Source organism: Xyrauchen texanus, chromosome 14 (genome assembly GCF_025860055.1).
Source record: "Xyrauchen texanus isolate HMW12.3.18 chromosome 14, RBS_HiC_50CHRs, whole genome shotgun sequence".
In the NCBI taxonomy this organism is placed as follows: Eukaryota; Metazoa; Chordata; class Actinopteri; order Cypriniformes; family Catostomidae; genus Xyrauchen; species Xyrauchen texanus.
Genome location: NC_068289.1, coordinates 3,621,852 through 3,738,578, shown reverse-complemented (window position 1 = coordinate 3,738,578; position 116,727 = coordinate 3,621,852). Strand labels below are relative to the sequence as shown.

At 41.0% G+C, this 116,727-nt stretch overlaps 4 protein-coding genes across 4 annotated transcripts; 3 read left to right on the top strand and 1 right to left on the bottom strand.

The window, feature by feature from the left end:
• Nucleotides 1–11,411: 11,411 nt before the first annotated feature.
• Nucleotides 11,412–48,411, bottom strand: LOC127654531 (uncharacterized). Its single transcript, XM_052141727.1, has 25 exons — nt 48,271–48,411; nt 45,655–45,784; nt 44,488–44,634; nt 44,256–44,393; nt 43,887–44,038; nt 42,182–42,285; nt 41,869–42,061; nt 41,135–41,266; nt 40,891–41,034; nt 40,296–40,434; nt 39,421–39,580; nt 35,013–35,149; nt 34,766–34,877; nt 34,192–34,255; nt 30,394–30,600; nt 27,214–27,359; nt 26,968–27,086; nt 26,723–26,847; nt 26,406–26,503; nt 24,825–24,961; nt 22,518–22,642; nt 22,177–22,322; nt 19,230–19,332; nt 17,606–17,748; nt 11,412–12,138 (listed from the first exon to the last, which is right to left on the bottom strand). The coding sequence occupies exons 1-25, from the start codon at nt 48,280–48,282 to the stop codon at nt 12,015–12,017; spliced, it is 3,237 nt and encodes a 1,078-aa protein (XP_051997687.1). The 5' UTR covers nt 48,283–48,411; the 3' UTR covers nt 11,412–12,014.
• A 703-nt stretch (nt 48,412–49,114) lies between these two features.
• On the top strand, nt 49,115–51,430 carry maip1 (matrix AAA peptidase interacting protein 1). Its single transcript, XM_052143019.1, has 5 exons — nt 49,115–49,426; nt 50,166–50,237; nt 50,335–50,461; nt 50,687–50,846; nt 51,061–51,430. The coding sequence occupies exons 1-5, from the start codon at nt 49,124–49,126 to the stop codon at nt 51,137–51,139; spliced, it is 741 nt and encodes a 246-aa protein (XP_051998979.1). The 5' UTR covers nt 49,115–49,123; the 3' UTR covers nt 51,140–51,430.
• Nucleotides 51,431–52,795: 1,365 nt separating this feature from the next.
• pgap1 (post-GPI attachment to proteins inositol deacylase 1) lies at nt 52,796–73,384 on the top strand. The gene is made up of 26 exons (XM_052143012.1): nt 52,796–53,045; nt 53,504–53,657; nt 53,948–54,123; nt 58,094–58,265; nt 58,409–58,569; nt 58,698–58,750; nt 58,973–59,039; nt 59,115–59,220; nt 59,322–59,380; nt 59,480–59,563; nt 59,835–59,884; nt 59,995–60,046; nt 60,190–60,267; nt 61,342–61,417; nt 61,670–61,743; nt 62,040–62,091; nt 62,179–62,245; nt 62,403–62,508; nt 65,162–65,200; nt 65,299–65,483; nt 65,721–65,951; nt 66,206–66,341; nt 67,323–67,373; nt 67,567–67,781; nt 68,839–68,943; nt 69,504–73,384. Exons 1-26 carry the CDS (start codon nt 52,914–52,916, stop codon nt 69,640–69,642), a joined length of 2,820 nt encoding a protein of 939 aa, XP_051998972.1. The 5' UTR covers nt 52,796–52,913; the 3' UTR covers nt 69,643–73,384.
• Nucleotides 73,385–81,686: 8,302 nt separating this feature from the next.
• Nucleotides 81,687–116,428, top strand: LOC127654977 (E3 ubiquitin-protein ligase HECW2-like). The gene is made up of 29 exons (XM_052142558.1): nt 81,687–82,008; nt 88,160–88,267; nt 88,412–88,506; nt 89,214–89,283; nt 89,796–89,965; nt 90,647–90,789; nt 91,027–91,127; nt 92,532–93,292; nt 94,093–94,405; nt 94,780–94,878; nt 95,051–95,201; nt 95,430–95,533; nt 97,293–97,417; nt 97,499–97,684; nt 98,209–98,343; nt 100,014–100,089; nt 100,176–100,272; nt 101,615–101,698; nt 101,875–101,963; nt 102,215–102,335; nt 104,586–104,699; nt 104,857–105,009; nt 105,086–105,184; nt 105,340–105,469; nt 106,868–107,014; nt 107,096–107,210; nt 107,334–107,419; nt 107,588–107,700; nt 112,227–116,428. Exons 1-29 carry the CDS (start codon nt 81,702–81,704, stop codon nt 112,336–112,338), a joined length of 4,404 nt encoding a protein of 1,467 aa, XP_051998518.1. The 5' UTR covers nt 81,687–81,701; the 3' UTR covers nt 112,339–116,428.
• The last annotated feature ends 299 nt before the right edge of the window (nt 116,429–116,727 follow it).

Sequence of the window (116,727 nt, the reverse complement as noted above, 5' to 3'; positions counted from 1 at the left end):
CCCCGAGGCATGACGGAGTGGGTCCAGTGCCATCGCCCGGCATCGTTGAATGGAGCCGTCTAGCTGGCAGAGGACTGCATGGCGGCGTTCCCAGGAGGCGGCGAGGCAATATCTTCTCTCTCCACCCCTGTGTCTTGTGTTCCCTCCCCTACCCCCGTTCCCCTCACTCCCGCCCAATTCCGGCTCCTCGGAGGTGGGGAGGCCCACCCTGACCCCTGTCCAGAGGACCCTTTCCCTTGTCTACCCCTTCAAGCCCCCCTGTCTCTCTCCGCTATTCCCCCCAGGTTGGCGAGCCCGCCCCCACGAGTGCGGAAGGAAGACCTGGGCCGGTCTGCTGGAGCAACTGGGGAAACCAGACACAGCCAGGAGCGGTGTCCAGTGATGGAGGTGGGGACACTGGTTTGGATCCCCGACGCTCCACATGCTGCCCCCGATCGGGCAGGAATGTATCGCATACCGGTAAGGGTGAAGGGGGATACACATCAAGCTTTGGTGGATACAGGTTGTTCTCAAACCTCGATCCACCAACGCTTGGTGCAAGGCGGGGCATTGGATAAAAATAAACTGGTGAGGGCGAGGTGTGTGCATGGTGACATTCTCAAGTATCCAGTGGTTACCGTTGAGATACGATTCAGGGGAAAAAGGCATAGAGTCGAGGCCGCTGTTAATTCCCGCCTCACCATCCACTAATTCTGGGAACCAATTGGCCCGGTTTTAAAAATGTATTGAGGGTAATGTGTGTGGATGGGTCCTGCAGAGTAGTGGCGCGGGGTGTGGCGTGCGATACTATGGCTGGGGAGGCGGTGCCGGGGTCGTCAACGTCAAGCTGACTCTCAGGCACGCTTTCGACCAAGTAAAAGTAATTGATGGTCAACGGCTCCAGCCCGGTCTTGCGCTCACATACTCGTACTTTTCTATTATCAAAGAGCGGTTATATCGAGTGATGCAGGACACTCAAACCAAAGAGGTTACAACTCAGCTGTTACTACCGAAGAGCCAACGGGAAACACTCTTCCAGGCGGCTCACTATAATCCAATGGCCGGCCACTTAGGTCACGAAAAGTCTTTGAACCGTATAATGGCCCGTTTCTTTTGGCTGGGCATTCACGGGGACGTTCGCAAGTGGTGTGCGGCGTGCCGGGAATGTCAGTTGGTGAACCCACCGGCCACCCCAAAAGCGCCATTGCACCCGCTGCCGTTGATCGAGATCCCCTTCGACAGAATTTGAATGGATCTCGTCGGACCATTAGACTGCACGCAGGCATCGCTTTGTTTTAGTTCTGGTGGACTACGCAACGCGATATCCAGAAGCAGTGCCTCTACGCAACATCTCAGCATGCAGTGTTGCTGAGGCACTCTTCAAAATGATCTCCCGGGTTGGGATTCCAAAGGAAATCCTCACGGATCAAGGCACCTCATTCATGTCACGTACACTTCGCGAACTATATGAATTATTAGGCATTAAGTCGATTCGTACCAGCGTTTACCACCCGCAGACCGATGGACTGGTGCTTGACGTCATACGGGAAGCTTGGGAGGAAGGACCTTCGGAGACTAAAAATCAAATCCAATACGTTCTTGACCTTAAAGCAAAACTCCACACTTTGGTAACACAGGCTACAACTCCACGGGTAACTCCAAGCACAAGAATGCCAATGCCGACTGTATGACAGGGGCACTCGGCCGGAGGTTTCTCCCAAAGCAAATTCATTTACCACGGTCCCTTGCGGAGACCACCTCTCACTGTCGCAGCTGACAGATGTTGCGAAACTGCAAGCAGAGTTCGCAAGCGTATTTTCTCCCCTGCCCGGTCGCACTAACCTCATAGAGCACCATATCGAGACCACCCCGGGGGTGGTGGTTCGTAGCCGCCCCTATCGTCTTCCAGAGCACAAGAAAAAGGTTGTTAAGGAAGAATTAGAGGCAATGCTCGAAATGGGCGTAATACAAGAGTCGCACAGTGATTGGGCCAGCCCGGTAGTTCTGGTATCGAAGAGCGACGGCTCGGTCCGTTTCTGTGTTGACTACCGGAAAGTGAACGCGTGTCCAAATTTGACGCTTATCCAATGCCGCGAATTGACGAGTTACTTGATCGGTTGGGCGCGGCTCAATTTTACTCGACGCTGGACTTAACAAAGGGGTATTGGCAGATCCCTTTAACTCCAATGTCCCGAGAGAAAACTGCTTTTTCCACACCATTTGGATTACACCAATTTGTGACACTTCCGTTCGGGTTGTTTGGAGCCCCGGCCACATTTCAGCGCCTTATGAACAAGATCCTCAGACCGCACACGGCGTATGCCGCCGCATGACATCATAATCTACAGTAATGACTGGTGGCGGCATATGCAACATCTAAGGGCGGTCCTCACGGCCAACCCGAAGAAGTGTGCAATTGGGTGGGTGGAAGCTAGGTATCTGAGGTTCCACTTGGGTCACGGGCAGGTGTGTCCACAGGTTGATAAAACCGCAGCGATCGCAGCCTGCCCGCACCCAAGACCAAAAAGGCAGTTTTTGGGGCTGGCTGGCTACTACCGAAGGTTTGTGCCTAGTTATTCTGATGTCACCATCCAGCTGACTGACCTTACTAAAAAGGGGGCTCCCAATCCGGTCCAGTGGACAGAGTCATGCCAACAGGCCTTCCTTAAGGTAAAATCTGCACTGTGTGGGGGCCGCTTTTACATGCACCTGATTTCTCTCTCCCCTTTATTTTGCAGACTGATGCATCTGACAGGGGGCTGGGCGCAGTGCTCTCGCAGGAGGTCGGAGGGGAGGAACGGCCAGTGCTTTTTATTAGTCGCAAGCTCTCCTTCAGGGAAACAAAATATAGCACCATCGAGAAGGAGTGTCTTGCGATTAAGTGGGCTGTTCTGACGCTCCGCTACTACCTGCTGGGGCGGGCCTCCACCCTCTGCTCCTATAACGCCCCTCTGCAGTGGCTCCACCGCATGAAGGATACTAACGCGCAGATCACCTGTTGGTATCTGGCTCTCCAGCCCTTTAAATTCAAGGTGGTCCACAGGCCGGGGGCGCAGATGATTGTGGCTGACTTTCAATCCAGAAATGGGGGGGGTGGGCAGGCCGGATGTTGCCCCGGCCTGAGTCAGCGGTGGGGGCATGTGGCGTGGGGGCGTGGTTGTGTGTCGGTCTGCGGGAGAGAGAGAGAGAGAGGTAAGTCTTGTCACCTGGTTTATAATCAACAATAACACCTACGTCTTGTGTTCCCTCCCCTTCCCCCCGTTCCCCTCACTCCAGCCATTTCCGGCTGGCGTCACAGAGCTGCTGGGCAAAAGCAAATGGGCGGCCGTCCTTTCCAAAGCTCAGCGAGCGGAATAGTTGCCGACTCTGCTCCGGGGTCCGACCGACCCGTTGCTGGATGGCTTTCTTGAGGTGACAAGCCTTACCGCTCTCTCTCTCTCCCGCAGACCGACACACGACCACGCCCCCACACCACAAAAAATTTTAAAAAATAAATATATATATATATATATATTTGCAATATGAATAATATTTTTTTAATTGATTGACATCTGTGTGTGCGTGCGTGCTATGAATGATGCTGAAGAGTAATAAAATATTCACATTGACCGTTCGCTGCCTCCTGATTCCTTCATCGCCCAGGCATTGAACCTTTCACAATAACCTTTCGGAGAAACCAGGCTCACTGTGGGGGCCATTTCCCCTCTGGCTAACATCATAAATATAAAGCCAATATTAATTATTTGTGTGCAGTTCAAGTCATGGTTTAAAATTATTAAACTAAGTAAGTGTTAAGTGTCAGTGTTTAAACATAGATTTTGTATGAACTGTAAGGTTAATGACTCATGTCTTTTGAAGTCCATCCTGGATTAAATGCAGAAGTTCACATGCAATTGTCCTTTGTTAGTTGGCCGATGAAGACTTTTGTTGGCAATAAATTGAAAGTCTATAAATTCCATTTTAAGAGTGTAGTCCATCATTAGACCAATGTGATACAGGCAGAGATCAGTGATGTGCATCACAGTTCAATCAGCAGGTCATTTTGGTGAGGTCTATCCTAAATCCAATGTTCAGGCAGTGGCATATGAAGAATCCCACGTCTTATGGTTGGAGTTGGCATCAGTTCTTCTAGAAACAACCCCCTAGGGGGGCACCATCTTACCCTAGGGGGGTGGCTCTTATCCCTAAATGCAAACCCTAAACCCACCCCTGCCCTACATTTATTTCTTGTTTGATAACCCATTTCACAGTTTAGCATTGTTGACATTTGGAGAGAGACATTCCCATAGCAGAGTCTCTTTACCTTGAGCAGTAAGAACTAGGCTATTCCAAGCAGTCTCAAATAGATTATTGGCTTATGTCTTAAAACCTATAGTAGATAGCTGCAGCTCAGTCGATATTCATGCCACACACTTCTTACATATCAAGGAGCTATTTCTCATTAGGTTTGTCTTTCTGCATGCCTTAGTTCATTTCCTTCTTACTGGAAACTGAACAACTCCCTTCTCCAGTTTGGAGAGGCCAAAAATTATATTTCCTTATTAAAAGAGCAATACTGGCAACTTTCTCTCTTTAAGGCCCCTGAGCTACTTTCTGAAGATAATAAGTGGGAAAACGCTGATTTGCAATCTAAATTAGATGACATGTACACTTGTGTAGGAGAGGAGAATGTAATTCAGCATATGTTTTTAGACCATAAAAGAGCCGATAATAAACATAATTTATTGAAAATCTGAACATTGACGGGACCGTCACAACCCTCAAGAAATGGCATGCTTTTGTGCTAATTTCTATAGTAACCTCTATGTAATTACTCAGAAAAGGCATCCTGTATATTTCACTTAGTGATAGGAAAAAAGAAATTACTTCACAAGATGTAATTACCTCAATTATAGTACTCGGAACTAATTTTTAGGAACTGATGGGCTTAGTGCAAAATTCAACAAATTGCTTTATAAAGAACTATCTCCTTTTTTAGTTAAGGTTTTTGAAGAAAGCATACAGAGTGAAGCTCTTTCACCCTCCTTGACTCGAGGTTTAATTACTCTTATTTCAAAACCCAAGAAAGATTTACTTTAATTGACAATTGGCGTCCTGTCTCTTTGCTTAATAATGACTACAAAGTGTTTGCTCTTATAAACTCAGCAAAAAAGAAACTTCACTTTTTAAAAATTTTTTTTTTTTTTTCAAATCCAAATAACTTTACAGATCTTTATTTTAAAGGGTTTAAACAATGTTTTCCATTCTTGTTCAATGAACCATAAACAATTAATGAACATGCACCTGTGAACGGTTGTTCAGACACTAACAGCTTACAGACGGTAGGCAAATAAGATCACATGTTATAAAAACTTAGGACACTAAAGAGACCTTTCTGCTGATTCTGAAAAACCCAAAAAGGAAAAAAGTGCATTTCAAGGTTTACTTATGTTGCTCTTTCTCTGCACGTCAACAATGCAACATCTATATTAATCGATAAGATCCTCTTTAGTTTTACATGGAAAAACAAAACTCACTATGTCAAGAAGTCCGTAATAATGAATATGGTGGGTTGAATTTTGTTTTCTTGATTTTTCATCTTTGAATAACAATTCCAAGATCATTTGGAACAGGCAGTTCATGTGTAAAATCTGGAATTGTATCCCCAACTACTACTTTTCCATGTTTGGTGATCTGCCCTTTTTTTATTTTTTAGCTGTAACTAAAACTGGCTAAAATCCCTTACAAATTACCCAAATTCTACAAACAAGTATTACTTGCATGGTCATTACTGTTTAAACACAATTTCTCCCCTCACCTGTATTTTATTTGGAGCAACCAAAACATTTTATAGAAGTCTTTATTTTTGTACATTTGGTTTGAGAAATGTTTTTTTTTTTTGACCGTTTCCCAACTACTTAATTCAGAAGGTCTTTTTTGTAACTATTAGGGGTGTGCAGCAAAGCCATCATCTGTCTCTGTATTCGGATAGAACCGTATGTGGGCGTGGCTTAAATCGGAAATGTCTTAGAAGTAGTTTTAAAATGTAACTCTCTCACATTTATAGTTCCTGTATATAAAATATCCCTCAGAAAGGCCTATTTAATTATTATTATTATTATTATTATTATTAATTTGTATAATATAATTATATTATTTATATTATTCTTAATTTTCTTTCTCACCAGAAGATGGATATGGAGGCTGCATTAACTGTGGAATGTGTTTATAGCATTGGTTTCTCCTGGTATTTTTTTGGCTTTTGCTGAAACAGAATTTTGGTTTATGTCAGTTTATGTGCAGTGTTCAAGAATAACAATTATATTTTGGAGGCATGAGGCGTCAATCAATTGTTAAATGCAATTAAATACAAATACTGACATTAAAAGAAATGAGAAATAAATGATGTGGTTATCGGGGTGGGGTCAAGCAACGCTGGGTAGGGTGAGATGAGTGGAGAATGAATTCCACCTGTGCTCCACACCTGTCTCGGATTCCAGAGAGACGCATGGGAGTACTTAAGGAGAGGAGACTTATAAAGCCTAATATATAAAAGCAATGCTGGTGTTTATTTGTAGAGCTGAAAAGTGTGAATAAATGCCTTACATTTGGATGTTCACCCGGCTCCCACTTCCTCCTTCCCAACCGAGCAAGTGGTATTTCACAATTAATTAAGCCTACGAATAGTTGAAAGCAACATCAATTTATACCAGAACGTAAATGCAGTGGAATAAATTGTAAGAGTGAGCCACTATACATTTCTAGAAGAGAAAAAGCAGGGGAAAATGTGCATGTTTTGTTTTTTCTGCAATTCACAGTGTGCAGTTATATTCTGAATAGATCTACAAGTATTTAAACCTCTATGGAGCGTTTAAACTCCATGCAATTAGCTTAATTGGTGATGTGGATATAAATGTGGTCAGCTTTAAGAGACCAGCACTATAAAATCATCAATTCTCTGGTGAGGAATTCAACATTACGCTCAGTTTATGGTTTTAAATTGAATTTTTAAACAGTCGTAGTTAGTGTGTTAACACAGGTTAATAAGTGGAAAATGTGTATGGTATCTTAGTTAATGTTACTCTTGGCAGGATTAGATTTCTGACACAATTAACGGAGACTGAAATGGAGTCAAAACCACAGCCATCCGATGAACTGATTCATCAGAAGGTTTACACTGCAGTAATACTGGCTTCACAGACTCATCATTGCATTGTAATTTTGAGTATGTTTATTTAAAATATCGCTTAATATCTGTGCTCGTTGGATGATCAGTCTTCTGAATATTTTTTTTTATTATATGGATGAATTTGTTATTAATTTCCGAATAAGGTATTGAGCTTCGGCCACACTAAAGTAACTACAGAGTTTTTATTACGTTCAACATGCAATTTTGGTCTCTTTTCCAAAAAACCATTTCACCTTTAAAGAACACCAAATATCTTAAGACTGTAAAATTGTGCTACCTCTTTAAATTATTTAGTTAAGTATTGAAATAATATCCTGTGCTTTTATACTTGGTGCCTTTTTGTCTTTTTTCTCTTCTAATTCACATTGTTTAATCTAAACATTTGCCCTTTTTATGTATTTCTTTATATCCTGGCAATAAAAAATAAAATAAGCCATTTCACTCAGAAATAAGTCACAATGCCTCGCAATTTTTTGGCTCATGCCGGCTTTAATGTGAAACGTCTAGGTTACGGATGTAACCTCCGTTCCCCGATGGAGGGAACGAGACGTTGTGTCGGAGAAGCGACACTAGGGGTCTCTCTTGAGCCACCGAATATACCTCTGATCTATGAAAAAAAGCCAATGAGAAGTTGGCAGTCAGTATTTGCATAGCCTGCTCCCGGACATACGGGTATAAAGGCGAGGCAAATACTAGAGTTCATTCAGGATTTTTCTGAGGAGCCGGAAATGGTCCGGCCGTTCCCTCGATCGGGGAACGGAGGTTACATCCGTAACCTAGACGTTCCCCTTCTGTCACTCTCTGCACGTTGTGTCGGAGAAGCGACACTAGGGGTCCATTTTAAATTACGCCATGCGCTGAGCCGTGTACGTGGTCTGACACAGGAGCGGGCAGGTGTTTTTTACGTGCCAGACGACCAGCTGTATCATACTACACGTACCCTTCCCCAATGCCCCACAAAAGTCGTCGGAATCCTTTTGGTTACCCTGACAGGGGTACAAGGCGACGCTTGCCAACCTGGGAACGGGCCAAGCCTGGCTGGGCCTCTTTTCTCTCTATGTTTCTCGCATAGAGCAATAGACAGCCGGGGCCCTTACAGGCACTGAGGGACGGGGGTCTTACCCAAATTCCTATTCTTTCAGGGGGAAAAGACCCTGCGGAGACCACCCCTACCCAGCTGGGGAGGTAAGGTGGTGAATACATCACATGTGTTTTGAGGCGACACGTGGAAGTGGCGCGGTGGTAGATCCAGCCTCAGCGAGGGGGGAGTTGCTGCACATGGACACCAGTGGGCAGCCGAAACTTACCCAAGGAAAACACGGGTTCGCTCGTAAGGGGACCGTATCGTGGAAAATACACACAGGGGGAGTCCGCGTAGGAGTCCTCACCCTGTGGAGCACCTATTCCAGTACAGGGTAGATTTGAGTACCCGCAGTGGATTGGGTCGCCAAGTTCCTCCTCCAAACTGCGGACCCATGAGGGCTAGGGAGGAATCGACCAGGGATTCGAGTTGAGTGGAAAAAAGGAAAAAAGACGCACAGTTTTACCTCAAGCGTGGGAAAGGGCGCTATATGCAAGCGATTCACCCGGCCAGCCCATCAGCGTGTTACCGAGTCCTACTGGCTCGGACCTGAGAAAACACGGGATGAAACTGACTCAACCCTGAGATTATAGTATCTCGTAAAGGTGTTGGGTGTCGCCCAACCCGCTGTTCTACAAATGTCTGCCAGGGAGGTACCCCTGGCCAGTGCCCACGAGGATGCAACACTCCTTGTCGAGTGAGCTCGGACCCGCAAAGGGGGGGGGCACAGCCTGAGTGTGATAAGCCAATGAAATGGCATCTACTACCCAGTGGGAAAGCCTCTGTTTGGAGACAGTGTTTCCTTTCCGCTGTCCCCCAAAGCATACAAAGAGCTGCTTAGAGTGTCTAAAGCTCTGCGTGCGGTCCAGATAGGTACGCAAAACACGTACCGGACACAGCAACGACGGGGCTGGGTCTGCCTCCTCCCGGGACAGCGCTTGCAGGTTCACTACCTGGTCTCTGAAGGGCGTGGTAGGAACCTTGGGCACATAGCCCTGTCGCGGTCTTAGGATCACATGAGTGTCTGCCGGACCGAACTCCAGGAAAGTGTCGCTGACAGAGAACGCTTGCAGGTCCCCGACCCTCTTGATGGAAGCGAGAGTGATCAGCAGGGCAGTCTTAGGGCCCTCTCTCTTGAGTCCAACTGATTCTAGTGGCTCAAAGGGAGGTCTCTGGAGGCCCGCAAGGACTACCGAGAGGTCCCAGGAGGGGGAACAGGCTTGGCCGGGAGGGATTTAACCTCCGGGCGCCTCTTAGGAACCTGTTGATTAAGTCGTGCTTACCAAGGGACTTGCTGTCTACTGCGTCGTGGTGGGCCGCGATAGCAGCAACATACACCTTCAAGGTGGATGGGGACAGCCTCCCCTCCAACCTCTCCTGCAGGAATAGGAGCACTGACCTAACTGCGCACCTCTGTGGGTCTTCAGCCCGGGAAGAACACCAATTTGCGAACAAGTGCCACTTCAGGGCGTAGAGCGGCCTGGTTGAAGGGGCTCTGTCTTGGTTGATCGTGTCTACGACAGTAGGTGGTAGGCCAGCTAGATCTTCCGCGTCCCATCCAGGGACCAGATGTGGAGTTTCCAGAGGTCTGGATGCGGATGCCAGAGCGTGCCCTGCCCCTGAGAAAGAAGGTCCTTCCTCAGGGGAGTTCGCCAGGGAGGGGCTGTAGCGAGGGGTACGAGGTCCGAGAACCAGGCCCGGGTGGGCCAGTATGGAGTCACTAGTGTGACTTGCTCCTCGTCCTCCCTGACCTTGCACAGCACCTGTGCAAGAAGGCTCACTGGGGGAAATGCGTACTTGCGCAGCCCCGTGGTCCAGCTGTGTGCCAGCGCGTCTGCCCCGAGGGGAGCCTCTGTTCGGCCATACCAGAGCGGGCAGTGGGAGGTCTCTCGGGAGGCAAGCAGGTCTACCTGGGCCTTGCCGAATCGTTCCCAAATCAGCTGGACCGACTGGGGGTGAAGCCTCCACTCTCCACTGGGCAAGCGTTGTCGTGACAGCGCGTCCGCTACCACATTGAGTTTGCCGGGGATGTGAGTGGCACGCAGCGACCTGAGTTGCTGCTGGCTCCAAAGGAGGAGACGACGGGCGAGTCGTGACATGTGGCGGGAGCGTACGCCGCCTTGGCGATTTATGTACGCTACCGCAGTGGTGCTGTCTGACCTGATTAGGACATGTTTGTCTCGAATTAACGGGAGGAACTGTCGCAGGGCAAAGAAAACAGTCAACAACTCTAGGCAATTGACAGTGTTCTGAGTGGGAGAGGCCCTCTCCAAAGGCCCGCAGCTGCGTGCCCGTTGCAAACGGCGCCTCAACCCGATTTGGAGGCGTCAGTAGTGACCAGGACGCGTCGGGACACCTGCTGCAAGGGCACTCCTGCCCGTAGAAAACAGAGGTCTGTCCAGGGTTGGAGTGGCTTGTTCTCGGTTGAGAACAAGTTGACCGTAACGTTGTCATGGTCATGTTCTCGCAGTGAGAACAACTCGGAGTGAGAACAAGTCATGACCGCAACGTTGTCATGGTCATGTTCTCGCAGTGAGAACATGAAACATCCACAAACGCAGCCTCGGTGTGATCGCTACCCAGACACACGAGACAACGCCTGTGGCCATCTGAAAAGGAGAGCACTCTACCGCATCCAGGAACTACACAGCGGCGGAACGGCATCTTTATAAAGACGCGTCCTGAAAAGGACGTTCAACGCTCGCTGTGTTTGCTCTTTTAGAGGAAATTACTCTTTTAAATAAAATCACTCTTTTTTTTATCTGCGCTGTCGAAGGGCCCAGGGGCAAAAATGCACAGCCGTGCACAGGATAGGAGAAAGCCGCTGTTATGCGCCGTCAAATCCAACAGCATGCAGGTCATCAGAGGAATACACGGAAAGCTTGGTGTGTGTGTAACTCGCAGCAGACTGCATACACGACCATTGGCTCCGAAGAAAATTTCTGAATGAACTCTAGTATTTGCCTCGCCTTTATACCCGTATGTCCGGGGGCGGGCTATGCAAATACTGACTGCCAACTTCTCATTGGCTTTTTTTCATAGATCAGAAGTATATTCGGTGGCTGAAGAGAGACCCCTAGTGTCGCTTCTCCGACACAACGTGGAGAGAGCGACAGAAGGGGAACTTGAATTAGCGGTTCACAGCAACAAATAAAGGAGCAGTTTTAGACTGAAAGTAGGCTGATTAATACTTTTATTGTTTTTCTCCCTCAACAAATTCCCAATTTTTTTGCACTTATATATGATAACAAAAAATGTCAAATATAATTTCTAAATATGAATGTACAAAAGTTTTAAAAAACATTAAAAAGATAAAGATTTGTTTTGGCTTTTTACCCTCTTCACCAAGTCTTCAAGGTATAAAAAAAACATTTGGCATCCTCTCATGGATATGAACGGGAAGAAACACAGAAAATAGAAAAATAGACATTGTCATTATTTGATCAATATTTGCAAAATTAAATCACCAAAAGCAGGATACTAAATTCAATTGATATACAACAATTAAAATCAACATGTTTTAGCATTACTTATTTCATATTTAATTTGTTACTACATACAGTATATATGTTATCAACAATAATTCATGTTGATTGACTAACAGAGTAAATCATACAACTGACAACATTTTGGATAACTGACATCATCTATAATAAACAATTAAAGCTTCCCTTTTAGCCCGAAAACACGAAGTATTTAAAAACAAAAAATAAATAATATGAAAGCTTCTGATGGCTTGAGCAACTCATAATTTAATAAATCTGAATACAATCTAGTCATCCTTTTTTAATCAGTGGTTTCCTGAATCTGTGATCTGCGAAATCCCTCTACACACTTTTTCATATCCCTGTCTGGCTTTAAGTCTGTTCTTCGTAGCAATGCATTTGTCTGTGGATCTTTAGTTCCATGCCTGAAATCATATTACCACAAGCAACATATAACTATTAATACACACACACACACACGAGACTTGAATGAAAAAAGTTAAATAGCTTTAAAACCTGGACCTTGATGAATTATGGACAAGCTATCATTTTCCTGCATAAAATCTGTTATTTTCATGGTTTCTGATTGCAAGGTGAAAAATCTGGTCATGTTCCCTTTACAAAAAGCTTCACTATGATGCTGCGCTGCTAAGCGCTACGGGGAACAACCCTAGTTGTGACCAAGCTGAATAATGTGTGTAACACGTCAATGAACATTGACTGGAATTTATAGCCTCGGCTGATGTAATCATTAGATGCACCTGCGGCAGGGCTATAAATGGATACGTCACCAGGTGTCGTCAGAAACTCTTTTTTCAGAGCGATTCTGTGTGTTTTACAAACCCTGTCAAAACTTTCTTTCCTTTGTTAGGAGTTACAATCAGTTAGGCAGTGTGCAGTGAACGTTGTTCTCTTTTCTCTTCTGTTTAGAAAATATTATATATATATATATTTTATTTTTTATTTTTATTTTTTTAAAAAGAGAGGGAGAATGACTGAAAGCAGCAAACAGTGCGTGTTCCCCTCTTCTCGCTCTATAGCTGAAGAGGACACACATCAGTTTTTGCTCTGTTTGTTTGGGGGTAAGAGCACGCTGCTCTCGCGTTGCAGCAGGGCGGGTGCGAGCACTGCGATTTGCTTTAACAGGCAAAGTGCTTTGCGCTCGCCTCGTTGCTTCCGGGAGTCAGCACTCACGAAAAAAAAAAAAAGAAAAGATCGTTCATGGGGCTCTTGCATGGATTTGGCTGAGGAGCAAGAGACGGGTTGATCCCTTTCTCTCGCTCTCTCCCCAAACCCAGCTGGTCCTTCACATGATCTCGAAGCGCTTTCTGACGCTTCTTCGGATCATGAGGAGGATCGCGATTCTCTTCCCGCCTCCGAGCTTTCCATTCGCGATAAAAAATCTACGGAGGACTTGCTCGATGTTGTTACTCGTGCGGTTGCCAGATTGGACTGTCCACGCGAAAAAGAGACCCCAAACCCTACAAATTAGGGGATAGATTTTATCTTCCAGTCTAAGAAAGGGAACGCCTCATGAGTCCCTTCCTTTCTTTGATAACCTCCATGAAGAGCTTTTTCTCTCATGGAGGAACCCCTAAAAAAAAAAATATATATATATATATATACACATTTTCTTCCCGTGTTCACATACCCTCGACGTCATTATATTCAACTATCGTGGGTGCTGAGGCACGGGGGTATTCAGTGATGCCGCCGGTCGAAGAGACGCTTGCGGGCTCTCTCTCACTGGGCTCGGCATCGTCACTTAAGAAGCCCTCTCTCCCCTCAAATCCTTGTAGGACAACCTCCACTTTAGTGGGAAGGGCTTATCAAGCAGCAGGTCAGGCTGGTGCTGCTCTGCACACTATGCTGTTTTACAGGCGTACCAGGCTGACCTCCTGGACGACCTGAGTGTGGGTTCTGCGCTTGACGAGCAAGCCTCAGACCCGCCTCGGTCCTGTCTGAAGGGAGGCTCAAAAGCAAAGCGTGGCGAGTCGTGCTCCTCCTCCCAGGGACTGGGGACAGTCTCGCCGCCCTCGCCAGCCCCCGAAGCAAGACCTCAGGACTATAATTTCTAGTAAGAGAAAACCCTGACTGTCTTGTGCCTAGATTAGGGGGTAGCTCCCCTCGGGACGGGGCGCGTGCTTCACTTCACCCCTCCCGGTACCCCCTCGAAGCCCCTCCATTCCCGCCACCTCTTGGTGTTTCGGGTTATAGAGGCTTCTGTCAAAATTGGGTGTTTTTCGCTGTTCCTGCATTTTATTCAGGACGCAAAACACTCGACAACCCCTCAACAGGAAGTGTTAAAATATAATACCCATCTCAGAGATCCTGGCAGCGTGGAAACTTCTGCCAGATATATTCTTTTCTGTGGGTCTTATAAGGGCGTCAGGATTTAATTCACTCGCCGCTTTTCCGTGTTTCAACGACGTGTTCTCACTATCGTGAACCGTATTTCTTTTTTATGTAAAAAAAACCCTCAATCTCCTGGTTAAAGGGGCCATGGTATGTGTTCCCCTTCCAGAGAGAGAGTTAGGTTATTACACTAAATACTTCCCGTTTCCCATGGAGGGTGAGGGGTGGCGTCTGGCTTAGATCTTAAAGCTTGAACTGCCCATGGGTGTTCAAGTCCAAGATGATGCCTGTCAAGACGGTCGTGTCTCAAGCCCTACCACTCGTTTGGCTGGTCACCATCGATCTTATGACGCACTTCTATACTTCATTTAGAAGTTCTGCCACAACATGGAAAGTTCCTGAGGTTCGCTTCCGGGGGCGAAGTCTTCCAGGGTCAGGTTCTTTCACTCGGCCTAGCCCTTTTTACCCACACATTCACAATGCATGATGTAGCTGGCTCCTTGCGACTCGGGGCATCTGCATTCTGAATTATGTAGACGACTGGCTGATCCTAGCGCAGTTCCAGGAACTGGCAGTTCAGCACAGGGACATCGTCTTAGCTCATCTGTTTCTCTGGGGTTGAGGCTCAACGCCAAGAAAAGCGTCCTCTCTCCCACTCAGAACACTGTCTATCGGGGCATCGTATGGAGTTCAATCACAATGCGGGCACAACTGTCTCCCGCTAGGATTGAGTCCATTCAGATCACCCTGAGCAAAGTCAGGCTAGGTCAAGGTTGCACTGTTATCAGTATCAACGATTTCCAGGTCTCAGGGCGACCACGTCGACGGTGATCCCTCTGGTCCTTCTGCTCATGAGACCGTTTTTGTTGTGGCCAAAAGCCAGGGGATTTCTTCCAAGGGCCAAAACCCCTAGGCTAAAAAGGGTTACGCGCCTCAGGCTTCGTTCCCTTTCTATGTGGTTCAGACCCAGGTTTTCAGCCTTGGGTCCCACTCTAGGTGCGTCTTGTTGTCGCAGGCTGCTAACGACAGACGCCTCCCTGATGGGCGGGGTAGCGGCCTTAAGTGGTCGTCCAGCTTAAGGGGATAGGAGGGTCGTCAGCTCGGTTGTTACAGTCACTGTCTCGGGTTGATGGCTGTATTTATGGCCCTGAAATACCTCCTCATGAGGCTGCCATGTCTTGGTGCGGGTGGACAATACAGCGGTAGCCTCTTACATAAATCATCAAGGAGACCCACGTTCTTGTCAGCTGTATTTCTGACACGTCAGATTCTCCTTAGGGCCCAGGGCAAGCTCCTGTCACTCAGGTCAGTTATATCCCTGGATGCCCGTATATGGGATATCCCTGCCCCGAATTGTGGAATCTTTCATGTTTGGCCCCTAAGGGTACCAACTGAGGGACACAGGGCTCTCTCCTGAGGTTATCGAGACCTTTTTTTAAATGCCGGGCTTTTTCCACTTGGAACAAGTTTGGGTGAAATCTTAGGGCAGAAGAGAACCTCTTCGCCTCTATGAATAGCGCAATGTCTCCTCTACTTCTCCCTGAAATCACCCAGCCCCCTTGGGTCTGGATGTTAAGACACATACATGACCCAGAATGCGTCTGTATGCGTTTCTTTCCCCGGTTTCTCTGCTCCCGGGTGTCTTGGCAATGTTCACCAGCAAGGGTCTTGCCTCCTATTAATGGCGCTGCGCTGGCCGAACAGGATATGTTTCTCTGAGTTAATTCCTCTCCTCGACGGCTCGCCTTGGGCGATTCCGAACAGGGAGGACCTTCTCATCCTTGGCCCGAATTGTGAAACCTTTCATGTCTGGCCCCTAAGGGTACCAAATGAGGTTCACAGGGTTTTATCTTGAGGTTATCGAGACCATTTCAAGTGCTAGGACTCCCTCCACTTGGAACTGATCTGGGTAGATTTTACAGGGCAGAAGAGGACCTCTTCGCCTCTGTTGATAGCGCAATGTCTCCTCTACTTCTCCCCGAGTCGCCCAGTCCCCCCGGGAAGGGTTGATCGTAGTAACGCATACATAGCACAAATGCGCCTGCATGCGTTTCCTTCTACTAAAGTTCTTATTACAGAACCAGCTAACTGCCAGTTTGCTTCAGTTCTGGATTTTCTGTAGAAAGAACTGTCAGCGGCCACTTGCCTCGCCACTGCCAGGTTCTATGTGGCCACTGCGGTTTGCCACGGCTTGGTGGGCGGGGTGCCCTCAAAGAGGCATCCTCATTATTGCCCGGGCCTACGAGGCGCGCGGTCAAGCTTCGCCAGTAGGTTTTAGGGCGCACTCTACAGAGGGCTCTCCTCCTCTAAAATGGCTAGAGGTCTCCCTCTGCAGCAAGTTTGTGATGCGGCAGGTTGTCCTCTCCACACACATTCATTGGACTTTTTTAGTTTGGATGTTCTGCACTCCGGGCTCTTATGCCCTTGAGTCGACATCTCATCTCATGCCTGAACAAGTTTGTGATGCGGCAGGCTGGTCCTCTCTGCTCACATTCATCAGTTTTTATGACAAGTTTGTGTTGCGATAGGGTTCTCTTTGCACACATTCATCAAACTTTATGGGTTAGATGCTTTGCTACTCCGGGCTCTTATGTCCTTGAGTCGACATCTCCGCCCATGCCTAAACAAGTTTGTGATGCGGCAGGCTGGTCCTCTCCGCACACATTCATCAAAATGTAATGGTTTAGATGTTTATGCTACTCCGGGCTCTTATGCCCTTGAGTCGACATCTCAAGCTCATGTCTGGGACCTCTCGCGTTTTTGTGAGTACACTGCACAACCGTAGGGGTCCGGACAGCCCCAAGTGCGGCGGCGTGGGTATTGCGTTCCCCGTAGCGCTTAGCAGCATCATAGTGAAGCTTTTTTGTAAAGGGAACGTCTCGGGTTACATGTGTAACGCTTGTTCCCTGAAAAAAGCGGAACGAGATGCTGCGCTTCTTTGCCGCACTGGGATGTCCCAGGACTGCTCTTCAAAAAGAAGTATCTGACGACACCTGGTGACGTATCCATTTATAGCCTGGCCACAGGTGCATCTAATGATTACATCAGCCGAGGCTATAAATTCCAGTCAATGTTCATTGACGTGTTACACACATTATTCAGCTCGGTCACAACTAGGGTTGTTCCCCGTAGCGCTTAGCAGCGCAACATCTCGTTCCGCTTTTTTCAGGGGACAAGGGTTACACATGTAACCAGAGACGTTTGCCTTTAGGTATCCCACATAAAAGACAATATTTCCATGAGAAACAAAGTCCCAACTCACTAAAATTACTTGATCAAATATTCTAATTTGTCGATGTTCATTTATTATCCAGTATATAGTTATTCCTATTAAATACATTCATTATTTGAATTAGCTATTTAAAATTACATTTATGCTGAATGTGCTTTAAAAAAATGTTTTATGTGCAATCATACTTATATTTACATTTATTAAAAATGACCATGTTTTTGAAAAAAAGCTAAAGGTTGCACTGAAAATTAATAAAAAGAAAACAGTAATCCAAAACACATTTAAGATAGACTTTAGTAACTTACTTCCGTAGATGACGCTCTATAGCACGCCGTTCATACAGCATTCCCTTGTTAGTTTTTACTGGATCAACAAACAATTTTTTTGTCAGAGAACAAATTAGATTAGAAGGTATGACCTTGTTGGCTAATTCTGGACCCACATATTTCTGAAACAAAATGAAAAACAACATGAATAAAATAATTTTTTGGTTGATTTAAAAAAAAAATACCCATCAAGTTCTCATCTTGTGAATTTAAAAAATGGGCTTCTACATAAACTACAAAGGGCGTCTTTAGTGGAACCAGTCCAGAACCCCGTTGTTCTAAGTATGGCCACATGGGAGAATTTTTATTTGGTTCCCAACCTGAGGTCCTGGGTAGGGTTGCACCAGCTGTTCTTAAGGCAAGACTTAACTAGTAGGTCGTAAAGCTCTCCATAAAGTTCTGCGTAGTCACATATGACGTTTACCTGCATTGATCCAATAAACAGCCTTCAAATTTGTACACAGAAGTATTAAAAATCTACGTTGTTTGCTCTTGTAACTGTCAGCTGTAATAAATTATATCCCCATTAAAATATGAGGCATAAAAGCAGATTTGATAAATAGTATATTTGCCTTGTGTTAATAACAATAGGAACTGTAGGCTATCTAAAATAAATAAGGGGTGATAAATAATACAACAGGCTGGAAAAATAGACATTTATTCATTTTAATGTCCTAAATATATTTTGAATGTGTTGAAACTTGACATCAGGCGACGCACCCTGAAAATGGCACTGTTAGATCGGTTTCATGCTGAAGAGCTGCTTAAAAATATGTTTATCTCTCGTAAATTTAAACGAGTGTGAATGTCAACATCATACTGTATGTCAGAATGATTGATGCCTATCACGCAAAACATGAGCTCATTGATATCATAAAATATCGGCCTTCTTTTTTATTCCAACCATTAGCCTACTCCTGGTCAGAGGCTTCCGTAAATATTTAGCTAATATGTAGGGTTACGTCCTACCAAAATTTAATGGTGCAATGCTCAAATAATAAGTAGTGCGTAATTGTGACTTAGTGCCCATTTAAGCCACAACTAGGCAAAGTTGTAACTTACGTATAGCTGGTGCAACCGGCCCCTTGGTACCTTATATCCTTTGAGGAGGTCAAAGATACATAAAATCCACTATAACTGTTACAAGGAGGGAGGTCACAGGATCTAAATGCAGCTTAAAAAAAAGTGTTTAATAAAATAAACAAAGCACAGATTAACGGGGTTAACGCAGAAACAAACGAAACATCCACAAACAATGGGAACGGGTCAAATACAGGAGGTCAAAACACATACAACAACTAACAAGAAGTGAGCAAACAACAGGGCTTTAAATGCACAAATACAAATGAGGTGAATGAGACACAGGTGAGAAACAATCAAGGACAGCTGGCAGTGATGAGGGCAGGGAATTATGGGAAATGTAGTCCAGGGGGAACATGACATAGGCAAAAGACAGTGCAGACAACAGTGAATCGTAACATTAGTGTTAAGACAGCCAGAATCAATCAGTCTGTCTGTCTGTTGTACATATGTATGTATGGCTTTGTTTTGCAAATGTATTCAGTGATGGAGTTTCTGCATAGAATTGTAATTTCAGAGTTACCTTTTCCAGTTCATCCACTGAGGAATTTGCATTCTGTTCTGTGCTTTTCCTGGCTTCTTCCTCATATTTGTGTTTGTCCAACTGGAATTCTTCTGCCAAAATGCTTAAATTGTAAACCAAAACTGGATTAGTATACATTATTTTCTCAAAGAATTACCTCATGTTGATTCAGATGAATAGATGGACCCAACTTCATTTAGCCTGTAGTGCAGTTGAAACACAACATGTTTACATCAAATGTTCTTCAAAGTCACACCCTGCAAATCTGCAACTTTACTGCATCCAACTTTTTCCTGAACGCGGATGAGTTCCACGATTTATTACTCACATCGGCATATATTCTTAGTGGTAATGTAACATTTAAGGCATTACATTTGTATATATGGTCAAAAAAAATTTGCTGTAAAGTGCTGATACTTTACAGTATCAGCACTTTAGTCGAGGTATGGTGAGTCGAGGTATGGTGCCTCACCATAGTCTGTGTGTAGATGTAATAAAGCGATGGTCTAAGGTTAGTTACATTAATGCCATTAACTACTTTGAGTTGTAATGACAACCAACAAGATGACAAATACATTTTTACTGCAAAAAACTTGTGGTTGTTGCTCTCCATCTGGATGGGTCGTTTTGATCGTTTTTAAAGTGTATCTGAGACCAGAAACAGAAAACTGGCAACTAGAATCATCATGGTGCTGCCCAGTGGTTGCTCAGGTAAAAGATGGATAGCCATAATTATAATTGCATTTGTTAAATTGCCTTAATAATAAAAATATCAATATAAGTGGCATCTGCAAACAAACAATACTAGACTTTCTACCAGAACTTAATTCAGCCATATTTGAAATTACTTTTAACCACTTGGTCCCCATGTGATTTTCAGTGGATGTAGAGGCCTATTCAGTTCCACAGTTGTCCTTGCAGAGTAACAATAGGTTACTCACGTAACCCCGGTTCTCTGAAACATCGAGTGGAGAGATCCACCTATGGAAGGGCATCCGTACCTGACCTCTGCAGAAGCATCCAATTGCACCAAGTCTGGCTAGACAGACAGAAGCGCGTGACCTATGCTCGGTAAGGACCCACCCCCTTACCTAAGAGCATATAACAACCTGCACGCGCTGCTGCTCCTCAGTAAGTATATTTGCTTCTCATGCAGCAAGTGGGGCAAGCTTGGTGGATCTCTCCACTCGATGTTTCAGAGAACCGGGGTTACACGAGTAACCTATAGTTCTCTTTCATCATCTCGTGTTCGAGATCCACCTATGGGAGACATGGACAGCTCCCCGATTGCACAATACACTCACAGTGAGGTCCTGCAAGCCAGTTAAGGGAACGGGCGTCCCAAGGAGGCGGTGCTTGACACGTCCCATAATCACACACATGGCAATCCTGAAGCACACAAGTGAGAACTGTGTACAGGTAGAGCATAAGTAACATGTTAGTGGCACAAACATAAAAATCAGCCCAGCAGCATACAGTAAAGACAACACCCAGGCAGGAATGTTAATGCATGCTTGGTGATATGAATGTGCACAGCCAACCGGCCCATTACCCCTTTTTCTTACTAACAGGGGAGGCGCTATGAAGAACCCACCCCCAAGACAGAATGACCTGGTCACATCCAGCCTGTAGTAACGTACAAAAGTATGGGGAGAAGCCCAGCTGGCAGCAGAACAGATGTCCTGCAATGAAACTCCCCTGAACAGAGCCCAAGAGGAGGCCATGCCCCTCGTGGAGTGGGCTCTGATGCCTTCTGGAGGCAGCACTCCCCTAGATTCATAAGCCAAAATTATAGCTTCCACAAGCCAATGCGAGAGGCATTGCTTAGAAATGGGATTCCCCGAGTGGGGGGGGGGCCCAAGAGATAAAGAGCTGATTACTCTTCCGAAAAGCACTGGTCCTATCCAAGTAAGTCCGCAGGGCACGGACTGGACACAGACCATTCAGCCTCTGATCCTCCGCAGATGAAAAAGGAGGAGGGTGAAAAGCGGAAAGCTCCATTACCTCACACGAGAATGCTGGGAAGCATTTTGGCATAAAGGCCGGGTTAGGCTTAAGGAAAACCTTATCTCCACTAGGAGATAATTTAGTGCTTGAAGAATGAACAGAGAGTGCATGCAGGTCACTGACACATTTAGCTGATGCTAAGGCCAGGAGCAACGCTGTCTTGAAAGACAGTAATTTTAGGGAAATGCTTCCCAGGGGCTCAAAAAGCGGCTGACATAAATCCTCCAGCACCATGGAGAGGTCCCACTCAGGGACAGTTCTCCTAGTAACTGGGAGAGAACGGCGGGCACCCTTCATAAGACTTGATACAATTGTACGGATGCCCTTCCCATAGGTGGATCTCGAACACGAGATGATGAAAGAGAACCACAGGTGTTGTTCTACACATTAACTATGGACATGTTTAAGCTTGAAAACTTGAAAGTGTCCAAATACATTCTTTATTTTGAACAATTTATCTATTGTTTTATAACCTGACTTTTTGTGAAATCTCTTGCTTGAAAAGTGTGCCTGTGATGTCTATCTTTATAATAAATGGCACTTTGATATTTTTTGTGTAAAGCAATGACATTCTTACATTTTTAAGTGTGGCTTTTTTAAGTGTCCTAAATACACTGTTCTCTACTTGATTGTAATTGGTCAATAGCTGCATTCAGCAGTCAAATATTTCTGAATAATGATGGTTGTCATTAGCAACGCTGTTTAACTGACCGCGCTCATCCAGTCATCTGCTCTGGTGTTGCAGCAAGTAAAAAAAAAAAAATATTTCAATTCAAATAAATAATGCATGTCCATGTATACTTATTTGTTAAGTAGCAGTGTAATACAGTCATTATTGCAAAATTAACCCTTTTCAGGTTGATACAAGACCCCTCTGCTTTGTGGGTCATGATCATCCTGTCAGGGGTTGAACATTATGTTTTTTATATATTTTGTTTACCTATCCAGAGGATCACTTGGTTCAGGGGCGATCATGAGCCCAAATATGGCATCCAGGATCTCTCTCATGGTAATGTGGGCTGAGTAATTTCGGTCAAATATGTTGTGACAGATTCTTCCCTCACTATTCACATTGCAATGGTAAACCTTTATAAGAGTTAAGGAACTTTTATGAAAATAAAATGATAAATACAGGAGCCAAATCATTTCAGTTCACGTTATGCTTGATTGAACAATTTAGTGGTGATGACATGATGAAAGACATTTTGATGTATTATTTCCTCCATTGCATGGAATTCCCATGTGTGAGAACAGCAAATTGAATGCAGAGAAAAAGGATACAGAGGTGAAGAATCTCACAAGAGGTGGTTTCACAGGGTACTCAGGACCAAACTCACAATACAGCTCAAAGACTCCATTTTCATAAGGAGTATCAGAAGGACCTTCCATAAGAATCTTCCAAAAGGCTGAGGAGCAAAAAAATGTATTATTTAATGGCACATAGGCTTTAGACATGTAAAGCTGGCTCTACACTAGCAGACTCCATACAACTTGTTTTGGACGAGGGTGTCACAAATGCAGACTTGCTGAGATCTCGCTCTCTTCAGTCAGAGGTATGGCACACTAGCCATGATTTGTGTGTCAGTAGATGAAAATGATTAAAGGAGCCACATTTCCCAAGCATATAAAAGGTGTGTGTCACAGTCAGAAATATACCTGATATTCAAGGACGTAGTTAATGCACAAAATAACATAAATCCATATTTCTAATTAATTGCAGTTACTAATTGCACTACCAACTTCTTATGATTGTGCTGTCTTGTTTATATTGCTGATGCTTCACAGGGAATGGACTATGTAATTGGACAAATAAGGTGCAATACCAGAGAAAAATCTCAAAACTATCTTGCAATCGAACCAGCCCAATAGCGCTTTCTGTACGCAATTTCCTCAAACCCACTTGCGCTAAGACTTTGCGCATGCTTGCACAAAAATAACAAAACTTAATGGCCATGCCCATTTTTTTCCTCATTTGACTTACAGCACAGCACTGTGCTTAGTGGCTATTGTATTGTACATACTGTATGTCTGTTAAGTAGTCTAAAATAATTGTATTAGGCTATCGTGGACGTCTCTAAGATTTACCATTGATTTGCATGGGATAAGCAATATCTGTATAAATCTCAGAGATGAGAGTGTCAACTGCATTTACACACTGCTGTTACACGTACTAGACACATCAGAAAATATATTTGTAGAGCGGAGGAGGTGGGGCCCGAATGATGCACGCCCGTCCCCATTCACAATGATGTGGCGCACGAGGGATAAAGGCAGCTGGTGATGACAGTTCGAGAGAGAGAGAGAATTACGGGCAGCTGACCTGTATGTATTTGTGTGTGTCTTTTTATTTTATTAAATATTATTTATATTGTTAAGCCGGTTCTCGCCTCCTCCTTGCCCATCTAAACCCCCTTTACAATATCATATTTATCTGTGCTGATTAATTATGAAGTAAGTATTAAACATGTTCATATGTGTCTGGGATTTTTTGAAGAATTTTAATTGTACACGTATATCTGGCAAAATAATTTTCAACTAGTTACATTAGCAAGGCAGTAATCCTACAGTACACTCGTGAATTAAAAATATAGACAATATTTTCACATTATGTATTTTTATATGTCCCACCAGAAAATATGTTGCGAAATGCGGGAATCAACAAATTGTTTCCCATTCACTCTGCTCAAATCACAAAATACTACTTGTGTCCTTTTCTAATTTTCCTAATAAAAATAAATAATGCTCGTTTGTTTCTCATGCATCAGTCCAAATGCAACAGCCAGCGTTAGATGAAGTTTTGAAGTTTGTCTTACATTTTCTGGTGTCTTCTCAATGATTAACATTCACTTCAGACACTTGATGAACTTTAGAAACAATGAGTTAAAGGGTTCAAAGGCTTGACAGTGCAGATTCATTGGCTTTTAACCAGCACCATTCAGCGCTGGTGCTACTACTATATAGTGGCAACCCTTCCAAAATCCAGATTTAATCTTTCTCTGGATCCTGATTTAATCTGTGTTTTTTTTTTTTTTTCTGTTTACGCGGTTCAACTCCTTGTCTCGGCTTCATATCAGACATCCCCTGAACACTTTTAAATACTTATGATGACTTTTGGCAACTCTGTAAATCCACTTCGCTAGCTAATTACACTGACATCAACACCAGATATCTACTTTATATAGAAACCGCTAGACCGGAAGTTTCGAGACAACATTTTTATAAAAACCTAATTTTATACACTAGGCCTGTCTGTATGTTCTGCTTTCTCTCAATTTGTGAACTAAAGCACCAGTGGGCGGGGCCAAGGATATGATGGTGTAAAGTAGGCATTGTTTTTTCACTATAGAGGGTCATGAATTAATGGACCACCTAATGACATGGGAAAGCTGTGGTAGTAGAGAACGATGTGATAACAGAGAACGAGGTGAATTTTTAGCTTGCTTTCACTAAACTCTTTTATTGAAATGGGGATAAAGTTTCAAGAGTGTTTTTATAGAAGAATGACCTCTTATTTGTCAGAATATCAAGGAAAATTGTATTCATCTTGACATAATTCCTTTAGGGTAAACATTATCCCCTCATACTTACTGAAATCTGTCTCTGAAGGCAGCACTGTGCAGAAAGGGTGAGGGTCACAGTGAAGATTCTTGAGCTCTTCCAAAATTCTTTTGTCCTTCTCCAAAAAGCGCCCTGTCTTGGATTCCATGATTTTCTTTTTCAAAGCACTGCAAGTAGTTTTGCATGGATTAGAAGATTCTTATATTTATATTTCTAAAAAAAAATCATAATTTCAATCAGGTTTATCATTTGTCTTATTTTATTACTTGTTTATTTATTTTATTTGGATCCTGTTATGAATTGTGGAAGTAGGAGAAGGCAGACGGGAGTGTGGATCCAAATGCGGGCTTTATTGAAACAAAGAACAGAATAAACAAAACACAGGAACAAAAGAAAGTCCTCGATGGGAAAAGGCAACCTAAATACAAGAGGAAACGGAGGGTGGAGAACGACAGGGTAACCTTGGACGGACAGATAACGGGGTAACCATGAACTGGGCGACAGACAGGCAGGGAACACGAAGCGAGAGTCAAACAATACATAAGCGGAGACATGGAACATCAACGAACGACAACGGGAAGGAGAGAAAGCGGGGTTTAAATAAACAGACAAGGTAATGACAAAATAACAGACAGGTGCGGACAATAACACAGTGATCAGGGCTGGGAGCGTGATCCGGGAATTGTGGGAAGTGCAGTTTCACACACGGACAGTGAGACTCAGGGCGGACAACAGGGAAAACGTGACATGGAACGGGATCGGTGACGGGTGAAACGGAAAACGCGGAGCGGACAACAAGGAAACGTGACATAAACGTGATTAGTGAAACAGAGAACATAGGGCAGACAGCACAGGAACGTGACAGATCCTCAGTATAAAGTCATGTGTTGTGTTGTGTGTTTTTTTAAAAATTTTTTTTTTTTATTCATGCTGTTGAGATCATCATTTACATCATCCTCATGCCATCCCAGAAGTTTATGCATTTCTTTTTTTCTGCTGATCACAAACAAAGATGTTTAGAAGAGTAGCTCAGCTCTGTAGGTCCATACAATATAACCGAATGGTCGCCAGAACTATGAAGGTCGAAAAAGCAAATAAAGGCCAAATAAAATGAATCCATATGACTTCAGTGGTTAAATCCTTATCTTCAGAAGCAATATGAAAGGTGTGGGTGAGAAACAGCTCAACATGTACTTCGTTTTTTACTCAAAATTGTCCTCCCTGTCCAGTTGGTGGTGAGATGCACAAAGAATGCGAATCGACAAAAACAAAAGAAAAAGAATGTGAAAGTGAAAGTGGACATTTATAGCAAAAATGTAAATATTTATCTGTTTCTCACCCACACCTATTATATAACTTTGGAAGATATGGATTTAACTACTGGAGTCTTATGGATTAATTTCTATGCAAATATAACTTGCATTGTATGAACCAGAGTTGAGAAATTCTTCTTAAAATCTTTGTCTGTGTTCAGCACAAGAAAGAAAGTCATACACTTCTGGGATGGCATGAAAATGAGTAAATGATGAGATTAATTTTCCTTTGTGGGAAAACTATTACTGTAACATGTGATTTAATGTAGTACATTTGCTATAGTATGTCAGCTCTTACTTTTCTGTCATTGTCACTTTGTTGTGTATCTGTGGAGGTAGTTTCACCTCTGGTTTGACATCATAGCCATAGGTCTCAAAAATGTTCTGAAGATCCTCCTGTCAAAAATATCAATATAAAAAAACTGGTGATAAAACATTTTTTTTAAAATCTAATACTATATACAACATATGCATATACTATTTGCTTTTAGAAATATAAAAGGAAGTTTTTGCATAACATTTTTAGTTGTTCAGGGTCACAGCACATTTCAAGGCAAAGTCTGTGTATTCATGAACTAAATACATGAAATGTAATAGTTATCTTATATGCTATACCATTTTAGTAACAGATGATATATCAAAGCATTTCTTTTTCTTCCTCATTTCCATTGACAAGACTGATTCCATCTCGAAGAGTTGCAAGGCTGCTTTGCTTGTTTCAGGTTTAAAACAGCAACCACCTACAGTAGAAACAAATAATTTAGTGTATACTGTAGATAATAGAACAATTATCTTATGAAAATAATAGTGGATGTAGCCATTTAAAAGCCTAAAGTTTCCAACTGCAGAAAAAAAGATACCTGTAACATTGCTTATTCCATGCAACACATTATTCTTGACTGTACCAAGAAGCACGGCATCAACAACAATTTTTGAGGTCATCAGCTGGGTTGCAACATTAACTGGATTAGACTGTGATCTATATTTGGGGGTTACATTTTTACATACTTTAATATTTGAAATAAACTTTAGTGATATTCAAACTGGACTGAACCAGCAAAAGGAAGGCTATAGAGGAAGATCAATATTTTAACATGAAAACACACCCAACATCTTCACCATCTGTCAAGCATATGATGCGGCATCTGCAATCTGGAAACTGCTCTCTGACTTTTTTAAGTTCTTCAAGTCCATGATTTAATGCATCATACAATAATGTTCTTCCATTTGCCCGAAGTTTGTGAACATACACCTAAACAACAAGGGCACAAATATGAAGTAAATTCCAAAACATTTAATTTAATCTAAGGATTTAATCTATATCACCATCTTCAGAATATTACACAAGTGTGTAGACTGCTTATACAGTACAGTGTAGTTTTTCCTCTGCAGATATAGCTGGCCATGCCTAATAAGATTTGCATTTAAAAACAGCAGTGTTTTTAAATTGCAAACCATTACGTGACACAACAGGTGTGTTTCTTCCCACTGCCAGCGATGTAGTCAAGTTCAGTCACAATACTTCTACTACATAGTACATAAACTCAGTTGTTAGATTATATACTGTTTTATCATACACTTGGGTGCATATAGCATATGCCACTATTTACAATAAGTGTAAATATCACCTACTGTACCACACTTTAATTTGGTAAATTTTTCTTTCTAATTGATTTGCACAGAATTTCAGTAAATATAGGCCATTTCTTAATTTGTGATGTGTGCTTGGTTATAAAAATATGTTTTCTTTTTCTTTCTTTTTTAAGTACAAAAAGATATACATGTGCTTATAAACTACAGTTAATAGTTATGCATTTTTAAACTTGCTTGCTATGCTTTTGAATAAATAGACCTGTTTATATACACAATTTAAACTTGCTTAGTTATTGATTTTAAGTGTGTTTGGATAGGTGTAGGTAGGGGGCCCCTTTTTGAAAATCTGCTTAGGACCCCCAAAATGTTAGGGCCAGCCCTGTGCAGAATTCAGCACACTCTGTTGTTTTAACTTTTATAATTCATTTATAAATTATTTTCATGTACTAACTAAAATACATTTTTGATTTAAAAAAAAATGTTTTAAAGCAGTATGTTTTTCCGATGTTAAAATAATTTAATTTGTTGGCTTATTGAAAACAAACAAAAAATTTATGTCACTAGTGTGGCAGAAACGACATACTTCTCTTTGAGGTGAAAGATTCTAACAGTTTAAAGTAATTCTATATTTAGTCTTAAGGATCTATGATAATTATCTAATTTTAGCCCATTTCACCTGACTCTACTTTACCTGACATCATCTGACCTTGTATATGTTTGAATAAACCTGGCATAAGAGTTGAATTTTGAAAGTCCAGCCTATGCGCACCAGGGTAAACGTTCTTTATACATCGATCAGCCACAACATTAAAACCACTTGCCTAATATCGTGTAGGTCCCACTCGTGCCACCAAAACAGCACTTACCTGTCGAGGCATGGACTCCACAAGACCTCTGAAGGTGTCCTGTGGTATTTGGCACCAAGATGATAGCAGCAGATCCTTTGAGTCATGTAAGTTGGAGGTGGGACCTCCATGGATCGGACTTGTTGGTCCAGCACATCCCATAGATGCTCAATCGGATTGAGATCTGGGGAATTTGGAGGCCAAGTCAACACCTTGAACTCTTTGTCATTATCCTCAAACCATTCCTGAAAATGTTTTGCAGTTTGGCAGTGCACATTATCCTACTGAAGTGGCCGCTGCCTTCAGGGAATTCCATTGCCTTGAAGGAGTGTAAGTGGTCTGCAACAATCTTTAGGTAGTTTGGTACGTGTCAAAGTAGATGTGTGCATATTCATGTTTTGTGTTTATGTCTTTAATTTTGAAAAGTAGTTCCATGTCATGTTATTTACTGTTACCATGTCAAGTCATGTGATCATCCTGTTTTCCTCATGCTATTTGTATCTGTTTCCCATTGGTTCTGTTATTGGTTCTATCGTGTCATTGGTTTATGTTTTCCATGTCCATGTATTGAAGTCTCATGTTTCCATTGTGTCTTGGTCCGGTATTGTTTATATGTTTGTTTGTGCTGGCGTGCTTAGGTCAAGTCAAGTTCATGTTCATGCGCATGTTTGTGTTTAGTGTAAAGTCAAGTTTGTTTTGGTTCATGTTTATGGATTTACCACGTATATAAGGAATAAACTGCACTTGGGTTCTACACTTCATCACCTGTTCCTGCTTGCCAGCCAACGTTACAACTGCCTGCCTGCCTTCTTTCCATGGTGTATCCTGCTGCCATCTCTTCCCCAGTTAAATGAGACACTGGCCATCCTCATGACGTGATTCATCAGACACAGCCACCTTCTTCCATTGCTCCATTGACCAGTTCTGTTGCTCACGTGCCCATTGTGGGTGCTTTCGACAGTGGATAGGGGTCATTATGTGTACTCTGACCGATCTGCGGCTATGTAGCTCCATCTGCAGGATGCTGCAATGCACTGTGTGTTCTGACACCTTTCTATCATGACCAGCATTACGTTTTTCAACAGTTTGTGCTACAGTAGCTCTTTTGTGGGATCAGACCAGATGGGCTAGCCTTCGCTCCCGACGCGCATCAATGAGCCTTGGGTTGCCCATGACCCTGTTGCCGGTTCACCGGTTGTCCATCCTTGGATCAGTTTTTGTAGGTACTAACCACTGCATACTGGAAACACCCCAGAAGACCTGCAGATTTGGAGATTCTCTGACCCAGTTGGCTGGCCATCACAATTTGACCCTTGTCAAAGTCACTCAGATCCTTACACTTTCCCATTTTTCCTTCTTCCAACACATGAAATTCAAGAACTGATTGTTCACTTGCTGCCTAATATATACCACCACTTAACAGGTGCCATTGTAATGAGATAATAAATGTTATTCACTTCACCTGTCAGTGGTTTCAATATTGTGGCTGTTCAGTGCATGTCATATTGAACTAGGAACTACTGTTTGTGGAGTAATAACAGAATGCTAAGAAGGGATGAAGTACAGACAACCAATAATTATATTATAAAATATAATTCTCAAAAAAACTCAAACCTGATGCAAAGTTTATTTGAGACTAATTGCATGGCTACTAACCCCCCAAAAACTACAAAAGAAAACACATTGCTCAGATAATGTTCAGCAATACAATGTTGCTCTGGACGACTGACATTATTCCAAAATATTTTGTGAATGCCGTAACTGACCAATCAGAATGAAGTATTCCAGAGAGTCTTGTAATAATGAAAAATAATATTAAAACAATCTCCAAAGAAAAAATGTACTTACCTTAAAGGTTTCCACTGTTTCTGTGAATGTATGTAGAGTTTTTACTTTGGAGTTAAATTTCACAAGGCAGATAATGTGCTCAAGATTGTATGCCATGCATCGGTTTCCAAAACTGTCAAATATTTGTTTGGTGGCATCAATTCGTTTCATTTTGCAGTCTTCATCAAAACATTCCTCACCCATGGAGGAACTTGAATCAAAGAGCACCTTTAAAAGAAAAAGAAATGTCACACTAATGTCAAACAGACATTTATAAATAGAAACAAAAAGAAAAAACTGCTGTTGTTATGAATGAGGCAGCGAGGAGACGAGGAGATGCGGATCTAACTGCAGGCTTCTTTATTAAAACAAACAATGTATACACAAAACAAACACAAAGGAAAAACCCTCGATGGGGAAACAAACATAAACTAAGAACTCAACAAACACAAACTAAGAACTCGGGCAAGGAACACACACCAGGCTTGAACAACATTCAACGATCGACAGGGGAATGGAGAACAAACAGGGTTTAAATACACTGGAGACATGATGAAGACAAACTACAATCAGGTGAGCACAATGACACAGGGCTGGCAGTGATTAGGGCCGGGGATCCTGGGAAGTGTAGTTTAGACACTAGACTAGTGACACAGAACACAGGGCAGACAACGGGAACGTGACATAGCCCCCCCTCAAATGAGCGGCTTCCAGACGCTCCTCAAAAGAAAGAAGAAAAAGGGAGTACTGAAAAAAGACAGAAAAGCGTCCAAGGAGTGGGGGGGGGCAAGGGGCAAACAGACAGACCAAGGAAGCACAAGGGGCAAACAGACAGACCAAGGAAGCACAAGGGGCAAACAGACAGACCAAGGGAGCACAAGGCAGGCAGTCCAGGGGGGCACAGAGAGCAGACAGGCAGTCCAAGGAGGCACAGGGGGCAGACAGGCAGTCCAAGGAGGCTCAGGGGGCAGAGAGGCAGTCCAAGGAGGCTCAGGGGGCAGAGAGGCAGTCCAAGGAGGCTCAGGGGGCAGAGAGGCAGTCCAAGGAGGCTCAGGGGGCAGAGAGGCAGTCCAAGGGGGCCACAAGAGGACTGGATCAGGTGGCCTGGGAGGCGGCCTCAGAACCACAGCCATGGGGAACTCAGAGGGCGGAGCCGAAGTAGGTGGAGCCGTGGGCTGCTCAAGAGCCCACATCGTAGAAGGCTCCAGAGGCGGAGCTGAGGGAGGCTCAGGAGGTGGAACTGTAGGAGGTTCTGGAGGCTCAGGAGGCGGAGCTGAGGGGGGCCCTGGAGGCTCAGGAGGCGGAGCTGAGGGGGGCCCTGGAGGCGGAGCCGAGGTAGGTGGAGCCGTGGACTGCTCAGGAGACCACATCGTAGAAGGATCCGGAGGCGGAGCTGAGGGAGGCTCTGGAGGCTCAGGAGGCGGAGCCGAGGAAGGCCTAAGAGGCGGAGCTCTGGAAGGCTCAGGGGGCGGAGCTGAGGGAGGCTCTGGAAGCTCAGGAGGCGGAGCTGAGGGAGGCTCTGGAAGCTCAGGAGGCGGAGCCGTGGGAGGCTCAGGAGGCAGAGCCGTGGGAGGCTCGAGAGGCTTGAGAGGCGGAGCCCTGAGAGGCTTGAGAGGCGGAGCCCTGGGAGGCTCGAGAGGTGGAGCTCTGGAAATCACGGGAGGCGGAGCTCTGGAAAGCTCGGGAGGCGGAGCTCTGGAAAGCTCGGGAGGCTCGGAAGGCGGAGCTCTGGAAAGCTCGGAAGGCGGAGCTCTGGAAAGCTCGGAAGGCGGAGCTCTGGAAAGCTCGGAAGGCTCGGAAGGCGGAGCTCTGGAAAGCTCGGAAGGCTCGGAAGGCGGAGCTCTGGAAAGCTCGGGAGGCGGAGCTCTGGGAAGCTCGGGAGGCGGAGCCCTGGAAGGCTCGGGGGCCTCGAGAGGCTGACGCTGTAGGAGGATGAGCCGCGGACGGCGGGGCCGCGGCGGAGCCCAAGAAGGCTCTGGAGTCTCTGGGGACAGAGCCGTAGGAGGCTCGGGAGGCGGAGCTGATGGAGGCTCTGGAAGCCCAGGAGGAAGCTCGGGAGGAGCTCTGGAAAGCTCGGAAGGCGGAGCTCTGGAAAGCTCGGGGGGTGCTGGCTCTTGGACGGTCATGGCTACTGGCGCTGGCTCTTGGACGGTCATGGCTTCAGGCGCTGGCTCTTGGACGGTCGAGGCTTCAGGCGCTGGCTCTGGGACGGTCGAGGCTACAGGCGCCGGCTCAGGGACGGTCGAGGCTACAGGCGCCGGCTCAGGGACGGTCGAGGCTACAGGCTGCCCGGCTCAGGGACGGCTCAGGGCGTCGAGGCTACAGGCGCCGGCTCAGGGACCGGTCCGAGGCTACAGGCGCCGGCTCAGGGACGGTCGAGGCTACAGGCGCCGGCTCAGGGAGTCGAGTCCCGAGGGCTACAGGCGCCGGCTCAGGGACCGGTCCCGAGGCTACAGGCGCTGGCTCAGGGACGGTCGAGGCTACAGGCGCTGGCTCAGGGACGGTCGAGGCTACAGGCGCTGGCTCAGGGACGGTCGAGGCTACAGGCGCTGGCTCAGGGACGGTCGAGGTTACAGGCACTGGCTCAGGGACGGTCGAGGCTACAGGCATTGGCTCAGGGACGGTCGAGGCTTCAGGCGCTGGCTCAGGGACGGTCGTGGCTTCAGGCTCGCTCACTGTGCTGTGCGTGGGCTCTGGCTCGCTCACGGTGATGTGCGTGGGCTCTGGCTCGCTCACGGTGATGTGCGTGGGCTCTGGCTCGCTCACGGTGATGTGCGTGGGCTCTGGCTCGCTCGCCGAGGAAGGCGTGGGCGCTGGCTCGCTCGCCGTGGAAGGCGTGGGCGCTGGCTCGCTCGCCGTGACATGCGTAGGCTCTGGCTCGCTCACGGTGACAGGCGAGGGGTCTGGCTCACAGACCGGGGCAGGCGTGGGCCGGGAGGCGGAAGCCTGTCCTCTCCTCCTCCTCCTCCGGGCAGATGAAGAGGACCGCGCTGGCTCGTTGACTGGCGTGAAAGAACGAACCACGGGCGAATGGAGGGTCACCACTGTGGGAGGGTTCTCCTCAAAGACGCCCACAGTGAACGGCGAAGCGCAGACTCGCAGGGTTTCCTCAATGATGTCGAGGAGCGTCCAGCCGCGCGTCGTCAGTGGCAACCATTCCTGGAGCGCACAACTCAGGTTGGCCCGATAAAACGTTGCCAGGTCGGAGTCAGTGAAGTCAGTGGCATCCGCAATTGCAAGGAAATCGCGGGTGTAATCCTCCACCGGACGGTTTCCCTGCATGAGGCTGAGTAGCTGGCAGCTTGCCCGCAAAACCGCTGGATCCATGATGGTCGATCGTTCTGTTATGAATGAGGCAGCGAGGAGACGAGGAGATGCGGATCTAACTGCAGGCTTCTTTATTAAACAAACAATGTATACACAAAACAAACACAAAGGAAAAACCCTCGATGGGGAAACAAACATAAACTAAGAACTCAACAAACACAAACTAAGAACTCGGGCAAGGAACACACACACCAGGCTTGAACAACATTCAACGATCGACAGGGGAATGGAGAACAAACAGGGTTTAAATACACTAGAGACATGATGAAGACAAACTACAATCAGGTGAGCACAATGACACAGGGCTGGCAGTGATTAGGGCCGGGGATCCTGGGAAGTGTAGTTTAGACAGTAGACTAGTGACACAGAACACAGGGCAGACAACGGGAACGTGACAGCTGTTCATTTTCTTGTGAGGTAGATATAAATGTCCCATTATTAAATAGATTAGTGTTGATTGTGCCATTTATTTCAATATATAGATAAACATACCACAATAGCCTCTTTTGGTGGCTTACTGACTCTGAAAGTTAGGTCTTCTCTGGCATCTCTTAATCTAGGGGGGAAAAAGCCAACATCATTTTCAAGAATTGTTTTTGTGATATCTGATGTCAACACAATGATTGTCTTGTATGCATTTCTTTTACAATGGCCTAATAATTGATGGCATATACTGTATATTTTTGTGCAAATCAAATATCAATTGTCAAGTGTTTTAAATTTATTTTAGTTCCTAGATGGAGCAAGAAGTCCTATAGGTCTGATCCCAATCCACAGCTTTGCCACAAGTTTGCCAAAGCAATGCCTAAATATATTCAAATTATGATTTAAAAATAGGGGTAATGACAGTAATATATATTACAAAAATATATGGTGAATCTAGTACTGCAGCAATTTTTTTTTACTTAGAAAAGACTTTTAAACACTTCATAAATAACATGTTTTATTTAAATATGTATTTATTGTATCAAAACAAACTGTTTGCAAATATGACAAAACAAGATGGAGTTATACAAATTTGTAAAGGCATTTTCATTAAGTTGACTGGATGAGAATGAATACTTACGTATTAGCCAGTAAATTTACATCCACTGTGATGTTTTTTCCAGAAAGAGGGTCAAAAACGAGAATATGTTGAGGAATCATTTTGTCTTTACGGACGTACATACCAATTTTTTCTGTAATAGTAAAATATTTGTTAATAGCCCCACACTGAGTAATATCAGTGATGATCTAACAGAGTATTCAATAATATAATGCCATTACACTGCAGAATGGATAGAAATATGCTTACACCTTGTGACACAACTTACCATGACTCAGAAGAACCAAGCATGATCCTTCAATTCCGACAGCCTTTAGTTGTAGTGGTGGAGTAACAACCAAGTAAGGATAATTTCCAACTTTCTCATTCATTTGGGCAAATGTTGTCTCTGGGTTGATGTTAAAGCTAAAAGAGCACATTGTTATCTGCATTAGCATTTTGGTTAATGATTGTTATTTATTTTTGCTGAAAACCTGGCAACAGTGCAAATTCAGTAGAATGAGCTATGCAAAAAGTGGGACAGTTTGTGCTATCATTTGATGATGGAGCACCGATAAAAGCTTAAACCTTTTTGTCATAGAGTTGTTGTTGTTGGGTTTTTGTTTTCATGCCATAACCCTCCTAAATATATTGAAACACTAGAGCAATTACCTTGTATGAAAAATTATAAAAGATAGAATTGTTGAATTGGGTCTATGTCCCTGCTGGAAAAACCATGTCATATCAGGTGGTCAGTCTGTTTTTTGTTTTTTTTTACTTGGTAGCTGTAATACCAGTAACCATAAGTTAGTTTACCAGGGGTGCCACAATATTCCACACAATAGCTTACTAATGTAAAAGTTTGAATTCATACCACCCAGGGGAAGGAAATACTGTATGTAAACTACCATGTAACCTAATGTCTGTGCTATAGAACAGTAATTAGGCATTATATGCTGGCTCTAACTGTTGTATGATGTAACACATTATGTGATCATAATCCATCAGAATGTTTTTAAAATAGCAATCTAAAATAGCATAAAGGAGTTTTAACTTTCTCTACTGTTCAATTTCAATCACTTGCATCGCTGATGCTTATGGGAAAAAGTCCTTTTCTCCAATTTTCTTCAGATGCAACTGAATTGAGCCAATGGCGTTCCACCTGCTCAGCCAATGACATTAAGCACGAGGCGCTTAGCTCTCTATATAAGTGGGCGGCATAACGGCATCAGTCAGAATTTATGGATTTCACCGTTGAATCGCACTAACCTACAGTGGACGGTGCTTCCCTTCCTGAAGAAGACCGCTCCCCTGCTGTGCTCCGGTGCGTTAATAATTTAACTTGCAATTCAACTTGCACAGACTGGACCTTCTTTTTCAAGATGTCAGCACTTAAGTGCAGATGCGGGAAACCTGTTCCCACGTCTGACGGCCACAAGTGCTGTGTGTTCTGTCTGGGCTGCGCCCATGCAGAAGCAGTGCTGGTCGAGGCTGAACGCCCACACTGCAAGGCAATGTGCCTCAAAATGCTCCCTGCTCAGGTAGCACTGTTTAAGTGCAATGACCCAACCGCACTCGCTCCATTGTTTCCCCTGTCCCTCAAGGACCTGGGGAATGACGATGCTCAAGGCGAGGATATGGAGCAAATGGATTGTGAGGCTGTACCACCAGCTCAGGTCCTGCATGCACCCCCACACTCTTCTTCCCCGTCCTGTTCACTAAAAGTCTTCGCCCGCATGACTGCGCTTCCACCCTCTTGCAGTTCAGTAGTGGTGAACATGGAGAAGAAGAGGAGAATGATGACACTGTTGCCTCGTCTGCATCAATGGAGGATGCTGCTTCTCCTCCACAAGAGGCGGAATCACCTACGCAAGAGCCAAATCATTCTTGGGTGGTTTTTGCCGGGACACCAAATGAAGACCGCCCTGCATAGACCTGGCACATTTTTCCCTGAGGTCCACGCTGAACTCTCCAAATCGTGGAGTTCACCATACTCTGCAAGGCTGCACCTCTCCAATACAGCAGCCTTTACATCAATCGACCACGGACACCAAATGGGATATGGCTCGCTTCCCCCCGTTGAACAGGTGATAGCAGCCCACTTATGTCTCTCGACTCCAACTGACCTGAGATCCCGCCCACTGCTCCCGTCTAAGCCATGCCGGCTTAGTTCGACACTAGAGGGATGAGCCTATAATACAACTGGGCAAGCTGGTGCCACCTTGCACACGATGGCAGTGCTCCAGGTCTACCAGGCCAAAATTAAAAATAAAATAAAAAAATGGATGAATCCGGTACCGACTCGACCAAAGATCCAAAGAACTTGGCGTTGCAACCGATTTGGCACTAAGAGCAACAAAGGCCACCGCCACATCTGTAATAAACAAATTAGATTTGGTGTACTCAAGAAAGATTGTGCACAACACTATTTGGCCAGCAACATTTTTATAATTGCTAAATGATTTATTCACAAGTGTAGATTTTTGAAAACCCCCCATCCTTTGTTCATTTTGTAAATAAACTTAAAATTCTTTCTTCGTCCCTCCGCATTTTCTTAAATGAAATTTATGTTTGTAAATTTGTTTTGTTCAATAATTATTTTTTTTATAAAAAGCACCAACCAAGTTCGAGTAGCTCCTACCCACTCGCGTGAGGTTGCATCCTTGTTTGACAGACAGCAAGAGACGATGATAAGACACCTGTTTATTACACTTTATGTGCATATCTTATGCATTTGGCAGCCTGAGTAATCAAATAAACAAACAGGAACTCTTGATTTTGCAGTCTTGTGTCATGGTTATTCAAACAATATTGATTACACCAGTGTGTTAAAAACCATATAGTGAGTTAATTATTGACGCATTATTTATGACACATCAATCTGGAATGATACCATTTTTAAATAATTATTAGGTCAATAAATTAACTTTTAAAATTAGCTCTTAATTACTATTAAAATTAAATATTCTAAAATATAATTATTATAATATGTAACATATACAGCTAACATGTAACGGCTAACATAACATGTACAGCTGCTGCGAATGATGATTCAAGATGGTGCAGCACATGGCTGCTTCAGTGTGGAGCTCTCTAGCGTTTTGGTAACTGACCAGTTTCACCAGGGATGAACTGCAGAATATTCGGCCGAACATGCCTGATAATTTTTTGCTGGTGTTTGATTATTTATACGTTTTATTAGACATCTTCGTTGGAGGTGCAGTGATGCTCTACAAGCGATCCTAAAGATGCATGCGAGGGATGCGGTGTGCTTGTGAAGCTTCACAATGCGGCTTTAGAACTCTGCTGCAGAGTATTCATCTGGAGAATGTACGCTCCCTCGCCAACAATACGGACGAACTGTTTCTGCTCACACATACAAATAAGGACTTAATAATAAAGAATGCTGCATCTGTGTGGGAAATCCTAAAAAGCATCACCAAGTACAAGACATCTCCTCCCCGCTCTGTAGAGAGTCAACTAATGGCTGATCAAATTAATGTGTTTTACTGCAGGTTTGAAAATAACAATCACACACTGGGATTTTCCAGTGTGTGTGTGTGTGTGATCTTCAATTCACACACACACACACACACACACACACACACACACACACACACACACACACACACACACAACAACAACAACAACACCTCCTGGAATCTCTTTCCTCCCCCCTCCTGCTACTCAATCTGCACTTATGATCTGTGAGGAGGATGTGTGCTGGGTCTTTCAGAAACAAAAGTCTAGGAAAGATTAAGGCTCAGACTGTGTTTCACCTGCCTGTCTTAAAGTCTACGCTGACCAACTGCCCCCATCCCCCCATCTTCACACAGATCTTAAATAGATCACTGGAGCAGTGTGAAGTTTCCTGCTCCTTCAAATGATCCACCATCATTCTGGTTCCCCAAAAAAAAAAAACATCAATCACAGGAATTAATGACTACAGACCTTTGTGGTCATGAAGTTGTGTGAGAGGTTTTTGACTACCTGATGGACATCACTGGACCCCTGCTGGACCCCCATTAGTTTGCTTACCAAGCAAACAGGTCAATGGATGACACCTCGACAGACCTGGGACTTATGCGAGTGTGAAACCAGAGAGGGGGTTATTATTAAATGATGAGAGGGGAACAGAAGGGGTCTCCCTCGCCCCTGGCAGCGGTTTCAGCGGCTGGTAGGCGACTCCTGTGCCCCTGGCAGCAGACCTGACTGCTCCAGGCGGTCGGTTAGGAGCCCCTTCTCCCCTCACGGTCAGCGGCCGTCGTCCTCTTCCAGGCGGCTGGGCTACTCGTCCCCCGGCAAATGTCCGCGACTGCTCCGTTGGGGTGGACGGTAGTGGCGAGAACTCTACTACGGCGTATCCCTCCTCCTTCCCGGGTTTCGGCACCAGTGTAAAGAGATCAATGGAAAGGAGGAGGCTAGAACCGGCTTGACGATATAAATAATATTTGAATTATAAATTTAAACAGACACAAACACACATCTCTCTCTCCCGCACAATCCTCCGCAGTCGACCTTTATCCCTCTCGGAGGCTTGATTAGCCTGATAAGGGACCGGGTGTGTAGAATCACGACCCGGCCCCGCCCTCCGCCCTGCCACAGTAACATACCCAGATGCAGCAACAGCCAAACACTGGATGGATCGCTCAGTTCTTTACAACTGGGGAAATCCGCCAGCGTCTGAATTTGCATACCTTGCATACCAGGAATCAGGCGTAGTTCTATGATCAATCCAAAGAGGGAAGTATTCCATAAATGGAGGTAGACTGAGCAAAATCTTTTCAACATAAGTGGCTTTCATAAGTGATGTCTCTCTAAGGTTCATCTCACTGCAGTTAGGAATTTTTTCACCATCTTAAAAATAAAGCAAACAACAAATCATAAAGCTAGTCAAAAATAAGTCATCTTATTAAAAGTATCATATTTTAGCTTGGTAACCATTTTTCTAACTATGAAAATAAGTATTGTACCCTTTCAAACATACACTCACTGAGCACTTTATTAGGAACACTATGGTCTGACATGGTCTTTCACTGTTGTAGTCCATCTGCCTCAATATTCGACATGTTGTGCATTCTGAGATGCTATTCTGCTCACTACAATTGTACAGAGTTGTTATCTGAGTTACTGTAACATTTCTGTCAGCTCGAAACAGTCTGGTCATTCTCCGTTGATCTCTCTCATCAACAAGGCGTTTCCGTCCGCAGAACTGTCGCTTACTGGATATTGTTTGTTTTTGACAAATTTGTGAGTAAACTCTAGAGACTGCTGTGCATGAAAATCCCTGGAGATCAACAGTTACAGAAATGGTAAACTCAGCCCATCTGGCACCAACAATCATGCCATGGTCAAAATCACAGAAATCACACTTTTCCCCAATTCTGATTGGTTGATGTGAACATTAACTGAAGCTCCTGACCTGTATCTGCATGATTTTAAGTATTGCGCTGCTGCCACACGATTGGCTGATTAAATAATTGCATGAATAAGTAGGTGTACAGGTGTTCCTCATAAAGTGTCAGTGAATGTATACTGTATAACATGTTAAATGGAAAGTGAAGATATTAACCTCTGATTTTTTCCAGCACATATGCCCTCTCAAAAAGCTCAGGCACTCCTGGTACACGCACTGGTTCAGATAAACGCAGATTTGTTGATTGCGCCTTCATGGACATTGTAGCATAATTTTCATGCTCTATGCTCTCATTCTGCAGGGAGAAATACATTTAGCAATCGATTCAACATTTGGAGAAACCAATCTGGTCTCATAGAATCACGTTTGTTGATGTACTGTATCAATTCTAAACAAGAACTTAAGTACTGTACTGTTATTAGATTTTAAGCTTAGCTACATGCCAATCAAGGAAATCACAATAAAATTTGTGTTTTTTTTTTTCTAAAGGGAACTTTAGGGAATAAACTGCTTTGCATTACAGTCAATTTATAAATGTATTCAGCATTCAGTCATTCAGTCTAAATCTAAGCTTTTCTAACTTTTTAGGCAACAATCTGTCAAGTCTGTCCCAAAAGAGACCTGTAGTCCAAATGCTTCATGACCTGCAACCATTTTTGTTTTTGCATATGCAATTTCTTGGGTTTGTTTTCAAAGGGGGTGCAGGACAGGACAGAATATTTTAAATGATCTAACAAATTGCACTGTATACCTCTGCTTGAGATATTAGATAAGCCCAGCAAACGGGTGCATGCTCAAAAACATCAATATCCTCAATGAATCTGTCATCTGATCTTTTTGTAAGGCTGGGCAGCAATTCCCTGAAGAGAAAGTAAAGCCCTTCTACAATGGCAATCTGGAAATATAACATAGGTAACATAAAACACAAGGATCTTAGGAGCATATTTTTTTTTTCTTCTAAATATTCACTTCTACTTGTGCAAATATAAGATTACCTTTTGGACCCTTGTACCAGTCATGTTTTGGCAAATGGTCTGAAACAAGCTCAGGGCTAAGGGGCTGCATCCACTGATTCTTCGAATGTATGCGATCACTTTCTTGAAATCCTTTCCATAACGTGTAATTCTCTAGAAATTCAAAAACAGATGATTATGTTGAGATAAATTAAGTGGTGATGATATATTCTCTTTCATTATTAAAAAGAATGAAAGTTTTTTTCCTTTAAAAGAATGAATTTGGGGGAAATAAATAGGCTTATAATAGTTCAGGTCAAGTTATCATATTTGATACTATAAATATGAAATGTGTGTGTTATGCCATGAATTCCACAAGCAATACAAGAGATGCTTGGCTTTGTTCAGTTTTAATATTTGACATCACATCCATCAGTTTCAAAGAGCTAAATCCTTATTTCTGTTGTTCTGTGCCCTCAGTTATGATTTATAATAAATATAATATATTCAATTTATCCAAATGCAGTTATGCGCTGGCTGCAGTTATAATTAATGTAACAGTAGGGAAAAAAGATTAAATAATGTGAGCTATAGACATGACAGGATATATGGGCTACAGTTTTGTTGGTCCTAACCTGTATGCATGTCAAATAACCTGTGTTGTTAATTTTTGCATCATTTAATTTCATTCCCTGAACTGTACCAAATAAATATTTGGTAGTTGAGGTATTTATTTTAATACTGAGAAAAGAGGGTAATCAGAAAAGGAAACTTACAATGCTATTTAAAGCTGAGAAAAAAGCACTGAGGCCCTTGTCTGTTTGTTTCACTGATGGTGTGATATCACTGTGGCAGAATTCATTCATATCTGGTGCATTGTCAGGAAATGAAGACAAAGAGAAATGCAGCACTGTATCTTCATCAATCCCAAGGTCACATAGTGTTGCATTGGCATTCCATTCATAGTCTCTATAAAAGAAAGCCACAGGAGATATTGATTGGTTTTTACCATTTGCACGAGTCAGTATTGTTAAGTTAGTACTATTTTACTGTCATCATCTGTCCAACGTTATTTTATAAAAAAATTACTTTAGGTGAAGCACATGTGACGGTATTCTACTCTCAAGTGAAAGTCTTCCTCTCAACTGAATCAATGTATCATGTTCCAAGTCCACATGGACCTCATACCTGCCCTGTAAAAAACACAACAACAAAAAAACATTGTACACATCTGACAAAATGTTTATTTCTATATTTATAATTTCATATATATATATATATATATATATATATATATATATATATATATATATATATACATAAATATTCTGCCAGAATATCTAAGTGTATTGTCTTACAATTGGCCTCTACCTGTGAACCTTAAAAGTGAATAAGAAACTTTTTCACATTTTCTGGATAAACACCTCAGTTCATTATTTACAGCGCATCCGGAAAGTATTCACAGCACTTCACTTTTTTCCACATTTTGTTATGTTACAGCCTTATTTCAAAATGGATTAAATTCATTATTTTCCAAACAATACCCCATAATGACAACGTGAAAGAAGTTTGTTTGAAATCTTTGCAAATTTATTAAAAATAAAATGAAATAAAAAATCACATGTACATAAGTATTCACAGCCTTTGCCATGACACTCAAAATTGAGCTCATGTGCATCCTGTTTCCACTGATCATCCTTGAGATGTTTCTACAACTTGATTGGAGTCCACCTGTGGTAAATTCAGTTGATTGGACATGATTTGGAAATGCACACACCTGTCTATATAAGGTCCCACAGTTAACAGTGCATGTCAGAGCACAAACCAAGCCATGAAGTCCAAGGAAGTGTCGAGGCACAGATCTGGGGAAGGGTACAGAACCATTTCTGCAGCATTGAAGGTCCCAATGAGCACAGTGGCCTCCATCATCCATAAATGGATGAAGTTTGGAACCACCAGGACTCTTCCAAGATCTGGCCGCCTGGGGGAACTGGGAGACTAGTCAGGATTGACTGAAAGATGAATGCAGCAATGTACAGCGACATCCTTGATGAAAACCTGCTCCAGAGCACTCTGGACCTCAGACTGGGGTGAAGGTTCATCTTCCAACAGGACAATGACCCTAAGCACACAGCCAAGATAACAAAGGAGTGGCTACGGGACAACTCTGTGAATGTCCTCGAGTGGCCCAGCCAGAGCCCAGACTTGAACCCGATTGAACATCTCTGGAGAGATCTGAGAATGGCTGTACACCGACGCTCATCCAACCTGATGGAGCTTGAGAGGTGCTGCAAAGAAGATTGGGAGAAACTGCCCAAAAATAGGTGTGCCATGCTTGTAGCTTCATACACTACTTACAATACAAAAGACTTGAGGCTGTAATTGGTGCCAAAGGTGCTTCAACAAAGTATTGAGCAAAGGCTGTGAATACTTCTGTACATGTGATTTAAAAAAAATAAATAATTTGTTTGATTTCAAACAAACTTCTTTCATGTTGTCATTATGGGGTATTGTTTGTAGAATTTTGAGGAAAATAATGAATTCAATCCATTTTGGAATAAGGCCATAAAATGTGGAAAAAGTGAAGCGCTGTGAATACTGACTGGATGCACTGCAGATTATGCATCTAAAGAACAGCTGAGAAAATAAAGAGCATTACAAAGAAGCCCAGCATGTACACAGTGATGAAATCAAACTCATACGTTGCTTTAATAGGCTACAAATAAGAAATGTTTTCATACAGTAGCACTGTTCAACAATTCTTTATTTTTAGCAATATTTTTAGGTTTGCTACTTTTAGCATCACATGACAGTAGACAATATCTGGGCCTTCATTTCTTATGTCGGTGAGCCGGTGGTCATTTGGAATCTCTTTTACATTTTCTTTTGGTGTAAATATGGCATACAATTCACTCCCATTTTCAATGTGCCTGTCTTTCAGGGACCCTGTTAGAATGAAAACACAAAGTGTGAAGGCAATCATTTACAAATTAACCAATGGAGAAAATCAAAACTGTACAGCTGACTACAGCACGACTATGGCCGTGATCATATTAATTTAAACCAGTGAGTTACTGGTTGTTTATTTACAGCTGCCACTCACATAAGTAAATAATTCAAGTCAACTCTGCAAACAGTACAAGGATTATTAATGAAAACTAACATGTATTGAAAAAGGGATCGTCTGTCAGGGGCATTCCATTAGCAGTAAACAGACACACAGTCATTTGGTTACTAATGTTCTCACTGATGCAAATCCTCAGAATAAGATCGTCTATTGTGTTTTGGGATTGGTCCAGATCTATGCAAAAAAACAAACTCGTGAATATGATTACTTATCTTTGAGAATAACATAACTTCTATATTCTCCTTAAAGGTTAAGAGGCTTTACTTACCATTTATTGGTTTGCGCTCTTGACATTTTGGGAATGAATAATAAAGGCAATATGCCTCTAGTGATTTTGTCACTGCTGATCCTTGGCCAAGCCTCAGAATGTCATCTTTCATTTTTTGAAATCTGTTCTTCTGAACCTTTGTAAAACCTTATGAGACACCAAGCAGAGAATGTAATGTATTAATAAAAACAGATTTTATGGTATAGGATAATTAATTTCCTGTTTGGATCACCTACAAAGTAAATCTGATTGCAAAACCATGCAACTACACACTCACTGAGCAGTTTATTAGGAACACCTGTACACAAATTATTCATATGATTATCAAATCAACCAATCGTGTGGCAGCAGTGCAATTCATAAATTCGTACCAGGAGCTTCAGTTAATGTTCACATCAACCATCAGGATGGGTAAAAAAAAAAGTGATGTCAATGGTTTGACCGTGGCATGATTGTTGGTGACAGACGGGCTGGTTTGAGTATTTCTGGAATTTTCACGCACAACAGTCTCTAGAGTTTCCTCAGAATGGTGCCAAAAACAAAAACATCCAGTGAGCGGCAGTTCTGCGGACGGAAACACCTTGTTGATCCGAGAGGTCAACGGAGAATGGCCAGACGGTTCGAGCTGACAGAAAGTCTATGGTAACTCAGATAACCACTCTGTACAACTGTAGTGAACAGAATAGCGAATCTTGAGACGGATGGGCTACAAACATGTTTTTACGAACATGTTGTTCCTAATAAAGTGCTCAGTGAGTGTATATGTGTCAAATATGATGGAAATGTTGGTAACGCTTTACAATAAGGTTGTAAATGTAGTTAACATGAACTAACAATAATATAATATTATATTATTAAAAAGCATAAATATTTATAAATTTATAAAGCATAAATATTTATAAATCTTGTTTGCTGTTCATTTCTGCATATGCTAATGTATTTTTTATATGAAGATTCATATACATCAACATTAGTTTGTTTTGTGAACTAAGAACTAAAAATGAACAATACTATATTTATAAATTAACATTAAACAAGATTAAGAAATGCTGCCAAAAATGGTTGTGTATTCATGATACCAAATGTATTGGCCAACATTATCTAACAAACCATATTGTAAAATGTTACCAAATATGGTAGTAATAAACTTTGCCAGGCAAGTCTTACTAAAGCTTTCCAAATCTGCATCAGTTACGCCATCAATAAAATCCTGCACATCCACAATCCCTAATTCAAGGAATCGGTTATAAAATGTTTCTAGTTTGTTGTTTTCTAAAAGCTTGTATATTTTCTCCATCTGAAAAACACAATGCATTTATATTAGCAAGTGCATTTATTATATTTACAAGTTACAGAACATACCAGAAATATGCAATCATGGCTTAATAACATAAATTAGTAACATCAATTCACCTTTGAAAGATTACAGGTATGCTACTTTACCAAATGAATAACAATCTACATTTAGGCATGCCTTCAGAACAGCAATGTTCTTGAGACATTATATAGTGATACTGAGACACAAATAAATTGTAACATATTTTTGTAAGGATGCTAGCCTTTGTACTGCTAAAAACTCTCTCACAGAAGAACTTCTCCACATGACAAAACATACCCAACTGATCAAGGACCATAAACGCAGTTCTCACCCACATCTGCCCCCCTCTCTTACATACCTCACTTCAAGTAATGTTAGAGTCACCTAAAATCAAGTAATGACTTGTCCTGTCATGTAAAAGGATTTTTTGATCATACATGTTTGGTATCATTCAAGAGGTCTCAGTTCGACTGGAAACACCGTTTTAAATCCTACCAGGCAAATAAATTGTTACTTTTTGATTTGTTCTGTATTCCTCCTAAATAATTTATCACTGGTAAATTCGAGGGACACCTTTTGTTACCGCAAACTTATGTCCAGGATAAAGACATTGTTGGAGCTTATGAATAGGAGATAACCACTTAAGACTATCAGTCAATGCTTATCACTGTCTTAGCAAGTTGTATGAAACGTGACTAAATAAAACCATCATCTGGTTATGAGCAAGCAGTAGGCGGCAGAATCAGATGATATTAGTAAACCCTGCCACCGCTGACTATGAACAGGCTGGCGATTTTGTGTCCGTGAGATCTATGTAAATAATCGCCAGCATATGACTCTTGAGCGACAATCGGGACCCGAATGAAAGGATAATGCAAGTTAGGATGATTAAGCTGTAATTACTTTCTGATCATTCTTTTAATATAATCTTTTATCTAAATTAGAGGGCAACTTAAATTGGAGTCAGATAAAATTAATAACGTAATCAATTTGTAAAGTGCAAATTAATAACCGTTTTGGTTCAGTGCTCAGAAAAGACAGAACAATGCAGAGACCTTCGAAGGGTTCCACTCCGGACCGTTAGATTTGTGAGTGTGCCCTTTTGCCTTTTCCAGTTTTTACATTTTAATGTACAGTATTCTAAGTTCATTCTTGTAAGCGGTGGTGTAATTGTCACATATTCCCTGTTGTCTTTTGATTTTGTGCTTTTATGTTGAAGTTCTTGTTTAGTTCCTGTTTCCTGTTAGGTTTTTGTAGTTCTTTGTAGTTTCATTTTATGTTTGTTTTTCCCCTGATTTTTTCCCCAGGTGTTCCTTGTTTTCCCTTGTGTATTTCAGCCCTTCTTTCCCCCAGTTTATTTGTCAGTTCTTGTTTTGTTATGCTCTGTGCTAGGTTCCCTGTGTTTTTCTTGTTTATTTTAATAAAGCTGCACTTAGATCTTCATTCTTTGCCTGCCTTGTCACAGTAATACTGTGTCAGGTACTGCCTTCGGTCTGGTTTCTTGTTTATTGGCAGGATCCTGACACGTATGTACTGTTATTCATTTTCTGGTATTTTCCATCCATGTGTTTTTCTGCCCCGCCTTCCTGTTCGGTCATGTTTGCTCTGTTGTTTCCAGTCACATGGGATTTTTGGTTTAAAGCCCGTCTGACCTGAGGATGTTTTGCATCTTGATTTTGTGTTTTGTGTTCTTCCTGACAAATCCATGACAGACTGTGGTTGGTGAGGGGCCCATCAAGCATGGGTGCCTGCAGTATTTCATCTGAGGGTACGCACAGAAATCTGCCAAATAGTCTACAACCTTATATCTAGGGGGGGCCAGGGGCATTCAAACACCAAAGCATTCAATTCTGATGACAGAATTCGTAGCGTTCATGTAACTATTGGCTAAAGCATTTCTTCCAGTAACCATTAAGAACGCATTCTCGCTAGATATAAAGTTTCATATTTAATGCACAAACATTTTGGGGATTGTATTAAACCATATTGGTCTAACAGATAATACAGTTTATTGGCTCGAGGCATTGTAATTTCTATTAATAAGAAGAAATATATATATATATTTTTTTTTTATTTTTTTTTAATTATTATTATTATTATTATACATTTATTTAACCAGGAGGTCCCATTGAGATTCAGAATCTCTTTTACAAGAGAGACCTGGCCAGGGTAGCAGCCATATATGAACAGTTAAGCAATTCTGATAAATAATTATAAGCAATTTTCTGAAAATGACATGCCTACAGAGAGTTAAGTTTCAATATTATCTGTGCACTGCATTTCATCAGGTCAAAGGAAAAGCTTTTAAAAACTGAAGGGAAAATTATTTCAAAATTCACTTATTTGTAGTGTAAAAAATCGGAATGCACAGAGAACAATCAGGAAGTCAATTTCAACAGAGTATGGGAGTTAATAGCAGATGTTTTACTATTGACAACTGAAATTGTATAGAAGAATTTGCCTACCTCCTTTGCCATCTTAAAGAATGGTGTTACCTGAAGAGCGTTGAAGAATTATGTTACCTAATTGAACATCCGTGGGTTTTATAGACGCATGAGTTTCTGTTTCATTTTTCAGGATTGTTATCATTTCTTCTAAAAGGCGGGGCAAGTACACAATTGTTGAATAAGGAGAAAGGTCACACTAACACTTTAACTTTCATTTATGATGAAGCCACAACAGGCTTACATAAGAGAACAACTGAAGTAAACAGAGAAATGTGGAAAAAAAACAAGGGAAAATCTGGGGAAGAATATAAACAGTACATTTGGCGATTACAAAAAGTTTAAGCTTTATTAAAGACACATAAATAAAAACATTATTTTGCATAGAAGATGAAATAATATATTTTTTTCTTTCTTAAGTTAATATGCATTACATACATCAAAAACTGAATCAAAACCACCTAATAATTTTTTTTCAATTAAACTTTTTATTGATCTTACATTTATAACCAAATAAAAAAAAAAAACACGTATACACAATCAACATTTAAAACCACCTAATTTTAAACAAATTTACATATTTATGTTTAAAACCTCTATAAGCAAGTAAACGAGAGAATGGGCATATGGTATGCTTTGTGTGATGTTTTCCATAGACAAGCTAGCGTGTTTGCTTTAACCACCCTTGACTTCATTACAAACAATAAATAAAATCTATATTTGCAAAATAATACAATTATTGGAGCACGTCTGTTTTATTTGGGCATCACCGCTGCATTGTTTATGGTTCGGTAAAGGCGGAACCTTTTTCTCTATGTATTGTTGTCAGTCGGAATTTCCTTTCAGATGAACCGCTGAGGATGACGCGAAAAACATGGCGCTGCCCTTACTGAGGTCCTGCAGCTGTAACAGGCCCTTCACGGTTCTGATCCGGTTCTTCACATCTAAGCCACTTTTAGTGAATCCGTCCAGACGACTCGCTCCCGTAGCGTCCGTTGTGTGCAATGTGCGGCGGTACAGCTCTGAGCGGGGCAGACACAAACAGAATCAAAAGGTTTTGGTTGTTGGAATCCCGAACCCCTACATCTGGTTCCGAACCCGCATCTATTTCTTTCTCATCCGAACCTATTTCGACAAAGAGTTTAACATCGAGGATTTCACTGAAGGAGCCAAACAGGTGAGGTCACGTGCTAGTATGAACAATGAAGATGCTGCTTGTTTCATTGTAAATTACATTTTATTTATAATTAAATATTTGTATACACAAATGCATTATTAACCGTGTTTATGAATGTGATGAAGCATTATATAGCCTAGGTACTATTTCCAAATCTGTTGCTCTGTGTTCGAAGAGTTGTTTGGACTTTTCTTGCCCCCTCTTTGTTTCCCTTTATGCTTCTGCTTTCGTGTGCCTTTGTACTTAAAGGGACAGTTTAAATTATCTCATCGTTTACTTACACTCATGTCATCCCAGATGTGTGTGACTGACTTTCTTCTGCTGAACACAAAGATTTTAAGAAGAATAGTTAAGCTCTGTTGGTCCATACAATGCAAGTGAATGGTGACTAAATATCTTAAGCTCCTAAAGGACATAAATGCAGCATAAAAGTAATCCATAAGACTCCAGTGGTTAAATCCATAAATCCACATTTCTATGTGGTATAACTATCAAGTAAAAGGTATTTCCTTGCACCTCGAATACACAATTTACAATTGTTTTTATTATTATTAATAGACATGGACAAAACAAATGAGCGCTACATCATTGACACAGGCATCATTTTGGTTGTATTTGTGAATTGTTTATAATTAAAAACGTTTCAAATGCTTGTGTGTAGATCTGTTATAACAAACACTGACCCTGAGTTACTTGATCACTCATTTACTGAAACAGAAAGCTTTCCTTTTGCTCGCAGGCTTTCTCACATGTGTCAAGATTGCTGTCTCAGTGTCAGTTTGAGGCTCTGGATGGATTAGTCGCTGAAGATGTAAGTACACGAAGATGCCAAGCACCCTTCTTTTCTCCTGTTTAAGATTTTGTGATGTCTATAAAAGTCCAAACCAATCTCCTATTCTTTCCCATAGCTAATAAGTAAGCTGGAGGACAAATGCGCTCATTTGCCTTTGAGCCACCAGAGGGCGCTGTCGGCTGAGTCAGATGAGATCATGTACACAACAACAGGAGACGTTAGCATTTACTACGATGATAGCGGTGAGACCAATAATATTTAATTGTTGTCTGTGGGCGTGTAATTTAAGATTTTTTAATTTATTTATTTTTATACTTAGGCTGTTCTAAGTGCCAACCAATTTAAAAGGTTCAGTGGATTATTTTATGTATTTGAAAAATAATAATTTATTTAAATAATTTTGTATAAAGCATATCATATGCCCATATGCATGAAAAGATAATTGCAGTGTTTTTCCTTGCTTTAAGAGAGGAAATTTGTAAGTATTTTGATGCGCTTCTGGTACTTGACAAGTGCCAGACTTCCTGACGACACTATGGAGGGAAAACAAATCTTCCAGGTTGCCATAGGTGGAGATGGAGATGGAGAGAGACCAGAGACCAAGAGACTGCTCACAGCCAATTATGAGTGAGTGCTGAAATCACTGGGTATTTATTGTTAGCACTGGCTGTCATTGAGTGAGATGGATTACATTGGGGCTATAAATATTAAATTAATTAAAACTACTAAATTGTTTTAATAGCATTATTTAATATCTAAAAACAAAATGAGTATTGTTATGAGTAGTGAATAAGAAACACCAGTTTAAGGCTTTTTCATGTCTCTCTTTGTTTTCTGACAGATTCCAAAGGGAATTTACTCAAGGTGTGTCTCCAGATTGGATCATCACAAGAATAGAGCACTCAAAGCTTCTCGATTAAGTGTGTTTAACTCGGAGAGGACAGATCTTTGTAGGTTTGCTCATGCAAGATGTTGCTCAATATGTCCTGAAAATATAGACATAATTTACTAACCCTCTCTGGAAGGACATCAGAAAATAATGTTGCAATATTGTCAACGGCAGAATAATCCCCATGGACAACAGAAAGTCATAATGTTTATTTCATGTGTTCATCAGCGCATAAGATGTTTCATCTCCACTGATAGCAAATTATGTTTGAAGTTATTTTTGCCTCCATTTGCTCAAAGTTTGCTCTTTGATAAGTATATATATATATATATATATATATATATATATATATATATATATATATATATATATATATATATGTATATATTAGGGCTGTCAATCGCTTAACATTTTGAATCGAATGAATTGTGTGGTGTCCTGATTAATCGCATATACAAATATATGCTTAGAAAGCCCTCAATAATTATAAATAATTCAATACATAATGATGAAATAATTATACTTATCTTAAAATATGTATATATATATATATATATGTACACCTGCATCGGTCATGCTTGTGTTGCGTCTCGGGTGTGTTGCGTCATAACCATAAAATTTTTAGGTCACTGTCAAGTTAAATATAGTTTAATCTTAGAACACATCTTGAGATTCCTTAAAGTTTGGATTTGCGCTCCATCAAGTGTTTTGAACGCAAGAATGTAACACATGTTTGTGTTGTTGCTGCTGAAGTGTTTCTTCACTGTATAAACTGTGTTGCCACACAGCTGAAGTTTCACTTACTGCCCTCTGGAGTAAACAGGTGGTACTACAAGCTTGCATTTCTCAGGAATCATACTTATTATGGTCTGGGGCATTACAAAACTGACAACTAATATATATATATATATATATATATATATATATATATATATATATATATATTTGTCAGTTTTGGGGTCAAGCTGGACTCAAAATGGTAAAGAAACTGTACAACTGAACTTTAAAACTGTATAGGATAAATTGTAAACATCTCAATTTAACAATTAATTAATGCTATGACCACAAAAAGAAATTAATGTGAAACACAGCTTGGACACTATTTCACATGTTTATACAGAATGATGTAGATGTACTGGTCAGTCAAGCGACTGTTTAATCCAAATGTTCATTGTATGATATGTTAGATATTATTTCAAAGTACATGAAAAAGAGAAGTATATTATTTTAACATGGCATAAATACATCATAATCCACAATAAGTAATGTACATATAGCATTTTAATAATTTTGTAAGAGGAGTTAAAATAAATGGTTCTGGACTTTATTTAACTGTATGCCTTTGATTGTTTTGTTGTTGATGTTTTGCATAAAAATGCCTAAAACCTCACTATGACTGCTTTCTTCTGCAGTGTTCTGACTCAAACGTGTTTTCTATTAAACACAAAATGTGATTATGATTCTTATTAATTTGAAGTGTTGTTATGAGCGATCCAGCTGTGATATTAAACATTCTCGATATGAGATATTGTCGAATAGACAACGCCTTCTTTCTGTTTTCAAAAAGCTACTGCTCTCTTGCCATCCCTCCCAATGGCATTTCTTATTGGTCAGACCGGGAATCTGTGGTCTCTCTCCATTGGTTAACGCTCCTGCCAATCTTGTGACGTCGGCCCACGAGCTGCGTGACAGGTCCGTAGGATGTTTCCTATAGGTTTAAGTAGGCAGTGTGAGTTTACAATGAGGAAAATGGAGCTACTGATAGAATTCATTTGTGAATAAAGCCAATTTGATTTTGTGGCGACATGAGACTTGCTGTATACGCGTTTTACGCCTTTGCTCTTGGGCTTTTGCTGTTTGGGTTGCGGGAATTATTGTTCGGTTTCGAGGAGAACCGATGCAGCATGACATACATGTTCGAGTACCCAGAATACAGAGTGAGTATAGCTACAGAAATAGTCTTTAATAATCACTGTTACTCTCAAATGTGAGCCATTTGCAAAATACGTAATGTTTTGTAATCGGGTCGACATTTCTAGCTTGCAGTTCAGTGACAGGCCACATATTAGTTCCTCATACATTCTACCTGTTGTTTTGGCAACAGCAGACATCACTTATCACCAGCATCAGATACAAGATTCCTACGTTCAAAACACATCACAAATACAAGTTTACATGTCAAGCAATTTAGCTTATTTTCAATATTTGCTTATTATGTTAAGCAGCATGTCTTGAAGTAGGTCATTAAATGTGCATTTCACATCACAATCTGTAATAAAAACTGTTAAATATTCGTCTGTTTCACAAGCCCTTGTGTCAGAAATACCTGTTCTACTAGATTTGCACGTCCACTGTCTGCGCGTGAATACTCACACTTGCTTGTGCGCGTCCACAGCGCGTGCAGCTCCCACGACGTGTCGCGCGCCAGTACCCATCATACGGCCTCTATCTGTATGGGGAAGGTGCATATGCTCTGGAGACCAGAGGACTCAAGCTCACTGGTGCTCCTGTGCTCTTCCTGCCTGGCAATGCTGGAAGCTACAAGCAAGGTAAGATTTACCTGGTTTCTCTTTAGCATTACAATATGCATTCAGTAACTTGTCTGGTAGAAAAAGAAAAGCCCTATTAGCTTATTAATGCATTGTTTTCTGATTTCAGTGGTTGTATACTTAGCCGCACTGTCAGTCTCAAATGTTCTTATCTATGGCCCCTGTTTTCTCTGAGCTTGACCTCTATCAGAACAAGGCTTTGACTGTTTGACATGGAGAACAGAAAACATCTTCAACCTCAAAACTCTAGGCAGACATTAAGTGTGTTTGTTGGTATTTCTGTCTTGCAGCTCGTTCGCTTGGTTCAGTGGCATTGAGAAAGGCTGAGGATTTGGACAGACAGACCCATATGAACGTCTTCACCATTGACTTCAACGAGGATCTTGTAGCTCTGTACGGGGGCAGTCTGTACAGACAGACTCGCTTTCTTCATGAGAGCATCAAAGCCATCTTGCGCCTTTACAAGGTGAGAGGTCATGAGCTGTAAGGGAAATGCAGTTGATTAATTTATTTGTATTTTTCACTTGCTTTTTATTGCATTGTTAGAATTGCACTGGTAAGGTGAGTTTGTGGTTTACACTTTTGCCATTATGCATGCTTCGTAAATTGGCTATTACCTACTATCCTGTAACTTTAGTCCATGTTTGTTTACATTCATGATGAACAGTTTTTACTTTGTCATTCTATTATCATTTATCAATTTAATAACATTGCTGATTAATTCATTACAATTAATTGCATATCAATATTTACTGAGAAAGGCCCCCAAATAAAGATAATTTTGTATAATAATTAAAATAAGTATGACTGTAATGTAGACAATTCAAATACATTACATCATATGCATATCATATTGTTTGGCAACAATATATATAATGTATGAATGCATTTGGACAACACAAAAGGGGGCTTAGAAGTCAAAATATTGTTTGTTTTTATTTCCATATCATTGAGCATAACCCTATTGTTGGTCTAATTCCCTCTGGGCTATTTTTAATTGTTGGTCTATGCCTTGGGCACTTTTGGAGCGTATTACTTTGTGTCGCTTCTCACTTTTTTTCAGCATCTCTAGTCACACAAGCTGTGTTTTTAGCATGCTATGTCAAGTTACACATAGTGTACACATAGATACAGTACCTGAATTCTGTTGTGTTTGGTCCAGCTGTCTTTGAGCGCAAAAGTGAATCTGTGGAAGGCTGTGCTGCCTGCTCGCTGGTTCGACGAGGAGTGTTGGTTGTACAGCTGGTGTGCTGACAGTTCTGGGTAGATAACTTCTTAATCGTAACGGGGTACTGATTGCAAATTACATCACTAACATTTTTGTCAGTAATGTAATCTATTTGATTACATTTTAAAGTATTATAATCGGATTACTTCTGACCTAATTCTTGTTTATTTGATGTCACATGCGTTTGATTTGCATTTTTTGATGAAAAATTAGTGTTTGTTTTACTAGCTATTGTCTCTTTCGATTTAGAATGATAATTTTGTAATATTTAAAATGAAGCGTTTGAGGGATCAATAAATTATGAATAAATTACTGATTTTAGCATGATTAATATGTAATTATGTAATCCATAAAGTAACTAATCTGGTCTGATGATATTTTTTAAATGTTATTTAATCTAAGTACTAGATTTTTGTAATCTGATTACATCTGATTAGGGAAGTACTCGTTCAGCTTTAAATATTCGACTAGTAAAAACACTACTTGAATATTGCAATATGATTTTATATATTTGGGTGCCTTTTTCTGCCGTTGGCAACACAAACTTCTTTTATCACCTAAATCTTGCCGTTAGTTCTTCCAAAAGGATAATTCGGCCATTTATTTAAAGTGTTTGTATCTCTTCAGAAGACGTGGAATGTATGTTTCTGTGTGAGTGCAAATATTATTTAGATTTTTAAGATAGATCTTGTTGTTTATGCATAGTGGTAATTATATATATATATATATATATATATATATATATATATATATATATATATATATATATATATTATTTCATAGTGGTAATTATATTTTATATATATATATATATATATTATAATATAATATAATATAATATAATATAATATATATATATATATATATATATATATATATATATATTTTTTTTTTTTTTTTTTTGTTTTGTTTTTCAAGAAAAACAGGTTCAAAAGTTAATGGTCGAAATTAAATTCTAAATTTCAAGTAATCAATTATTATTTCTTTTTATGTGTTAAGAGTACTCGACTACAAAATTATGTTAAATGCCCATTCCTAATCCAGATTACATGTAGCCTGTTACCTTCCAGCACTGTGCGCTGACTGCTTCAAAATTCATAAAAATATAAAGATGTTAAGTCAAGCTTGAATTGGTCTAAATTAGAGCATTAAATCGACAGCCCTAGTTTTTACACTAATATGAATTGTTGGGTATTACATATATAATTTAGAGATGTATACGGGATCAGTTAAAATGGCCTCATTATCACACCCTTATATGTAGGATATTTGGTATGCTAAATTTAGGAGGGAATTTAGGTTCTTAAAATATGAGAGCTATGAACTAAATTAAAGTGTCCTTATTGTACATCATTAGGTAATGAAGTGTATAATGGAATTAGTCGCATTCGACAACCATTATAAATTAGATGAAGGACAAATAACTAGATTATTCTCCACCATTAAAATCAGAATCATAATACAACGTCTAGTTGTATCCACTCACAATTTCTACTGTAAGGAAGCTTTAATAAGTGAATTATGATTAATTCACTTATTGGAGTGATATTATTCTCATGGCTTATTGAAAATAATATCACACGTATTTAGGTACAGATTTGAAGTGAAATATTTTAGAAACGGGGATGAGATTATTTATCAAAATATACCACAGTCAGTCATCTTTGAATAGACAAACTTTATTACTATTCTAGACATAAATCTAATCTAACACATATATACATGAGACAGGTTGGTGAAAAGTGACAGAATGTGAAATAAATGATCAATACAGTGAAAATTTACAGTGTCTGTTGACAATGCCTTAAGAACCATTTATCCTTCTTTGAGTCTACATCGATTTGCTATCAGATTACACAAATTATTTAATTAATACACCAGCACTTTGAGCACAATATTGCCGATGTACTTGCGTGTCTTTGTGATGTTTCCTTGCGTTCTTTGTGTTGCTTGGATCTTGGCGCTTGGTCAAGTTCGTTCCGTCGATGTTTTTGACTTCTGTATGATCGAGTTTATTGTCTGTATGAATGATGATTTTAGCTGTGAAGCGAGGCCTTCTCATGGGTTTGTGAACCGTAGAGAGTGAGGAGCGAAGTCTGAGCAGTCAGCGGAGCAGAAGATGAAGCACGTGAAGGCAGAAGAGACCGGAGAAGAGAGCGTGTGTGGCAGGGCGGAGAGCGGGGCCGGGTCGGGTCGTGATCACACACATGACGGACATGTCCGTAAACTATCTCTCTCTCTCCCGCACAATCCTCTGCATTCGGACTTTATCCCTCTTGGAGGCTTTATTAGCCTGATAAGGGACCGGGTGTGTATGATCACGACCCGGCCCCGCCCTCCGCCCTGCCACAGCGTGTTCTACCTGTTTGGAAATATTTTAACTGAAATGGGCCGCATCCCCAAAGGTGTCCTGCACCAATCAGAAGTGACTTTTCAGAGTCACATGGTCGACTGGGCTGTCCTTTCTGATAGCTGATTTATAAGTCTTTGTTAGAGATTCTCACTATTTTCCCACTCAAAATAGTGCATATTTAATCATGAACTTTATATATTGGTACAAGATATTCGTTGTCATCAGCTTTCTCTACGTAACCAAACAAATGCTTACATACTAAACATGACATTTTTTTCATGTAGGAAATAAAACATGAAAATCCCTGGTTGCAAAATCATATTGGATCATTTTATTTGATCAAGTTAAGCCTTATAGTTACCATTCTTTGTAGAATGAGATGAATCATACAAAACTAAAGATTATATTTATCAATTTATAGGTGATTTCACATCGCTACATACATTTTAAAGAGGTCCATCAGTCTATAATCATTCATTTGTCTGGTACAAACATTACCACAGTTCAAAGCGATTTTCAGCATTATCTATCAAGGCTAGATCTGATAGTCCTTTTTAACCTTACACAGAACAGCTTGGTTTAACTGTGTGGGGGTTCTTGTTGAAGCCTGTTATTTATGACGTTGCAACATTCCTAACTGAAAGAATGGGGTTTTCCTAGTTTCAAATCATGTTGCTGGAATTCTTCTGCATATATAATCTTACATGATGTTTAAAAAGTTGACGACACAAAACTTTTTATGACAGATAGGTCAGTGACTTTCAGTAGTCTGTTATTATTGAAGGGCATTGCTATACATTAGTTGTATGCATCCAAACCAATTGCTGTTGCTTTGTTATATTTATATGGATTCAGGACCAGCCGGACCCCCCCACAGGTGTGGTTTTGGTGGGTCACTCCATGGGTGGAGTGGTGGCAAGAGCCTTGTTCACCCTGCCACGCTTCAAACCACAGATGGTCAGCCTTATTATTACACAGGCATCCCCCCACCAGGCACCTGTGCTATCTCTGGACCCTTATATACTGGGTAGGAAAATAATATATAAATATATGTTGGTGTTTTGAAGGTTTTTATTTATTTGTTGCACATTTGTATTAACTTTCGCACAAAAACTTTAATGCCTATGAGTTTTGTGGTTCACTGACATCAGATTTGTGTGTTTATGGTAGAGTTTTACTCTGCAGTCAGCCAGCGTTGGGCCACAGGTGCTGAAGACCTTCGGAATGTAACCGTTCTCTCTGTGGGTGGTGGTTACCGTGACTACCAGGTGCGCTCTGGTTTGACCGTGCTGTCCTGCCCCATCGATGACCTCAATAAAATGTCCCTAGTGGTAGGTCTATTAACTTTTTCAATCAAAGATTTCAACTTGTTATTTAAAGTGTAACCTGACTGTTTAGGGCTGCTTTGCTTTAGAAAAGTCCTCACAATGGTTCATCAGTATTTGTGAATCTGTTTTAGGCGACTGCGGTTCCCAGGACCTGGGTTTCCACAGATCACCTTTCCATTGTTTGGTATGTTTTTGAACCCTAACCTTACTGTCAAATTTTCTTCATCAAAATAGTTAGATCTTCAGAGATACAGATGCTTATTATTTGGCTTCTGAAACTACAGTGATTAGCTTCTTGATGCCCAATGAATTTCATCTTTTGTCATTTGAAGTGCCTCCGATAAATGTAAAGACTGTTCGTTTAGTTTCATGGAACTGTAGCCTAGTGTTTGTGTTTATTTTGAAGGTGCAAGGAGCTGGTTCTGGCCACAGTCCGTGCGTTCTTTGACCTTATTGAACCTGAAACGGGGCAGGTGAGTTTAGCCCTAATACAATGAGTGTGTGAATTGAGTTTTTTTGTTTTTTAATTAACTGGTTTTGCTCTTTAGTTTACAGAAAATACACAGAAGCGAATGTCAGTGTTGAACTATCACTTCTTCAGACACCCGGTGCAACAGCCTGGAGGCGGACTTGATGCCCCACTCACTTTCTCAGGTTTGGGTGTGCAAATCTGTTTATTGCATTATCCGTGCACATGTCTCTCGGCTAAAAGACAATATCTTTTCCTATTTTTATCCAAACATCAATCCATCCAGCTCCTCCTGAGGCATGGAAGGAGGTCAACACACTCCGTCTGTTTTACAATGCCCCCAAGGTAAATGTTTCATCTACCTGTCAAATGTATGCCAGCAACACCACTTTACAGCATGCTGAATTGCTGATGTGTTATCAATTTGCTCTAATCTTCTGGCAGGAAGCTCAAGTCAAGTACTTCCTGTTTGCCCTCTCCAGTCGAAGGAAAGCCTACAGCCATTTCCACTGCCGCAGTAATAATATGGTGAGGGAACACACTGGATCAAACCTTTCTATAGTTTGAGACTTAAAACATTGAAAAGCCAGAATAAAATGGTCTTAAATGTTTTGGTGAGAATCTCTACCTGTACTAAACATTGCAAATGTTCTTATATCGCTTCTCTGGGATACAGTAGGTTTAGGTGCTTGTTACAGTTAGTTGTGTGTAGTATGTGTGTAAGTTACAGAGTTTCATTACTACATCATTTGTGCTCCTTTTTGTATTTTTGAAGAGTTCTGTATTTGTTGTTCAATAGGAAATGTCCAGCTGGCTTTATGGATGCACACAGATGAGTGGCTCCATCTGGTGAGTCTTTTTTTTCTTTTCTTAAAGCAACATTTTAATGAAATTAGTGATTATGATGATGAAATGAGGATCTGTTATTTGTTCTTCACTCTTTTTCTCCTTCCTTAAAGTGTGCAAGCAGTAGATCTGTCATCTGGGACAGAGCTTCTTCCAGTTTACAAGGTTAATTCAGTGTTTCTTACACAGTCAATAACACACCTTCACAATTTCCTTTGCATAAACTACCTTTCTGCTGCACTGGACATGTTGTATGCTCCTGTGAATGTTTTTAGTAAGACTAAATGTTTCTTGGTTTGTCTTTTTAGGTTGTTACAGTGAAAATCAGTGAACTCTTGTCTGTCTCTCATCTCATCATTGACGCTTCTAACCCCAGTGGAGCACAGGTTAGTAAATTACAGTTCACAGTAGGGCTGAAAGATTATTTTAAAAATAATCGAAATGTGATATTACGTAGTGCGATTTATCAAACTGCAAAGTCTGTGATCTAATTTGATAAACTGGCTGCATGCATTGCTCGCTGCACTTACTGTATGTGAAAAGCTGTGTTCTCTGTAGGACTGTGTATTACACATACTCAAAGCACGCATGAGAGCGGAGCACGTTACCTCATTACACTGGGTTTTTGTGGACCGAATGTATGGGAGCATGTTAGAAATGTCTTCCTTTAGTGTACCCGCCAAGATATACGCTTCCAGCAAAATAAAGGCCTATGTCGCATGCAGGTTAAAGCCGAATTATGTCATTTCTGCGACTCTAGCGCCACCAAACGGAGTTGCAAAAATAAGCAATCTTTTCAAAACAGCTTTACTTTGTACTGAGTTTGGACTGTACTTCTAGTGAAAAATGTCTTCCCTGCTCCATATCAGATATTGTTTTCTTGTCATCAGGCTCTTCATATTTCTAAAGATAACCTAAATAATTATGTCAAACCAGGCCAGTTTGTTTCCTAATATCACACATTATCAGAATGGACCATATAACACACACACACACACACGTGAGTAATTTCATAATTTGTACATAATTTCTGAAGATCCAGACTATGTCCTTTATTGTACTTGCCCTTATCTTTAGCATACTGCTTCTATTTTTCAACAGTTGCATTTGTAATAATGGCTCCTCGTTTCTGTGGTTTGGTCAATGTAGCTAGTCCATATAAAAAATAAATGTAAACAAATATTTGTAGTATTTGTCATGGAAAATTATAGCGCTTTTAGAAACACCACGGTTGTAATAAAATGTCCAATTGATTCCTCCTGAGATATTATTTCATCTGAATCTATTTCTGGTAGTGTTTAATGTGATATATTTTAGTAGCGTAAGTGTGGTAATGTCGTTTACAAAGCCTTTCAATTGATGTTTGTGCGTGGTAGGCTCCAGTGATGTCTCTTGTTTGACTTCCTCCATAGCGCTTTAAAGAAGAAAATTCTCAGTCTTGGTTTTCTGTTTGATTGTAGTTTGTAATGGAGTGTGAGCTGCAGAGAGAGGAGAGCTTGACTGTCTCCGTACAGGTGCCTCATGTGCTGTCCTTTGGTGAGCCCATTATCCTACTTGTACATTTAAGGCAATTGGCAGACACTTAAGTCTTTTCCGAAGCAACTTACAAAAGTGCTTCAGTTTCCCATATGAACTTTAATGGTCAACAGATAGCTAGCATGCAGTTCAGGAAGTTATCTTAGAAGCGTTTGTGTAATAATAAGCATAGTTCAGTGACATACTGTCATGCGTTGATACTTGTGGAAACACAATGAAGTTGAAGTAATTATGGGTGATTTTGTTGTGCAGGTTTGACTGTCCATGACATCAGCATTAACTCCTCTGGGCTGTTCCATACACTGCAGCTACAAGACTTTCACCAGGTGATCGCTCACAGCATTCTCTGTTTTTATTTATTTCCCTGTGTTAACTCTTAACACCTTTTTTGTTTGTGTTCTTTTAGATTTCATCCCTCTGTTTCTCAGTTTTCAAATATCCATTTATTAACACCGCAGAAGTCATTGCAATAATACAACTCCTATTATAATCTTCAGGGTCTTAACTTTTGCTGTTTGGGCTCATGCTGTAATCTGTTATAGCCTAATTATTGATTTCAAAATAACATTTATAAAATATGAAATGCATAAGAAAATAAATGATTGAGCTAATGATCCTACAGGTTTATCAGGCTTTCAGAATCACAGTCACGAGTCACTGCAAGGCCACTAAAGGTAAGTGATTCAGCTTTATCAGAAAGATTGTTCAGCATGGTGATATAAAATATTCACATCGGTTTGTTAATGTCTTGTGTTATACAGACCGACTGCCAAGTGTGTACAGACTGAGAGTGCCTTGGTTCTTTGAGGACTCATTTACCACAGCTAGGTAGACAGAAAAACAGTTTATGCTGTTGTGTTGAGATTTATAATGGACCTTGTCATCCATCATCCAGCTGTTCACATGACAAGATTCTCCCTATCTCCTCTTTGCGTTCTAGTACTGATGATTTTGTACTTTGTCCTTTTTCATTTGTGCACTGAAGTATTCCCTCAGTATCTGAGATCTATGGCATGCTTCACACCAGTCGGCGAGATGGCTCCTCCAATGCCCTTCTGCAGCTCCACACTGCCCCCAACTGCCAGTACAAGGTATAATTCAAGAATGTATAATAAACTAAATGGCAAAAAGAATGTGGACACCCAGTACACCAAACCCATAGAATTTCAAAACCATTTGCACACATGTATAGGGAGTTGGTCGTCCCTTTGTTTCTATCACACCTTCCCCTTTTCTGGTTCAGCTTTCCACTCGAGTTTGGAACATGGCTGCAGGGATTTGCTCCCATTCAGACACAGTGAGGTCATGCACTGCAGCCTAGCTCGCGGTCAGTGTTTCATTTGACCTGAAATTCAGGTTCGGGCTGTGTGCAGGCCAGTTAAGTTCTTTCAAACTAGACTCTGCAAACCATATCTGTGGGTGTTTTTAGACTTGGTCACTTCATGCTTTTTGAGTGATCAGATAGCTGTCCGATCATGAAAAGACCAAGTGTATTTGCCCTCAAAGGCCAATTTCTTGATTGATATAAATCCGATCACCTCCGTAGTTGTGTCTGTTTAAGCCACATGTGTAAACTTTACTCCAGCCGGACAGCGCTATGTCAGAATAGGGAAATTGTAAAAATGAAGATCGTGATGCATCAGAAAACGATCATTTTACCCACCCCAAGTAAAAACACATGAAGTGACTAAGGCTGGGTGATATGAACATGTATAATATATATATATATATATATATATATATATTTATATTAGGGCTGTCGATTTAACGCATTAAATCAGTGCGATTTTAATTTTATAAAAAATAACGCGTTAAAAAAATTTACGCAATTAATCGCAATGCTCCCAGACCGTAATAAGAAAGATTCCTGAGAAATGCAAGCTTGAAGTACCACCTGTTTACTCCAGAGGGCAGTAAGTTAAAATTCAGCTGTGTGAGAAACACAGTTTAAACAGTGAAGAAAACACTTCAGTAGCAACAACACAAACATTGTTACATTCTTGCGTTCAAAACAATTGATGGAGCGCAAATCCGAACTAAGGGATCTCAAGATGTGTTTAAAGATTAAGTATTAAACTATATTTAAGTTGACACAGTGACCTAAATATTTTATGTTTATGACGCAACACACCGAGACGCTACACAAGCATGTCTGACGCAGGTGTAGATTGACGGATCCTTAAACAAGCCCTCATAATAAATCTCTGATTGATAAATTCACTTGTGTAATGGATTACTGTGAACTGTGTGTCAATGATTGACTTATGATCAATAATATGGTAGTAATCAATACATTGTATTCTAAAGACACATTTTGTCTTATTAATGATGAACTCTTCTGCTACAAGAATGTAATGCATTTTAATTATCTGAACATTTTTAATTTTATATATATATATATATATATATTAATAAAATATAATTTTACAATATTTAAAGATAATTATATATTGATATACGAGGGGCTTTCTCAGCAAATATTTGTATATGCGATTAATCACAATTAATTAATCGGGACACCATGTAATTAATTCGATTAAAAATGTTAATCGATTGACAGCCCTAATGTGTGTGTATATATTGTGTATACATCAACGATATAAAGTGTCAACTGATTTCACTATATCTTGATATGTACATTTCCATGTACACGGCACAGGCTTATCCATGTGGGCAGGGCTTCGTGTGAGACTGAGAGAATTGAAGAAACATGGGTTTTTCTGGCATTTCAAATTTTTCGACCAAGCAAATCCAATGACATTCAAAATCGCTAAATATGCTTCTCATCGGACGCGCACACCTGTATTTCAATTGAGGCTGGCGTGCGCTACCTCTGGAGAGCGCTAGTGCACGTGAGTACAGCAGGCATCCCGATATTTGTGCTCCACAGAAAGGAGAGTGGGATACATTTTTGACCCAGGAAAAACCCTAATGGAAAAAGACATCTCCTCAAAAGCTAATGAAATGAAGAGGCGCTCGTTATTAAAACAGGTTCGACGTCTGTGGTGTGGGTTCACAAAAGCCAACACGGAGCAAAATGTAATCTACAAACTGTGTTGCTCGACGATATTCACTCGTAATACAAGCAATCTATTTTACCACCTGAAAATGAAGGGGGAACATGGGAAGCAATTTTTTATACAAAAGAAGTGTGTGTGTATATACTGATATATATATATATATATATATATATATATATATATATATATATATATATTAGTTTTCATTTATATTGTATTTAATTCACTGACTGGAGTTTCCAAATATAGGCATTACAATATGGTTATTTAATATGTATACCAATTTTATTGATTTTTTTTTTTCTGAAAACCTTTACTATATTGTGATTTTATATAATTACTGTGTTGTAAAATTACTCCTATCGTGATTTAAGATTTTGGTCATACCGCCCACCCCTAGAAGTGACCATGTGTAAATATCCCATATATAGACTTGACTTTGTACACGTTGAGCATTTTTATTCCAGCTAGCACTTAAATGGTTGTTGTTCTCCATCTGGATCTCACGTTTTGTAGACTAGAAAACAGGCAAATCATCATGATGCCGCCCTGCGGTTGGTAAGAAAACAACTTAATAGGCAAGGCTTAAAAAGCAACACTCTATATACAATAAGTAGCAGATCCCATCCTCTGTCCTTCTATCCGCCATTGAGTCCTTGACCTGAAACGGACCCCTGGACCAACTCAACAGGAAAGTAACAAATGTTGTCTTGTTTCTTTACAGGTGTCTATCCGAACTTCGGTTTCCAAAGTGCTTGGGCAGGTTCGCTTGCATTGTGTCATGTGTCGTATTTCATTTACCAAACTATTCAACTTTGAATCCCCAAGTATTCTTTTAATTAAAAAGGATTTGTTATTTAGATTCTGCGTTTCTGTGGCCCAATGCTGCCTGCCTATACAGCTGTGGCGCTGCTTCTGATGATCAGGGCTCAGCTGAACTCGGTGAAAAGATCGGGACATCCTGTTGGAATGCAAGAGGTGATGAGTAAATGCTTACAGCTCCACAAACTGGAACTGCCGGTCCTAATGCTCCTGCTGCTACTCAGGTGAGTATTGCGATGGTGCCTGACTGCTTTATCTGAACGCTGATAGATTGCAGGTCGCTCTGATCAGACAGTACTCCGTGGCCTATAGATGGCTGCCTCCTAGGTCAGTGTACTTGCCTAGTGTACACATCCCTGTTTTCTATATATAAATGGTTTATCAGTGAATAAACTCTTCTGTCTTTTCCTTTCATCCTTAACTAATGTGTTTCTGTCTCTTTCTCTGCATCTCTTCCACAGACAGAGCTGGTTTAACGATGTCTGGTTCACTCTGGGTCTCCCGGCGGTGGATACTCTTCCCCTAAACTCTGTGGAGGACCTGTCTCAAGATACAAAAGAACTTGTACAGGAATGGCCACGGCTGGTTTCCCCACTGCTCTGTGTACTTGGTGCAGCCATTGCTTTTTTGGGCAGCACAGTCCTCAGAGTTTCTGTCCGTTTCCTGTCCTTTGTGCTTGCTCCACTGCACAGGTGAAACCCAAGTCACACTAATAACAGTTTTACAATGGCAAACATAATATGGACCATATTGACACAAATGTCTCATTCTGTTGGTCTTCTGTATCTGTTTACTAGAACATAAAAATCTGGTCAATATTTTCACAGTAAAATGTAATTTCTCACTATGCTCATTTTGGTAGAGAGGGGGTGTGCATGTGTGTCCTTGCAGATTCTTTTCGAATTGTCATTTGTGTGTTGCAACATTACTGTGTGTTTGTTCACAGACCCTCGGTGTCCCGAGATTGCGGCACCCTTCATCTTCGTACTCTGATTATCCTGATTGTCTCTCTGAGTGTGCTGGGTGGAGTCACCTGTGGAGCATTGGCTTTAACTGGCTCCACTCTCCTACACCTCTATAGGGTGAGTTATATATTCACCCTTTCTCAAGAGCTTTGCATAGCTAGTCCATATTCAGTTGTTGGGGAATGGTAATTCATAAAAAAGAGGAATCGTGATTCTAGAGAGAAGGGGCATTGCTAGGGTTGGTAGAGATGAGGGGCTTAGCCCCCAGAGGAACCATGGTTTGTTTAAACCTGCTAAGTGACAACAGTGCCACCTACTAGCTGGAACAAGTAGTGTTTAACAGCTTGCTGTAAATGTGCAAGTCTCTGCAGAACAATAATGGGTGTTTTCCAATCTGTTGGTGTTTTCAAACTGGGATGGGCTTTTCTAAACTATCCAATGAAAGTAGGGAATCTCAATGTAGTAATCGGTGGGCATTTCCCAACCAGGTTGGGTATCTCTAAACTTTCCAATGAAAGTAGGGAATCTCAATGTAGTTAAGGGTGGCTGTGGCTCAGGTCGGAGCAGATCGGCTACCAATCACAGGGTTGGTGGTTCGATTCCCGGCCCACACGACTCCACATGCCGAAGTATCCTTGGGCAAGACACTGAACCCCAAGTTGCTCCCAATGGCAGGCTAGTGTCTTGCATGGCAGCTCTGCCACCATTGGTGTGTGAATGTGAGTGTGGATGGGTGATTGGGACACAGTGTAAAGCGCTTGGGTAACCTCTAAGGTTAAAAAAAGCGCTATATAAGTGCAGACCATTTAGTAATCAGTGGGCATTTCCAAACCAGGATGGGCATCTCTAAACTTTCCAATGAAAGTAGGGAATCTCAATGGTTTGAAAATGCCCACTGATTGAATCACATTTTTCCCATCTACCACAGATAATGCCCATTGTTTTTCTTTACGAACCGACAGACTACTGGGTGAACAAATTCATAAAAGTCATAAAACATGTTTTGAGAAGTGGGCTTGAGAAAATACATAGAGGACTTAAGCCCTCGAAGCGCCCTCGCAGATTGTAATCTCATGGGAATGTCTGTCTTTTATATAGGTGCTTAGGTTACAGATGACTGAGAGATCACTGAGCCACATGTTAAACCTGGTAAATATGAATAATTTTTTTTATTCGCTATATTTTGTCTTTTAGGGTGATCTATTCCAGCAGATTTAAGCCTTGGCTCATTTTGCTCTGGGAAAAAACAAAGCAAATTTTTCAAACTAAAATGTATACATGTAACTGTCTTGTTGGCTCACAATCACTTTACTACCCATATGTTTTGTTCCTCTTAATCTAGGAACCACAGAAAGTTTCACAAAACTCTGAAAACGGTTTTCATGACGGCGATTGTCACAGTAAGGGTAAAGAATGTAATGGCACCTCTCTACTGTCAGAATCGGTGCTGCAAGATGTCAGAGATGATCTGCAACTCCACCTTAGTCTGTCCACACTGCTTACTCTTCCCATGATGCTCAGCGCACCCTCCCTTATCCACTGGAATCGCAATCTTCGGTAATCATAGTGTGCATTTACAAGCACAATCATACACCGATTACACTTAATAACCTGACAAGATGGAAGGTTAGGGAAACACCTTAATTTATTCTTTTATCGGGAAAATGTCAAACTGTTTTAGCAAAACCTGCATGTAAACATCTTGTCTTCTGTTCTAGCAAGCTTAACAAATATGTGCATGTCTGTTTAATGTTTAAAGATTTTTAGATTTCATGTAAATGTGTTTTATGTTGTCAGCTTTTTATGATCAGCAGATTTTTGTTGTCAACATATTATTTCTTGTGTAAATGCACTCATTGGCTGTGTCTTGTTTGGAAGGATGCGTCCTCCCGAGGTCGCATTTGTCGCCCGCATACGTCATCGAGGCTGTCTTGTTTAATTTTTTTATTAAAAATGTTTTATCGGGAATGCAAAAAGGTTAAAAATTGTATAAATGTAAGTGCATATACATAAAAGGCATTGAAAATGTATTAAAACATTAGAAAAACAGACCGTCTCGATGACGTATGCAGCCAACAAATGCGACCTCCGGAGGATGCATCCTTCCAAATGAGCCACAGCCAATGAGTCTTCGTTGGGATTGCGTGTTTATTTACATTTCCAGAATTTCACATACATCTTGATACAACAGCCTGAATCATCTAAACCTATATCTATATCCTATAATGTTTGGATATTTTGGCCTAAAATCACTTTGAAAGTCTGATTCTTCTGTTTTAAAATGACATTTTCACAGTCTAATGCTTTTCATATCTTTTGTTTGTTTGTTTTCTTCCACCAGAGGCAGCAATCTGCCTCTAATACATGACACGCTCTCATACTTCATGTTTCAAATTATAGAAGTGTAGGTTTTTACTGTAATGACGTTAAATACATTTGCTTATTTGCATATGCAAATGAATGGTGAGAAAAGAAGTGCATACATTTATTAAAGTTACACTTGTATTGTTTCCGGTAACTGATGACTGTAAACCATAAAGTAACTGCCCCCCTTCTGTAACCGAATAGGAGGGTTAAGGCTGTGGTTATTTATACCTGTATGTGTTGTCCTCAGATATTGGGTTCATCTGGATCCTGACCCCTGCTGGCCTCACACACTGCCCCTGCTTATCAGCTCTATACTGCTTATCAACTGTAACACACACACACTACTCTGCAGGTTTGTGTTTATTTCTGTAGTGGTTTGCTAAAAATCGATATCAAAGACAGATGCGGTGATTGTGGCGTTATTTTAAACAAAACTTCAGCATAAATGCTATAAGAGGAGAATGCAGTGAGTGAAAAGAAGGCATAAGATTATATGCGTGCGCACCAAGTACGTGAAGTGTTTGCGTGCGTGCGTGCGTGAAGTGTTTGTGCACGTGTGTGTGTGTGTGTGTGTGTGTGTGTGTGTGTGTGTGTGTGTGTGTGTGTGTGTGTGTGTGTGTGTGTGTGTGTGTGTGTGTGTGTGTGTGTGTGTGTGTGTGTGTTACAAACTAGTAATTACGAGGGTATGATGCTATAAATGTGGTTGATGAGGACACCCCTTGTGTCCCTGTAATTCACACGGCTTAAAAAAACATGCTAAACAATTTTATTTGTTTTTAAACCCAAAAGGTTTAGGGGACAGGATATATAGTTTGTACAGTATAAAAATCATGATGTCTGTGGGGAGTCCTAATAATGGTGGCCGTGCCAACGTGTGTGTGTATTTAAACTTCTGTTATTCTTGTGTTCTAGCAAACTGATGACGATGACGTCCCGTCTACTAATGCCGCTGTGTGTGGGCATGTTGGCATTCTGTCCTCTGCACATTTACCGGGTCATTCATTTCCTCTCCGCATCTCTGACCATTTTGGCCTCTTCTTGTTACTTTTGACCTTCTCACCATCTTTAAACAGTCTGCACTGAGATTAGAACCAGACTAAGGATTTGTGTTAATTCACACCAAACCGAAACAGCCTTAGAACCTTTGTGCATTCAGTGGGATCAGATGGACTAATGACATCACTGGACCAGCACATCTGGCGTCATGTGATTTGTCCAATGTCGACATTTGTGGCTTCTGAACAGGGTAATCTTTTTGTTTATGCTGTATGTCTTTGTTCATGAGAAATATCTACAGTTGATCTTAAGCTTGGTTTACCAGACTCATAGACCTATAGTGTTCACTGATAACCCTTATTAGTCCACATCGGGAAAACTAGCCTGTCTGATTTCGTATTAGAGTCAACATGAAATCAACATTCTTAAAACATGTTCCTGGTATTGTTCATGATTTGGCAGTGCCCATCGTTCCAAAGAAAATAAGTGTTTGTCAAAAAGTAATATTTTGCTCCACCTCTGAAGAATGTATTAATAATAATAATATTCAAATAGGTATTTGGGCTACTATTGTAGATAATACGGCCAATTTAATGCCAGACAACATTATGTGACAAAGGTTACTGCAATGATAACAAATGATAGATTTGAAAAACCATTTGGGACATCCTGAGATGCAAGGGTAAATATGACCTCCTGCTTCTACATTTTTTAGTGGGTGCCGGTGGTGTTTCAAGAGGGAAGTAGTCCTCCACAATTGATTGGAAACCCTCTGTAAGGTCTCGTTTTAAAAGTGGGTGTTTTATGATCCAATCAGTTCTTTATGAATGAAATTCACACCCTATTTTTATTTATTTTTCTTATTGAATATTCACTCAGAAATGCAGCACATTACGAAAGCAAAAGTTGTTGCGAATGTCATTTCATGTTGACTTTAAGGGTTAAAAAGCAGCTTTAAGGGAATATTCCAGGTTCAACACAAGTTAAGCTCAATCAGCTGCATTTGTAGCATAATGTTGATTGCCACAAAAATTAATTTTTAATTGTCCATCCTTAAAAGAATAAATAAATAACAACAATTTAAAAAACGCAAAATAATTAATGTAAGTGCTGTTATAAAGTTAAGGTGGGGCACTCAACAATGGAAATGAATTGAAGGCCCATTTTTGGAGGGTTTAAAAAAAAAAAGGCAGAAAATGTGAAGCTTATAATTTTATAAATGCACTTGCATTAATTATTTTGTTAACTTTTGTATTATTTTATAAATTGTAGTTTAAGTTTATTAAAAATTTTTTGAGGGACAGTTCAAAATGCATGTTTGTGGCAATCAACATTATGCTACAAATGCATCTGATTGAGCTTGACTTGTAATGAACCTGGAATATTCCCTTAGAAAAAAACACAAACTTTTCTGCAATTGCAAGACTGCAAGTCTGTCTGTGTGTGTGAGTATGACGACAACTTTGCCTATTATATCCTCAATTTGTCATTTCTGACCATTTGGCTCTGAATGCACTTTTAATGCCTGTATGTTCGATCTGTGTTACACAGATCAGTTCCTACACAAACACCCCTGTTGCATTTAGCTGAAACTGTAAGGCATCTGGTGATGTTATAATGAATTTAGCAAATGGCGGTCACATAATTGGATTAACAAGCAATATGATTTTTTATATCAGCATCAACGTGCACAATTTGTGGTGTTTAAAAAAACTCACAGTTATGTTTATGGTAATGGCGCGGTCTCATAGAGGCCAATTATTAAAGAATCACTGCCAGAGTCACAGTAGCCATGAGATTGTTGCTGTCTGCACAGCTGACAACTTTTCGTGTGTGTGTGTGTGTCTGTATTCAGGAGTAAAGTGAGATGTGTATTTTCAACGTAATATTTGATGGATAATGTTGATGGACCGTCAGTGTTCTCCACAAACTGCTCCGCAGCATCCATCTGCTCTTGATGAGATGAGCTGATCTGAAATTATATTTTGTCATCCTGAATCAAATGAAGGAATGGTGCCTTTCTTGTAAAACGCCTCTGTCTCTCTGAAACCAGTTCACAATTTAACATGCTTGTTAGTGAGTGCAGATGCACATTGGGCCATGTTTGTCAGTCGAGCCAGCACATCTGGGCAGTCTGATATTTTAATCAGAATATGAAAGCGATTAAGGATGTGTTGCACCAAAAAGAACAAAAACGTGTGTGTGTGGGTGCGTGCGTGCGTGCGTGGGTGTGCATTAAATTAATTCCTTTTTAAGATCTTTTGCAAATGAGCAGTAAGTGTTTTTGTTTTGTTTTTTAATGGCATGCTGTGACCTTGCTCTTCCTCATTCTAAAATTGTGGTGAAAGTTTGAGAAATGCTTCTTATTTTTCTCAAAGTGATTGTTTTCATTGGTGTTCACTGTGATGTGCCACAATATTTTGAGGCTAGGATTTGATTGTCTCAAAGCAGAAGTGGTGATCTAGAAATAGGGCTGTCTTTGTCATGTAATGATTACAGTCACCATCTTTTAATAAAGCCAAACGGATAAAACAGCAGCTCATCAACCCCTGCAGCAATGACAGCGACGTTTGTAATGATGTTCATGTCACCTACTATGCTAAAATGCATGGAAAATTTGGAACAAGAAAATGGTAATAGTTTAGCTATTGCAGTTGGACCATCTCATTTTGTAAAGACCTCACAGAAATGCAGTTTTATAAAAATGCCATATCTTAAAAAACAAATAAAGGTTTATTAGAGCGACGGAAAGCCCCAGAACAAATGCGAATCTGAACATTCCAATCATATTCTCTGTGAGAAACACGCATTCAGTATTTCCATTGAAGCCGCTCTCCAGCATACCCCAAACGCAATTTTAGCTGTGACTGTTTTGACTGTTTTTATAGATGCAGCTCACTGCCTCATCAACGTAAATGCTGTTGTGCTTTAACATAGTTGCTGTTCCAGTCAATGGCACTGCTGTTTTGATTCATCTGTTATAATGGAGATTTATAAAACACTATGTATTATAGAAATCTATATTATGAGGAGGCGACATGAGCACTTGATTACATGTGCTGTCATTTGAACGCTTAAATAGTTATTTGATACATTTTGTTCAAGAAGGAATTCATCAGTAGTTGTACATCACTTACTTTTAACCTTTTGCAGTACATATATGTTTTACTTGGGGTTTACTTTAATTAAGAGATGTAGAAAACTATACAAGTGTGATCATAGTGCCGTTTTCTTTGGTTTGTGGTGCTTTTGTAATGATCATATTTCACTCATGTATAGTAACTAAACCATAAACTATAAGAGTGCAAATGAACATTTATGTCAGTGGTTCTTTTGTACTGATCTGTGTGGGAACACTAGCACATGTCTGCTAACATATTAGCACTTCTTTCTGCAGGCTAGTACCAGTCTAGCCCAACCGCAGTGCCACTGTGATATATTTCTAATTGTTGTCTTAACGTGGTGATTAGGGCAGCTAATGCTGCAGAGATGAAAATCACTTATTATTATTATTATTATTATTATTATTATTAAATATTTAGATATGCTCGAATGTGTCCGAAGTGTTGTGCACTTGCTTTGTAATTAAATGGTTAAAGTGCAGGATAATTGCCTTTCTTTTTTCTCTCTCTCTCTCTGAGCTTTGTATATGGTCAAATTACAAAGTGAACTTTTTCTCAGGTTTAAAATGTGTTGTGGAGTCAGTGGCTTTCGGTGTTTTTATATCTTGACATTGTTATTTTACTCAAAAATAGGTGCACATGTGAGCACCACTGCTGTTCCAATAAAACTGTTTACTGGGAGTTGGTTCTCATTTCTTACTTTATTGAACATTTACATTAAAGCATAGTATAGACTAGAACACACACACTAAGCATTCGCTGTACTAGCTAGTCAGGTTTCTTCTACTTAAATATTTCAAGTTAAGTTTACATGGTCATTTCAAGTTCAGACAAAGAGTTGAATTTAAAGTTAAGTGCCATTTTAAATGTATGCGGTAGCTTACTCAATATTTTAAGTTAAGAGCAATTAACATAAATGTGTGTAGTACAACATCAAATTCTGAAAGTTCTATTAACTCATTATGTAACTGATTGCCTAAATTTGAGTTTTGCTTTCTAGGGTTTACAGTGTATTCAGCAGAACAGATTCAGCTACTACGTCTGAAATACAAACTTCATTTAGGGACTAACATTAAGAGGACAGTATGTGATGTCTAAAATTCCCCCAAGCATGTCAATTCTATCTATTCTAATATTAGTTCGTCAACAGATTTAATCATGTTTTGCTATTTTCCTTCATCCTAACAGAGGGCTATTAGTCCTGCTGAGATTTGGCCTCTATAGTGCAGAACACAGTTTCATCTGATAAAAAAATAATGTTAAACTTTTCATCTCAGTTATAAGACTGATACTGTAGCTGTAAACTGAAAAATCAGTTGCTAATAGAAATTATTAGATTTATAGAATATTTTCATGACAGAATTGAAGTCCAATGACTTACTTAAATTACTGAAATTTCAGTAATCATATATCAGGATGTAGTGCATGAGTTATCAAACAGGGAGACTTGGGAAACTTCCAAGGGCGCCTTTAAATTACTTCAAATTATTTAAAATATAATCACTTGCAAATATTATTTATTAATGCTGAAATGAGGTCCTGACTCTCTGTGGTTATTAAAAATCCCAGGACAATTCTCGTAAAAGAGTAGGGGTGTAACCCCGGTGTCCTGGCCAAATTCCCCCCTATTGGCCCCCATGGCCTCGTATTAATCTCCATCCCTGAATTGGCTACATCACTCTACTCTCTCCTCCCCACCAATAGCTGGTGTGTGTGGTGGGTGTTCTGGTGCACTATGGCTGCCGTCGCATCATCCATATGCTATGTGAAGCGCTTTGAGTGCCTAGAAATGCGCTATATAAATGTAAGGGATTATTAAATTTGTTAGAAATTATGATGTAGGCCAGGGGTTTTCAAATTGGGTGAAAGTGAGCCTCCCCCTTTATAACTTGAACCCCCCCCACACACACACACACACAACCACTACTAGGCTATTATTATTGGTACTACTAGGCTGCTACTATTAGTAGTAGTAATACTATTATTAGTATTGCTAGGCTATGTTCCACTCAATTTATTTAATCAAGCTATCAACATTCCCTTTTAAATTCGGTTTCAATAATATTTCATATTTTTTCAAATAGTTTCAAACACGTTTGTCTTTCTTTTTAAAACATATTGTGAACACATACTTTGCATCACATTTTTACCACATTTAAGCAATTGGGAAACTGTTCAAATTAGCCTCTGAACAGAATCCTCCAGAGTCAAAAAAACGAAACGTGGTATTCTCAACAGCCCTATAACCAAAGAGCCAATGAAATCAGACATAGAAAGAGATCAGCACGATGGACAGCTCTAGTTTCTGATCAATGAACAGATAACCCTCAAATAACTAAACTGGAAACATGTTCCTTAACAGCCACAGGCTACTAATGTTATATAAGAGCTATTTTGGAGATTGTAGGCTACTTAAGCCAAATCAACTTTGAAAACATCAACAACATCAGCAAGATGGACAGCGCTGTTTTGTCACAGTATCAAATACGTAAAAATCACTTCCATATAGGCCTATGTTAAGCAGAAATGAAAAAACCTGATTGCCGATTTTGCCTCTTCATTTTCATCGGCCCTACATCAGTGGGAACAATGAGTCTGACATTGACAGGTGATCGATGAGGAGCTGCGCAGTAGAAAGGAATAAACGTAAATCGTCCTCCACCTGCAGCCTTGATCGGTATTTGCTTTTAAGCAGGGTCAAAGCGGAAAACCTGCACTCACATAAGTAAGTGGAGGTGAAGGGGATGAGGACTTTCATAGCCTTTTGAGAGAGGTGGGAAACACAGTCCTATGTTTAAAGCAACGCAATATGATGCTTCAGTCGCCTTAGTATTAACAGAGCTAAAAGTCTGGATTACTCTCTTTTGTGTTTGCAATTCTTTCAGTTTTCTGTCAAAAGATTCCAGTGGCTTGACCACCAGACTAGAGCTTAGCTTCAATGTGACGCCAGAGCTTACAGGGTCTCATACTATCATTTGCTAGTACCTATTTGCAAATAACACACTGTTGCAGTGGCACATCATTGGGACCGGTCCACGAACATCCTGACTTTAAATATTCGTGAACATATTGCTCAGAATCTGCCTCATCTCCTGTAGACTTTTGTATTGTAGACACTACAAAGCGATCCAATTTCCAACACGCATATGCATAACATGTACTTTAACATGCAAGCTAGCAGGACAGATGTGTACAGACGTGAAATGTTATGATTTATTTTCCCCACGCTGCGCCTCCCCTGGGACTCTGTGGCGCCCCCCAGGGGAGGCGTGCCTCACCAATCGAAAACATCTGATGTAGGCTATATAACACATAAATTGACATTTCCTGAAATAAAATGAATCATGATATGTATTTAAAGCTATTGACACTCCTAGACTATGGGTCTTCGAAAATTGTTTGGGACATTAGAGCGCAAAAAAGTCAAATTCCCATTCATTTTTTTCCATAGACAAATTGAGTTACAAGGATAACATAAAAACCTTTAAAGACAGACCTACCGTGAGCTCTGAGGTTGTTCAGCGATGGTATATGCTTCCATTGATGCCATTCGTCTGCTTAATTTAAACTAAATATCCTTATCTAACATCGGGTTTGTTAGCTGAATTCATTGCTTCACCATTTTTCACCAATCAGAGAACAGTCAATAAAAACTGCGAAAAGTGCACGGACCGGCCGCCCAGTCCCATGACTCACTGTGAATGATGTCATCTAGTCGGTGTCTCTTTATCCTTAAACTACTCAAATCAAAGTTTGTGATTTACCTCAAATCTGGTTAGTTTGGTTCATGGCTAACAATTCTTTTATGAACGATTTTATGAAAAGTCTATGGGAAAAATGAATGGGGAAAATTCTTCCAAAACCCAGATGGCTACAAAAAGTGTGCGGGCACCATTGCGCACTTGTAGGGGAGGCCTTAAAGTAAAAAATATTGAGAATCACTGTATTATGGTACCTTTACATGCTTTTCGGACCTTAACCAATGTAGTCACTATGAACTGTCATTGAATGGAAAAGGCCTGCATGAAGATTTTTCAAAATATATCCTTTTTGTGTTCCATGGAAAAATTACAGCAGGTTTGGAACAACATGAGGGTGAGTAGATAATGAGAGATTTTTCATTTTTTGGTGAACTATTCCTTTACCATGTATCCCTGCTGTCTCTTCACCAACAGTGTCTAATCTTTGAATGTGTGTTACTCAAAAAAAATGGATCTAGTGCACTTTGATATAACAAACCCGAATTTATGACAGCATTAAAACTGCGTATCCCTGCTAATAAGATCTGGATTAATCAAGCATCAGGGCTAAGATTGCTGCATGCTACCACAGAGTGTAGTTTGTAACCTTAACCCTTTTATTTCTCACACACCCCCTGTGTTAGCAGGACAGATGTATTCCCCAACAGGCACCTCATCCTCACACTGCCTCGAGCTGGAGGTGTTTAAGCGCAGGTCTGGCACTGGTGCGGTGGATACGCACTGGAGCGCGTTATAACGCGTTTATTACCACAGTGTTATAAGAGCGGAGCTGCACGCGCTGCAGGGAGTGAGACGGACCGAACCGGTGGTCTCGTCCACGGGGAGCCAAACGTCGTTTTCTTGTGTAATTACACCAGTTGTCAGACGCGTAAGACTTTACTCGGGCAACATGTCCATCGTATATCCAGGATGCGACAGCTCTGTCAGCCTGTGAAGAAGGAATTGTCTCGCGTCAATTCCTCGGTCGGATTTCTGACTAAAAATCTCGCTCCAGTGGAAGAAGAGGCCCAGCGATAAATCTGCGCCTCCAAGCCATCCGAAGCTGAGGAAATAGTCATACATTGTAATTACTAATGCAGCACGACATATTGTTTTCCTTCCGCGCCGCGGGTTTGGTCGATGTTTCTATGGACGCGTCACGTTGAAGCGCAAGGTAGCCTACGCTGTTACACAATGTACTTGTTGTTTTGATGCAAGTAGTTTGCAAGTATTCGTTTAAAAGAAAATGTACCATATTTTATGATTTTGTCGGGTTGAATGTTTAATCCCAGGTTACCCAAATTAAACCTAAAAAATAACGTTTTGAGAACGTTAAGAATAGGTTCCCGCCAAAGTATCCACGTTAGGGGAAGGTTCTAGCTTGTGGGTTGACTTTAATTTTCATGTCACGTATTTTAGCGTGGAAACCTCTTGCTAGACGTAATAAAAGTGTATTAACGGGGCTGACTCTGATGTGGGTTTTAATGCAGCATGGTGATGTGTAAATACATGACGAAGGGAATTCCCAGTGTTACCTGAAAGCGCTGCATGTGTGCGAGTCATGCAGTCGTGAGAAATGCCTCTTAGATGTGCGTGTGTGCTGGGCTTCACCTGCATACTGAAAAAACCACGTGATGCTCGTATGACGTTATGCACACATCTGCTGAGTAATAAAACGCTGCACATTATTTATTAATTTTTTATTTAAAAGATCTTTTCAACTGCATAGCTAGACCCATGTTAAAAATGTGACAATTTCCTCTTTCAAGCCCTGTTTAGACTAATGTGTGCATGAAAAAAGGTGTTAAGAGGGAGTACGGGAAAGAGTGTTTATAAGTAAAAATCTAATGTACAAAAAACAAATCTGCATAATATCGTGTGTAAAGCCACAATCGATGCCAGGGTCAAAATTGACTTGTGACCCCAAAAGATATAATAATTAAAAAAAATTTTAAAAACGATTATGTCTCTTAAACAATTTTATAAAAAAATAAAATAAAATAAAAAAATGATTATGCGTATAATAAGGTTTCCGTACTAAAAACGATGTGGTATCTACAAATTATTATCTACTGTACCCAGGGATGGATTATGACTTGCAAAGGCCCTGGGGCCAATTATCTCCAAGGGCTCCCCTCCACCCAAAAGTTGGTGGTGGGGGGTTGGGGGTTCATGCCCAAAAGGGTTTTCAAGTCCAAACTAGATCACGCAGCCATAAATCCCAGGGCACCCCCGGGCAGTCATTGGCCCCTGGTATTCAAGGGGCACTGGTCCCATTGGCCCGGTCGGTAATCTGTCCCTGACTGTACCTCTCCCAGTTAAAAATAACCTGAAAGCAATATTTGGGTTAAACTGTGAAGATTAAGTTGGCACATTAGATTGTAGTTGAAAGGAGAAGTATATCTTCAAAGCACAAATTATGTTCCGAAATAAAAAATGGTGCATGACTATGATTAAGGTTTATGACACAGGGATTTCTTTTGGGCTGCTCTATTTCACTTTTGTCATCTCTTGTGAGTTCAAGTGTGTCAAGTTGCACGACAAAAGGTAAGACGATAGAGTTTTTTTGTTGCTCTTAATGTGAATTGATAGATAGAGAATCGAAAAATAAAGCTCCATTGCCATTCTCTGTGCCAGCTCCTCAAGGTGCCCGTTCTATCAAGAGGCAAAGACTGCAGTAACCTCCGCTGGTGCACAGATGGGTTCCTAGTGAGAGCAAACACTGCATTTATGCACAGGTGAACAGACCTCATTTAGTATTTAACGGAGTGTAAGATCAGGTGTCATCCAACTGCAAACACTGCAGAAAGCTCTCTGTGCTGACATCACCTCCGTTAACACGCTCATACACACATGCACACTCGCTGAAGCATTATTTCGGACTTGCAATACATGCTTGTTTTGCAGTGAAAGATTTCTAATTCAAAATGTTGCACAGCCAGTGCGCACAATGCACCCATATTAATCTACATTAATAACTGTAGCACATAATATCTCATTGTAAAGCAGTTCATTGGAAAGGAGGAGGCGAAAACTGGCTTGTCAATATAAATAATATTTTAATGATTAACTTAAACAAAAGACAAACACATGACGGACATGTCCGAAAACAATCTCTCTCTCCCGCACCATCCTCCGTATTCAACCTTTATCCCTCTCGGAGGCTTGATTAGCCTAATAAGGCACTGGGTGTGTAGAATCATGACCTGGCCCCACCCTCTACCCTGCCACATTCCTCCCTCGTTCTCTCACGCTGGGGAGCCCCCGGCATGACGTACATTTCGCCCCTTCTGCCGGCAGGTCATCCCCGTCTACCTGGATGAGGGAGCGGACAAGGGGAGGGAAACAGAAATAATAAAAATGGTGGGGTACTTCCTGTAACAGTGTAGTACCCCCCAAAAGAACACTGTAAAATTTAAAAGAGAGGGAAAAGACCAACACGTGAGAGAGAGATGGAAAAAAAAAACCACTTACTCGCCAGTTCTCCGATACGCCGTAGCTTGTTTCTCTGCCACTCCTCCACCCTCTAACGGACGACAGCCACGCCTCTCCGGGTGGATCGGAGGGAGTTACTCCAGCCCCTGGCGAACGGAAAGCCCCGCTGCATTCTCGGGGAACAGAAGGGGTCTCCCCCGCGGTCGACAGCGAGCCCCTCCCCGCTCGTGGTCGGTGGTCTCAGACGCCGGCGTGTTTCAGCGGCTGAAAGGGGACTCCTCTGCCCCTGCCAGCGGCCCTGACCGCTCCAGGCGGTCGGTTAGGAGCCCCTTCTCCCCTCGCGGCCGTCGTCCACTTCCAGGCGGCTGGGCTCCTCGTCCCCCGGCAGATGGCCACGGCTGCTCCGTTGGGGTGGACGGTAGTGGCGAGAACTCTACTACGGCGTATCACTCCTCCTTCCCAGATTTCGGCACCAGTGTAATGCAGTTCTATGGAAAGGAGGAGGCGAGAACCGGCTTGACGACATAAATAATAGTTTAATGAGAAACATAAACAAAAGACAAACACACACATGACGGACATGTCCGTAAACTATCTCTCTCTCCCGCACCATCCTCCGCAGTCGGCCTTTATCCCGGAGGCTTGATTAGCCTGATAAGGGACCGGGTGCCACAGTCATGATGTGGCAATTCTGGTAAAGTACAACACTATTTGGGGACACTTTCCCTAAATTCACCCGACTGTAAATGCTATTTAGTGTTTGTTAAATTTGTCAGTATTAGTGAATACATTTTTTTTCCAAGTTGTACACTACATTTTAGTCGTAATGGAGTTTAATGTGTTTTACAGAAGTGTATATGAAGTGTATATATCTCAGGTTTGTCAAGTAACAGTCCACCACAGTATCAGTATTTAGAATCTTTTGTTTTTGCTTATATGAGCATGCATTTCCACAGTTTTCCACAACAGTTATTTTCCATAAAGCATGATATAGTTTAAAATGTAGGAAAGGGATGGCTGGAATTGGGTGTGTTGCAGAATATGAGATGCTGCTGAGTTTCATTAAATAATATCCAGTAAACCTGTCCTGTATTTACCTGAGGTGCCTTTGAAACTGGAGACCTGTCATGTGATCATGAGAGTGTGTATTTGGGGGGGCTGTGACAACAAATTCTATTTTTGGCTCTACAGTACATTAATTAAATACATTGAAGATTTCTAGAGACAGCCCAAGACCAAAGAAAAAAAAGTCTTACTTACCTGAAGTATTTTTCACGAAAACCTTTCCTTAAATGCAGTGGTGGACACCATAGGGTAAGGCTGAGGAGCCTTTCCCTGTAGTGAGGCTGAACAGTTGCATTATTTAAAGAGGTTGACTGTAGAGGGCTGCAATCAAGACTAGCTGCTAGTTCAGGGATTCTTGCTTATGTGACCATTGCCTTTTGAAATGCATGCAGTCAAACAAAAGTACTGACCTTTCTCTTTCTTTGTTCCTCTCTCTCTCTCTCTCTCTCTCTCTCTACCCCTCCATTTCCCAAATCATACCCAATACATCTAGCAGACTAAAGGCCAGTACAGTTCCTAGCTAGTCCTTCAATTTAGTTCAGCCTAGTTATAATCTGGGATTCCAGCCAAATTCCCTTTACTTCCATTGGCTTCTCTAGATGTTTAGACTTTAGGTCAGGTCAGGATTTTTTTCCTAACTCCCTCCAAACCTCTCCATTCCAAATATTTGATCCCACACGGTTGCCACCATTCGCCCCTCTCTTGCCACAGCAGTTCTCCCGTCCAGGCCCCGCTCCAACCAGGCGTCAGGCATGGCGCCCCAGGGGCGGGATCACCTGGCCACACGGGAGTCTGCAGCTCGAAGACGAAGCCCCAACGTGCGCCACACACTCAGCCCAGAGAACCTTCGGAGTTTGTCTGAGCGCGGTGGAGCCGATCAGTCCGGAGTAGGACTCCTCAGGGCCAACAGCGATACAGACCTTGTCAGTTCTCAAGGGCGCTCCTCACTTACAGCATCGAATTTAGAATTCACTATGGGCCGGGGACAGAACTTAGTCATCTCATGGGATATCAAGGAAGAGGTGGATGCTACAGATTGGATTGGGCTTTACCACATAGGTAAGAGTTAGTGCCATAGCTGATGTGTGTATATATTTTATGTAAAAAAAAAAAACACATACTCCTATCCCAGTTTAAAGGATTAATTCACCCAAAAAAATACAATTCTGTTATCATGTTCTCACCCTTATGTTGTTCGAAACTCATATGACTTTCTTTCTTATGCGGAACACAAAAGGAGATTGTTAATGAATATCCTGGTCCGTCTTTACAAAACAATGGCACTTTAAAGCTTAAAAATGGACCATAAAGTATCACAAAAGTAGTGCATGTGGCTTGTGCCTTCAGTCTTCTGAAGGCAAGCAATTGGTGTTGGTGAGAAAAGTAATTTTGCAGTTAAAATCTTCACGTCCATTTATGAGCTTTTTCACAGTGGCAAAAACTTGTTTTCATGCTGGAACTTGTATTGCTTTTAGTGCCAATGAATGTTACCTTGAACAAACTTCTCTCGTAACGTTCATGAACGTGCAACAGACATTAAGGCTTTCACTAAAATACTACTAACATTTCAAATGGTTTCTTACCAAAACCATATGCCTTGAGTCAAGTCAATTTTATTTGTATAGCGCCTTTCAAAACACACTTCATTTTAAAGAAGCTTAACAGAAGATCAGACATTAACAGAAAATGAAATTGTAATATTTATAATGTCTTAGAGTCATCATTGTGTAGTTTGATAAAATATGATTGTGTGTTTAAAAATAACTAATTAAATAATAATTGTTTTTATAACTCGAGTGAGTCAGACGAAGGCAACTGTTCCAATGAACACAAAACTCCATAAGATGTTGATTAATGGGAGAAACCAGAATAACTGTAGGGGCCAGTTCCCCTCTGACTAACATCATGAATATGATGCCAAAATTAATTGTGTATAGTGCAAGTCATGGTTTAAAATTATTAAACTAAGTAAGTGTTAAGGGTCAGTGTTTAAAGATAGATTTTGTATGAACTGTAAGATTAATGACTAATGTCTTTTAAGTCCATCCTGTATTAAGCATACAGTGCATCCGGAAAGTATTCACAGCGGTTCACTTTTTCACGTTACAGGCTTATTCCAAAATGGATTAAATTAATTATTTTCCTCAAAATTCTGCAAACAATACCCCATAATGACAACGTGAAAGAAGTTTGTTTGAAATCTTCTACATTTTGAAAATATTGAAAATGAAAAAAATCACATGTACGATTGTACGTAAGTATTCACAGCCTTTGCTCAATACTGTTGAAGCACCTTTGGCACCAATTACAGCCTCAAGTCTTTTGTATTGTAGGTAGTGTATGAAGCTACAAGCATGGCACACCTATTTTTGGGCAGTTTCTCCCAATCTTCTTTGCAGGACCTCTCAAGCTCCATCGGGTTGGATGAGGAGCATCGGTGCACAGACATTTTCAGATCTCTCCAGAGATGTTCAATCGGGTTCAAGTCTGGGCTCTGGATGGGCCACTCGAGGACATTCACAGAGTTGTCCCGTAGCCACTCCTTTGTTATCTTGGCTGTGTGCTTAGGGTCGTTGTCCTGTTGGAAGATAAACCTTCGCCCCAGTCTGAGGTCCAGAGCGCTCTGTAGCAGGTTTTCATCAAGGAGGTCTCTGTACATTGCTGCATTCATCTTTCCCTTGATTCTGACTTGTCTCCCAGTTCCTGCCACTGAAAAACATCCCCACAGCATGATGCTGCCACCACCATGCTTCACTGTAGGGATGGTATTGGCCAGGTGATGAGCGGTGCCTGTTTTCCTCCAGACATGACGCTTGCCATTCAGGCCAAAGAGTTCAATTTTTGTTTCATCAGACCAGAGAATTTTGTTTCTCATGGTCTGAGAGTCCTTCAGGTGACTTCACGCAATCTCCAGGCAGGCTGTCATGTGCCTTTTACTGAGGAGTGGCTTCCGTCTGGCCACTAAACCATACAGGCCTGATTGGTGGAGTGCTGCAGAGATGGTTGTTCTTCTGGAAGGTTCTCCTGTCTCCACAGAGAAACGCTGGAGCTGTGTCAGAGTGATCATCGGGTTCTTGGTCACCTCCCTGACTAAGGCCCTTCTCCCCCAATTGCTCAGTTTGGCCGGGCGGCCAACGCTAGGAAGAGTCCTGGTGTTTCCAAACTTCTTCCATTTATGGATGATGGAGGCCACTGTGTTCATTGGGACCTTCAATGCCTCGATACAATCCTGTCTCGGAGGTCTACAGACAATTCCTTGGACGTCATGGCTTGGTTTGTGCTCTGACATGCACTGTTAACTGTGGGACCTTATATAGACAGGTGTGTGCCTTTCCAAATCATGTGCAATCAACTGAATTTACCACAGGTGGACTCCAATCAAGTTGTAGAAACACCTCAAGGATGATCCGTGGAAACAGGACGCACCTGAGCTCAATTTTGAGTGTCATGGCAAAGGCTGTGAATACTTATGTACATGTGATTTGTTAAATTTTTTATTTTTAATACATTTGCAAATTTTTCAAACAAACTTCTTTCACATTGTCATTATGGGGTATTGTTTGTAGAATTTTGAGGAAAATAATGAACTTAATCCATTTTAGAATAAGGCTGTAACATAACAAAATTTGGAAAAAGTGAAGCGCTGTGAATACTTTAAAGATGACCTGTAGATGCAATTGTCCTTTGTTGGTTGGCTGATGAAGGGTTTGGTTGGCAATTAATTTATAGTCTTATGTATTCCATTTCAAGAGTGTAGTCCATCATTAGACCGAAGTGATGTAGGCAGAGATCAGTTAGGTGCATCTCAATTCAACCTGGCTGGTAATTTCGGTGAGGTCTATCCTAAATCCAAGGTTCAGGCAATGGCATATGAAGTATCCCATGTCTTATGGTTGGAGTTGGCATCAGTTCATCCTCTGAAGTCCATCATAATAGACTGAAGTCATGTTTGGCTGGCACCGGCTGCTATTAATCGTCATCACACAATGACACGGAGCAGTGGAGTCCAACACGAAGCAGGAATGCTGCTGGATCCAGTCGTTTTTTTGTGACCTCAGCATAGGAGTCCCGAGGTTGAGACAGGGAAACAAATAGAATAATATTAGCATGGATGCCATTCAATTTATAGATTATAGATTTCTAGAATTTAGAGTTATAGATCACAATCAATGTTTCTGGTTCCAGCAGACCAAAATAAATTAGAGGATAAATTAGGTGTATGCCTGGCTAAATATATGAGTCTTTAGTCTAGACTTAAACTGAGTGAGTGTGTCTGCGTCTCAAACAGTGTTAGGGAGACTATTCCATAGTTTAGGAGCCAAATATGAACAGATCTACCGATCGTAATGAACGTGATGGAATATAGCGTGGTCACTTAAGTACTGCAGAGACCATTCAAAGCTTTGTACGTAGTTAACAGAATTTTTAAATTAATACAGAATTTAACAGGTAGCCAATGTAACAATTATAAAATGGGGCTAATATGATCATATTTCTTGGTTCACGTCAGCACTCTGGCTGCTGCATTTTGAACCAATTTAAGTTTATTTATTGATCTTGCTGGAAATCCTCCCAGTAATGCATTACAATAATCTGGTATTGAGGTCATGAACGCATTAATTTGTTTTTCGGCATCAGCAACAGAGAGCATGTCATAATTTACCAATATTTCTTAGGTGGAAACATTGGTAATTTGATTTTTACAGGACAGATTGGTATCAGATATAACACCCAAGTTCTTCGCTGTTGAAAATGATGTTACAGTACATTCATTGAGAGTCAAATTATATTATAACGACTAATTTTTTTGAGGTTTTTGGTCCAATAATTAGTACCTCTGTTTTGTCAGAATTGAGTAGAAGGACATTTCTGGCCATCCAATCTTTTATTTCATTGATACACTGCTAATTTGAAGAGTTGTGAAATCTTATTAGGTTTTGAAGAAATATAAAGTTGTGTATCGTTGGCATAACAGAGGAAACTTATTCAATGATTCCTGATAATATCTCCCAGGGGAAGCATATACATGGAGAAAAGCAGAGGCCCTAAACTGATCCCTGTGGCACTCCATATTTTACTTTTATTTGATTTGACAATTACTCATTTACATAGACAAAGTGGTAGCGATCTGATAAATATGACCTAAACCATGCTAATGCAACTCCACTAATGCCAACATAATTCTCCAGCCTATTCAAGAGAATGTCGTGATCTATCGTGTCAAATGCAGCTCTAAGATTTAAAAGCACTAGAAGTGAAATGCAGCCGCGATCAGATGATAAGAGCAAGTAATTTTTAACTCTGATAAGTGCAGTCTCTGAACTGTGATGAGGCCTAAATCCTGACTGAAATTGTTTATATATACTATCTCTCTGTAGAAATGAACATATTTGGGAGGATACTACCTTTTCTAGTATTCTGGACATAAATGGGAGATTTGAAATCGGTCTATAATTAGCCAGTTCTCCAGGATCAAGTTGTGGCTTCTAAATAAGTAGTTTGATAACTGCCATTTTAAAGTTTCTTGGGACATGTCCTAAGGATAGCGAGGAGTTAATAATATTAAGAAGAGGTTCTGAAATTACAGGAGATACCTCTTTCAAGAGCTTGGTTGGTATTGGATCTAACAAACATGTTGTGGCTTTTGATGTTTCAATAGGTCATGAAGAGCTAACAAAACTTATGACAGTGAAGGATTGAAGTTGCACATACGGTAAATTACGAGACACTGTTTTCTGAGGTACTGTGACAGATGATTGCATAATTCCAACACATGAAGTCATTATTCTTGTGCTGTGACAGAATATCTGGTTCAGTTGTGGTTTTATTCATAACCAATTTAGCCACAGTACTGAATAAACATCTAGGATTGTTGTGGTTATTTTCAATGAGTTTACTAAAATATGCTGACCTGGCAGCTTTTAGTGCCTGTCTGTAGCTACAGACACTATCCTTCCATGCACCACGAAATACATCTAATTTTGTATTCTTCCACTTCGCTCCATTTTCTGAGCTGCTCTCTTGAGAGAGTGTGATTATTCTACAATGGTGCAGGGCTTTTTTCTTTCATTTTCTTTAATCGAAGGGTTCGACACAAAGAGTACTTGAGATGTCAAGAGTACTTGAGATGACTGCATTTATATTTTCATCAAGTCCTTCGAGGCTTTGGGGTTTATTGAGTGTATGAGATAGATCTAGAAGATTATTAGTGAAGCTATCTTTAGTGGTCGAAAGAATAGTTCTACCTGAACGATAGCGTGGTGTAGATTGATTGACATTAGCTGATCGCAGCATACAAGAGACGAGGTAATGATCCAAGATGTCATCGCTCTGCGGCAGAATTTCTATAGTATCAAAATCAACTCCATATGACAGAATTAAGACTTGCGTATGATTACGGCGATGTGTTGGTCCTGTTACATTTGTCTGACTCCAAGATATTTGGGAATATCGATAAATGCTAATCCCAATATGTCATTTTCTTTGTCTATATGTATGTTGAAGTTACCAACAATTAAAGCTTTATCTACTTTAACTACAAGATCTGATTAAAATTTGCAAATTCACCAAGGAAATCAGAATAAGGCCCAGGTGATCTATATACTGTAGCAAGGGTAAAAGACAACAGAGTTTTTTATTTATATCTGACAGATATCTGATATCCAGCCATTCAGTGACACTAATCTACTTTAAACCTCATCTGCACAACGAGCAGGGAGGCTTGAACTATGACACGTGCCCCGGATGGACTACTTTTATAAAATTGTTCTGTCCTTTTTTAACTGCAATGTGAATCACTTTTAGCTGCCATTGTATTGAAATAGACCAAGATACCAATCCTTTTGTTTTCCACATAAGAAAGGAAGTCATACAAGTTTGGAATGACATGAGAATGAGTGACAGACTTTTCATTCTTGGGTGAACAATTCCTTTGATGTGCATATTCAACTAGAAGCTAGTCATTTGTGGGTATATTTCCCTGAGAAGTCTGTACACTGTGGCATTACGGTGCTTTTAAAATGTTACTCTGTTTGTTTGAGTGGCCTGACATTGTAACATTGGCTGAAGCAATTGCATGAGTTTGGGGTGATTCCGTTTGGTGACTGTCCGATTCACCACAAAAAAAAAAAAAATATAAACAAAGAATTCAATAAAAATGCACACACACAAAGCCACAGGTTATGTTTTTTATGACTACACTTTTCTATAGATGAGACCAATCCATCAAATATGTGGGACTGCAAGAACCGTGGAGTTAATGGTTCACAGTGTGGTCATATCGTCTGGAGACTGGAGGCAGGACCATACTTCCTGGAAGGTTAGTGACACAATGGCCAACAGCTGTTCTCCAACTTTGTTATAAAATGTTTAAAGGATCAGTAGATCATACCAAAATAGTGACGTTTTGGTAATGAATGTACATTCACTTATAATGATACTCTTCTGTTTATCTTTATTCTAGCTGAGACAAGGATCTGTTTCAAATACTACCATGGAGTAAACGGTGCGTTGAGAGCCACAACTCCCTGTATCGCAGTCAAGAACCCCAGAGCCTTGGTCAGTGTGTGTCCCTGTGTGTCTGTGTCTGTGTGTGTATGTATGTGTATGTGTCTGTGTGTGTCTGTGTGTGTCTGTGTCTGTGTGTGTCTGTCTCTGTGTGTCTGTGTGTGTGTCTCTGTGTGTGTATGTGTATGTGTCTCTGTGTGTGTGTGTGTGTGTGTGTGTGTGTGTGTGTCTGTATGTGCGTGTGTGTCTGTGTGTATGTATCTGTGTCTGTGTGTGTGTGTGTGTGTGTCTGTGTGTGTGTCTGTGTCTGTACGTCTGCGTGTATGTCAACAGTACATTTTGCCTGATTACATGTAGTATATAATCCACATGTATTCTATTGATATTCACAAAAGTGTAGTTGTACAGTATGTCAATTGATGTCAACAAAATTGGATGTGAATGATATTTTTGGTATAATATTGCTTGTGCTTTTTAGCAGGTATATATATACAGTATATTAGTATACAGCATATGCTTTGAGTATATAGTGAATGCCACTGTAACCATCTTGCTCACTATGGGCCAGAATATCACTGATAAATGTTACACATTTCTCATTTCCCATAACTGCAGGCAGTATATCATGCCATTTGAGGAAAGGAACTCTGCATATGCTTTCCGGCTGTATTGTGAATTGTGTCATTTAAGGGATGCAGTACAGCGAGGCTGCTCATTCATTTTCTGTCTGTAGTGGCTGATATCAGTGTATCTTTTAGGCTGAAGGTCAAGGTGAGGGACAACAAGCTTCAGACAGCAGTCGAAAACTGGTCAGTTTTACCCTATCAGGTGAGATTGTGTGTGTGTGACATTTAGAAAAAGCAACCATAAACTATTTATTTAAGTACTTCTCAACTAGTGGGTTGCCACACAAACATTTGTCACTGATTTGTTCTGATTAGGGTTAGCCAAATAAATAAGTGAATGGACATGAAATATTGATTTGTATTTATGTGCAAGATATCAATCGTTGAACAGCTGATTTGCACCTAGACTGTGTAACTAATCCAGTTCATCTGGCCATTACAGACAGGTTGCATGAAGACTTGCCCTTAAACTCGAAAATCCTAAATATTAAAAACTGCCAATGTTTGACCAAGCGCAGTTATGTTTACTTTTGCATGATAAACAGTTTTGGTACTTTGTCGCGTCACTGCTTGATGTTCAATGTAAAACCAGTTGAGAACCACTGATTTGTATTATCCAAATAGGAAGTGACAATGATAAATAATGACATTATCCTGCTCCTTAGATTTATATGTGCTATTTTTAATCATTAATATGACTATTGTTTGTGTTAGATATCCGTGCTGTGGGGCTGAAAAAGGGGATGTTTTTTAACCCAGACCCTTATCTGAAGATGAGCATTCATCCAGGCAAGAGAAGTTGCTTTCCGACCTTTTCTCATCATGGCCAAGAGCGACGATCTGGCATTACAACTAACACTACTAACCCTGTGTGGCATGGAGAGGTGACACACACACACACACATACACACTCACAATAAAGACAAACAAATGCACTAAAATGTCAGGATCCTGTCACCTTTGTCAGTCAGGTTTATTGTGGTGACAGGATCCTTACATGTATGTTCTATGTCTCTGTGTGAGTGCACGGCTTTGGTTGTTCCCTGGCCGTGTGCTCTTCTGTCTGGTCTGTGTCTCATGTTCAGAGCATGGTGTCTGGATTCTGACTCTTCGGTTGGGATCTGGACACTCATGCTCCACGTCTTGTATTTTTGTTTGAGCACATGGCTGCTGTTTCCAGGTGTGCTTGCCTGAAGATCAAATTCCTTTGGCTGACATTTTGTGATTGTCACATAATATGCAAAGTATGCAAATAGAGCAGGTGGGTGCACGCTCTGCTGCTTTTAGCCAGAATAATCACAAAAGGACACAGTGAAAACTGATGAGCTGTATCAATACACAGAATGTATGATAGGATCATAACTGTAGAGGGCAAGACAAAGCCAAATTCCGGTCATTTTTAGCCAATTTTGAAATCAATTTTGAGGTTTTTTCAGGTCTAAAAAAGAGGATATGTCCAGGAAAAGACACCCTAACATATGCTGAAAGAATTCAGACCAAAGTTAATCTAAACAAACATCTCACAGTTATTCTCTGACTCTTGTTCTCTTTGTTTTTCCACGTAGAAACACACTTTTGTGGCTCTTATGACAGATGTCTTAGTGATTGAGATCAAGGACAAGTTTGCTAAAAGTCGACCGATTATTAAGCGCTTCCTGGGTCAGCTGAACATCCCGGTGCAAATGCTGCTGGAGAGGCATGCTTCAGGGTGAGGCCATGGCAACATCACATCTGGTCATAGCTACACTATATTTCTATTTTGATGAACATCAACACAATGAGATGTTTTGGTGGACACAAACAGTGGCAATGTATGAAAAACAAACTTTTGTTGCTGATTCTTCTTTTAATATCTTAGAAGGCAAGTAAACAATGCTTATAGTCGTAGTATAAATCATCAGAGTCGTTACTTGATTATACTGTATGTGTGTTTATATTGCTACAGAAACCAGTCTCTGAGCTTCTCTCTATGTCGACGTTTGCCCACTGATAATGTGAGTGGTCAAATGCACTTTAAAGTGGATGTCACATCGATGGGCCAAGATGGTGAGATCACACACACACACATACACATACATGTACATTGGTGTGGCTATCCTTATGAGGAATCTCCATAGATGTAACGATTTTTATACTGTACGACAAATTGATGCCTGTAAAGCGATATAAACGGGCAAGGAGGAGGCGAGAACCGGCTTTGCAATATAAATAATATTTTTATATAAAACTGAAACAAAAGACAAACACACACACGACGGACATGTCCGTAAATGATCTCTCTCTCCTGCACCATCCTCCGCAGTCGGCCTTTATCCCTCTCGGAGGCTTAATTAGCCAGATAAGGGACCGGGTGTGTGGAATCACGACCCGGCCCCGCCCTCCACCCAGCCACAATGCCCTACGCAGAGTTTGCGTTAAATGAGCGTGTGGCAGGGCGGAGGGCAGGGCCGGGTCGAGATCATACACACCTGGTCCCTTATTAGGCTAATCAAGCCTCCGAGGAATAAAGGTCAACTGCAGGGTGTCGTGCGGGAGAGAGAGATCGTTGGCGGACATGTCCGTCATGTGTAACGGTATTCAATGGAAAGGAGGAGGCGAGAACCTACTTTCCAATATAAATAATAGTTTAATAGTAAACTTAAAAGAAGACACAAACTCACACATGACGGACATGTCCGCTAACAATCTCTCTCTCCCGCACGACACCCTGCAGTCGACCTTTATACCTCGGACATGAGGTGCCCTCCTAGGGTAAGATGGTGCCCCCCTAGGGAGTTAGTGCCCTACGCAGACTGCATAGTCTGCTTATAGGGAGCGGCGGTACTGCTGTACAAACTATAGATGCTATCCCCTACCCCTAAACCTAACCCTCAAAAGAAAATTTGTTTAGTATGTTTTATAAGCTCTTTGAATTATGGGGACACTAGAACTAACATTTATAGCATAATACCCTTTTAATGACCAGTTTGTAACATAAAAAATGTCCTCGTAAACCACACAAACCCACCCACACACACACATATACATGCGCTAGCTTAGCTAATAGCTACCATATAGCTACTGCAAAACCACAGAGGATGGTCATCAATTTACTGTTGAAAGTTGTATATTTCTAGTCCACATTTGAAATTGTGGCACTGCTAATATTGTTGGCTTCTTATGACTTGTCATATGTGTTTGTTCTTTCTCCATTTATACAGTAAGTCACTTTGGATAAGAGTGTCTCCTTAATTAAAATGCTCTGATAGACCAATATATCAACTAGGCTGAATAATTTGAAATTATTGGCATCGGTTGGCTTACTAATAAGTTTTAAATGCCACATGCTGAGGATTTAGTCTTGACATAAAGCTATCAAATAAGAACATTTGAGATATTCTGGTTTCAAATTTAGATTTACACAAACAAAAATATATTTGCAATAACTTATACCTACGTATCATCTTGTAGATTTTTCCCCTGAGACGATTCTGGGGGCAACAGCCCTCAATGGAGCTCCTGGAACCCCTTCGGATGATGAAGAGTTGCCCCACCCTCTCCCTGTCTCTTCAGAGAGCCCTTCCCCCACAGGCTCCCAGGGTTCCCACAGAAATGGCGAAGTGAGTAGCATGCCCTCCCCAGACACAGAGATCTATGGTGCCACTCTGGACGACGAGGCCCCTTCTTCCCCTGACCTGCTTCAAGGTTCCTTCAGTAAGCAGCTTGATGCTATTGAGGCCCCTAGGGGCCCGGGAGAGAGGCCTCTTGCAGCAGCTTCTCCCAAATTGCAATCCAGCTTTCCCACTCATACACGCCTTAGTGCTATGCTGCACATCGACTCAGATGAAGAGGAAGAAAGGTCATCTGCTTCGGAGGCCACACTTCCAATGTTTAATGGCACCCCAAAAACTCAACAAAAAACCCCAAAACTTTGTAGGGAAATTCAAGAATCAGTGTTTGAAGGAACTGGAAATGAACCTCCTGTAGAGGCTGGGCTGGAGTCTGAAATGGAGACTAAGGTGGCTCCAGAGCCAGAGGTGATGCCAAGTTCAGTGGCCCCTGAGGTGGAAACCGCCAGCCTGCTGGAGAGGCAAGAGGAGCAGGAAGTGGAAGCAGAGGAGGAGGAGGAGGAGGAGGAAAAGGGGTTGGAACCCAGTGAGGAGCTGGCAACTGAAGTTGATATCTCCTCAATGGCATCTGACAGCTGCCCGGTCCCTTTGTCCGCCTCTCAGGTCAGTTAGCTCTTTATTGTTAGTATAGCTATTTTATTTTCTATTTGTTATTCCAATTTAGTTTAGATCTGTCATGACATGTCTCGCCATAAATTAAAGGTCTTATGATGTATATGACAAATGGTAGGTTTTGTCTTAGTGGACTAGATCTACTTACACTGCTGCAAGAGCTGCTTCGAGGCATAAACGAACAAGACGTTGCCTAGGGCGCCACCAGCTGGGGGGTTGCAAATGCAGACCGGACCACGGACCGACGGGATGAGATCGCTCCTCCTGGGCGACAATTAGCGATCTCGCCTAGGGTGCATAAATGGTCAGAAACAGTCCTGGCTGCTGCAGCAGCAGAGGAAGTACGAAGACTTGCTACTGCTAGAACATGAACAGCCGTGCTGCACAATTAGACATTCATAAGACATGATGCATCACGCATGTAGGACATGCTGCTGCTGCACAAGTAGATAGACATACAATTGAGACCCTTGAAACAGATATAGACCTGTGGTGCTGGGGAGGAGGAGGGTTTCATTTTAGAACCCCAATCATTCCTGGTTTGGGGTTGGGGAGGAATGCTGTTGGTTAAACAAAGAGATAGCGCCACCCCCAACCCGTGCCGTTGGTTGTTTAATGTTGTTGGGGCAAGTGTAAGCGGGTTGCTCAAAACATACAGAGCCATTTTCATAGCGTACAAGTGTTTAAAGTTTATTTTATGCTTCAGCTTTAATATATAAGATTTAGTTTTAGGTTTCATTAATGATAATAACACTGGGAACACACCTTCTCCATTAACTTGATCTTCACAGGAGGCAGAACAGGGGGCAGAGGCAGCCATTGACCCAGGAGGAGAAGATCTCTCAGATGACACACCCACAACTTATGAGGTAGCAGAGACTGGTGAAGAATCTCCTCCAACCAATGAGCTAGAGGGGGATGTGCCACATCCAGAACCATCAGAGAATGAGATCGAGGAATGTGAAGAAGTGACTGAGGACACAATGTCCAGGAGGTGGAGCCTGGAAGCGACAGCCGGTGTTTCACAGGAGGACGAGGAAGCAATGCAATCAGGGGACGGAGAATCTGTGGATTCTGAGACCTTTGTTACAGACACAGAATCAGGTAGATGCAGCTGGTGTTTCAACATTGTTGTTCCTTGTGATGCTTGAGCTGAGCTTGGAGAGCATAGTGCTAGCAATGCTAAGTTCATGTGTTTAATACTCAGGGAACACACATGCTGATAAGATGTGCCCCTTGAGTGCACTGCAAGTTGCTTTGGATAACAGCCAAATGCATAAAAGTAAAAAGTACAGTTTATGTTTTCACTTAATTATTCATTCTCGTTCCTTATCTGACTTGTAGACAGTGATATGAAATAAAAAATAAGTTGGACAGAGGTGGCAGGTATAGATAGAGACATTTGACCACATTTGTCTCCTCAAATAAAACGTTTTTTCTTTTCCACTGACATCATTATCTGTGTAAATATGGTGCAGGTATCCCTCAGATAAATGGAGATCAGTGCATTCCCTCTCTGCCATCTGTAAGACAAGACATTCACCGATACCAGCGTGTGGAAGAGCCCTTACCTCCCAGTGAGTGTGGGATGCGCTTCCATGTCGTTTTTGTACAGCACTTTGCTTTGTCTTCATATATTAAACCAATTTCGCCAGATTAATTCATTTTGGCTTTAGCTAGGATTGTAAATTAAAACATAATCTGACACCATCACACCTACACTTTATGTTAATTTCTTTCCTTTCTTAGACTGGGAGGCTCGTATCGACAGTCATGGCCGTATCTTCTTTGTGGATCATGTGAACCGCACCACCACATGGCAGAGACCCACTGGCCCACCCACCCCTCAAGGTCTGACGCGCTCCAGCTCCATACTGCAGATGGAACAGCTCAACCGCAGGTTAGACCTCAGAGTGATTAGCAATCATATGACAAAGCTTCAAATCTCTCTACTGACCTAAACCTAAAATCATGTACTCACTCATGTCGTTCCAAACTTATATGACTTTCTTGTGTGGAACACAAAATGAGATGTTTTTAAGAATATTGTGATTGCTGATTTCTACACAGTAGCGGTGGATAATTTAATACATTTCTAAATGTTTTTGGATCTTTTCCTCTCTAACAGGTATCAGAGTATTCAAAGGACGATGACCAGTGAGAGGTCTGAGGAGCAGAGAGTGGGCAATCCCCCTCCTGAAGAGACTGATTTACTGCCTCTCTCTATCTGTGGTAAACTGTCAATCAAAATTAAGACAATAGATTATAGCGGTAATCAGTGTTGGGTGTAATTGGATTAAAAAGTAATTAGTTACTGTAATCGAATACTTTTAGGCACAAAAAGTAGTGTAATTAATGACATTTTATATTATTGTAATCAGATTACGGTTACTGACTTTCAATGAAAGTAATTACATTTATGTAAATTACTTTGGTTACAAATTGTTTAAGGACCCGTCAATGTACACCTGCGTCAGACATGCTTGTGTAGCGTCTTGGGTGCGTCGCGTCATAAACATAAAATTTTTAGGTCACTGTGTCAAGTTAAATATAGTTTTTTTTAATACTTTATTTCTTTGAGAAAAAATTTAAAATGTAACTTAATGGAACAAATATTTGGTCACCTATACCTACATAAATGACATTAATGGAAATACATGTCAGATCATACAATTATGGGTCAGTTAACATCACATGAAATCCATTTTTCCCAGTATCGCAGCTATTTATCAATCTGTAGATTCAGTGAGAAAGTCATTCTCTCCATGCTTTGAACATTGTTCACAATATTCATCCAGTCAGTCTTTGTTGGAGGCTCAGTCTGAAACCATTTTCGTGTTACAGCTTTCTTGCTGGCGGCTAATAGCACCTTCAATAGATATTTGTCTTTCACTAACAAGTGGGCTGCTATGTTGCCTAAATAGATTGTGGAGAAAGAGCAGTCAATTCCTTCTCCAAAAAAGTTAAATATAGTTTAATACTTAGAACACATCTTGAGATCTCTTAGTTCAGATTTGCACTCCATCAAGTGTTTTGAACGCATGTTTGTGTTGTGGGTTGTTTTCTTCACTGTATAAACTGCGCGTTGCTCATACAGCTGAAGTTTCACTTACTGCCCTCTGGAGTAAACAGGTGGTACTACAAGCTTGCATTTCTCAGGAATCTTCCTTATTACGGTGCGATTAATTGCGTAAAACTGATTTAACGCAGTTAAACCGGTGACTGGTCCTAGTATATGTCATAAACCCCGCCTCCCCATGTTATTCAATGGGACGTGAGACCAACTAAACAATTCACATTGTTTAGAATTACAGTTCACATATCTTTTTTCCAAAGATAGTTTCTGTCATTTACTGTAGTTTCTATCACGTTGATGTAATTTCAAGTGTTTGTTTTCAAAATAAGTTTGTTTTTAGTTAGTTAATAAAAACGATGCTGTGACATCATGATTGACAGCTGTGATTGACAGGTTCTCTGAGCGAAGTAGTCACTGAAGCACCAACTGACTTTTTTTGGGGATCTTCGGAGGACTGAGGAGATTGGAGCTTTAAATTTAATATCAAAATTTCTATAATTATTTCAATAATTTTTTGCGATTGATTCAGCGAGAGTGAGGGCGGGGCCTTGATTTCGCGGCTTTACTTCCTGCTCACTACTGCACAGGTCTGGTCCCGAAATCGCAACTGCGCAGACTCGAGTCCCAAGATGTCGGCGCCATATCGGGACACTGGCGGCTTCAGTTCTCACCAATGGAAAAGAGCGAAGGGGCATCGTCCATCTTTTTTACAGTCTATGATTTGTATGTCTGTTTGCATTTCTGTGACAGCTAAAGGGTGTGCGACAACGGACAAAGAGAAAATAGAAATGAGTGTTTTAGAAAGTAACTTAAAACTAAAGTAAATGGTAATGTGATTGAGTAGATGAACACTATGGTGAGATGAACATAATATGACAAAAGTGTCTTTGAGAGGTGTTTTTTCTCTTTGTGTAGAATATCGTAGGGATGGCTTGATGGGTCAGGCCAGCTCACATTCTCGTCTGGCTTTGCTGCTTCAGTCTCCTGGTGCAAAGTTCCTCTCCAGTCCCGAATTCTTCTCTGTTCTGCATTCTAATCCTGTGAGCCAAAGCACACACAGACACAACTATCAGAGCTTACATGTACACCTTTCTTGATCTGATCTCTTTGTTTCCTTTTAGAGTGCCTATCACATGTTCACAAATAACACCTGTCTGAAGCACATGATCAGTAAAGTTCGGCGGGACGCACAGCACTTTGAGCGTTATCAGCATAACCGGGACCTCGTCAACTTTCTCAATCTGTTCTCCAACAAGCAGCTGGAGCTGCCACGGGGCTGGGAGATGAAACATGACCACACTGGCAAGGTTTGTGTGTGTATATTCTCCCTCTGGAACTCTGCACCTGTTCTGTCTTAGAGGTGCATATGAGTAATTGTGCTAATGAAAAACACTGAAATTCGAGTTTGAAGGTATTTGTGTTTCATGTGTCACTGTTGAAAAAAAAATTAAACCAGCCTAATATGGTTTGTTGGTCTTAGCTGGTCTGCCTGACTGGTCTGTTTGATGGTTTTGAGTGGTTTTGGGCACTTTTCAGTTTATCAAAATGGGAGGCTATCTAGCCAACAAGCTAAATCTGTTTGGGCAGTCTTGGAGACCAGCTAGACCAGGTTAAACCTGCTAATATTAGCCAACCGGTGTTTGCTGGTTTAAGATTTTCTTCTTTTTTTTTAAAGCAGGATTGCTCATCTGTTTGCTGTCTTAACACCTAATTAGTGTTTCTGGCAAGAAAAAAAACCACAAACATGCTAGTCTGCTGATGGGTCTGTCTGGAGATGTGTTATGCAGTTCTTTGTTCAGACTTTTCATGTCTATGTGTTTTTGCACAACAGGCTTTCTTCGTGGATCATAACTGTCGTGCCACAACATTTATTGAACCGCGATTGCCCTTACAGAACTCTCGGTCCAGTGGCCTACTAGTCCACCGACAGCACCTCTCCCGCCAGCGTAGCCACAGTGTAGGAGAGGTCAGAACTGAGCCATGTTATCTACCCTCTGCCACAGCTCTAGTTCTGTATACATAACAGCATTAGGCTGAACATTGCAAATGTTGACATGATACTTGTCATGTTTTTAAACTGTTGTCTAGCGTTTCCCAACAATACTATTTTGTCATTTGCATATATACTGTATGTACTGTACATGTAATATACACACTCACTGAGCACTTTATTAGGAACACTATACTAATAATGGATAGCCTCCCTTTGCTCTCAAATAAGCCTTAATCCTTCATGGCATGGATTCCACAAGATGTTGATATTCTGGTCCATGTTGACATGATTGCATCACACAATTTATGCAGATTTGTCAGCTGCCACTGTAGAACAGTGAACTCATTGTCCTGTTGTTCAATGTTCCTAAAACCAGTTTGAGATGACCTTTGCTTTGTGACATGGTGCATATCATGCTGGAAGTACCATTAGAAGATGGGAAAATTGTGGCCATGAAGGGATGCCCATAGTCAGCAACAATACTCAAAAAGGCTGTGGCATTCAAGCAATGATTGATGATATTAACGGGCCCAAAGTATGCCAAGAAAACATTCCCCACACCATAACACCACCACCAGCCTGGACTGTTTACACAAAGCAGGTTGTGTCCATGGATTCATGCTGTTGGCACCAAATTATGCAGGAATAGAGATTCATCAGACCAGGCTACGTTTGTCCTGTCTTCAATTGTCCAGTTTTGGTGAGCTTTCTGTTCTTGGCTAACAGAAGTAGAACCTGATGTGGTGTTCTGCTGTTGTAGCCCATCCGCCTCAAGGTTCGATGTGTTGTGCATTCTGAGATGCTATTCTGCTCACTACAATTGTGCAGAGTGGTTATCTGAGTTATCGTAGACTTTCTGTCAGCTCGAACCAGTCTGGCCATTCTCCGTTGACCTCTCGCATCAACAAGGTGTTTCCATCCGCAGAACTGCCGCTCACTGGATGTTTTTGTTTTTGGCACCATTCTGAGTAAAATCTAGAGACTGTTGTGCCTGAAAATCGCAGAAGATCAGCAGTTACAGAAATACTCAAACCAGCCCGTCTGTCACCAACAATCATGCCACGGTCGATTAACTGACATTAACCCATATCTGCTGGATTTTATGCATGGCTCTGCTGCCACACGATTGGCTGACATGAATAAGTAGGTGTGCAGGTGTTCCTAATGAAGTGCTCAGAGAGTGTAGATTTAATAGACCCCCCCTTATAAAAAAAGTACTGTTACATCATCGTGGTACAATGATGGAATCAGCTTCGACCATTGGACTTTAATATAAACCATGGTACTGAATGAAGTTGAACCATACTCGTATACCATGGTATTAATATTACTAAAAAAACATATTACCCTGGTTCCATGTCCAGAAAGCATGGTGAAAAGTGTCCTTATGAAAATCAAGAGTTCATGGCAAACTTGCGGCAAATTGTCCATTGTTGCCAAAGGCTTGCCAGAGTTTCATCACTACTGGCGAAGAACTGCAAACTTTTGCCACAAATTTGTGGCTTGGCAAAAACTCATTTGCATGTGAAAATCACGAGCTGCAAGTTTGCAGCTAGTTTCAATTTGTTTGAAAGGGTGCCTAGAATTTTTGGCAAAGATTAAATACATTTGTGAAACCTGTTAAGCCTCCTTTGATGTTTCAGGTAGCAGATGACTCCCGCTCTCCAAGTCCAACTGTCCAGGGTCGGTCAAGAAACAGTCAGGACTTGGTGCCTGTTGGTGAGTACATGTGCAAACAGTGACATACGTATAATCACATGGACATGCTGTAGATACACAGTAAAACACAGTCTGTGTTTTTGCAGCCTATAATGAGAAGATTGTTGCCTTTCTTCGGCAACCCAACATTTTTGAGATTCTACAAGAGAGACAGCCAGAGCTCGTGAGAAACCACTCCCTTAGGTACAGTATGTTTTCCTGACAACATGTGTAGCCCCTTTCCCACATACAGTTCATTTACTTTCCCCTTAGGAACTTTCTAGATGAGAACTCTTAAGAAGTAATGCACACCGAGACTTTTCCCTCTTGCATTCGCGCATACACACACACACACACACATACAAAAAAACTAAAATAATTTGTAGTGACGTCATCTAGTGTGGACCATTTATCTTCTGACATCGTTTGCACATGCAATTCAATAGTAACAACAACAACAAAATCAACAAAACTGATGGAGAACACCAGGATTGGCCTACTTTTTTGTTAGGGCTGTTTAACAAACTGTATCTTCAGGTTACAATCCTTACACTGGGCGAGTGAGACAGGTGTGGTGCTGCGTCACTGAAGCCACAGTGAGAGGAGAGATGAGTACATGCTGAACTTAGCAGAAAACATGTTGAAAATGCACTGTGAACCTATTTATCAACACAATCTTTTACAATAAAGGCTTTTATGACTCAAAATAAAATACTGTAATGAACTACTCACCATTGACTGAAAGTTAAAAATGCAGTTATAGGCACGTAACACTTTCCTTATGTAAATTAGATTTCATGACGGTTATGTTTATAATATATTTAATTTACCCACTCTCAATAAATATCTTATTATTTATGTCTCTCATCCCAGAAAAAAATCAATTAAGTAATCCAGAAATCACGTGTTTGAATCACAGGTTTCGGCATCACCTCTTTTCCCAAAAAGTACCTATGCTAGGAGCTAAAAACTTGTGTGGGCGGCTGTGGCTCAGGTGGTAGAGCGGGTCGGCTGCCAATCACAGGGTTGGCGGTACGATTCCCGGCCTACACGACTCCACATGCCGAAGTGTCCTTGGGCAAGACACTGAACCCCAAGTTGCTCCCAATATCAGGCTAGCACCTTGCATGGCAGCTCTGCCGCCATTGGTGTGTGAGTGTGTGTGTGAATGGGTGATTGGGACACAGTGTAAAGTGCTTTGGTAATCTCTAATGTTAAAATAAGCACTATTTAAATCTAAACGGCTAAGAGGAACAATAGTTAGATGAAAACAGGTATATCTGAGTAAAAGTACTTAAAACGTGTTTTAGATCCTGCAGTGGGATCTTATGTTGTCGTACTACAAACACACTACTATGCCAGGCAAATATATTTAATATTCAAATGAAGCTTGAAATACACAAGCCTGTAATTACATGAGTAATGCACAAGTACATGAGTTTGAGAGTTTGTTTGAGAGTTTGTGCTACACTTATTTAATTTTTTCTCATGCTAAATTAGCTGAATACTAAAGTTGTTCCATGTATATGCTTGGCTGTATTTCCAGGGAGAAGGTTCAATTCATCCGCAATGAGGGGCCATCTGGGTTAACCCGTCTGTCTAGCGATGCAGACCTTGTTATGTTACTTAGGTTAGTGGGCGTATGTGAGTGCGAGTGAATTTGTAGCTTTTGCATCCTGTTTAATTAGAGCTGACTGTGTGTTTCCCTTTGCCTGAAATGTCATGCATGCATTGGCCTGCTTTTTTAAGCCTAACTCAGGTTAGAAAACACACACCTGTTACACAGCTCTCTCTCTCTCCTTGCAGCCTGTTTGAAGAGGAAGTGATGTTGTATGTGCCGCCCAATGCCTTACTGCTCTCCAGCTACTGTCATCCCTCCCCACAGAGCTCCCCTGGTGAGAGGTCACATGGGCCAGACTCACATCCTATTAATTCTTCCCTCTCTCAGTCGTACCCACTGTTTTCCTATCTTGTGTCCGCTATTATAATATTTGTAATTAGCTAATGAAAGTGGGGGGCCCTGTGGACTAATCTGTATGTTTATCTGATCATGCATATTTTAAAACAGAGATTTGCATTGTGGATAGATCTGCCAGGTGTTGTTATCTTCCCATGTCTTGTTATTCACACCCTCTCTTGCTCATAGGTACATCTCGAGCAAATGCCCGAGCCCCTGCGCCCTACAAGCGTGATTTTGAGGCCAAACTAAGAAGCTTTTACCGCAAACTGGAGAACAAGGGCTACGGGCAGGGGCCAGGAAAAGTGAAGTGAGTTCCAGTTCCAAGACATTTGACTAGCATTGCTGGTCAACAACATATGATGTGTTTTGAATGCTGGTGTGCTGATGTCCCCCACCAGGTTTTTTCACTAGCTTAACCAGCAAGATTTCCTTGGTCAATGTGGTTTACCCAGTCAACATCTTTGTTGGTCCTTTAATGATATTCCTATCAACCAATTGAAAATTATAGAATTAGGTCTGGGTTTAGGGGCCTAAACAGTTTTCATATTAGCCTATAATTTCTCACAGATTTAAGGTGTTGATTATGGGTTAGGGATGCCTAAAAAGCTCCGCCGGAGGTGTGAGTTGAAGATCTCATGGACAGGAGCCTCCTCCAAACGTTCCCAGTTCACCCGCACTTCTCGCTTGGGCTTCCCAGGTCTGTCCAGAGTCTTTCCCCACCCCCTGACCCACCTCACCTCCAGATGGTGATCGGTTGACAGCTCCGCCCCTCTCTTCACCCGAATGTCCAAAACATATGGCCTCAGATCCGACGACACGATTACAAAATCGATCATCGACCTTCGGCCTAGGGTGCTCTGGTACCACGTACACTTATGAGCATCCTTATGTTCAAACATGGTGATTGATATAGATAATCCATGACTAGCACAGAAGTCTAACAGCAAACATCCACTCAGGTTCGGATCGGGGAGACCATTCCTCCCAATCACGCCTCTCCAGGTGTCCCTGTCATTTCCCACGTGTGCGTTGAAGTCACCCAGCATCACTATGGAGTCCCCTACTGGGGCCCTATTCAGGACTCCATTCAGGGTCTCCAAGAAGGCCGAATACCCTGAACGGGCTTCTCCCTTAGAGATAGGGTGAGGAGCTCAGTCATCCGTGAGGAGCTCAGAGTAGAGCCACTGCTCCTTTGCGTCGAAAGGAGCCAGTTGAGGTGGTTTGGTAAGGAAGCCCGCTGGGGGCCTCCCTAGGGAGGTGTTTCAGGCACATCCAGCTGGGAGGAGGCCTCTGGGAAGACCCAGGATTAGGTGGAGAGATTACATCTCCACACTGGCCTGGGAACGCCTCTGGGTCCCCCAGTCAGGACTGGTTAATGTGGCTCGGGATAGGGAAGTTTGGGGCCCCCTGCTGGAGCTGCTCCCCCCGCGACCCAACTTTGGCTAAGCGGTTGAAGATGGATGGATGGATTATGGGTTAGGGCAATAATTGTGTGATAGGAAGGTTTTTAAACTCTTCAACTCTGCGTGTCCAAAAGGGGGCACAATGTTGCAAAAAAGTTTTGCCCTTAAAATACAGGAATGCGACTTAACAGTTTATTCTGTTGCCCTAATACCACAGTTTGAGGAATTTTCAAAAGAATCACAAAGTGAAATATAATTTCCGTAAAACATCAACATTTCTGTGTCTTTTATGTGCCAATCACTGCTGCTGTAAGTCCCAAATAGCTTAAAACTTTATATCTGCTTTTAAATATTAGCCACTTTTTACTTAATTGGTAATCCTTTGGGCAGATGGCAGTGGCAGGGACTCCACGACAGCGCATCCCTCCTCCTTCCCTGTCTTCGGCACTCATTTAACATGGTTCAAATGGGCAAGGAGGCAGGAATCTGCTGAACAATACTTTAATAAGACCTTAAACAAAAACACACAAAGCACAATGTACACATGGCAGCTGCATGAGGCTCTCTCTCTCTCGAAACTGCCACATCTGGCTCGGCCCCATCCCTCTCCTTGGCTGATTAGCCCGCTTGGGGGCTGGCCGTGTGGACCCAATGCCCGGCCCCACCCTCCTCCTCGTCACACCAATGTTATATCTTAGATGTCCAGAACAAAATATGCTGTCCAGCAGGAAAAGTATATATATATATTATCAACTATTGATTACTATTGAAAGGGAATGATCTCCGCCTTCTAATGACACCTAGATTGAGTTTCTAGTACACATAGAGGTCGAGATGTTCAATGAAACAATGGGGTGTTAGACTGATTGTCCACAGATGAGCACATCTGTGAGGGCTATAATTTGATAGAGCGCCACCTACATTTCAGATCGTCAATTTGTGATTGAAGATTGAAAAAAAAAATGTTTTTTGTAGTTCTTTCTGCCATCTATTGGAATAAAATAAGACTAAAGAACCGGAATTACATCCTTACAAAGTTAGGGCCAAGAATTACAAGCTCTTATATGAGATATGGAACCACTTTTGATATGGGTACGTTCATCTGTTTTTCTTTGGATTCTCTGCTATGTGGTTTTATGATCTTCCCTTTCTAGGTTGAAAATTAGAAGAGATCATCTGCTGGAGGATGCTTTCAACCAGATCATGTGCTTTTCTCGCAAAGACCTCCAGAGAAGCAAGCTTTACGTCAGCTTTGTGGGAGAAGAGGGGTCTGTATGCTTTATTCTCTGTGATTTTATCATGTAATGAGCTCACTATTATAGATACCTTTAACACAGTAATAATGTTTGGTATACAGAATATTATATGTGTGCATTGATCTGAAATTGTCTCTACTTTATATTTTAACTGTCTATTGTTTTTCAGATTGGACTATAGTGGCCCATCCAGAGAATTCTTCTTCCTGGTTTCCCGTGAGCTCTTTAATCCATACTATGGACTTTTTGAATACTCAGCTAATGACACTTACACTGTGCAGATCAGCCCAATGTCAGCATTTGTGGACAACCATCATGAGTGGTAAGGAACCAATTAATGGGTGGATTTAATTTCTGTCATGCCAAGTATTTTTAGACTGTAATATTGTGTTCGTCAGGTTCCGGTTCAGTGGGCGAATTCTGGGTCTTGCTCTAATTCATCAGTACTTGTTGGATGCATTCTTCACACGACCCTTCTACAAAGGCCTTCTTCGCATGTAAGTCTTTTCTGTTTTTCTCGACTGAACTAGATCAGACTATTGAGTACATTTCCAGTCATTGCTTTTTGAGTGACCATACACATTCTTAAGTAGAGCATGTGTCTGTAATTTTAGACTTGTAAACTGAACTGTGACTTTGTTGTCTTTTGCAGCCCATGTGATCTGAGTGATCTGGAATTTCTGGATGAGGAATTCCATCAGAGTCTGCAGTGGATGAAGGACAATGACATTGAGGATATGCTGGATCTCACATTTACTGTTAACGAGGAGGTGTTTGGACAGGTTAGAATGGGCATCAGTGTATATAGAGGGAATACCTCTTTATCCATTCTACATTTACATCTAGAAAAGTCCTAAAACCTCTCAAGAGTAACATATTGTAAAGCGGGTTTAGGGAAAGGAGGAGGCAAGAACTGGCTTGGCAAAACAAATAATAGTTTAATGAAAAACTGAACCAAACACACACAAACATAAACACACAGAGCAGTTGCATGTCATTCTCTCTCTCTCTCGAACCGTCGTCACCTGCTGCCTTTATCCCTCGCGTGATCCCCATCAGGCTGATTGGAGACCGGGTGTGCGTTGTTCCAGCCCGGCCCCGCCCTCCTCCGCTCTACACTCCTCCCAGCGTTGCCTCAGGCCAGGGAGCCAACAGCATGACGTACATACCCCCCTCCTCTCTGGGTGGAGGGGGGGGAGTGCCTTGCGCCCCATCTGCCAGCAGGTCATCCCCGCCTTGCTCAACCTGGAAGGAGGCAGGAGGGTAAAAAAAAACAACAAAACAATATAGGCGAGGGATAAAGGCCAACATGGAGTGACAGGAGAGAAGAGAGAGAGAGAAAAAAAAACCTCTCTCACCGGTTCTCTGATGCACCGTCATGTGGTCCCCGATCACTCCTCCCCCTCTCAGGCAGACGGCAGCCGCTCCTTCCCAGGCGGACCGGAGTCAGATGGACCCCCAGCAGACAGAATGCCCCTCCGCGTTCTCTGCGACCTGTGGGGACTCTCCTCCGCCACTGGCAGTGGCTCCATCACTCCAGGCAGTCGGGGAGTCCAGTCCCCACTCGCCTCGCGGTCGGCGGCCGCTCCGCACGTCTGGGCGGTCGGGTCTCCCCTGGGTGGACAGCAGTGCCGAGGACTCCGCGACGGGCATCCCTCCTCCCTCCTGGGTTTCGGCACCAATGTAAAGCGGGTTTAGGGCAAGGAGGAGTCTAGAACCAGCTTGGCAATATAAATAATAGTTTAATGAAAAACTAAACCAAAAACACACAAATATAAACACACAGAGCAGCTGCGTGTCATTCTCTCTCTCTCTCTCTCTCTCTCTCTCTCTCTCGAACCGTCGTCACCGGCCGTCTTAATCCCTCACGTGCCCCCATCAGGCTGATTGGGGACCGGGCGTGCGTTGTTCCAGCCCGGCCCCACCCTCCTCCGCTCTACACATATCTTCAAGCAGTGTACTATTTGTTAGTAATGTTTGCTAAGGCAAATATTACTATTATTAGTGTCCATTTTTTGTACATAACACTCAGAACACTTAAGCAATGTATTAGCGAACACTGGGAACATTGTTGGAACAACTTTAACATCATAGTGGCAAATTATGCACGGACAAGCACACCTCTTCTTTTCTGGAACAAATAAGTATATTAGTGGTTTATTGGTATCTATTTATGTCAGATCACAGAGCGTGAGCTGAAGCCGGGTGGATCTGGCATCCCTGTGTCCGACAAGAACAAGAAAGAGTACATTGAACGCATGGTGAAATGGAGGATTGAGAGGGGTGTGGCCCAGCAGACAGAGAGTCTTGTGCGGGGATTCTATGAGGTGTGACACCATCTGAATCTGTGATTTACTAATGACGTGTGATTTAACTCTGATTGATTTGAGACCCATGTGGCTGCGCAGGTGGTGGATGTCCGACTCGTCTCAGTGTTTGATGCCCGTGAGCTGGAGCTGGTCATTGCTGGAACAGCAGAGATTGACCTGTCAGACTGGAGAAACAATACAGAATACAGAGGAGGTAATTTTGTACCAGACAGGCAAGAGTATAACTAGTTTAGAAAAACGATTTAAAAGAAAACAGCAAGATATCAAGGTCCAGGGTGATGGCCTCCATTTTTATAACCTAATCTCTGTTTTAAAGGTTACTATGACAACCACATAGTGATTAGATGGTTCTGGGCTGCAGTGGAGCGTTTCAATAATGAACAGAGACTCAGACTTCTTCAGGTAAACTCAGATCAAACAACAGCGTGGATTTTATGAGCTCTAAACAGTCATTTATACCGTATGCAGTCTTAGAGCAAAAGTAATGTTAATTCCTCTACAAACCTTAAGCTCTTCTCCTGCTAGGTCAGTGAAATTAACCAAGTCAACATTTGTTCTGCTTTTCTTCAGTTTGTTACTGGCACTTCCAGCATTCCCTATGAGGGCTTCGCCTCTCTGCGGGGCAGTAACGGCCCACGTCGATTCTGCATGGAGAAATGGGGCAAAGTCACCTCCCTACCACGGTATTTCTAAAACTACAGCTGTGTGAAGTGTCTCGTATAAGGTCTTGCTGTGGGTTTTATATCTATTAATACAATTGTTTATAATTTAGGGACATATTTTAAGAGTGCTTGTGCTAAATGCAGCACTATGCCATAAGACATACATGCAAAGTCAGTGGTCATGGCCATGAAGTATTGGTATTTTCTAAGTCTAGGCGCAAGTGGGTTTGGTGAAATCTTGCATGCTAATGGGTTGGATCAAGAGCAGTTTAATTCTGAGGTTCTTCTCCGGTTACGTCTGCGTCCTATTATATATTTCATTCCCTGTCAAGCATCAGCTATATAATCAAAGACTGCACATTCATAAGAAGTTGATAGTGTAAATGGACTGTATGTAATGAATTAGAAGAGTAGAAATATGGACTTATGTTCTTTAGTGCTTTAAAGTGCGTCTATGACAGTGACGCTCTCCTTTTATATGCATGGAAAATGTGGTTCTCGTCAGAATTTGGATGTTCGCTCCATTAAATTATGGAGAATAGAAGTATTATTAATCTTTACTAATTATTAAACACAAAACAATTTAACCAAAAATATTTATATATTCAAATTACACTTCAAACGAAACAAAAATATAATCAAAATAACAAAGTGGTCAAAAAAAACAAAGATTTTACCCTCTCCAACTTCTTCCACCAGCCCCTTTTGCAGTGACTTAAAAATATTTCTATGACAGCAGGTGGAAAAATACCAATACAAATTATATAATTAATACAATTGTAAATAGAAATATAATAATAATAATAATAAATGTAGCTGCAAGCAGCAATTAACAGGGTTTAAGCCTTTTAAGAACTTTCAAAGTATGCAAAAAATGAATATATATGTACTTTGTAAGTTGCTGAATTTGCAAACTGGTGTTATATATCGGCATTCACTAAAGTACAGGGGTTTCAGTACAGCGACGCACAAGGGGCGTGGCCATGACATAAAACAAATGCGCATTATAGTGCCTTCTTTCCGCGGACGTTTCATATTTTCATCGCGGGATTTTCATAACAGCGACAGCAAACTGATGGAACAGCCATGGAGAATCTAAGACAAAATAGGGAAATCGGTAAATGTTTTTGTTGATGCAAATTTTGAATTAGGAGAACGCCTACACTACCACGTCACATTTTTACACTGTACTGAAACCCCTGGAAATAAGTGACTGCCGTTATATATCAGTGGTTTTCAAACCCTGGGTCGCGACCCTCGGGTGGGTCGCGAGAATTAAAAAATGGGTCGCCAGTGATTTAAAATAAAAAAAAAATAAAATAATAATTATTTCGTTTTTTAATAATATTAATAATAATAGCTTTGATTAGAAGTACACAAAAAAAAACATTCAAGTTCATGCAAAATAAATAATCCACATGTCACCTGACCGACCTACTCGTAGCCCTAGGCAACACAAAACAAAACAAAAAACCTTGTGCGCAGTGTTGTTGATATGCAGCCATTTTATTTTATTTTCCCATGAGATGATGAAAATATTCGGTACCGTGAAATAAGTAGCCCGTAATGAATTTATTTTATGCTGAACATGAGCAAACCAAAGTCAAAAACCATTTATGATTTTTTCACAAGAAAAAGAGGGTCAGAGACCGAGACCCCTTTAAATGAAGCAGCAGAAAACGCGGTCAACCATCAAACCCTGCCGCGAACAGCGGAGATCAGCAGGGAAGATAATGAAGGCGATGCATGTCAACAGAGTAGCAGTACTTTCCCAGCAAAGAAAAAGCAGAAACCCGGAGTAAGGCCATATAAAGATGATTTTTTGAAGTTTGGGTTTGTCAACTGTTCGGACGCAGTCCATGCAGCAATACCAATGTGCGTAATATGCGGTGAAATGTTGGCAAAATATGATAATAAAATAGTCAACTAGGCCTAATATAAAAATCACACTGCTCTGTTAAAATAGTCAGTAGTAGGCCTACAATTCGTAGCCTACTATTCAGCGTAAGCACGTACCGCTCCACGTGATGTTTCCAAGCACATTTTTGCGCATGTGAAAAGGATGATTTTTTTCCTGTTGATATTGCAACGTGATTCTAATGAGAGAGTTACGTGAGCATAATGCCCCTTACTCAGGGGCGAAAATTTCATCAAAATGTTGGGGGGGACAATAAACATAACAATTCTCAAGAGCAATTTTTGAAGGGGACACCAAGGTTTTTTTGGTTGTTGCCCCGTTTGCATTTGTATTATTTTATTTCTTAAACAATTATTTTAAGAATATATCATTATATTATTAACATTACAAATATTTTAATTATATTTTAGGGGGGGACAACCCTCAGATGGGGGGGTCCTGACCCCCCTGACCCCCCCGCGATTTCCGCCTATGCCCTTACTTTTACTTTCGCTTTAAATTATTTCGTTTTGGCTTGTTTAAAGTTATTATTATTTTTTAATTCTTGTTCTGTTCTGTATATAATGAATATTACATTTAAAGAGTTTGTTGTGGAATATGTTTTGTGTATTTTTTAAGCATGCAGCAAGCGATAGGCTATTAATTGGTTAACATTCCTGTATGTAGGCCTATAGCTTGATCAAATTATTTCAGAATCGACTTTGCGTTCCAATCGCGTCAAGGATCAGCAAGTGCACGTGCATCATCAAAAGTGGTTAAAAAAGTGCTTTTTGTTCTGCGCACAAGCCTATGGGTCGCGTCCAAAAAAAAATTTAAAAAAAAGGGTCCCTCTTGAAAAAGTTTGAAAACCACTGTTATATATGACTGATGTCTTGTGTTCAACGATCCTGAAACAGGATAATAGTTATTGTGGTCATTTTTTTTTTTTTACTTTTTAACTGTTATAAAGCTACAAAGCACTCAATCTCCAAAAAGGTTTTAGAAGTTAAAATATGTATTTTAGGAATTATAGGCTTGATAACACACATGATAAATGCAACCCCTAAATAACTAAAGTTCAACATTTCTTTGATCATATTTTGACCAAGGGAGTCCTAGATGTAGTTCACAATAGCAGGTAACATTGGATAATATACAATAATTTACACACCATTTATACAGCCATTTTGCTGAAATATGATTGGCTTCTGGTGGCTTCTGGTGGCCATGTTCTACAATATGCAGTCATATTGTAGAATATGTAAGCATTTGGCCCCTTCAGGAAGCATACAAACTTCATTGATAATACAGTTGCTGTGTTATGAGCATTTTTTAGTTGTAGCGCCCCCTATAGGTGATTTTGTATGCAGACTCAAAATGTTCTGTTGTACATGTGTATCAAGTTTCGTAACATTTGGCCTTTTTGTCTGGTTGATATTGGTCAATACACACAAAATGGATGATGCCTGACCAATTAATTGGCTTATATCAAAATTCCTTTGATAAATTTTTGTCAGGAGCGTTCAAAGTAGACACACACCAATTTTTTGTGAGAATGGGTTATACTGCCTTGGAGCAGTTAGAAAAAGTAGCTTTTTTAGAAAATTAGAATAGCGGAAACATTTTATAAAATGCCATAAAATGAAGATAGACATTTTGTAGGTCTTGGTGCAAGGAATTAGAGAGAAAAAAAGAACTTTGAGATTATTCAACTCTGTTGCGGAGTTATTGGTGAAACTGTAAATCTCCTTGTTATAGCGCCACGTTGTGGCCGATTTTCATAAAACTTGGTACACAGCCTCATTCTAACACTGTCTACAAATATCTCAAGTTTCATAATGGTCGGCCATTCAGATTTGATGTTATTAGCTGCTGAAATGTGATTGGCTGCTGGCGGCCATGTTTTTTTATTTGTCCGACTGATATTGTTGGATATGTTTGCCTTTTGGCCCCTACAAGATGCATACCAATTTTCAACTTCATTGATCATATGGTTGCGGAGTTATTGGTGTGTTTTTGTTGTAGCCCCCCTATAGGGGAAATATTTTGTGACTTTGCATCCTCAGAATGTCCTGTTGTCTATGTTTATCAAGTTTCGTAACATTTGGCCTTTTCGTTTGGTAGATATTGGTCAATACGTACAAAATGCATGACACCTGACCAATTCGTTGGCTTATATCTTTGCAACGCTTCGACAAATCGAAATTCCTTTGATACATTTTTATCAGGAGTGTTCATAGTAGACACACCCCAATTTTGGTGCGAATCGGACATACGGTGTAGGAGGAGTTCGAAAAGAAGCTGAGGGTGTGACAGTAAATCTGGCATCTTTTTCTCTTCTGACTGCCATAATCCAACACACTTGGAAAGCTGTGAAAAAGTAATAGTGGATTTTTACTTTTGCTGTTGAAGCAAATGGGAAGACAAAGGAAATGTGAAAAAAATACTCCTTATCAATCAGCTAATGCCAAGGTCATATGTCAACTTGAATTAACACAACAGTTAACATGAACTAACAAGGAACAATACTTTTAAAGCATTTATTAATCTTGGTTAATGTTAAGGAAATTAAAACGAGCCCTAGACCTCTTCAAAGGACAGAGTTTGTGTATATATGTTTGAGTACATGTCTGCTTTTGTGTTTGTGTAGGGCTCACACCTGCTTTAACCGCCTGGATCTGCCTCCTTATTCCTCCTTCTCCATGCTCTACGAGAAAATGCTCACTGCTGTGGAAGAAACCAGCACCTTTGGACTGGAGTGAGCTCCCAACACCACCATCACAAAAGTGCTATCAAAACAACTTGGCTCACCTTGTAGTACTTTTACTCCACTATGGCCTTCTTTACTGGAGACTTACATCATAGTTATATCCAGAGTCTGCAGATCTGGAATATATGCCATCAAATGACTCGCTGCACTCAAGTGCCAATTCCTGGTCTATACTGTACTGAACGCCAACTGTGACTTCTTTCTAGTCCTCACAAAGAAAACATGCAAACTTACATATTCAGAGACATCAGAGCTGAAGTCCTGATCATATGATTTCAGTCTTAGCTATTGGACTGGTTAAGGTCAGTACGTTTTGGTCTGGGTTGTAGCATTCTCTGGTCTTTCCCAAAGGTTTCAGATAGCGCCACATTAATTCAAGTCCAAGTTCTTTACAGTTATCTAGTCACTTTGATGTAGCTCATTCTATGTCCAGAGGGTTTAAAATTACAACCCTATGATGTTTTGTTTTTTCTGCAGTTCTTTGTCATCGTCAGCTGATTTCAATCAATATGTACTGTTTATTTTGTTGCTCTTGTTTTGGCTGGTTTGACTGCTAGCAATGATTTCTGGTTGAGGTCTTTATTTCGAGGGATCGGTCTATGGGGCTAGACTAATGATTATTGACTATTTCAATCTGAATTGTGTTCATTGAAATAGAGCTGTTCAGTCGTGATGTCAATTTGAAGGCAAACCCAAAAGTCTAATTCTCCATGGGTTCCCTCTGCATTTTCCAATGGGTTTCTATAATGGGGTTATTCAACTTACGAGTAAAATAAGGTCTGTGGTAATCATGACTTCTTTCTACAACATAAATTGCACACTTTCATACCTCAAATGTACATTTTGAAGCTGTCGTGTGTTTAAAAAAAGTGTACAATTCAATACAGCTTCAAAATTCACGTTTGATGTATGACTGTGTCAGTATGACACGTATCATCAAGTGATGTTCACCTGCACCACAGACCTTAAGCTGCGTACACACTGCCAGCGACATCGCGCGTGACAGCGAATCCATACCATTCATTTTCAATGAGAGCAACCGGCGACACGAGCTGTCGTGACCGTTGGCGACTAGATGTGGGCGTGTCCAGCGACGCAACAAAGTTGAGACAAGTTCAACTTTATTCAAATGAAGAGCGACTAACGGAAGCGACAGCCAATAGCAGAGAAGACGGGAGAGCTCATGTGATCCTTCTCTCTCTCTCTCTCTCTCAGCTCCTGCAGTAATGGAAAGATGGATGAAAGGCTAATTCTTGCTGTTAGCAGTTTTCCAGTGCTCTATGATATGGATACGGTATATCCAGCCGCAGTTCTTGCACCAGCCAGTGGTACTCGCCGTGCTGACTCCATAAATTGCACACTTTCATACCTCAAATGTTAATTTTGAATGGATTTGTGGACCCAGACAGACCGCCGTTTGCGTTTTCCCCACAGATAAACAGCCGCTATGGCAAACAGCATGCCTTGTTTCTCATTCATCTTTGATATAAAGCATTTTATGTACTGATTGCATTTATATTTAGTCTTTTCCCTCCAAAATGTTTGCTTTTAGCACCAAGAAAAGTGATTCGCTGTCAACAGCAATGAAATGACATCCGTGAATGTCATTTATAAACATTACTAGGCAACCAGTAGTGGGAACACCCACTAGCGACTTCACCGCCAGCCACTGGCGACCTGCAGCGACAAAGTCACTGGCAGTGTGTACGCAGCTTTATTTTCCTCATACGTTGAAGGAACCCATGACGAATCCTCTTCCGGGACTACAACCTTAGCAGCCCTATTCTGTCATATTATATTTAACAAAATGTAACATGTTTGTGCTGTATTTTATACATTTGGATTTTTTAACAGAAGATATTTTTTTTTAGAGGTGGAATTAGCTGTAAATATATTTAGTTGTAAAATTACAGATTCAAATTTTCAGGTTTTAAAAATAAATTCAGAACTCCAAATAAAAATCTTTCAAATTCAGATTTCAGATTGTAAACAAACTAGGCCAAAGGTCAAGCTTCCGGGTATATGTACAGATAATTCCATCTCTAAAAAAAAATTATAAACAAAACATATGCTGTTTAAAAATATAAATGTATACAATATTTTAAAAACATCACAAACGTTTTCAATGTTGTTAAATGTTTGTCTTTTATTGATCTTGGCTGCAGCTCTGAAAACACAATAAGCTGATTTTCCCATCTAACAGAAAATAAAACGCATAATAACACCACATAGCATGTAAACACACCTCTAGATGTCCATGCACCAAATGTAGTGATGCCAGCATAGTGGTTGCAAGTTTGGGCTGGTAACCCAATGGCTCTGGGTTCAAACCATGGAAAGCGTGAACCATTAAATAGAGAGTTGCAAGTGTCTCCATTGTGCTCCTGAGCAAAGCACTTATCCAACCAATACAATTACAAACAGTCCGAGGATTACACTTTGATGTCTGCTAAACTACAAATAACTAGCAAACACTCACTACCGTAACACATTTTTAATCCACTTCTCATCCTCGCACCCCACAAATATCACTGAAAAAAAAACAACTATGAATGTAGAAGCACGGATCACCATGTGCAATATGTGTAAAGTATTTTTGGATATTATTCATTTAGGAGGGGTTGTTCCAAACTGTAGTAACAGAGACACAAACAGCGGCCTTGAAATTATTTTTATTAAACTGGGTATTGTAAATAGCATATGGTAATATGTGCAGTCCACTGGAGTTGCTTAAATCAGGGCTGTAGAAGTTAAAACCAGTCCTGACTGGCTGGTAAACAAGTTACTATGGAAAATAAAGGAAAGTGAAAGAAAGGAAAACATGATGCTGGGAATCCCCTCCAAAAGTGTTGTAGCCTGGTTAGGGAGCATCAAAGCAAGTGGTGTGAGGTGTTATGGAAATATCGTCGATTATATAACAATTAGAAAAATCTTTGAGCAGGATGTTTCTTTAAAGGGACAGTTCACTCAAAAATGATAATTCTGTCATCATTTACTCACCCTCATGCCATCCCAGATTTGTATGACTTTCTTTCATCTGCAGAACGAAGATTTTTAGATTAATACTGCAGCTCTGTAGGTCCTCACAATGTAAGTGAATGGTGACTGAAACTTTGAAGCTCCAAAAGCACATAAAGGCAGCATAAAAGCAATCCAAAAGACTCCAGTGGTTTAATCCATGTCTTCAGAAGTAATATGATAGATAAGTGTGAGAAACAGATCAATATTTAAGACCTTTTTTACTATAAATCTCAACTTTTGTTTTTGGCAATTCACATTCATTGTGCATATCGCCACCTACTGGGCAGGGAGAAGAATATATTGTAAAAATGTACTTAAATATACAGGTGTAGATCTGTTTCTCACCCACACCTATCATATCGCTTCTGAAGACATGGATTTAACCACTGGAGCCATATGGTTTCATTTTATGCTGCCTTTTATATGCTTTTTGGACCTTTAAAAATGTGTCCAACATTCACTTGCATCGTGAGGACCCACAGAGCTGAGATATTCTCCTAGAAATATTTGTGTTCAGTAGAAGAAAGAAATTCATACACATCGGTGATGGCATGAGGGTGAGTAAATGATAAGAGAATTAGTATTTCTGGGTGAACTATAGCTTTAATGAACCACAAATCGAATCCTTTGTTTATACTTAATTACACAAAAATCGCAGGTGATGATAAAATTGTAATGTCTCATATTTGGGTGAGAATTTGCAACCCTGGTTTACAGAAACGTCATTTCTTTTTCACCTGTCTGTGATCCCCAAACCCCGCCACACACACACACACACACACACACACACACACACACACACACACTCTCTACAATACACCAAATTACACATTCACTCCACACGAATGCTGATCTGGCCAAAGCACAGATCCTAGGACCTGGCTTAATCAAATCAGCAGTGCTCCTTTCTCTATGTAATTGATCTTTGGATTAAATGCTGCATGCAGGGTCAAAAAGCAGTACCTAAGTTTGACCCTTAAATGGCGTAGTGTCATAGCTTGATATTGCATGCTGGAACTAGTGAAACAACAGGAGTCCAGATTAGCTTTATTTGCATGAGGAGTTGCTGTTAACAAGGGGTGGGGTGGGACAGGGGACAAAAATAATAATAATAATAAAACAAATTTTACTTCCATACTCATGCCTTTTTCATACATCTGTGATGTTATTTAAACATTATGGCTCACTGATCGTGTAATAGGCTTATGAAAAAGCCTCTCTTGAATACAGTTGTTGAAAATGTGAACCTGCATGTATTCCAATATATCTCCATATTTGTATATAGCTGTAATATATGTATGTCAGTCTTGTCCTGTGTTTAAATTATATTTTGCACTGAATGTACCAAAGGTTTGGTCTC

What these genes read in the sequence shown, in the direction of transcription:
- pgap1 (XM_052143012.1), top strand. Translation starts at nt 52,914, where the DNA reads ATGAGACTTGCTGTATACGCGTTTTACGCCTTTGCTCTTGGGCTTTTG. An exon ending in GATCACCTTTCCATTGTTTG is followed by an intron (nt 58,751 to 58,972) that starts GTATGTTTTTGA and finishes TTTATTTTGAAG; the next exon opens with GTGCAAGGAGCTGGTTCTGG. An exon ending in TGTTTTACAATGCCCCCAAG is followed by an intron (nt 59,381 to 59,479) that starts GTAAATGTTTCA and finishes ATCTTCTGGCAG; the next exon opens with GAAGCTCAAGTCAAGTACTT.
- LOC127654977 (XM_052142558.1), top strand. Translation starts at nt 81,702, where the DNA reads ATGGCGCCCCAGGGGCGGGATCACCTGGCCACACGGGAGTCTGCAGCT. An exon ending in GTAGCCACAGTGTAGGAGAG is followed by an intron (nt 98,344 to 100,013) that starts GTCAGAACTGAG and finishes TTGATGTTTCAG; the next exon opens with GTAGCAGATGACTCCCGCTC. An exon ending in CAATACAGAATACAGAGGAG is followed by an intron (nt 107,211 to 107,333) that starts GTAATTTTGTAC and finishes TCTGTTTTAAAG; the next exon opens with GTTACTATGACAACCACATA.
- maip1 (XM_052143019.1), top strand. Translation starts at nt 49,124, where the DNA reads ATGGCGCTGCCCTTACTGAGGTCCTGCAGCTGTAACAGGCCCTTCACG. An exon ending in TCACTGAAGGAGCCAAACAG is followed by an intron (nt 49,427 to 50,165) that starts GTGAGGTCACGT and finishes TTTTGCTCGCAG; the next exon opens with GCTTTCTCACATGTGTCAAG. An exon ending in ATGGATTAGTCGCTGAAGAT is followed by an intron (nt 50,238 to 50,334) that starts GTAAGTACACGA and finishes TCTTTCCCATAG; the next exon opens with CTAATAAGTAAGCTGGAGGA.
- LOC127654531 (XM_052141727.1), bottom strand. An exon ending in CCTGATTCCTGGTATGCAAG is followed by an intron (nt 35,150 to 39,420) that starts GTATGCAAATTC and finishes GTGCTCTTTTAG; the next exon opens with CTTTAACATCAACCCAGAGA. An exon ending in AAACAGTGGAAACCTTTAAG is followed by an intron (nt 27,360 to 30,393) that starts GTAAGTACATTT and finishes CTTGTTGTTTAG; the next exon opens with GTGTATGTTCACAAACTTCG.